Source organism: Labeo rohita, chromosome 16 (assembly GCF_022985175.1).
Source record: "Labeo rohita strain BAU-BD-2019 chromosome 16, IGBB_LRoh.1.0, whole genome shotgun sequence".
Classification (NCBI taxonomy): domain Eukaryota; kingdom Metazoa; phylum Chordata; class Actinopteri; order Cypriniformes; family Cyprinidae; genus Labeo; species Labeo rohita.
The window spans coordinates 1,376,039-1,498,538 of NC_066884.1; the positions used below are offsets into that span (position 1 = coordinate 1,376,039).

At 32.4% G+C, this 122,500-nt stretch overlaps 4 protein-coding genes across 6 annotated transcripts in view; 2 read left to right on the plus strand and 2 right to left on the minus strand.

The window, feature by feature from the left end:
* Positions 1-13,402: 13,402 nt before the first annotated feature.
* Positions 13,403-88,744, plus strand: znrf2b (zinc and ring finger 2b). Of its 2 annotated transcripts, XM_051131487.1 has the most exons (5): positions 13,404-14,178; positions 59,774-59,869; positions 82,506-82,611; positions 82,690-82,772; positions 85,098-88,744. In XM_051131487.1, the coding sequence occupies exons 1-4, from the start codon at positions 13,782-13,784 to the stop codon at positions 82,745-82,747; spliced, it is 657 nt and encodes a 218-aa protein (XP_050987444.1). In that variant the 5' UTR covers positions 13,404-13,781; the 3' UTR covers positions 82,748-82,772; positions 85,098-88,744. The 2 variants fall into 2 exon arrangements, with proteins under 2 accessions (XP_050987445.1, XP_050987444.1); XM_051131488.1 differs by lacking the exons at positions 59,774-59,869; positions 82,506-82,611; positions 82,690-82,772; positions 85,098-88,744 and adding exons at positions 19,493-19,666; positions 20,097-21,321 and having other exon boundaries at positions 13,403-14,178.
* A 106-nt stretch (positions 88,745-88,850) lies between these two features.
* nod1 (nucleotide-binding oligomerization domain containing 1) lies at positions 88,851-102,745 on the minus strand. The gene is made up of 11 exons (XM_051131475.1): positions 102,262-102,745; positions 99,674-99,848; positions 97,702-99,505; positions 94,795-94,878; positions 92,663-92,746; positions 92,238-92,321; positions 91,978-92,061; positions 91,796-91,879; positions 91,615-91,698; positions 91,170-91,253; positions 88,851-90,775 (listed from the first exon to the last, which is right to left on the minus strand). The coding sequence occupies exons 1-11, from the start codon at positions 102,433-102,435 to the stop codon at positions 90,703-90,705; spliced, it is 2,814 nt and encodes a 937-aa protein (XP_050987432.1). The 5' UTR covers positions 102,436-102,745; the 3' UTR covers positions 88,851-90,702.
* Positions 102,746-105,094: 2,349 nt separating this feature from the next.
* On the minus strand, positions 105,095-116,523 carry ggctb (gamma-glutamylcyclotransferase b). Its single transcript, XM_051131486.1, has 5 exons — positions 116,334-116,523; positions 115,199-115,353; positions 107,995-108,140; positions 107,733-107,865; positions 105,095-105,444 (listed from the first exon to the last, which is right to left on the minus strand). Exons 1-5 carry the CDS (start codon positions 116,506-116,508, stop codon positions 105,277-105,279), a joined length of 777 nt encoding a protein of 258 aa, XP_050987443.1. The 5' UTR covers positions 116,509-116,523; the 3' UTR covers positions 105,095-105,276.
* Positions 116,524-120,718: 4,195 nt separating this feature from the next.
* The window catches only part of LOC127178539 (sodium- and chloride-dependent transporter XTRP3), an 87,937-nt gene continuing 86,155 nt past the window's right edge, over positions 120,719-122,500 (plus strand). For both annotated transcript variants that reach the window (XR_007829410.1, XM_051131477.1), the window contains exon 1: positions 120,719-121,019. Coding sequence is in view for 1 of the 2 variants with exons in the window: in XM_051131477.1 (XP_050987434.1) it covers positions 120,896-121,019 (124 nt within the window). In the remaining variant the exon portion in view is untranslated. The remainder of the gene's footprint in view (positions 121,020-122,500) is intronic.

Below are 122,500 nucleotides of genomic sequence, written 5' to 3' on the forward strand. Positions count from 1 at the left end.
TTTTATATTGCTATTTAGTTTGTTTTTATAAATTGTGTTATGTGTTTTGTCAGTTTTATTATTTTTTATTATTATAATTTGTTCAATTTATTTTGTCTGATATTAAGTCATTTTTATGTACTTTCATTTTTATGATTCATTTTTACAAAAAAAATAGGTTTAATTTATTTTTAGTAATTTTGTTATTTTCTTTTGTCATTTTTATTTTTATAATTATTATTGTTATTAATATTATTTAGGTAAATATTACTATTTAGTTTGTTTCTATAAATTGTGTTATGTGTTTTGTCAGTTTTATTATTTTTTATTATTACAATTTGTGTTTAATTTATTTTGTTTGATATTGTCATTTTTATGCTCTTTTTTTATTTTTATGATTTTTTTTATTTTTTATTTTTTAAATAGGTTTAATTTATTTTTTGTTTAATTTTTAGTAATTTTGTTATTTTCTTTTGTCATTTTTATTATTATTACACTGTAAAAAATAAAAAACACAATTTAGTGAGTCAACTTTAAAAAATTTGTTACCCTGCTGCCTTACAATTTTAAGTTCAGTCAACTAAAATAAATTTATTCAACTTGAAATGTTAAGTTGTACTAAGTAACAACTTAGATATTTGTGTTTGCTGAACTTAACAGATGGGTAAGTAACCCAGCTGCCTTAAATTTTTAAGTTGATTCAACTCAAATATCTAAGTTGTCACTTAGTATAATTTACCATTTCAAGTTGAATAAACTTTTTTTGAGTTGACTGAACTTAAAATTTTAAGGCAGCCAGGTTACAAATTATTTTAAGCTGACTCAACAAATTGTTTTTTTACAGTGTATTTTTTAATATTACTATTTAGTTTTGTTTTTATAAATTGTGTGATGTGTTTTGTCATTTTTATTATTATTATTATTTGTAAATGCTGTTTGGGTTTAATTATTTTTTTTAGTTTGTTATTTTCTTTTGCCATTTTTATTTATTTTTTTAAAAATATTACTATTTTGGTTTTTTATAAATTGTGTTATGTGTTTTGTCAGTTTTATTATTTTTTTAATATTATAATATTTATATAATATTTTGTTTAATTTTAAGTAATTTTTATGCTCTTTTGTCTTTTGTTTGTTTGTTTGTTTTTTAAATACTATTTAGGTTTAATTTATTTTTTGTTTATTTTTTAGCAGTTATTTTCTTTAGTCGTTTTTATTTAATATCACTATTTAGGTTTCATTTATTTTTAGCTGATTTTTTTTTCTTTTTAGTCATTTTATGTTATATTGACTGATGCGGTTGCGTTCTTTCGGGTGGAGTGTAAATCCAGCTCGATCCGGGCCGGGCGTTCGTTAGGGACGGGCACTGGATGGTGAACGGGAGGTGATCATGAGGTGACGATGATTAGCTTTGAGTGTTGAGTTTGGACGTTGCTCTGCTGGAACTCCCATTTTCCTTTTATTTCAGGCCAAACGTGGACCTCCGTCCATGCTCGCGCAATTAATGAATGCAGCGTCCGGACGACATCGACCAGCAGACACAGACCCCTTTCACCTGCCGGCGTGATCTGTCCGACGGACGGAAAATAAACAGCAGGCGTTGAAAGACGGACAAACGGCCCTCCGAAGTGAGAAGCAATGATATAAATGTTGGCGCCTGCAGCAGGGTTTTGATTCATGCCGGTGTTTTGCCAAAACATCAGTGTAGTGCCAATGTGCTTCAGATTATCGTAGCAGCTCGTTCACATTACATCGACCACATATGCATTGCTTTAAATTTACAGACACTTTTATCTAAAGTGACTTATTTTGCATTTAAAGTATACATTTTATGAATCCATGAATGTAAATTAATGGATAAATGCATTGCAAATATTTAAGTAGTATTTTTATGTTATTAATTTGTATTAATATTTTGACTTAGCTTTTATATTTTCAGTTTTAATTTTTAATTGTTGTTTATTTTTTGTAATTTTGTTATGTGCTTTTGTAGTTTTTGGTTTTTTAAAACCTATTACTACTTTAGATATAATTGTATTTTTTATTTAATTTTTAGTAATTTTGTCATTTTTATTAGTTTTGTTTTTAATATTACTATTTAGGTTTAATTTTTTGTATTTTAATTTAAATTTTAGTCATTTTGTTATGTGTTTCTCTCATTTAAAGTAGTTTGTTAAATACCATTTAGATTTAATACATTTTTTATTATTATTTTAAGTCATTATTATTTTTTTTAAATATTACAATTTATGTTTAATTAATGTTTCTCCTGCTTGAAAAATGAGCAAGTGCCCTAATATTCAGCCAAACAATTTTTTAAAATGTTTTTACAGTTATTTAAATTTTGTTTATTGAAGAAAAAATAAATCATAATTTATTCATTTAAATGTATTTATTTAAACAAATCATTATTACCTTTTTTTATTTATGATTGTTTTATTATTGAAATAAATACATTTATTTATTATTAAAATAGTATTATTACAATAATATTTTTTATCAAAAAAGAAAAATATTTATAAAAATATTTTAAAAACAATTTACATAACAATATATGTTTATTTTTAACAACAATTTATTTTAAAAAAATGAATAAAAGTATTATGTTTTAATCTTTAAAATGCATATTTATTAATTTAAATGTATCTATTTAAAATCTTAAAAAATATATATTTATTCATTTAAATCCATTTGTTAACAAAAATGCATATCTAAATGCATATGTCTGTATATTCACAAAGCACCAAGGTAAAACAACGTTTTTCCCTCCTGCATGCCTGAAAGAATGAGCAAGTGCCCTAATATCAGCCTTATTTGAAGTGTTGACAGAGGAACACGTATTAAAATCCGGCTTAATAAGCAATTTAGAGATTTGCGACGAGGCCATGATGAAACTGTAATGAAATCAGTCCAAATTTCTGATCGCATAATCTGCCTATTTATTCATTTTTCTGCAGTCGGCGCCGCTGCGACGACAAACAAGCCTAATCCGCCTGATTGACATCTCGGCCTAAATTGACTTGAAATAACGTTGAAAAATCCCAGGCAATTAATAAGCACATTTTTCGCCCGTTTGATGCTCGTGAGGAATGTTCGCCCTGAAAGACAGACATACTGTATGAATACTTTGATAATGTGCAAATCTTCTCCGCTCTTATCGCTGTAATCTGTAACCTGTAATTCCCAAATTCCGCTCCAGATTGGCCAACAGGATCTCTGATGCAGGATGATGTTCTGTGGCAAGCCGTTTTAACATTTAACCCTTAAAACATACTACTGTCTATTTTAATGCCATTACTTATTCATCAACTGCTAGTGCTTATTCTTTAGGTACTAGTAACTTTTTAAAGATACTACTAATTATTCATTAGATACTCTAGTACCTTCAGGAGTGACATGTAACTATGCTACTCATTCTGGTTCTGTCATTCAGATATCAACTATTCAGTTCTGACTAGTATGTATTTCACAAGTAACATTATAAATGTTACTTATAATTATTTATTAGATTCTAGTACCTCTTTAGTAAATGCTAGTTCATTAGGTTATAGTGCATATTCATTAGACACTTGTTACTTGTAACAATCCTTACCTCACTAGTCACAACTGCTCTTTACTCATGACTAGTCAGAGTTCATTAAAAAAAAAATCGTATTAGTAACATTTGGAAGTACTAGTATGTAATAAATGTGAAGTAGTATCTAATAAAAAGTAATAGTATATAATGAATAAGTACTAGTATATATTTAGTAGGTAATAGTATTTAATAACAAGTAGTGTTATCTAATGAATAGGTACTAGTATCTAATGGAAAAAGGACTAGTATGTATTTAATAGGTACTCATATCTAATAAATAAGTACTAGTGTATATTCCATGGGTACTAGTATCAAATAATAAGTTCTAGTATCTAATGAATAAGTATAGTATCTAATTAATAAGTACTAGTATCTGTTTTACAGTATATATTCAATAGATACTAGTATCTAATGAAAAAGTACTAGTATCTGATAATAAATACTAGTATCTAATGAAGAAGTACTAGTATCTAATAAATAAGTAGTATTTTTACAGATACTAGTATATATTTAATATGTACTAGTAGCTAATGAAAAACTACTATTCTCTGATAATAAATACTAGTATCGAATGAATAAGTACTAGTAACTAATAATAAGTATTAGTATTCTATGGGTACTAGTACATATTTAATAGGCACTAGTATCTAATGAAAAAGTACTAGTATCTATTTGACAGATACTAGTATATATTTAATAGGTACTAGTATCTACTAACAAGTACTTGTATCTAATGAATAAGTACTAGTATCTGATAATAAATACTAGTAATGAATAAGTGGAAGTATAATAATAAGTATTAGTATTGATTCTATGGGGACTAGTATATATTTAATATTATTTTAATTAGTATCTAATGAAAAAGTACTAGTATCTAATTAATAAGTACTAGTGTCTTTTAAAAATGTACTAGTAGCTAAAGAATAAGCACTAGTATCTAATGAATTACTAGTACTAGTGTACAAGTGTCTATTCCATGGGTACTAGTATATATTTAATAGGTACTGGTATCTAATAATAAGTACTACTATCTAATTTGTAGGTACTAGTAAAATTCCACGGGTATTAGTATATATTTAATAGGTACTAGTATCTAATAGAAGTAAGGACTAGTACATATTTATTAGGTACTAGTATCTAATAAATAAGTGCTACTATCTAATTTATAACTACTAGTATCTATTCCACAGGTACTAGCATATATTTAATAGGCACTGGTATCTAATAATAAGTATTAGCAACTAATAATAAGTACTGGTATCTATTGCATGGGTACTACTTTATATTTAATAGGTACTAGTAGCTAATGAATACGTACTACTTCCTAATTGAATAGATACTAGTATCTAAAGCATGAGAACCGGTGTGGACTGAATGTTCGAAGGGCTTGCCATATGCCGTAGATGTTCCGCGCTGAAGGCCTGGATCTGTCAGTCTGTTTGACGGCGAGCAGCGATGTGGCCGCGGGCGCCAGAGCCAAATCATACGGACCCAAACCACCCGACGCATGACAAACAACACCATCATGAGCTCATCAAAGCTGAAGATGCCCAGAAATGTGACAGCATTCACAGCGTCCGCTGGCTGAGCTTTATAATGCTGGAGAGAGAGCTGTCTGTCAGTCACAGTCATCTGCATGGCATCTGCTGTTCATGTACAGCGCTGCAATCTTTGCTTACTGGGTGCTCAGTTTTGGAAAAATTGTGCATGTGTTTATTCATTCATTCATTCAAGTTTTAGTGATTTTTCTGCATTTGTCTTTTTTTAAATATTAATATTTAGGTTTAAGTTTTTATTTCTAGTTAATAATTTTAGTGTTTCAATTTAATATTTCACTTAGTTGCCAAAGCAACCCTTTTTTATTTTTTGTTTAGTTTAATGCTTTTATATGTCCATACATTTTTACATACAATTTTATTTAAATTTTTGTGCAAATGTATTTATTTCTTTGCATATATTTCTTTGCATTGATTAAAAAACACTTTTATTTATTTATTTTTTTTTTTTAATTTATTAATATACTTTTTAAAAAGTAAAAAAAAATACATTTTCTTTTTATATATATATATATATATATATATATTTGTATTAAATATTAAACGTAATATAATGTATTAATATAAAATGTATTCAATTGTATTAAATATTTAAGAATATATATAATGTGTGTATATGATTATATATATTTTTTGGAAAAAATCTTTATTTTTTTTATTTTTAATGTGTTAAATTTAAATGTACTTATTAAAAACAAATAATAAAAAATATATAATTTAATAATTAATAATAATTTAAATTGAAAAATATAAAAATGTATTCTAGAGAGAAAGAGAGTTTTTTATTATTATTATTATTTTTAAATATATATTTTGTCTTTAGGGGTTGGTTAAGGATAAGCCTTAGCAAAAATCATCACCTATATATAAAATCACCAGTGAGATGAGTCCTCTCTAATATGGTGTGTGTGTGTGTGTGTGACCTTGTCAGGAGTGTGTGTCAGCACTGTGACCTCCTGACCCATCAGAGATTGCGGCAGGAGACTCACAGTGTGTTTCATTATATTTGCTTTTCATCAGGGGTCTTGAGCACAAAAGCCCAGATGCATGCTGCAGAATTAATAGGTCATCTGAGATCATCAGTGTTTTAATTGAACTTTAATCCTGTTCCTCCTTCATTCCCAGAAGTCCCACATACCTGGACGGATTGAAGCGCCGATCCACATCACACGAGCTGCTTTACATCAGACCTCTGTGTCTCATTTTGGGTACTCAGGGTAAAAAAACTGGGCTAAAAAAATGTTAACATTAACCCCATGACTAAAGAGATCTTCATTTCCACCCTGTTCATTTTTATGCCTTTAAGTTACAAAACAAGCATAATTATTTATTAGTTGTTGCTGTTTTTTATCATTTGAACCTCCATGTGTTTGTTCATCTTGTAGCCCTGTGAGTGACGTCATTGGATGAGTGGAGTAATTAAGCTCCGCCTCCGGATTTCCCTCCAGCAGCTGAACTAAAGTCAGGCAGCGCTGCCACCTGCTGGATCCTGCTGGAAAGACCAATCAATGACTTCGTTCTTACTGTCTCAGCCTTAAAGAACGAAATGAGGGTGAGTATCTTAAATTTTAATTATTTTTATTTTGGGTGAATTATTGCTTTAGGACAGAATGTTCTCCAGGACTTACACTTAGTCACTGAACTAATTTGACAAATGGATGGATGGATATGTACATTTATTTTATGGATATGCAATGTATTTTCAGAAAATAATAATAATGAAAAAAACTGGAAAAAATAAATAAATAAATAAAATAAAATAAAAATGATTTACAATATTTGTACATATTAATTTATTAATTAAAATCCATTTATTTGCACCAATAATGATAGATAGATAGATAGATAGATAGATAGATAGATAGATAGATAGATAGATAGATAGATGGATAGATCAATTTAAAAAAATATTTACATTTATTGATTAAAAATGTAAAAAATATATTTAAATTATTTTCAGAATTAAAAATGTAAAAAGATATGTATAGATATGTAAATTAATAGTATAATATAATCGTATTTTTATAGACGTAAATTTACATAATTACAAAAACAAATTATAATTAAACAATTTTTTTTTATTTACATTTTTATTTAAAAATTGTTTTAAAATATTGATTCATTTTATTGAATGTAAATTATTTACATTTATTGATTAAAAATGTAAAAACTATATTTAAAGTATTTTCAAAATTAAAAATGTAAAAAATGTATACAATAAATGTCAATTATTGTATAATATATAATTGTATATTTTATAGACATGTATATTTAAGTAATTACAAAAAACTAATTATAATTAAACAATGGTAATAAATCATTTATTCTTATTTACATTTTTAATGTAAAAATGGTTTTAAAATATTGATTTTTAAATTAAATTAGTTACATGTATTGATTAAAAATGTAAAAACTATATTTAAATTATGTTCAAAATTAAAAAATGTAAAAAAAAAAAGATAGATATGTACATTATTGTATAATATAAAATTGTATATTTTATAGACATGTAAGTTTAAGTAATTACAATAAAACTAATTATAATAAAACAATTTAAATATTGTTTTAAAATATTGATTAATTTATTAAATGTAAATTATTTACATTTATTGATTAAAACTGTAAAAACTATATTTAAATTATTTTCAAAATTAAAAATGTAAAAAAAAGCTAGATATGTAAATTATTGTATAATATACAATTGTATATTTTATAGACATGCAAATTTAAGTAATTACAATTAAGTTTTAATAAATCATTTATTTTTGTTTACATTTTGATTTAAAAGTTGTTTAAAAATATTGATTAATTTATTAAATGTAAATTATTATTATTTAGAAAATTAGATATGTATTTAAATTTATTTCAAATGTAAATAAATATATGTCATACTATATAATAAAATCATATATATTAAAAATAAAATTTAAAGAATTAAAAATATATATGTTTTTATGTGTTTATATGTTTTTATGTATATATATATTATATATATATATATTTAATTGCACACAGAGGCCAGTGTTATAGTAGGATTGATTCAGGGCAGCAGCTGTCAGACTCCACTGGCTGTTGTTTCCCATGGTGAGCTGATTGATTATCTGTCATGAGTTAAAGTGTGAGTTTGGCTTCACCGGGGCGCCGTATCTTCATCAGCTCCTCGGGCTCGTCCAGCTGAGCCAGGCGTTCCTCATTCTGCCCGACGGAACCCTGTTTTCCCCAAATCCCACTTTCTGTCGATCCGTCTGCACCTCTGAGAATGACCAGCGCTGCGTCCAGCGCCGCTTTCATCTGATCCGAGTTTGTGGTTGGTCGTATCCTGCGGGCGGATGCTGGAGCGCAGCTGAGGGCCCGCGGTGATCCGAGCGCTCAGGGAACCATCTCAAACATCACAGTCTGGTTTGAGTTCTGCTGCGTCTCACAGAAACACTAAAACACTCAGCAGAGACTTAACAAAATACTTCTGATGTGTTTTCCCAATCAATACCGTTTTAAAATATCAGCACAATGGCATTAGGAGGTCATGTTTTCAATGACAAAATACTTTCTTGTTACTATAAGGAAAAAAATGATAGCTTAGTTTAACTTGTTTGTCCGTTTGATTTACCACTTTACCTCAATTAGCATAACAAAGTTTAATAATAGTAAAAACATGTGTTCACATTTTATTTTATACAAAGTCACAAACATAAAATGTAAATCAACCTGCATACAAAATGAAAATGTACACCTGACCAGCCTGAATAAGCCTAAGGTACATACTCAATGTTCACATTGCTGATTTCAGCCATTGTTTCAGCTTTGTAGAGAAAACTGTCAGTTCTGATTGAAACTTTAAAATGTAAAATAACATTAATAATAATAATAATAATAATAATAATTTAAGAATTATTTTTGTATGAAAACTTTTACCATTTAAAACATTGTAACCTGAAATAAAATAAATATTAATTAAAATAAAGTAAAATATTTGTAAAAAAATTATTCTATGAAATAGAATTATATTATAGTATATTACATTATTATGTATATATATATATATATATATATATATATATATATATATAACTAATACCATTTAAAACAATAATACTTGAAATAAAATAAATGTTAATTTTGTAAAAAAAAAAAGGTAAAAAATATTCTATTAAATAGAATAATATATATTATGTTATTATTATATTATGTTATATTATATTATATTTATTATATTATCAGCTAGTTGACATTGTGTCATAGTTTTCATTCAGTGTAACTATTTACTGCTATAACTAAAACTACAACTGAAATTATTGTTATTGTTGTTGTTGTTGTTATTATTATATAAATTAATTGTTATTTTAATAATAATAATCATCATCATCACAGAAATACACAACAGAAGTACTAAAACTTAAATTAAAAAATTAAATGACAACAGAAAATATGCAAATATGATTTATTCTGAAGCAATATTCTAATTTTCTGTCAGCTGTGACAAATAAATCTGCGTGTTTTTTATATTTAATTCAAGGGGATTTTTTAAACTTTATAAAGGGCATCTTCCTCTAACTTCATTAATACTTCATCTTTCATTTCAAATTCTTACATTTGATCTATAAATTCTATTGCATCCAATCTATCGTTTCGATCATATCCAATCTATTTCAGATGAAGCAATCACTCCTAAGTAAAGTTACTTTGACTTACATTGCATGGAAAAGCAGCACATATATTGTGTTTACAGATTCTAGACATTCATACAGGTAAATGCATACATAAATGATGACAGAATCTTTAAATGTGGGACACACGTTGAGAAGGCGTTTGCATTGCAGTTCTAATAATGACCAGCAGGTGGAAATATTGTCTCATAATTCATCTGATTCCTTCAAGTTGGTTTCTTTGTTTTTTATTTTGAAATACAACGGGAGTTATGTAGTGAGTCTGTAATATGTCAATATGAGTTCCAGACTGACTCAAATTTTATTCTTATCTTTAATTATGTTTAGTTGTTTATCAAGTTCAGAGACGTTTTAGGCTAAAATATGGGTACTGTTTCAAAATGATACTCAATTAAATTACTAATAAATATATTATTAAATATATGCACTAAATAAATAAATAATATTACTCGTATATACATGCAATCAAATTAAAACTAAAGTAACCTGTGTGCCAAACACAGTAAATCTGTTAAAGTTATTCAGCATGTCGTGCCGATAGCCTTGTGGGCAGCGCTCCGACATATAGCGCCACTGTGCTACGGGCGTCCCGAGTTCGAATCCCTCTCGAGGACCTTTTCCGATCCCTCCCACTTTGCTTCCTATCAGCTATGATCTGTCCTAAATAAAATCTGTAATAAAAGGCCAAAAAAGAATAAATAAAAATCGTTCAGCATTAAATTAGACAGAGTTTGTCTGAAGAAGAATTGTCAACTCAAATGCAACAATCAATGGGTTTAATTAAAAGCATTTTTGCTTTAATTACAGTGTTTGCTTTAGGTCAAACACTCCGTATGTGCTGACTGATGATACGTCTCCAAACCCATTACATCTCACACAAGCAAAAAGAGTACAAGTATTCATTTTTAACATTGTTTGAATTAAACACAAATTAGTAATGAAGTACAATTAGTCAAAAGCTTTACACCAGTGAATATTGAATTTCTGAATAGTGTATAAAAATTCTTTGGAAAAGTCATGAAACAACATCTCTCTATGTAATGACAGAAATGCTGTTTTATGCATCATCTTTAGTGTTTTTTTTTTTTTTTTTTTTGTCTTGAGGTAGTCTGGAACACAATAACACATGATATAATGTTAATTATTGTAAGAAGTCAACTATAATCTGTTTTGAAGTTTCTGAGAATCAAATAACAGCACTAATGAGTGTATCACATGAAACATTTGTGTTATTTCTATCTCTTTTTGTGTTTTTTACAGCTGTTGGAATCCTTTGACATTGCAGGAATTTCCTCCACATTTTCCTGCAGGAATGCAGAGCAGAAAGAGGGAATGGAAAAGTTGAAAGTTCACTGTTTTTTGTGTCACATGCTCGACGAGTGTTGTGTGTTTTTCACAGTAAGTCTGTTTGTGCACAAAACAATAATAAGACAACAGATGTAAATGTAAACAGAGTGGACCTGTTGTGTTCATGACGGGGTCAAAAGAAATGAGAGATGCATGCTTCTGTGTTTCGCATTTACATCTGCTATCATATCTGAAAAATTCTAATCTAACAAAGTGTTTGTGCAAATTCATGCATGACTTTATTACATCTCATTTCTGCTCTTTACAGCTCTCACGAGTCTCTCAGTTCTCTGTGGAGTTATTTTCACACAACAGTCGCCAACTCAGAAATCTGTGCTGTATATTTCTAACTCCATTCCTGTGAAATGTAAATTTGCTGAAAATGTGCTCACTCTCAGGCCATGCGAGATGAATTTGTTCATCAGATTTGTAGAAATGTGTCATTCCATCACTGTCTCACCAATGGATGTGAATGGGTGCCATCAGAATAAGAGTCCAAACAGCTGATAAAAACATTACAGTAATCCACAAGTAATCCACACCACTCCAGTCCATCAGTTAACATCTTGAGAAGACAAAAGCTGAAACAAATCCATCATTAATCATTTTGGCTTATAAACGGTGCTTGATCTGTGCAGATTTCTCTCCTGATTCAGACCAGATCACATTTTTACTGGAGAAAGCGTTATTATGGATTATGGAATCATATTGTGGTCAAAAACATCCTAATGATAGATTTGTTTCAGCTTTTGCCTTCTCAAGATGTTAACTGATGGACTGGAGTGGTGTGGATTACTTGTGGATTATTGTGATGTTTTTATCAGCTGTTTGGTCTCTCATTCTGATGGCACCCATTCACTGCAATGGATCCATAATCCATAATAACACTTCCTCCAGTGAAAAAGTGGTCTTCTCAAGATGTTAACTGATGGACTGGAGTGGTGTGTGTATTATTCTGATGATTTTATCAGCTGTTTGGACTCATTCTGATGGCACCCATTCACTACAGAGGATCCATTAGTAAGCAAGTAATGCAATGCTTTCATTTTTTTGGGTGAGCTATTTAATCTACACTCAGAAATGTAAATTTGCTGAAAATGTGCTCACCCTCAGGCCATCCAAGATGAGTTTGTTCATCATATTTGGAGAAATGTGTCATTGCATCACTGTCTCACCAATGGATGTGAATGGGTGCCGTCAGAATGAGAGTCGAAACAGCTGATAAAAAAAATCATAATAATCAACAGGTAATCCACACCATTCCAGTCCAACCAAAACAAATATGTTTGTGGAGGAGATGGACATTTTCACTGGAGGACGCATTTTTATGGATTATGGACTCATATTTTAGTTAAAAACATCTTAATGATGGATTTGTTTCAGCTTTTGTCTTCTCAAGATTTGTGATGTTTTTATCAGCTGTTTGGACTCTCATTCCGACGGCACCCATTCACTGCAATGGATCCATAATCCATAATAACACTTCCTCCAGTGAAAAAGTGGTCTTCTCAAGATGTTAACTGATGGACTGGAGTGGTGTGTGGATTATTGTGATGTTTTTATCAGCTGTTTAGACTCATTCTGACGGCACCCACTCACTACAGAGGATCCATTAGTGAGCAAGTAATGCAATGCTTTCATTTTTCGGTGAGCTATTCCTTTAATACAGATTCCTGGCCTTATTGTGAATGTTTCATCAGTGCATGTTATTAAAAAAAGTTATCTTTGTAATCTTTCAACAAAGTGCAATAACTTACTTCTTCCACTTTTCTTTTCAGATAATGTTGTGAAAACTTTACTGAGCCAACAAGACAATCAGATTATGCTTCAATGAATTTTACTCACGCTTTAAACGTTTTTAATGTCTTGTAATTTAATTAATCTCATTAATCACACTGACCTCAATCAAGCAAAACATTTTACTTACAATAATCACTAAAGATGGATGGACTTGAGTGTGAATATAATTAGTGATGTAAAAAAAAATATGTTAAAGTTATGTTATTTTATTAACATTGTTGCCACTTGTTTTCGGTCGCTGCTTTTTATTGTGTGTATTGGTTAAGGTGTTTGTAATACAATATTATCAATAAAGTGCTATGAGTTTTAAACGGAAATAAGGATACTTAAAAAGCAAACGTTTTCCCTGTATCCTTTAATTTAAATGTGCCATAAACCACAACAACATCAGCAGATAAGCGTGCGAAAATAGAAAGCAGCAGCATATTGAGGGAGCACCAGCTAGGGTTTATTTCCCGGGATTATGACGTCGCCGGCTAAGCCCCGCCCCCTGCTCGCTTTCGCACTCAGCACGTACTGCAGTTAAACACGTTCAGTTTGTGTAATAACCGCCCGCCGTGAGCACAACAGCCGTCAGTCCGCAGTTTAGAAAGAAAACGTCGTGCCACAGCTTCACTTTTCCACGCACGCCAGGCGAGAGGACATGGCCCAGAGGACGTTAGTTAGAAAACAACAGCGCGTGAGGCAAAAACAAGCGCGCTGACAGCGATTTAAAGCCCTTCGCAAAAGTTTCGCTGACGCGTGCGTGACGTCGGACGAGTCAGATGTAACAGGCGACGCTTCCCGTTTGCTGTCAGTGTGCGTGCGTGTGTTTGTTTGTTTGTCTTTAATCACTAAAACCGGAGGGAAGTGTAGGTTGGCATGGGGGCCAAACAGAGCAGTCCCGCTGCCAACGGGCGCACGCGAGCCTACTCGGGCTCGGATCTACCGTCAAATAACGTTAACGGCGGTAGCGGCAGAACGGCGGCTGTGGCGATGAGGTATCATCCCGCGCACGGCGCCTCAGGTGCAACATCGTCACCGTCGTCGTCTTCGTCGTCAGCCGCAAACTATCAGGGCTCCAGGACGCGTTCCACCGGTGGCCCGGGCGCACGACCGCAGTCGAGCATTAATATACCGAGCTCGGGAGCGTACAGTTCTCAGGAGTCCGGTAACAGCACACCGGAGGAGAACGGCGGGGAGCGAGAGCGGTCAACCGGCACTCCGAGACTCTTGATCGGATCTTTACCTGCTCACCTGTCGCCTCATCTCTTCGCAGGTAAGATTTTGAGTAGTTAAGATTCTAGTGCACCTGAGCAACAACCAGTTTCAGTGATAAACCAGATCTTAACCCACCTGTTACGATAAACTGACCCAAACACAGTGTGCTAACTGGTAATTGATGTGTCAACAATCCATGTAAATACACATAAAGTCCTTGAAGTTTCACATTTTTATGTTTGTATTAATGTAAATGTTTATTTAAGTTTGAAAGGTTAAGCTCAACCTCACATTTGTCAACTACCCATCTTATGTCATGATTAAGGTTATAGTGGTGATAGTTAATGGATCAACCCTTGTGGAGTTTGAACCTTCAACCTTCTAGTTTACAGCAAACAGTTTTCGTTCTGGCATCAACCTATTTTAGTGTCTCTAACCAGCTGGTTAAATCAGACCTATAAACGGTTAACTCACTGTTATTGGTAGTTGATATTTGTCAACTGCCCGTATAAATACACAAAAGTTCTTTAAGTTTCACATTTGTGTGTTAATAGTAATGTTAAATATGTTTATGTAAGTTTGAGAGGTTAAGCTCAACCGCACATTTGTCAACTACCCATCTTATGTCATAATCAAGGTTACAGTGGTGATGGTTAATGGATCAACGCTTGTGAAGTTTTAATCTTCAAACCTTTAGTCTACAGCAAATAGTTTTATGGCTACAGGTTCTGGCAGCAACCTGTTGTGTCTTTAACCAGCTGGTTAAACCACATCTATACCCACCTGTTATGATAAACTAACCCATAAACAGTGTACTAACTGTCATTGGTGGTTGATATTTTTCCAACTACCCATAAAAATGCACAAAAAAGTCCTTGAAGTTTAACATGTTTATGTTTATATTAATGTAAATGTTTATGTAAGTTTGAGAGGTTAAGTTCAACCTCACATTTGTCAACTACCCATCTTATGTCATGATCAAGGTTATAGTGGTGATAGTTAATAGATCAACCCTTGTGGAGTTTGAACCTTCAACCTTATAGTTTACAGCAAACAGTTTTCGTTCTGGCATCAACCTATTTTGGTGTCTCTAACCAGCTGGTTAAATCAGACCTATAAACGGTTAACTCACTGTTATTGGTAGTTGATATTTGTCAACTGCCCGTATAAATACACAAGAGTTCTTTAAGTTTCACATTTGTATATTAATAGTAATGTTAAATATGTTTATGTAAGTTTGAGAGGTTAAGCTCAACCGCACGTTTGTCAACTACCCATCTTATGTCATAATCAAGGTTACAGTGGTGATGGTTAATGGATCAACGCTTGTGAAGTTTTAATCTTCAAACCTTTAGTCTACAGCAAATAGTTTTATGGCTACAGGTTCTGGCAGCAACCTGTTGTGTCTTTAACCAGCTGGTTAAACCACATCTATACCCACCTGTTATGATAAACTAACGCATAAAATGTGTACTGACTGTCATTGGGGGTTGATATTTGTCAACTACCCATATAAGTCCTTGAAGTTTCACATTTTTATGTTAATATTAATGTAAATGTGTTGTGTATTTAACCAGCTAGTTAAACCAGATCTATACCCACCTGTTATGATAAACTGACCCATACACCGTTACTAACTGTCATTGCTAGTGGATCTATGTCTGCTAGCCATATAAATACAAAAATGTCCTCAAAGTCTCACATTTTTATTTTAATAAGTGTGAGAGGTTATTAAGCTCAACCTCACGTTGGTCAACTACCCATCTTATGTCATGATCAATGTACAGTGGTTATAGTTAATGGATCAACCTTTGTGGAGTTTGAACCTTCAACCTTCTAGTTTACAGCAAACAGTTTTCTGGTTACAGGTTCTGGCATCAAACTGTTGTTGTGTCTAACCAGCTGGTTAAACCACATCCCACCTGTTATGATAAACTGATGCTTACACAGTGTACTGTCATTGGTCGTTGATCTATGTCAACTATCCATATAAATACACATAAAAGTCCTTGCAGTTTTACATTTTTATGTTATTAATGTAAATGTGTTCATGTAAGTTTGAGAGGTTATTAAGCTCAACCTCACGTTTGTCAACTACCCATCTTATGTCATGATCAAAGTTACAGTGGTTATAGTTAATGGATCAACGCTTGTGGAGTTTGAACCTTAGACTTTCTAGTTTACAGCAAACAGTTTTCTGGCTACAGGTTTTGGCAACAGCTGGTTAAACTTACCCGTACACAGTGTGCTGACTGTTATTGGTGGTTGATATGTGTCAACTACCTATGTAAATATACAAACAAGTCTGTTATATTGTGGCCTTTAAGTTTTACTTCAACGTTTTTGTTAATAAAAATACAAATGTTTATGTAAATGTGCATATATATACGTTTGAGATGTTTGAACTTTTAGTTCTTTTAGTTTCAAGTGAAAAGTGACTAAAAGTTTTCTTGTTACAGGTTCTAGTTAGTCCACATGAATATCAACCAACAACCAGTTTAGATCTTTAACTAGCTGGCTAAATCTGATCTATACCCACCTGTTATTAATATACATGCAAATACATATGTGAATACAGGTTTGAAAACGTTATTAATGGTTAAGTATCAAACTCTTGTTTGTATTATTTGTCAACTGATAGTGATAGTTCATGGATCAACGCTTGTGGAGTTTAAACCTTCAACCTTTTAGTTACCAACCCAGATCTCTTACCACAAGATCCCCCACCACCTATTAGGTTAAACCAACCAAACTAGTGTTTTGTTTTCTTGTAGTGGAACAGTATTTTGGTTTATTAAGGGATGAAGCAATCAGGTGACCTTCAACCTTTTAGTTACCAGCCCAGTGTCCAGTTGCATAATAAATAACCAAGTCTTTTTATACATCATTGTTTTTTTCTTTAAGTCTGGTCATAACTTTAAGTCAGTTACGTAAACAAGTAGATTGGCTTTATTTGAAGCCGAAATGCAAGACTGGTTACCTCTTGATTAACTGCTAGTTGGTCAGACTAGTTCTGAAGCATGGCGGCTGTGTTTATGCAGCTGATCACAGGTCTTTAACCACTAGGTCACACCACCGCTTAATAGGTTAAACCAACCAAACTAGTGGTTTGTTTCCTGCAGTGGAGAGAGCATACTGAAGCTCTTTTCTAAACTGGTGCAGTTTTGCGCAGGCCGTTTTTACAGATGCTTGCTAACATGCTGGTGCAGCTGTGGTGAGACTGAGACGTGCTCCGAGGAAACCAACAGGTTGCGGTTAGGGAGTTCTCTGATCAGGTGTAGAGATGCACGCAAGAGATGATTATTTCCGAGTAGCTGAGTCGTCATGTGGGTCTTTTTGTTGTTGTTTTTCTGAGAACCTGCTCAGTAATCTGATGTTTCATAAACACCGGTGTCATGTGGTTAAACTGGCTGAATCTCAGGAAACCTGTCAAGAACAGGTTCTGGTCAGATTTCACCTCAAAATCAGAAGAGAGAATGACTAAATAAGAAAATGAACCCTATTTTTAGGACCATAACATTTTTTTGCATTGTGCACATTTGAAACACTGTTCTCACACTGTTGGGCAAAGTTAGTTATTTGTTGTACTGCATAAGATTTGCTGTAAATGTGTTTACCCTCAGGCCGTCTGAGATGTTTGTAGAAATGTGTCATTCCATCACTTGCTCACCAATGGATCCTCTGCAGCGAATGGGTGCCGTCAGAACAGCTGATAAAAACATCACAATCATCCACAAGTAATCCACACCACTCCAGTCCATCAGTTAACATCTTGAGAAGCCTAAAGATGCATGTTTGTAAGAAACAAATCCATCTTTAAGACCATAATAGTGTTGCACGATATACCGGTAAAGTATCGCAATACCCTGCTTTTAAAAACGGTACGATTCCACATTTGACTAGTACTGGTACTTTAAGAATGCGTTTTAATAAGAGCTGTATTTCTGCGTGTCTGTGTTAGTGAATGGTGCAGATGCCCAGTTTTGTTTACTACGCACATACGCGTGACACTCGCAGTGTTTTCAGCCTTTGCCGCCTCAATATACGAGTATATGAACACGTGAACGTAATCTCTAGAACTGCTCTGAGAGTCACTTCTTGAGCATTTCAACGTTTCTTTTGCGGAAAACTGTCGTCATATAATAAAGACCCTAAAGGTCTTCACAGCAACCCGTCAAAATAAAAGTTCGGTTTAACTTGACAGTCAGAAATATATTAATATATTACTTAATGTAAAGATAGTACTACTACGAATAAAAATATTATCAAAACAATGTTTAAGGAAGATTCACCAGAAAATAAATATATATATATAATTTTTTTTTTTTTTTTTTTTTTTTTTACCAGAAAATTGTAAATACACAACACAGTATTTCTGGACAAAAGAGAAATAAATAGCCTATAATAAATAAATTCTTTATCAAATCTAATTATCTTTATAAATTCATTAGACATGCTTTTGATGTTAAAATGTAATGAAACGATTAAAATAGAATCCAGAAAATTCATGCAAAACAGATGAATTTGAGAAAAATAAAATGTATTTCATAGGGCCTTAAAAATGTAATTGTTACATTTTTAATAAATTCCTGTTAAATTTGGCAAGTTTCATGCTTTCAATTAATTAGACATGCTTTTTGATTAATATATTTTTTAATGTATCCTTAAAAATTTAAATGTAAAAAAAAGAAACATTTCATAGGGCCCTCTTTATTTAATTTGTTTCTTTGTTTTGTTGTAGTTGTCCTTTAGTTTGCATCTAGGTTCTTATTATTAATAAGAAAAATAAAATAAAGAATGACTATGTCATGATATAAGTTGTGAAATAAAATTACTATATCATGAAATAAGATTTGGCTTTATCCTTTAAGTTAACTTACCAAGATCTCTACATACCTGTAGTCTCGGTAGTTGTTCACCATAATCCTGTGTAGTGGCACTGGCATATGATGATGATTATTATTATTATTATTATTATTATTTTAATGAAATGCTTTGTTTTAATGGATATAATAACTATGATCTCTATTTGGATCATCTATTATTCAATTACTTTTAGTGCTGTTCTATTTTTTTTTTTTTTTTGTAGTATTGGTTCAGTAGTAGTATCGTGATATTTTAGTCAGGTATCGGATCGAAGTCAAAATTTTGGTTTTGTGACAACACTAGGCTATAATCTATAATAACATTTCCTCCACTGAAAAAGTCCATCTCCTGTAGTCTCTCACATCAAAATCCAGCTGCATATTTATTTAAAGCTGTTTTGGCTTGTAAACGGTGCTTGAGCTGTGCAGATTTCTCTGATTCAGACCAGTCCATTTTTTTTTTTTTAAGTAAAAAAACTTAAAAACGTCTTGATGGATTTGTTTCAGCTTTTGTCATCTCGATGTTAACTGATGGACTGGAGTGGTGTGGGTTACTCGTGGATGATTATGATGTTTTTATCAGCTGTTTGGACTCTCATTCTGACGGCACCCATTCACATCCACTGGTGAGCAAGTGATGGAATGACACATTTCTATAAATCTGATGAAGAAGCAAAAAATGTGAGTAGATTTTCATCAGTTTAATTTTTTTGTGCAATATTGTTTTAAATAATTGCTGATTTAATTGGAACAATATTAGAGTAACTTCTCTTACTCTAATACACTGAATAGTTTTACGGTATTAAAAATAATTCTGAATCATGGGAATACTCAGATACTGATTATATCTGACATTTTTTTTACATTTATGATATTTCAGATGCTTTGCATTTATGCATTCAGATTTCAGTTCATGCATTATCAAGGAATCAAACCCATGACCTTTGCGTTGCAAGTTTTACTGTTTACCAGCAAGTAAATAAAGGTCATAAAATAGGCTATAATTGATCTTTTCTCTTGATATTATGTTGAAATATGGCCTGTATATGTTTTCATGAGATAGCTGTGGATGTTTAGTGTAATATCGGCCGTTCATTGTTTTTTCACACAGTATTCAAATCCAGTGGAAAGGCAGGTGAAGCTGTGCATTTCTGAGGCGGAATTTCCCCAGCCGTTGTGGCCTGGATTGAACTTTAATTCTGTAACAGGCTCTCGCTGGTGATTGAAGTTAATCTTTAAACGTTGTTGAAATGGCTAAGTATGACTTTTAACCGACTGTGGATGAGATCAAGAAGGGAGTTTTTAAAGGGAAATGAGACTTAAGTTCACTTTCAATTATCAAAACACACAGGGGAATCCTACCTTTAACAGACTCCCTCTCTCTCTCTCTGCATGTGCAGTTTGCATCAGACCTGGAGGCAAAATCATGCAAAATTTAGCATGGTCATAATAAGCTTTTATCAGTAGTGTTTGCTAAGACAGTCATCACTAGTGATGTAATAAAACCTTTAAAACTAAGTATTAAAGTTCAACGGCTGCTTCGTCCTGCACTTAAATGTCTCCTCAGATCATGTGTTGAAAGTCTTTAAATTGCTGAGACTTTGCGGTGTGAAAAGGATATGCCAAAATGAGAACTGCATAGAGATACCAGTGTGGTTCTGCATGTCAGTGTTGATCAATGTGATATTAACATTGAAAGATCTTGCTGTTTTGACTCACTGGAGCAGAAACGTTCTTTATACATGAGTCGATATCAGAGATGAGTATCACTTGTAGTGATTGCATTTCATTTCTAAGGATTTTAATTATGTGTGCATGCACAACTAGTAAACACAAATAAAAAAAACTGAATTTGTTGTTTGGTTTCTGAATGCAGTTTTAAATGTGCAGTCTTGATTTAATTCCTCTTGTTTAATGTCATGTTGCACATGCGTGTTTGTTCTCAGTGAATTCTGCAGAGACGTTATCTGACCGTCTGTCTGCTAAACGGGTCCAGGAAACTGTGACGTTTGTGCTGTAAACTTGCACAGTGCCAGTTGTATTTTCAGGAATAATGTTGTATTACTGGGTTAAAATCCTTGACATATGGACAGAGAGAGTATGAGGTTAAGGAGTTGACCATTTCTCTAAGTTGCACTGCATTGCACCCTTGTTGAATTGCTGTAAATTTTTGTTTAATTTTAATGTCTGAACATGCATGGGCAAAAAGAAAAATATATACACACTACTGCTCATAAGTTTGAGATCAGTAAGACTTGTAATGTTTTTTTAAAGAAGTCTCTTATGCTCATCAAGGCTGCATTTATTTGATCAAAGATACAGAAAAAAAACTATAATGCTGCAAAATATTACTATATAAAATAATGTTTTTTATTTGAATATACTTTAAAATCTAATTTATTCCTGTGATGCCACGCTGAATTTTCATCAGCTGTTACTCCAGTCTTAAGTGTCACATGAGCCTTCAGAAATCATTCTAATATACTGATTTATTAGAATTATCAATTTTAGAAACAGTTGTGCTGCCAGGTATATTTTTTTGGAACCTGTGATTCTTTTTTTCAGGATTCTTTAATTGAATAAGAAGTTAAAATATAAATCGTTTCTAACAATGTAAATCTATGCTATCACTTTTTCACTTCTTTTTTTTTTATTAATTTAACACGTCCTTGGTGAATAAAAGTATTAATTTCTTTCAAAAAATAAAAAATAAAAATTTACCAACCCCTAACTTTAGAACAGTAGTGTATGTTGTTAGAAAAGATTTCTATTTTAAATAAATGCTGTTCTTTTTAACTTTTTATTCAAAGAATTCTGGAAAAAAAAAAAAAGAATATCACAGGTTCCAAAAAATATTAAGCAGCACAACTGTTTTCAAGACTGATAATAAATCAGTATATTAGAATGATTTCTGAAGGATCATGTGACACTTAAGACTGAAGTAACAGCTGATGAAAATTCAGCATTTAAACCTTCATATATGCAATTTGGTGCATTTAACCCTTTAAACTAATGCAAAAATGTGCAATTTGGTGCATTTAAATTCAGCATTGCATCACAGGAAGAAATTATATTTTAAAGTATATTAAAATAAAAAACATTATTTTATACTGCAATAACATTTTGCAGCATTATAGTTTTTTTCTGTATTTTTGATCAATTCTGATCCCAAACTTTTGAGTGTGTGTGTGTGTGTATATATATATATGTGTGTTAATTTGTAATGCATTGTTGTGCTTGCACTGTACCAAAAACTTTCACATCAACCATGCATGGATGAATTAAGCACAATAAGTGCAGAAACTTTTAAGACGACTGTTAAATAAGGTTAGTTTTAACTTCATTTTGTCTTAATGATATCTTCATGTTCGACATATCTGTTGAGAGAAATCTAAAACATTCCCAACCACAAACCACCAATGAAACCAGATCCTACAGCTCAGTTCAGCATCGCTGTGCTTTCAGAAACACGTCCTCTGCCGGTCATGCATGAGCTCAGGACGCCATGTTCCGTGTTCATACTGTCCACACTTAGTAAAACACACACATAAACACAGTGAGCTGAGCTGAGCCATGTGTACATTAAACACGCACAGCGCTTTCCTCCCTTTAAATGAAAGCCAGGAAGTGTTTGTTGTGGCTGCCCTTTGCTCTCTGCGTTTCTCTGACTTAACTTTGACTCAACAGGCTTTGTGCGGCTCCTTTTACCGGAACGGCTTCGCCCACAAGCTGGTGAATGATTGCTGATGTTGTGTTTTTGAGGGTGGCAGCACATGTTGGCATATTTACAGCAGTTGAGATGTGTTGGGGCTTCCACGACTACTCATTTTACTAGCTGACTAATCGTCGATCAATATTTGCTTAATGTAAATGACTCGCGATGCACTGCAGCGTCAGCAGTCTCGTCCAGATCTGTTTTGATGGACAGTGTGAGACTTTTCACATGGTGAAAGCGTGCATGTCTTCGTTGCATGGTTTTGTATTTGAACCTCATATGTGTGCATTCACTTATGACTTTTTGAATGCAGCTTTGTGTAAGTTAATGTTGTTGTTGTTGTTGTTGTTGTTGTTGTTGTTGTTGTTAAAGCATGAGCAGATACACATAATGAATATTTTAGTACTGTGATTGTCTGATATCAATCTGACTGATAAATATAGCAGCCATTTTGACAATGAGGCAATGCATGCCAACTGTTTTTATCAGTGCACACAAGATCTAGAAAAATTTAAAGAGCGCCTGTGGTGAAATCAACTTTAATATTGTAGTCTGGTGTTTTAAATACGACAGCCCATGTGCAAATTCATCAGTCCACATCACTGCTGAACACTTTCTTTTTAGTTTTTTCTTTTCTGAAACCAAAAACATGGATTGAAACAGCCTGTTTTTTGTACAGAAGTAACCAATCCTGTCAACTTGAGAGGTGGGGTTTTGCATATCATTAGCTGTCTGAAAGGGTTAACATTGTTTGTGTAACATTAGCAAAACATTATTAACTGTTTGATAACGTAGTAAAGCCAAAGGCTAAATCTGACGTTGTAGACAGCAATAAATAAAATGCATTACCATTTTTGTACATGGTTTTGTAGACAACCCTGTGTAAATGGACCGAGTAGTGGCGGAGACTATTCATTAATATGCACATACTTAATTAGGTAAGGGTGGAGAGTTACATTCAAGTCATTTTAAGACATGAAGAAAGTAGTTTCATAGGGGTTTGTATGATCAAATGTGAGTTAATTAAACCTCATACAAAAAAAAGGCCAGAAATTCTTTCTTTTTCTTTTTTTGTGATGCATCAGGCTTGTTGTTGTTGTTGTTGTTGTTGTTGTTGTTAATATTAGCAATTTGGTGCATTTAACCCTTTAAACTAATGCAAAAATATACAGTTTGATGCTTTTAACCCTTTGAACTAATGCACAAATATGCAATTTGGCACATTTAACCCTTTAAACTAATGCACAAATATGCAATTTAGTGCATTTAACCCTTTAAACTAATGCAAAAATATGCAATTTGGTGCTTTTAAACTTTTAAACTAATGCAAAATTATGCAATTTGGTGCATTTAAACCTTTAAACTAATGAAAAAATATGCAATTTGGTGCTTTTAAACTTTTAAACTAATGCAAAAAAAATATGCAAATTGGTGCATTTCACTCTTTCAACTAATGCAAAAATATGCAATTTGGTGCTTTTAAATCTTAAAACTAATGCAAAAATACGCCATTTGGTGCATTTAACCCTTTAAATTAATGCAAAACTATGTAATTTAGTGCATTTAAACTTTTAAACTTATATAAAACAGAACTCAAGTTTTTCTGTGATTCAGTTCGAACCGTAACAGTGAATTAATTTAAAAACTCACCAACAAGTGCAAAGAGGGGGAGCGAAAGAAATATTCTCAGAGGGAATGGGCTGACATCAGGGAAACGGTTTGGACTTGGATAGGGTTTGGGAACGGGTCAGTAGTCGGGCTGGACGGTGTGTCCCGGTGTGCTGCCGCAGCAGTTCAAACTCCACTCTTAATGGCTCCAGCACCTCCCTTTCCTCTGCATTACTCTCAACACTGGCTCCGTTCCACCCGCTGCTCAAAGAGCTTTCCATCTCCAGCCATCTCTGCACCTCTCACATTATATCTCTCACATGCGCGCGCACACGCTCCATGCCTAAAGCCTTCTGCAGTGTTTAAAGAGATAGTTACCCAAAATTAACATTTCTGTCAGCATTTACTCACCCTCATTATATTTTAAAAAATGTCTTAATTTTTGTAAGAGTGTGTGTATGCATACCAATAAAGTTTATGGAAGCCTGTTTCTGCTACAGAGTAAAAACTGCAGCTTTTTACCTTAAAATTCTGCCTTTTTTTGTTGTTTGTTTGTTTGTTTGTTTTTTTCAGCCACACAATAAAAAATATGAAGGTAACTGCGAGTTCATATCTCTTAATTCTGACTTTTCTTCTTAGAATTGCAAGAATATATAAAAAAAAATTGAATAAAAAAATTAATAATTTAAACTTTCTTACAATTCGAAGAAAGAAAATCTCAAAATTGCACAATATTCAAAATTCTGACTTTTAATCTTTTAATTATTATTATATACAATTTATTATTATAATACAATTTATTTATTAAAACACAGAAAGTTAAAGATCTTCACTACAATCCACCAGAATAAAAGTCTAATATTATTGAACAGTAGAATTGTGAGAGAAACTCAGAATTCAGACTTTTTTTTTTCTTGCAATTACAGGGTGATTTCTCACAATTTGTGTTTATTTTTTATTTTTTCACTGAAGAATAAAAAATAAAAAAACATAACTGCATATCTCACAATTGACTTCTCTCTATATCTTGCAATTTTGACTTTTTTTTTCCTCTCAGGATTGGAAGATATCTTGCATTTCTGATTTTTACAATTGTCCTTTTGTCTAAAGGAATTGTGAGATGAAAAAGTTGAATTTATTTATTTATTTATTTTCCTGTGGTGGAAACAAGCTTCTACCAAAGTTCATGGGGTCCTGAGTTGTTTGAATCCCAACATTTTTCCAAGTATTGTAGAAAGAAATAAAGGGAAAATATTAAGTAGAAGGAATAGAAAGTGATATAGGTTTGGAACAAGATGAGTAAGTTAAATTTCACGGAATTAAATTTTTTTTTATGTGCACTGTCTCTTTAACACATTCATTTTAACACCTACGTTAACAGGTGATGGCATTCACACATGGCAGAGGCAGCGCTGCGAATAGAGTTTCAGCTTATTTTCTTCGTGCTGAATATGCAAAATCCCTAATGTGCAAAAATATCTAATGCTGTAAGCAGTGTAGCACAATCTCTGTTTATTAACTCGTATATACCTTCACTATTATCCTAATCCGTCCTTCTCAGCGACATGGTGATGGTTCATTTCACACACCGTACCTTTCGCTTTGACCGGGTCGTGGAGAAGATCTTGCACGGATGAGATGTTTTATGAAGCGTACGTGCATGCGCAAACACCGCCGGTCGATCCAGGAATCGATAGTCAATGTCCCACCGCGCTGCTGTGTCCTGAGCGTTTGACGGGGACATCAATCCTGTCAGAGTTTTTTCACTGCGTGTCTAACAGACAATGGTAAATCAGAAGGACAGGGAATCATTCAAGGCCTTCACCCTCTGTCCACGTCATTCACGCACAGCGAGTAGCGATTGAGAAACTCGTTTCAGCTCCTTAAGCAAACTGCATTTGCTGCTCAGCCTCAGCTGATCACTGACGTCCACTTTAAGTGTTGATTGCTCATTTTCTTCTAAAGGTTCTTAAGAGCTCTGGGGTGAATCTCACAAGTCCAGGTGACATTTTGCACCAAAATCAAGGGAGAAAGAGGAATGTATTGTACAAGTTAATACTTTTATTTAGCAAGGATGCTTTAAATTGATGTTAAAAAGTAAAAAAAGTGATGATGAAGATATTTATAATGTTACAAAAGATTTCTATTTCAGATAAATGCTGTTTTCTTTCTATTTATCAAAGAATTGTGAAAAAATTCTACTCTGCTGTTTTCAGTAATAATAATAATAATAATAATAATAATAATAAAAATTTTTTGAGAAGCAGATCAGAATATTATAATGATATCTGAAGGATCATGTGACTGGATGCTAAAAATGATGATAAAAATTCAGATCTGAAATCTTGGGGATAAATTACACTTTAAGATATATTCACATTGAAAAATGTTGTTTTAAATAGAAAAAATATTTCTAAATGTTACTGTTTTTGTTGTACTTTGAATCAAATAAATACAGGCTTGGTGAGCAGAAAAGAGTTCTTTAAAAAATTTAAACATTTTACATTTAAAATCGTAGTGTTAAAAAACTGTTGATTGGTAGTGTATTGCAAATTATTTTATTTTGTAATATTTATTTTAACTTTTTGTTGTTGTTGTTGTTGTTGTTATTATTATTATTATTATTATTATTATTATTATTATTATTATTATTATTAACAAATTATTATTATTATTGAATTATACAAATTAATACTTTTATTTAGCAAGGATGCTTTAAATTGATCAAAAGTGATGATACAGATATTTATAATATTACAAAAGATTTCTATTTCAGATAAATGCTGTTTTTGTGAACTTTCTATTTTTTAAAGAAACCTGAAAAAAATCTACTCAGCTGTTTTCTACAACAACAACAATAAGAAGAAGAATAATAGTAATAATAATAATAATAATAATAATAATAATATTTTGAGCAGCAAATCAGAATTTTACAATGATTTCTGAAGGATCATGTGGCTGGATGCTAAAATGATGCTAAAAATTCAGCTCTGAAGTCAGGAATAAATTGCATTTGAAAATATATTCACAGAAAACAGTCATTTTAAATAGTAAAATATTTATTTTTATTTATTTTAGTTATTTTTTTATTTATTTATTTATTTTTGTTTGTTTTTTTAAATGTACTTTGGGTCATAAAAAAGAGACTTCTTTAAAAAACATTAAAAATGTTACTGTTCAAAAACTTTTGACTGGTAGTGTTTATTTTATTTTATTTTATATTACAAAATGTAGCCTATACCTTTTAATGCAATGCAAGTTAAAAGATAAGATAAAAACATCTGCCAAATGCATAAATGTAATATGTAATTTTAATAAAATTAATATTTATTTTTTTTATTTATAAGTGTGTGTGTGTGTGTGCAACGTGTTTTTTCTTATTATTTTCTTTTTGAATTTGGTGTGAAATATGACCTAAATATGCTATTGACAGTTTTTAGAAGTTCAAACAACTCTAACATTACAACATTATAATCATATGTGTGTAGTTGATGCATAACATGCATTGTACTTTTTATTTCTTTAAATACATATCAGTTTATTTGAATTTGAGAAAATGCAATATAAATGTCGAGATGCATGTCTAATTTAGGCTCAAGGCTCTAGCACTGCTTCTCATTTGTGCTGCACTCCAGAGAGGGTCTCGTCACAGGCTTGTTTTAACACGCGCTGAACGTTTTGCATCTCATGCTGAGGCATGACTAACTCCACGCTCTCCTGAAGGTATTTGCAGAGTTGAAAGTTTGGAACGTTTTGAAGAAACTGCTCACAGATGAAGCTCTTTTGAGTATCTTGTACATATGGACTCATATATTAGTTGCTTTCTAGAGCAGGCAGGCTGAAAATGTAAAGCATTATGACTCCGATATGCTCGAGGAAAAAGTCAATGAGCCATGCTTTCTGTAGTCTAATATCGCTCGTCAGCATTTGTTGAGCTCTGAGCCCGAGCTTTAAAGTCTGACTAGGATTAAAGGATTGATTTTTCCAAAAATAAAACCTGTATTTATTCACCATAATGTCATTTCAACTCTCCTTTATAAAATAACAAGACTGTTTTTATAAGACAGAATCATTGTGGTTGTGGAGTTGAACCACCTTGAGAGACAGAATATGACAGAAGGGACGAACGAACAGCCGGTTCCCTCTGGGCATAAACAGGAAGAGGACACATGATAATCAGATGCAGAACAGACAGTATAGATCTGCTTATTCTCAAGAGGAGACGGTCATGGGAATGTATATGTATGTTTTTACTGCTATGGATATATGAGGCCTCATAATGTTTCTATGCCCTGTGGACATTGACATTTCTATAAATAATTAGTCACTTGTGAAAATCAGTCAAATAGTCTCTTTTCTAAAACAGGCAAATAAAGTAGCTGGAGTATCTGTGCATAAATGTGCATGAGATTTTTATAGTGAAAGTTTCGTCTTTTTTCAGCTGATGAGTTTCCTGATCAGTGCAAAGGTGGTAACAAAAATTTTTAATTTGCTGTAAATGTGCTGAGGCCATCCAAGGTGTAGATGAGTTTGTTTTTTCATAATATTTGGAGAAATGTAGCATTGCATCATTTGCTTACCAATTCATCATTTGCAGTGAATGGGTGCTGATAAAACAGCTGATAAAAACATCACAATAATCCACGAGTAATCCACACCACTCTTGAGAAGCCAAAAGCTGGGTGTTTGTAAGAAGTAAAACCATCATTAAAGCTGCAGCCACCTCCTGGTGGTTTTAGGAAAACGGCAAATGGTGAGCAATATGCATTTAAAGTGGTAAATATAGGAGGAATATGTCAAAGTCATTAATATGTGCCAAACTTCCTGCTGCCAGCTGGTGGCGCTATGACTATAACTGAATATGGGCATGTATATGTCTTCAGGCCAGGACTTTTATCAAATATATGAAGTTTGGTGCAGATGGGACATTGCATGTTTAAGTGTAAAACGTGTTATTCCTGTTGCCAGCAGGTGGCGCTATGATTATATGACGTTTAGATGTGTTCAGGCCAAGACTCTTATCGAATGTATGATGTTTGTGGCAGATCGGACATTGTATGGCTGGTTTACAACAACTACTTTTTCCATGGCGAAACATCAAAATTTGTCAGGGCGCCACGGACACGCCCTTTAACAAAAACTCAAGATTTTCACAATTTAACATCGCAAAGCCCTTTAGATTAGACTGACCAAATATAATATTGTTGTCATTAAGTCTGTACGAGGAGTTTGTTACAGCGTAAAACATGGCCATAGGCGTGTGTTCAGGACAGGACTCTTATCAAACATGAATTTTGGGGCAGATTGGACATTGTATGCCTGAATTATAACAACTTCCTGTTTCATGGAGAAACGTCAAAGTTTGTCAGGCCGCCACGGACACACCCTTCAATGAAAACTCAAGATCTTTGCAATTTAACGTCACAGTGGGCTTTAGATTACACTGACCAAATTAGTTGTTGATCTCTTTAGTTTAAATACAACGCCTGAAAATGCCAAACTTGCATAGAAAATTTTAAATAACAGACTTTCTGTTGGGTTTCGGATTTTGTACCGAGGGACTTCTTTGTAGGTTTTGGTGTGTTACATGTGTCTGTCGAATTTCGTAGCTTGAGGGGCACTTCATTGAAATTTTATAGGTGTCGCTGTTGAGCCATTTCACCACTTTTGGCATGTGTGCAAAGTTTCATGAGCTTTTTAACATATTTAGGCCCTCAAAAATGCAATTTTATTTTTGGAGATGAAGAAATTAAACAATACCAATAGGGTCTTCGCACCACCGTTGCTCAAACCCTAATTAAGATGTTTTTAACTATAAGTCCAAAATCCATAATAACACTTCCTCCAGTGGAAAAAGTCCACCTCCTGTTGTCTGTCACATCAAAATCCACACTTAAAAAACAAGTAAAATTTACTTAATTTTTGTTTTGAAAGTTTTTGCACACAAGTAAAATTTAAGTATGGAATTACGTAAAATCTACTTGACTAAGTTACATAAAATTACCAAAGGAAATAAGAACATTTAACATGACCAGTAAGAGTTTGATGTGTGTTTTCTACTCTGCAGTACTCAAGTACATTTTACTCATGGTTTGTAAACTTTACTCAAAGAAAAAAAACATGCTATTGAAGCATGTAGTTCACTTACAAACATGCAAGTAAGCAAGCAGACAGTTTATTATTCTCTTTGAGATTTTAAGTCTACTTAAAAGTGTTATTACCCAACTGAAGACAGAGACCTCAATACTTGGTACACAATACACAATGATGGTAACAATCATTTTGAGTATGAATTGATTCAAAAATAAACCCCAGATGTCACAAAATAGCAAGTCACTAAACCTAACAAAAAAAGCAACCATAAAACGGGGTGAATTCAACTTGAAAACAGTGAAAAATGTAACCTTCTTAATTATTCAAGCCCCGGTGCATGATGGGAACAATGAGATGATAACTTTAATAGTTACTTAAAACCTTTGTAAACAGAACAAATGATTCCAAGTAAAATATACTTGTAAGTTCAGACTTTAATTTCCACAAGCTTTATAAATAAATAAATAATTTAATGTAGAAATTACTTTAGTTTTTTCCGAAGTATTTACTTTATCACAAAATCATTTTTATAAGTGCAGCCACATATTTGTTTAGAGATGTTTTGGCTTGTAAACGGAGCTTGATCTGTGCAGATTTCTCTCCTGATTCAGACCAGACCACTTTTTCACTGGAGGAAGCGTTATTATGGTTTAAGGACTTGTATTTTTGTTAAAAATGTGTTATTGATGGATTTGTTTCATCTTTTGTCTTAAGATGTGAACTGATGGACTGGAGTGGTGTGGATTATTTGTGGATTATTGTGATGTTTTTATCAGATGTTTGGACTCTCATTCTGACGGCACCCATTCACATCCATTAGTGAGACAGTGATGGAAGGACATGTTTCTACAAATCTGATGAACAAACAAACTCATCCATCTTGGATGGCCTGATGGTGAGCCATTTTTAGCATATTTACATTTTTTTTGGGTGAACTATTCCTCTAAACACTCAAATAGGGAACTAAGCATCATAGCAAAAGTCAGTTTTCAGAAATGAAAATGCTGGCGAACACTTGCAACTTTAAATAGACTTGTCATTTACAGGAAGAGCTGCTTGTGATCTGTTGCGACATTCAATTTTATATGACCGTATCTTGTTTTGTAACACACCACATTGTGTTCTTGCACAATATCTATTGTTCTTGTAAAGATTGTTTGATTTGTTCCTCCACGGGTCTTTACAGTGTTGAAATGCTCATAGTCATGGTTAAATAAACGCTGTTGAGCGTGACTGTCAGTCATGAATGCATGAGCCCGTTAGATCATCTCAACATCATAAAGGCAGGAATGTAATCTTATTACACTCTTTAAGTCATGAGATTATCTCTGCAAGCAGACGACCGCTGCACGGCACCGTATTCCATTTAACACAACCTTTAAATGATTTACGTTTACACTTATGCATTGGCAGATGCTTTTATCCAAGCGACTTGCATTGCATTTAATCATGCATTTCTTGGAAATTGCATGCACCATTTGATCTACATTGTTACAGGATATTATCAGTTGTAGTATTTTCTGTATGCCGTAATGATGCAAAATTATCTATGCATGCTCTGATAACAAATGGGGCGTTTAAAAAAGAACGAAAAAGTCCCAGTTGTATACTGCTTATTTCATTTTATTACATTTTAACAGATATTCACATAGAAAACTATGGAAGCCCATTTCTGCCACTGAATAAAAAATAAAAGGTAATTGCAACTTTTTCTCCATTGTCTCCACTATTTATTTCTATTGCATGATACAAACTCGTAATTCTGACCTTTTTTTCTCGAAATTGTGAGATATAAATTTATAATTGCATGTTATCAAGTCAGAATTATGAGATAGAAACTTGAAATTGCGAGTTATAAAGTCGAAATTGTGAGATATAAAGTCACAATTCTGATGTTTTTTTTCCTCGGAATTGTGTCATATAAAATTAAAATTGTACAGTCAGAATTGCGATTCCGTCTTTATAACTTGCAATTTATATCATGCAATTCTGACTCTAACTTGCAATTGTAAGTTTATATATAGAAAAAACACAATTGTGAGATATGAACTTGCAATTCTGCACGGCACCGAATTTCATTTAAATGTCTCAAACACAACCTTTAAATTATTTATATTTACACTTATGCATTGGCAGATGCTTTTATCCAAGCGACTTGCATTGCATTTAATCATGCATTTCTTGGAAATTGCATGCACCATTTGATCTACAGTTTTACAGGATATTACCAGTCGTAGTATTTTCTGTATGCCGTAATGATGCAAAATTATCTATGCATGCTCTGATAACAAATGGGGCATTTAAAAAAAAAAAAAAAAAAAAAAAAAAAAACAAAGAAGAAGAAAAAAAAAGTCCCAGTTGTATGAATAAAAAAAAAAACTAAATAAAAACAAAAAAAAAAGGTAATTGCAACTTTTTATCTCCGAATTGCATGTTACAAACTCACAATTCTGACCTTTTTTCTCGAAATTGTGAGATATAAACTCATAATTGCATGTTATCAAGTCAGAATTATGAGATAGAATCTTGCAATTGCGAGTTATAAAGTCGAAATTGTGAGACATAAAGACCATTCTGATGTTTTTTTCCTTGGAATTGTGTCATATAAACTCAAAATTGCGAGAAATACAGTCAGAATTGCAATTCTGTCTTTATAACTTGCAATTTATATCATGCAATTCTGACTCTAACTTGCAATTGTGAGTTTATATCTCAATTCTGAAAAAAAAAAAAAAGTCAAAAAAAGTAAATGTCTCATAAGCACATCCTTTAAATTTATATTTACACTTGTGCATTGGCAGATGCTTTATCCAAGCGACTTGCATTGCATTTAATCATGCATTTCTTGGAAATTGCATGCACCATTTGATCTACAGTGTTACAGGATATTATCAGTTGTAGTATTTTCTTTATGCCGTAATGATGCAAAATTATGTATGCATGCTCTGATAACATGGAGCGTTTTTAAAAAACTGTATACTGCTTATTTCAGCAAATTTAGTAGGTTGTCCAGGTATTCTGTGCATGGAAAAAAATATGCATGCACACTTTTTGTTTTTTCTACTCTGTTATCTTAAATTGCACCCCACGGGTTGGATTTGTACCTTTCGGATGAAGTAAGAGTGACATTTTGGCTAAATGAGTGAAGTGAACAGAGTGTTCTTAATGCAAATTGTGCCTTCAGATGTGCAGCGTGCAGACAGGATCATGTCGTCTAGTTAATTGAGCACTTAGAGGAAGCAAGTGTCCCGTCTCCCTCGCTGACTGCATATGGCACATTAGATGGCATCGTCAGTCGATTCTGCGTTTCCCGCTGGTTTGGTTTATGGCAGGTTCGCTGCACTCGAGCGCCTCCTGATTGCTGAATAATCACCATCTCATCTGCATCTGCGTTCATGAGATCCTTAAACTCACAGGTGACGTGCTGGTGCAACTCGGGTTCATTGCTCAGAGAGAGTTGAGACTGAAAACATAAATTTAGCTGACCTCCTGTCTGAATTAGGTTTGATTTCTGTCTAATTTCAGAATGAACGGCTTATTTAAAGGAATGTTTACTTAAAATCAAACTGCAGTTGGTGGTTTTACGTGCTGCTGGTCGGAGTGTCTTCCTGTCTAAGCTATAAACAGGAACTGCAGATAACTAACCTGCTGTCCGTCAGGTCATTTGAATAGCTGTTACTGTCTGTTTCTCAGTGTTTTCATTTCTGTATTCAGAGAATACAAAGTGTGCATTCATACTTGCCAGATTAGTGGTGTCTCATGTTACTTATTTTTAATGTCAAATAAATGCTGTTCTTTTGAACTTTCTATTCATCTGTGAATCCTGAAAAATAAAATCTGCTTACTCAAAAATATTGGGCAGCACAACTGTTTAACAATAATAATAAATCAGTATATTAGAATGATTTCTGAAGGATCATGTGACACTGAAGACTGGAGTAATGATGCTGAAAATTCAGCTGTGCATCACAGAAATAAATGACATTTTAACATGTATTCATATAGAAAACTATGGAAGCCCGTTTCTGCCACTGAATAAAAAATAAAAAAAGTAATTGCAACTTCTTATCTCAGAATTGCGTGATATAAACTCAGAATTATGAGAAATAACTTAGTCCTTAGACTTTTTTCAGAATCAGAAACCGCTTTATTGCCAAGTATGCTTATGCATACAAGGGATTTGTTTTAGTGTCACAGGCTTCCAGTGCACAGAGACGACAACAACACACAGAAAATAAAAAATATGATGAGAATAAAAAAATACACATATGTAAATATCAGTAGACAAAAATTGCAATATAAGATTTAAGAAAATAAATAAATTGTATATACAGTTGTGCTACAGATGATAGAAAAAGAATAGTATAGAATAGAATGAGATGCCGGGATGTAGTGAGATGTAGGTGGTAACAAATAAATATAAGGTTATTGTACATATTTTTATTGCACAATTGGGTCTGGAACATTTAACTGTTCATAAAATAAATAGCTCAAGGGAAGAAACTGTTCTTGTGCCTGGCTGTCCTGGTATTTGTGGCTCTGTAGCGCCGACCAGATGGCAGAAGTTCAAAAAGGGGATGACATTGATGTGAGGGATCCAGAGTGATTTTTCTGAGCCCTTTTCCTTACTCTGGATGTATACAGTTCTTCAAGGGAGGGAAGGAGAGCACAAATAATCCTCTTGGCGCCCCGAAATGTTCTCTGTAATCTTATTAAATTTTTCTTGCATTTGTGAGTTTTTATCTCACAATTCTGATTTGGATATAAACTCGCAATTGTGAGTTATAAAGTTATGAAGTGAGAATTGCAATGGTTTATAACAGAATTGCAGTTGTTTATAACTCGCAATTCTGAGAAAAGTCACAATTGTGTGATACGAACTTGCAATTCTGACTTTTTTCTCAATTGTGAAAGATAAACTCACAATTGCGTATTATCAAGTTAGAATTATGAGATAGAAACTTGTAATTGCGAGTTATAGAGTCAGAATTGTGACAATTCTGATGTTTTTCTCTGAATTGCATGATATAAACTCACAGTTGTGAGAAATAAAGTCAGAATTGCTGAAAAAGACTGATGTTATAAGAATTGGGAGTTTATACCTAAAAATTCATACTTAACTCACAATTGCATGTTATAAAGTCAGAATTATAAACTCGCAATTCTGACTTTTTTTTCTCAGAATTGAGATATAAATTCGCAATTGCAAGTTATAAAGTCAAATTTGTGAGATATAGTCAATTCTGATGTTTTTTTTCTCAAAATTATGTGATAAACTCGTGGGAGAAATAATTTCAGAATTGCAAGATAACTCGCAATTCTGACTTTTTCCTCAGAATTGTGAGATAAACTTGCAATTGTGAGTTATAAAGTCTAATTTTGAGGGGTAAAAAAGACTCATATGTTCTCAGAATTGCGAGTTTATATCTCAAAATTCATACTTAACTCGCAATTGTGTTATACAGTCAGAATTGCGAATTATAAACTTTCAATTCTGAGAAAAAAAAGAATTGTGAGTTTTTATCTCGCAATTCTGACATTAACTCGCAATTATGAGTTTATCTCACAATTCTTAGGAAGAAAAATTACAATTGTGAATGTTTATCTTGCAATTCTGTCTTTATAAGTGCCAATCACAAATTTATATCATGCAATTCTGACTTTAAATCACAATTGTGAGTTTATATCTCATAGTTCTGAGAAAAAGTCCCAATTGCAAGATGTACACTTGTAATTCTAAGGAAAAAAGTCACAATTGTGAGTTTATATCATAATTCTGAGGAAAAAATTACAATTGTGAGTTTTTATCTTGCAATTCTGACTTTATAACTCATAATTGCAAATTTATATCATGCAATTCTGACTTTAACTCACAATTGTGAGTTTATATCTCATAATTCTGAGAAATAAAGTCACAATTGTGAATTTATATCATGCAATTCTAATTTCAACTTGGAATTGTACGTTTATTTCTCATAATTCTGAGAAAAAAAGTCAGAATTGCAAGATGTAAACTCGCCATTGTGAGGGGAAAAAGTCAGAATTGTGAGATTTAAGAGTCTCAATTTCCTTTTAATTTTTTTTATTGAGTGTCAGAAACGGGCTTCCATAATATTGCACTATTTTACTATTTTTAATTAAATAAATGCAGCACTGGTGAGCAGAAGAGACTTCTTTCAAAGAAACTACAAATTATGTTACCGTAATGTATCCTTTTTTTCTGCTTTGACACATTGTATATAGTTAGGAATGTGGGTAAAAGTTCACTAGATGTTCTGTGTTGATCTGAGTGTGTGAATCCTGTGTGTGTGTGTGTGTGTGTGTGTCTGTCTCACAGTAACGCTTCCTGGCCTTATTTCGACCCTGTGAGCTGACGTTGTGTCACCTTGTCAAATTGTAGCATGTTTACGATCATTTATAGTAGGACGCCGCTGACCTTTTTTATACTAAACGCCCATTTTATTCCACAGCCATCTGCTCGGCAGCACTGACAGCTTTATGAATTAAAAATGTCTCCTAGGGCCCCTCGCTCAAATCCGCCTCTCCATCAATAGAACTAACCTTCAGACGTGCTGCTGATGCACACGCGTTGCACTTTTCACTACGTTGTTTTATCGTTCTCTGCCCAGGAAAGTGTTTAATGTCTCTGAAGCACAATCCAGATTAAAACCTCTCACAAACCCTGCACCTCACCTCATTGCAGTACCGTGAATAAATGTTGTTTTGTAAATGTCAACTCACTTTATTTGGACCATATAAAATCAATTTTATTTTTAAAAGTTTTTTTTACATCTAATTTTTCTTGGTGTGTGGTTTAATCTAGTTATCAAAAGGGTGTCTAATGAAATGGTTCATTAAACTTTATTCACAAACTTAAAGATAGCAAGCATGGATTTTTTTTTTTTTTTTTTCTTGCATGAGGCACTAATTTTCCTTGTCCTTTCTAGATAAATAAAGTTGTATATTATATATGTTTTATATTGCACACACTAAGATTGTAGTATTAGAATTAGTATTAAGAATTAGTATTCTAGTAATTCTAAGATTTGAATCTAATGTACAAATGTACTTATTTAATAATATATGTAAATGTACACATGTATATATGCATGTGCATATATGATATAGAATGTAATACATTTATTTTTTATATTAAAAAATAAATAAATTATATATATATATATATATATATATAATTATTAATTATAAAATATATAATTATTTAATTTTTGAATTATTAATTTTATATTATAAAAGGAATAATATAATATTAAATAAATAAATAAATAAAATATACTAATATTAGTATTTACTAAAATATACTGCCACTCAAAAGTTTGGGATCAGTTTTTAAAGAAATGTCTTATGCTTTTCAAGGGTGCGTTTATTTGATTAAAAATACAGAAAAAAAGGGTAATATTGCAAAATGTTATTACAATATAAAATTATGTTTTTTATATTAATATACTTTAAAATATAATTTATTCCTGTGATGCAAAGCTGAATTTTCACCAGCTGTTACTCCAGTCTTAAGTGTCACATGATCCTTCAAAAATAATTCTAATATGCTGATTTATTATTAGAATTTTCAATGTTGGAATCTGTTGTGTTGCCCCATATATATATATATATATATATATATATATATATATATATATATATATATATATTTTTTTTTTTTTTTTTTTTTTTTTTTTTTGGAACCTGATTCTTTTTTTCAGGGTTCTTTGATCAATAAAGGGTTTAAAAGGGTTTAAAATAAACAGCTTTTGTTTAAAATAGAAAGGTTTTCTAACAATATACACTACTGCTCAAAAGTTTGGAGCCAGTAAATTTATTTTATTTTATTTAAAGAAATTAATACTTTTATTCACCAAGGATGTTAAGTTGATAAAAAGTGATAGATTTACATTGTTAGAAAAGATTTATATTTTGAATAAATGCCGTTTTTTAACTTGTTCATTAAAGAATCCTGAAAAAAAGAATCAGTTTTCAAAACTGTTTCCAACATTGATAATTCTAATAATAAATCAGCATATTAGAATGATTTCTAAAGGATCATGTGACACTTAAGACTGGAGTAACAGCTGATGAAAAGTCAGCTTTGCATCACAGGAATAAATTATATTTTAAAGTATATTAAAAAAAAAAACCATTATTTCATATTGTAATAACATTTTGTTTTTTTTCTGTATTTTTGATCAAATAAATGCAGCCTTGATGAGCATAAGAGACTACTTTAAAAAAACATTACAAGTCTTGTCTTACATATTTGATATATATGATATATTTGTTATTTAAGATAAATCTGGAAAGCAGATAGAAAGCAGTAGTTTTGCATCCACATCACCTAGTTTGTGTTTTTGAGTCTCTTTACACTCAATTTTCCCCACAGTGCATGAAAGGGAAATTGCAGGCCTAACCCTGCGGTATTGTTGTCTTTGTCTAGCCAGCGTTCTGCTGCCTGTGCGCTCGTCATTGTCTCAGCGATTTAATTTTAGCCCGGTTACGTCAGTCACGCACACACAGGCGGCGCGAGACCCCGCGCGGTTGAGAAACCGGCTGCTGCCACAGACACGGATCTCATTCACAGAAGATGTGCGATTAACGCTTTAATAAAGACACCTGATGCTGCTGAGATACTCAGCTTTAGCCTCAGATCACAAAACAATCAGCACATGTAGTATATTGTGTTTACTGACTGTGAGCTGAAATGTTCACAAGTTTGGCTTCTTAAATGAAAGACTCTTGTTAGGTTGGCTTGAGAAAACCAACCTACTGATCTGCTGCTTAAGATACTCCTCCTGGAGCTTTCAAGCTAGAACCACCAAACTCAGCTCAGATCTTCAGACTGATCTGACTCTGTTTGCTGTCTTATTTCTAACTGATCCGGCTTACAGTTTTTAATACAATTAAAGATTAAAAATCATAAAAATCCCATAGACTTACATTGACACTATTCAAACTCTGACTGTCAAAATTCAAAATTAAACTCACAGAATCACTGAAGACTAAATCAACACTTCCCTTCTGTGTTCTATTTCTAATCAATTCTGTTAAATTCAAACATGCTAATCATGGTAGCGACATGTTAATAACTTGCTATTGTGCTAGAATCATGCTATTAACATGTTAATCATGCTAGAAACATGTTAGCAACATGTTAATAACTTGCTAATCATGCCAGCAACATGCTATTGACGTGGTAATCATGCTAGAATCATGCTAGCAACATGCTAATCATCCTAATGACATGTTAATAACTTGTTAATCATGTTAGCAACATGCTATTAACATGCTGATCATGTTAGGAACATGTTAGCAACATGTTAATAACTTCTTAATCATGCTAGAATCATGCTAGTAACATGCTAATCATGCTAACGACATGTCAATAACTTGTTAATCATGCCAGCAACATGCTATTAATGTGCTAATCATGCTAGAATCATGTTAGCAACATGCTAATCATGCTAGCGACATGTTAATAACTTGCTAATCATGCTAGCTACATGCTATTAACATGCTAGTCATTTTAGAATCATGCTAGTAACATAATCATGCTAACGACATGTTAATAACTTGCTAATCATGCTAGCAACATGCTATTAACATGTTAATCATGTTAGAATCATGTTACAAACATACTAATCATGCTAGCGACATGTTAATAACTTGCTAATCATGCTAGCTACATGCTATTAACATGTTAATCATTTTAGAGTCATGCTAGTAACATGATAATCATGCTAGAAACATGTTAATAACTTGCTAATCATGTTAGCTACATGCTATTAATGTGCTAATCATGTTAGAAACATGTTTGCAACATGTTAACTTCTTAATCATGCTAGCAACATGCTAATCATGCTAACATGTTAATAACTTGCTAATCATGCTAGCTACATGCCATTAACATGCTAATCACGTTAGAATCATGCTAGTAACATAATCATGTTACAGACATGTTAATAACTTGCTAATCATGCCAGCAACATGCTATTAACGTGCTAATCATGCTAGAATCATGTTAGCAAAATGCTAATCATGCTAACAACATGTTAATAACTTGCTAATCATACTAGCAACATGCTATTAACATGCTAATCATGTTAGAATCATGTTAGCAACATGGTAATCATGTTAGCGGCATGTTAATAACTTGCTAATCATGCTAGCTACATGCTATTAACAATACATGCTAATCATGTTAGAATCATGCTAGTAACATAATCATGCTAAAGACATGTTAATAACTTGCTAATCATGCCAGCAACATGCTATTAATGTGCTAATCATGTTAGAAACATGTTTGCAACATGTTAATAACTTCTTAATCATGCTAGCAACATGCTAATCATGCTAACAACATGTTAATAACTTGCTAATCGCGCTAGGTACATGCCATTAACATGCTAATCATGTTAGAATCATGCTAGTAACATGATAATCATGCTAACGACATGTCAATAACTTGCTAATCATGCCAGCAACATGCTATTAACGTGCTAATCATGCTAGAATCATGTTAGCAACATGCTAATCATGCTAGCGACATGTTAATAACTTGCTAATCATGCTAGCTACATGCTATTAACAATACATGCTAATCATGTTAGAATCATGCTAGTAACATAATCATGCTAAAGACATGTTAATAACTTGCTAATCATGCCAGCAACATGCTATTAATGTGCTAATCATGTTAGAAACATGTTTGCAACATGTTAATAACTTCTTAATCATGCTAGCAACATGCTAATCATGCTAACAACATGTTAATAACTTGCTAATCGCGCTAGGTACATGCCATTAACATGCTAATCATGTTAGAATCATGCTAGTAACATGATAATCATGCTAACGACATGTCAATAACTTGCTAATCATGCCAGCAACATGCTATTAACGTGCTAATCATGCTAGAATCATGTTAGCAACATGCTAATCATGCTAGCGACATGTTAATAACTTGCTAATCATGCTAGCTACATGCTATTAACATGCTAGTCATTTTAGAATCATGCTAGTAACATAATCATGCTAACAACATGTTAATAACTTGCTAATCATGCTAGCAACATGCTATTAACATGTTAATCATGTTAGAATCATGTTACAAACATACTAATCATGCTAGCGACATGTTAATAACTTGCTAATCATGCTAGCTACATGCTATTAACATGCTAATCATTTTAGAGTCATGCTAGTAACATGATAATCATGCTAGAAACATGTTAATAACTTGCTAATCATGTTAGCTACATGCTATTAATGTGCTAATCATGTTAGAAACATGTTTGCAACATGTTAACTTCTTAATCATGCTAGCAACATGCTAATCATGCTAACAACATGTTAATAACTTGCTAATCATGCTAGCTACATGCCATTAACATGCTAATTACGTTAGAATCATGCTAGTAACATAATCATGCTACAGACATGTTAATAACTTGCTAATCATGCCAGCAACATGCTATTAACGTGCTAATCATGCTAGAATCATGTTAGCAAAATGCTAATCATGCTAACAACATGTTAATAACTTGCTAATCATACTAGCAACATGCTATTAACATGCTAATCATGTTAGAATCATGTTAGCAACATGGTAATCATGTTAGCGGCATGTTAATAACTTGCTAATCATGCTAGCTACATGCTATTAACAATACATGCTAATCATGTTAGAATCATGCTAGTAACATAATCATGCTAAAGACATGTTAATAACTTGCTAATCATGCCAGCAACATGCTATTAATGTGTTAATCATGTTAGAAACATGTTTGCAACATGTTAATAACTTCTTAATCATGCTAGCAACATGCTAATCATGCTAACAACATGTTAATAACTTGCTAATCGCGCTAGCTACATGCCATTAACATGCTAATCATGTTAGAATCATGCTAGTAACATGATAATCATGCTAGCGACATGTTAATAACTTGCTAATCATGTTAGCTACATGCTATTAACACGCTAATCATGCTAGAATCATGCTAATAACATGCTAATCATGCTAGAAACATGTTAATAACTTTCTAATCAAGTAAGCAAAATGCTAATCATGCTAGAATAATGCTAGTGACATGTTAATAACATGTTAGTCATACCTGAAACATGCTAGTAACTTAATCGTGTTAGAATCACGCTAGTAACATGCTAACAACTTGGTAATCAAGCTAGAAACATGCTAGTAACTTGTTAATCATGCTAAAAACATGCTAGCAACCTGCTAATTATGTTAAAAACATGTTAACAACTTGCTAATCGTGCTATCAACATGCTAGTAACATGCTAATCATGCTAGAAACAGACTAGCAACATGCTAGTAACTTGCTAATCATGTTAAAAACATCTGTCTGAAAGACTGCATTCAAACTTTAACCTTTTAAAACTACTTTAAACTTCAAACTGAAAACCATCAAACTTAAAACTTTTTAAAACTTTTCAAACTTTCTGGTCCAGCTTTCTCAAGCCAACTTAAAGTTTGTTTTGACAAACTTTTTTTTTTTTTTTTGTCTAGTTTCTGTTTATTTTCTGTCAGGCTCAACTAATGGGGTGAGTTTGGGGGCGGGACTATCTATATGACCAACCAATCACAAATATGGGGCGTGTTTGAGGATTCAGTTGCTATTTTGTCAGTTGCATTTGATGATGAGCAGAAATGACACACTTCAGCTTTTAAAAAGTTTGTGTAACTGATTCTGCTTCTGTGAAAGTCCCCAGTTCCTGATTTGTACCTTAAGTAGAACAAAACACAAGTAAATTTCCTCTTTCTCTGCATTGTTTATTTTGGCACCTGAAACCTTGTCAGTTACATCTGATTTCCAGGTACACTGCAAAGAATTGCTGGTAGAAAAAGTTATGCAAATCAAAAGAGGCTTGGTCTTGGAAACAAGACTGGTTGGAAGAGGAATGGTTATAAACCTTCCTATCACTTCCAGACTATGACAGGAATGCGTTTTATTGTAAAGCTCTTAGAAGAACCATAAAAGTGTCATTAAAGTAGTTGTTATGATGCATTCCAAGTCTTCTGATATCATATGAACTACTTTTATGATACTTTTATGGTTATGGGTATATGTGAGGAATAATTAACTAGTTACGACTGTTATTGGCTGCATTGGCTGCACAAAATCAAAATTAAATTGTGATATTGCTTAGTGTGAAGATTAATTTGTAAATGATAAAATAATAATTATTATTACATTTTTTTTTAAATGCTTTTTTTTGTTGTTGTTGTTGTACAGTGAAATCTTGCCATAGCAGTATTTATTTGGTTTTGTATATATTTTTTTTATTTATTTAGTAGTAGCAATAATTATGTAATAATAATTATTAAATTGTTTTTATTAATTTATTATTATTATTTTTGTTTAATTTTTTTTTAAATAGCACTTTAATTCGCAATTTGTATCAGATTAAAAGCTATACATTTTTAAATTATAAACTTAAGTATTTTATTTAGCAGTAGCAGAAGCAGTAGTAGAAGTAGCAATAATTATGTAATAATAATTATTAAATTGTTTTTATCACAAATATTTATTTTATTTTTTATTTAGTTTCAGAATTTGTTGCACATTTTTGCTCCCCTACAAAGAATCACAACAAACCTGAATTTTTTAATGGCACTTTAGTTTTTATCAGATTAATTTTTTCCCCCTCCCAAACTAAATTATATGTTTAAATATCAATAATTATGTAATGATGATAATTTAATTGTTTTTATTACAAATATTTTTTTTATTTTATTTTATTTGCAAATGTTTTCTCCTCTACAAAGAATCACAACAAACCTGATTATTCTTAAATAGCACTTTAATTCACAATTTTTATCAGATTAAAAACTTTTTTCCCCTCCCAAACTATATTAAATATTAAATATTTTATTTAGTAATAGTAGTAATAATTATGTATTTATAATGTATGTATAATTATGTATGTTTTTATTTTATTTTATTTTATTTTATTTTTTTATTTTATGTTTTGGCAAATTTTTTGCTCCCCTACAAAAAAATCACAACAAACCTGATTTGTTTTTTTTAAATAGCACTTTAATTCTTTTTTTTTTTTTTTTTTTTTTTTTAGATTAAATTTTTAATCAGATTAAAACATTTGACTTCCCACCCAAAGAAATAAAGAAATATTTAAATATTAAATATTTTATTTAGTAGTAACTGTAATTATGTAATAATGATTATCAAATTGTTTTTATTACAAATGTTTAATAATAATAATTTAATAATAATAAACAGTACTTTAATTTACAACTCTTATCAGATTAAAAAAAAACTTTTCCCCTCCCAACCCTAGTATTTATGCACATAATAATCAGATATTTAATGACATTTAAATTTCTGCCTTATCATATCTTTATTTATCAGACTTACAGTTAGGGCCATAAATATTTGGACAGAGACAATTTTTTTCTAATTTTGGTTCTGTACATTACCACAATAAATTTAAAATAAAAAAGTGCAGACTTTCAGCTTTAATTCAGCAGGTTGAACAAAAAGTTTGCATAAAAATATGAAGAACTAAAGCATTTTTTAAAACACAATCCCTTCATTTCATGGGCTCGAAAATAATTGGACAAATTAAATAACTGAAAATAAAATGTTCATTTCTAATACTTAGTTGAAAACCCTTTGCTGACAATGACAGCCTGAAATCTTGAACTCACGGACATCACCAGATGATGGGTTTCCTCCTTTTTAATCCTCTGACAGGCCTTTACTACAGCGGCTTTCGGTTGCTGTTTGTTTGTGGGCCTTTCTGTCCGAAGTTTAGTCTTTAACAAGTGAAATGCATGCTCAGTTGGGTTAAGAACAGGTGACTGACTTGGCCATTCAAGAATACGCCGCTTCTTCATTGTCCATCTGTATTATGAACCTTCTCCCAATCAATTTAACTGCATTTAGCTGGATCTGAGCAGACAGTATGTCTCTGAACACCTCAGAATTCATTCGGCTGCTTCTGTCCTGTGTCACATCATCAATGAACACTAGTGTCCCAGTGCCACTGGCAGCCATGCATGCCCAAGCCATCACACTGCCTCCACAGTGTTTTACGGATGATGTGGTATACTTTGGATCATGAGCTGTTCCACGCCTTCTCCATACTTTTTTCTTGCCATCATTCTGGTAGAGGTTGATCTTGGTTTCATCTGTCCAAAGAATGTTTTTCCAGAACTGTGCTGGCTTTTTTAGATGTTTTTAGCGAAGTCCAATCTAGCCTTTCTATTCTTGGGGCTTATGAGTGGCTTGCACCTTGCAGTGTACCCTCTGTATTTACTCTCATGCAGTCTTCTCTTTATGGTAGACTTGGATATTGATACGCCTACCTCCTGGAGAGTGTTGTTCACTTGGTTGGCTGTTGTGAAGGGGTTTCTCTTCACCATGGAAATGATTCTGCGATCATCCACCACTGTTGTCTTCCGTGGACGTCCAGGTCTTTTTGCGTTGCTGAGTTCACCAGTGCTTGCTTTCTTTCTCAGGATATACCACACTGTAGATTTTGCCACTCCTAATATTGTAGCAATTTCTCGGATGGGTTTTTTCTGTTTTCGCATCTTAAGGATGGCTTCTTTCACCTGCATGGAGAGCTCCTTTGACCGCATGTTGTTTGTTCACAGCAAAATCTTCCACATGCAAGCACCACACCTCAAACCAACTCCAGGCCTTTTATCTGCTTCATTGATAATGATATTACAAAGGAATTGCCCACACCTGCCCATGCAATAGCCTTTGAGTCAATTGTCCAATTACTTTTGGTCCCTTTATAAAGAGGGTGGCACATGTTAACGAGCTGAAACTCCTAAATCCTTCATCCAATTTGAATGTGGATACCCTCAAATGAAAGCTGAGACTCTACACATTATGTCCATGTCCTTTATATAACTATAACTGGAATATGTTTCAGTAAACAACTAAAAAGACAAAACTTTTGTCAGTGTCCAAATATTTATGGACCTAACTGTATATGACATTTTTGCAGATGATGTTATTGATTTGAGAAAACAGTACAGATATCTAATATGCATGAGTGTGAACACCTGTAGACAATGTGAAGCTTCTTCATCTTGTCAGTAAATCTGGTTTGAGTCTCTTTGATTGCCATAAAAGACAGCGTGTGTGTTGTAGGCCACTTGTCAGGCTGAATATCTCCAGCGCAGAATATTGTTTAATTCCTCGAATCTGTATTTCCTCAATAGCTTCCTGCAAAAATCAGCAGTTTCCGTTCTTTCCCAGGAGAGTCCGTAAGTATGAGCGTCTCTCCAAAAAGCTCTGCAGACGCAGTCATTAAATCCCGGCGAGAGCGTTGACGAGCTGCATGTGTGAACGGCATCGATCTGGCTGTGACAGATGCTCAGACGCTCTGAAATATCCTGATTTCACCCTTACAGAAGTTGGTTTGTCCTGCAGAGAGAGTCGATCGATAAAGCGGAGATGAGAAATATAGATGGACTGGTTCGACCGCCAGCACTTTTAAAGTTCAACGCTATTGCTGACCGGACTTTCATAAGCTGTTTTGTAGTTTTATGACGTGGTGTTGAAGAATTTTTTTTTATTGGTTTGTATTTCTAGGCAAATGAAAGATGACGAATGCAGATATTTCAGAATGTACTAATAGTGGCACTTTGCGTAGATTTTGATGGGTTTGTTACTAAAATTTGAATTTGTCTCATATTTGCTGAAGTTTGCGTCATTGATTCTGTTTAATACTTTGACGCTGCATTGAAACAGAGACATGAAAGTGGCTTAATTTGACTCTGAAACAACTTCCCTTTAAGCTTGATGTCATCAATCCAGGGCAAATCGCATTTGCGACTGAAAACTACTGCGTGCGACTGTTTGTGTTTGCGCTGAGGGGAGCTTCAAAGGTTTCCATGTGTTTTTGTAATGTTTAGTAACGTATCACAGACACATCTCACCAGTCCTTCATAAACAAAGTGTAAATGAGATTCACTGTGCAGTGTAGAGAGCTTTGTTCATTATAATGGAACTGTGACAGCTTTTAATGTTTTTAAGGGAGTTTGTAAATGAGATACTGGTTTACTACAACAGTTCAATAAACCAGAAGTTATGAAGTGACTTACATTGTCTGACTGTAACACTGTTGCCTGATTTTGCTGATTTCGTCATCAAAAATTGTTTAAAAAGACTGAGCCATGGCAACATGAAAGCAACATGTTAGCAAATTTGCTCATCATGCTAGAAACATGCTAGGGACATGCTAAAAACTCGCTAATCATGGTAGAAACACGTTAGCAACTTGCAAATCATGCTAGAAACATAATGACATGCTAGCAACTTGCTGATCATGTTAAAACATAACCTGCTAATCATGCTAGAAACATGCTAACAACTTGCTAATCATGCTAGAAACATAACAGCAACGTTAACAAATGGCTAATCATCCTAGAAACATGTTACCAAATTGTTAATCATGCTAGAAACATGCTAGCAACCTGCTGATCATTCTAGAAACATGTTAAAAACTTTCTAATCATGGTAGAAACACGTTAGCAACTTGCTAATCATGCTAGAAACATAATAGCAACATGTTAGCAAATGGCTAATCATCCTAGAAACATGTTGACAACCTGCTACTCATGTTAGAAACATGTTAGCAACATGCTAGCAACGTGCTAATCATGGTAGAAACATGCTAGCAACCTGCAAATAATGCTTGCAACATGTTAGCAACCTGTTAATCATGTTAGAAACATGTTAACAACATGCTAATCATGGTAGAAACACGTTAACAACTTGGTAATCATGCAAGAAACATGTTAGAAACATGCTAGCAACTTGCTAAGCATGTTAGAAACGTTAGCAACATGCTAATCATGCTAGAAATATTATAGCGACATGCTAATAATGTTGTAAACATGACAGCAACATGACAGCAAATTGCTAATCATGTTAGGAACATGTTAACAACATGTTAACAACTTGTTAATCAAGCTAGAAACATGCTAGCAGCCTGTTAACTATGCTAGAAACATGTTAACAACCTGCTAATCATGCTAGAAACATGTTAGCAACTTGTTAGACATGCTATAAACATGCTAACAACCTGCTAATCGTGTTAGAAATGTGAGCAACCTGCTAATCATGTTGGAAAAATGCTAGCAAAATGCTAAAAACTTGCTAATCATGATAGAACCACGTTAGCAACTTGTTAGTCATGCTAGAAACATGCTAGCAACCTGCTGATCATTCTAGAAACATGTTAAAAACTTTCTAATCATGGTAGAAACACGTTAGCAACTTGCTAATCATGCTAGAAACATAATAGCAACATGTTAGCAAATGGCTAATCATCCTAGAAACATGTTGACAACCTGCTACTCATGTTAGAAACATGTTAGCAACATGCTAGCAACGTGCTAATCATGGTAGAAACATGTTAGCAACCTGCAAATAATGCTTGCAACATGTTAGCAACCTGTTAATCATGTTAGAAACATGTTAACAACATGCTAATCATGGTAGAAACACATTAACAACTTGGTAATCATGCAAGAAACATGTTAGAAACATGCTAGCAACTTGCTAAGCATGTTAGAAACGTTAGCAACATGCTAATCATGCTAGAAATATTATAGCGACATGCTAATAATGTTGTAAACATGACAGCAACATGACAGCAAATTGCTAATCATGTTAGGAACATGTTAACAACATGTTAACAACTTGTTAATCAAGCTAGAAACATGCTAGCAGCCTGTTCACTATGCTAGAAACATGTTAACAACCTGCTAATCATGCTAGAAACATGTTAGCAACTTGTTAGACATGCTATAAACATGCTAACAACCTGCTAATCGTGTTAGAAATGTGAGCAACCTGCTAATCATGTTGGAAAAATGCTAGCAAAATGCTAAAAACTTGCTAATCATGATAGAACCACGTTAGCAACTTGTTAGTCATGCTAGCAACAGGCTAGCAACTTGCTAATATTGTTAAAAACGTGTTATCAACTTAAGCATGCTAGAACCGTAACAACCTGCTAATAATGTTAGAAACATGCTAGCAACATGCTAACAACTTGTTTATCATGCTAGAAACGTTAGCACCATGCTAATCATGTTAGAAATATTATAGCGACATGCTAATAATGTTGTAAACATGACAACAAATTGCTAATCATGCTAGGAACATGTTAACAACTTGTTAATCAAGCTAGAAACATGCTAACAGCCTGTTAGCTATGCTAGAAACATGTTAACAACCTGCTAATCATGCTAGCAACATGCTAACAACTTGTTTATCATGCTAGAAACGTTAGCACCATGCTAATCATGCTAGAAATATTATAGCGACATGCTAATAATGTTGTAAACATGACAACAAATTGCTAATCATGCTAGGAACATGTTAACAACTTGTTAATCAAGCTAGAAACATGCTAACAGCCTGTTAACTATGCTAGAAACATGTTAACAACCTGCTAATCATGCTAGAAACATGTTAGCAACTTGTTAGACATGTTAGAAACGTGAGCAACATGCTAATCAAGTTATAAACATGTTAACAACATGCTAACAACTTGCTAATCATGGTAGAACCACGTTACCAACTTGTTAATCATGCTATAAACATGCTAACAACCTGCTAATCATGTTAGAAATGTGAGCAACCTGCTAATAATGTTAGAAACATGCTACAACATGCTAACAACTTGTGAATCATGATAGAACCACGTTAGCAACTTGTTAATCATGCTAGCAACAGGCTAGCAACTTGCTAATATTGTTAGAAACGTGTTAAAAACTTGTTAATTATACTAAAAACATGCTAGCAACATGCTAACAACTTGATAATCATGTTAGCAACATGCTAGCAACGTGCTAATCACGCTAGTAACATGTTAACATCTAATATTTAAAACTACTTCAAACTAAAAACCTTCAAACTTCTAGCTTTTAAAACTTTTTAAACTTCCTGTTTAGCTTACAAAGTTTGTCTTGACTAACTTTATCTAGTTCTTATTCTGTTGTTTTAATTAAAAATGTTAAAAAGTTTATAAGATATACTTTTTAAAAATTTGACACAAAAGATGACATACTTTCATTAAAGTTAGAAAAATGCCGTTAGAAATGTAAAAACTAAATTCCCCCGTAAATCACTTCAAGGACTCAAATGTCACCTCATAATGGGAAGGCTAATTTTTGATCAGATTTTTTAGAAGGTGGTCCTAAAATTTTGTCTGCTCCTAAATTTTTTAAGTTAGGAGCAGAAGTGCTCCTAAAAAGAAAAGTAAGCATAGACCCCTGCAATCCCCGACATGCAGTTGCCGCAAATGAGTTTAATGTTAACTTCAAAAGCAGCGCGGCCAGTTTGTGTTTCACTGATGTGAATCTGTACTCTGAAGATTCTCCGAACTGCTGTGTCATTGCAAGACATCGCATGACTCATCTTCATTTATCACTGCCGCCGCGAGACGTGAGGCGTCTGAATCAGACGACGAAGTGATGAACGGAGCAGATAGCTGTTATTCCTATCAGAGTCTCGGAGAAAACAAATGATGGCATTGAGGCGTGTGCAGACATCATTTACACACTGAATCATTGTATAAAGTCTGACAGTGATTGTCAAGTTAGTAGTCAGTGTTACTAATGGACTGTTTACTCTTTACCAGTCTAATTCAAAGACTTTTTCTTTATTTGACTTCTGGCCATTTTCCACCTGTCTGTTCAGATCACACTGAAGGTGTTTAAAGAGAGAGTTCACCCAAAATGCTGAAACGGTGCTCCTTGGTGATTCAAATCAATGGACTATCAGCACTTTAAAAGTCAAAACAAGCAAATCAGCCAACGCAAAATGAATACCCGTGTCTCCTGATGATACATTGAGGTCTTGTGAAGCAAAACTATAGGTCTGTGCAAGAAACTAAACACTATTAAGTTGTTACTGTATCTCCTCCTAGAGCTTTAATTCTACAAACCCAAACTCAGCGCAGATCTTCAGACTGATCTAAAGTTAGTTGCTATCTCTTTTCTAACTAATCAGACTTACGATTTTCCTAAAACTGACGATTAAAACTGGGAAAAATCCCATAGACTTACATTGACGGAATGTTCAAATGAGCAACACTATTTAAACTCCAGCTGTCAAAACTTCCAGAATCCCTTGAGACTCAATTCAAACTAAACCATCCATCCATCCATCGCCAAGCCTAGCAACTACACTGTAAAAAATAAAAAAACACAATTTGTTGAGTCAGCTTGAAATAATTTGTTACACTGCTGCCTTAAAATTTTAAGTTCAGTCAACTAAAATAAATTTATTCAACTTGAAATGTTAAGTTGTACCAAGTAACAACTTAGATATTTGTGTTTGCTAAACTTAACAGATGGGTAAGTAACCCAGCTGCCTTAAAATAAGTTGATTCAGCTCAAATATTTAAGTTGTCACTAACATTTCAAGGTAAATTTATTTTTTTGAGTTGACTGAACTTAAAATTTTAAGGCAGCCACATTACAAATTATTGACTTATATAAGTTGACTCAACAAATGTTTTTTTTACAGAGTAGAGTTATGTTAGTAGCTTGCTAATCTTGCTAATAACATGTTAATAACATGTTAGTACCTTGCTAGTAACTGGCTAATCATGTTTATGTCAGGCTAACAACTTGCTAATCATGCTCAAAACTTGCTAGCAACATGCTAACAACTTGCTAATCGTGGTTTCCTGGATTCTGTTTTTTCCATTGTAATTTTCCTGGACTTTCTTTTTTTTTTTTTTTTTCTTTAGTGGTTATATTACATTCTATTAATCAAAAAGCAAGTGTACTTAATTAAAATTATATAACTTATACCATTTAACATCAAAGTTTAACAAAATTCTGTTATTAAAATTACTAATAACAGAATTATTATAAGAACTACTTAATTTATTGAAGTTTATTTGGACAATATTTTTGACAATTTCTGGTTGTCAAATGAAGGCATAAAATAATTGAATTCACATTTTAATCAAATTAAACGTAAACTATTATTTGGCAAACAAAGTTACTATTAAAATTAAAACGTAAATTTAATTAAAATATTGTGTTTGTTCTAGTTTGTTTTAGTTTTAACAATTTTGTTAAAAATAATGCAAAATCAGATCCTTTTTATTTATTTTATTCATGTTTTTATTGTTTACTGTGTTTGTTAGCGGTATTTTTTTTATTTTTTAGTTATTTTTTTACCTAATCAAATTAACGCAGTTGCAGTTTGATTGTGATTTAACTAGAACTCACAATGGAAAAACGTTTTGAAAAACGTTGAAAACTGATTTATCCTTTACTTTGACAAATTCCATAATAAATTATGTTTTTATGACTGAATTCCACGATTCCGTCCTCGTAGTGCCGGTAGCCATTGACTTGCATTATAAGAATCACTAAGTTTAAGCTGAAAATTTTCTTTACTGTTCTACTGAAGAAACTAAGTCACCTACCTCTTGTATAGCTTGAGGGTGAGTAAATTACCAGCTATTCTTCATTTTTGTGTGAAGTATAAACAGGCTGTTGATTGAGGCGTCGCCCGACAGGAACATTCAGCCGTCAGATCTTTGTTAAGCCTCTTATGTTTCATTCAGAACAAATCATCATGGCTTTTACACTGATGGATGGCCGTCATTCCCGATTGGACCCATCGGTCCTCTCTCATTGGGTCTGAGGAAAACGTAGAGCATGTACAGTATGACCTACATATGACAGGATCAGAGGAGATGATTGCTGTAGGGTGGCTAGTGTGGTTGTTGTGTTGATATCAGTATCTGTGTGTTTATATCACTGATCTATAATAGAGAACTGGATAGCTCATGACGTCATAGAAGTGAAGCCACTGCGCCTCCATATTGCTATTCCCTAGTACTCGCAAACATTCCATTGAATGAATAGGAAATAATACGACTTTAATGAGAAAACATCACCTAACAAGTCAGTGTTTTCATATCTGACGTCTCACTGTACATTCTCACAACGCAAACGTCCTAAGCATGTGAACGGTTATTGTTTAATGTCGGGAATTCCCTCTGCTTATTAAAAAGTTATGTTCATATACGTTACAGTAGCGGACATCAGATGAACATGATAAACATCGGACGTTCACCATGTTTACAAATGACAAAATGCTCATTCTGAAAACTTTTTTTAGATTTATGCTTTGTATACATATAATTAGCCTTGTACAGTTAATAATTGTTTATGCTGCTTTGTTATAGTGTTTTTATTCGTAACGTTACAGGCTAAATGCACGTTTCAACAATGATTTCGTTAACATCATTTTGAAACAGGTAATGATTTAAACGTTTAATTCAGCCTACATAACATTCGTGCTGAGATAAATGTTAATAATAAACGTTAATAATGCAAAAATGTTAAACATAACATTTTAAATATAGGAATATTAAATGATTTAAATAACTAAAAAGATAAAATGAAAATGAAACGTTAAAAATTAAACTAAAACTGTCAGCAGATGCCGTTAAGTCACTGATTTTATCACTGAATCATTTATTCAGGAATGAAGCGACTCTCTTTACGAATGTGTAATTGAATCAATGACTCAGATTCGTTTAAAAACGCCCGTTCATTCATAAACGGAACACAGCTGTGTTTGAAAAGAGATGCGGCTTAGTAGTGACTTTGTTTCAGACTATTTTCGTTGACAAAATTGAGCAAAATCAGGTAGTGTTATAGTCAGATAAATGTAATTTAAGGCACTTAATATAATAGAATTTGCGCGATCTTTAAGAGTTTAAAATAGATGTTGCTCACTTAGGGACATTAAAATATGCACATCATAACTTGGAGAAATAACGCTGACTAATTACAACTGATATGGATTTAAAGACATCAAACTTTATTTCCAAGATTTGAATTTCAAATTCGAATTCGAATCAATTTCAGATACTAATTCCAGATATATGTTCATGTTTACAATTTCCTGCATAATTTCTTACGTTAAGAAATATATTTTGTGTTAGATCAGAACTGTGTCGTTAAGTGCTCAGCTGACACACCCACCTGAACGATTTCCAAACATCGCTTATCCTGCTCGAAAAGACGATAAATACTGTAGATAAGATTTTAAGTAAAAAATAATTTACATACACGTATCATAAAAATTAGTCCTGTGTGACTGATACGCTTAAAATCGGGTGATTTTGGGTCAGCGGTTTAGCTGTGAGTCAACGGTGCTCTCTGCTGGTAGGGAATAGTAAGATGGTGGATCGAACACTTCCGGTGGCTTCACTGCCTGACGGCAGTTTAGAACGCAATGAGCGATCCAGTCATTATATATAGATCAGTGGTTTATATACACATATATGTGACCCTGGAGCACAAAACCAGTCGTAAGTATCATGGGTATATTTGTAGCAATAGCCAAAAGTATGTTGCAAGGGTTAAAATTGATTTTTCTTTTATGCCAAAAATTGTTAGGATATTAAAGATCATATTTCATTAAGATATTTAGTAAATTTCCTACTGTAAATATATCAAAACTTATTTTTTCATTAGAAAAATGCATTGCTAAGAAGTTCATTTGGACAACTTTAAAGGTGATTTTTCTCAATATTTTATTTTATTATTATTATTATTTTTTTTTTTTTAATTTTGTTTTATTATTATTTTTACTTTTTTTCCACCCTCAGATTCCAGATTTTCAAATAGTTGTATCTCGGCCAAATATTGTCCTGTCCTAACAAACCATGCATCAATGGAAAGTTTATTTATGATAAAAGTAAAAGTATGATCAATGAAAAAAAAAAAAAAAAAAAAAAAAAAAAAAAAAAAGACCCTTAGTCACATATATTCATTCAAAGGGCACAATTTACAATAATAATAAAAATGAAATTCTAACTAAATTGCAAATTAAGTAGTTTTAATTTATATGAAGTATATTACATTTATGTTAAATATTTATATTTCAGTAATATATTGAAATGTGATTTGTAAAATGTTATTAATGTAACTTTTATTAATTTATTGTTTTGGTTTTAGTTTTAGTTATTTCAGTATATCAGGTAATTTTATTGCAGTTAATATTTTATTTCAAGTAAGAGTTTTTATAGTTTTAATTTTAGTTTAATGTCATTTTATTTTAGTTACTGTTTATTTTATTTCAGATAATAAAGTGTTTGTTTTTGTATGGTTTTAATTTTAGTTTTATGTAATTTATTTCAGTTAATTTTATTTTATTTTAATTAATGGGGGGGCAGGGTAAATTCTGTTAGAAAATAATTCAATCAGCGAAGAGCTGTTTTGACGTAGCGTGTCAAAACAATATTACTCCATATGAGCAGAAGTTGTTCTGGCATGAAAACAGACGTACCTACAAGATGAACAGGAGAAGTTTGATTTTTCTCTGCCTTATTTTGCTCAGTTTTGGCCGGCAGTCTGAAGCTTTACATCCTCTCTATTGGAGTTATTTTTTGTGGTTATTGTTGTCATGAGATGTAGGCAGTGTGTTTGGGCGATTTAGCAGCGGTTGTAAATGCTCTGTTCCTCCGGAGTGTGTGTTTAGTGGCCGGACGGCGTCTCTCGGCTCCTCCAGCGCTTGTAGTTTACAGTAAATAGCGCTCAGCGTTTAGTGAGCGTCGTACGGTCTCTGGAGTCATTAAACACTGGTTCGGCTGTAATGAGAGCAGACGGGCAGGTGTCCAGTTTCTGCTGCGCTTTTGTCTGTGTTTAAAGTGGGTTTTGTTGTACCTGGCGCAGGTGAACATCGTTGACTCGTTCTGCTCTACAGCCGACTATTATTCTGAGAAATCAGACACTTAACCGTCTCTGTTCAGTCTAATCCTCAGCTAGTGTGCATTTCATGTTCTTTAGGGATGTTTATATTTAAGCTGATGTTAACGTAATATAATGATTCTGATTCATCTTAAAGATTGGATGAGGTCAGTTTGTTTGAGTGACTGATATCTTGAGCATGATTATACTGCTGTCTGTATTATTTGCATTTAGCTAAAAAAAAAAAAAAAAAAGAAATGGGGCAGTGCAGTTAATTAAAACAAAACTAAAATCTATTTTATAATTACAGATATAATACTAATAATTTATCAACAATAATAATAATGAAAAAGGGATAATTAATAATTGTAAAATTGAAAAAGGTCTGCACAAATAAATCGAAACAACAGAATAATAAACAGATCTTTTTAATAATGAGAATTGTTGTATTATTAATAATGTACTAAATTAATAATAATAAAATAATAATGTATCATTATTTAAAAAATATATTTAGTTAATTGTGCAACCCCATTTGTTTTGTGGAATTAAAATAATTTAGTAATGATAAAAAATAATGTAATTATTAAAATAAAAAAGAGATATAATAATAATAATAATAATAATAATAATAATAATAATAATAATAATAGTAGTAATAATAATTTATTATTATTATTATTATTATTATTATTGTTATTTAATAATAATAATTAAATATAATCATTTAATTTTGCAACCCAATTAAAATGAATTACAGTAATAATTATAATATAGAAATAGTAATTATAGAAATAATAAAAATAATTAGTAATGAGTAAAATAAAAAATATAATAATAATAATAATAATAATAATGTGTAATTGTTTAAATTATTTGTTTTTTAAACATTTTATGTTGAATTAAAATAATAATAATAATAATTAATTACAAAAAATAAAATAAGTTAAATAATGCAATAATAATAATAATAATAATAATAATAATAATAATGTTGTTATTGTTGTTATTATTATTATTATTATTATTATTATTGTCTTCATGCCTGTCTAAAAATGTAATTAGTAAATAAAAATTAATATAATAATAATAATAGTAATAATAATAATAATGTATCATTTTAAAATGTCCATTTATTTTGGCTAATTGTGCAACCCCATTTTTAAATATTTAATTCAATTGTTGAATTAAAATAAAAATAATAATAATAATAATAATAATAATAATAATAATAATAATAATAATAACAACAATGTATTATTATTATTATTATTATTATTATTATTATTAATATCATGCCTGTTATTGTTGTTCTTATGAATAATACCAATTACTATTAATGTGGTGTTAAATTATTAACATATTACTTTAAAATCTCAGTAAATATTTTACACAGAAGATTTGGCTGACAAAAAAGTTAATGAGTATTTGTGCTAATGTCTCAAGACACCTAGATGAAGCTGTAAGACAATTCTATAATATTTTGCATTTGTTTTATTTATGCAGCACTTTGTACAGTGGACGTTCTATCAGAGCAGCTTTATAAAAATAGCAGTAATGATGTTTTCAATTCCGTAAGGTCCTCAATTATCAGTCTTTATATTCGTCTTGACTGCACAATGTCACAAGCGTCTCCCGTTCCTCAATAGCACGTTCATGCAGAGCAGCCGCAGTGCCGTCGCATTCACTCGACTGCTAAATTTTGTCACGAGGTGGTCACGGGTGGATGCCGTCACACGCCGCAGCTGCCAGTGAATCATATCATTGAGTGTCTCACACTGTCAGAGTTCAGCTGGATTTGGCCTGTGTTTGACCGGACAAACCCTCCGCATTGTGTCTGGAGCTGCGGTTCAGATCGCTCAGCTGATCAGCTGTTTCTTCAGCGTTTCACATGCATTTCACAAATGAGTTTGTGTGCGTGTGTGAGTGTGAGTGTGTGTGTGTGTGTGGGAGTGCCTCTGCTTAGGGATTAATACATACACACACACACACACACACATGCACTGGTTGTGTCTTTTTTAAGCTCTTTATCACGCTCCTGCTGTGTCCGTCCCAGAGAAACACCCGCACACGTTGAAGATTGCGTAGCCAGTTTTTCCAGGCCAGCTTCCTGGAAAGAACCAGGCCTTCGAGTGTGTTTTATGTCTAATTATAACATGGATGTGTGTGCATGCAGCGCTCGTTTCATCACTGTATATGGATCTAACATAATTTGATAATTGTTGGAGTTGTTGGAAAGGCTAATAATACAATAAAATTTTTATTCACACAAAACTGAAATATTTTTGTTATTTCTAACAATAAATGTATATTATTATTATTATTATTATTATTATTATTATTTATAATAAAATATAATTAATAGCAATAATAATAATAATAATTACAGTTTTATTTTAATGAAAAAACATTAAATTAATAATAATAAAGTAATAATATATTAGTAGTAGCAATGATCATAATAATAATAATAATAATATAGTAATAACAATAATAGTAAAAACAGGAAAATAGCTTTTTGTTAAATAGAGATATAAAGAGAATATAAAATAAAAATGGGACAAAAAAAGATTTTAATAATAATAATAATAATAATAATTATTATTATTATTATTATTATTATTATTATTATTATTATTATTATTATTATTATTATTTCTTATATCTCATTAATAAAAAGCTACCAGTTTTAAACTTTTTTTCAATGAAAAAAGTTTAATAATAAAATAATATAATATATTAGTAGTAGATGATGATGATGATGATGATAATAATAATAATAATAATATTGTAATAACAATAATAGTAAAAATGGGAAAATAAAAACTATCTGTTAAAGAGAAGATGATAATAATAATAATAATAATAATAAATGCATATTATTATTATTATTATTATTATTATTATTATTATTATTATTATTATATCTCATTATTAAAAAGATGTCCATTTTTTTTTTCAATGAATTGTTCAGCCCTATTTTATTTGTAATTTTTTTTAATGAATTTAGTAATATTAAAAAATATATATATTACTATTATTATTATTATTATTATTATTATTATTATTATTATTATTATTATTATGCCTATTTTTGTATGTATAACCTAATTTCATCATTAATACCGTCATCTTAAATGCTTTTAATTAATAATAATAATAAAATAAAATAATATTTTATTGGTAGCAGTAATAATAATAAATACATATTATTATGATTATTATTATCTCATTAATAAAAATATTTCAGTTTTATTTCAATGAATTGTGCAGCCCCATTTAATTTTTTTAATTTTATTAATTATAAAATAATAATATAAGATTAGTAGTAGCAATATTAATATAATAATAATAATAATAATAATAATAATAATAATAATAATAATAATAATAATAGTAATAATAACAATAATAGTAAAAACAGGGCAAATAGGGATTAAAATAGGGATATAATAAATTTATTTATTTATTTATTTATTTATTTATTTATATTAGTTAGAATCCACTCACTTGTGACTTGATTTTATTTATTTTTACTACATTTAAAAATCTAGTCTTTTAAAGAGAGGAATATATTGCAGCCCTAAACTCATTGTTATTTTGCTTTGTGTCTCCACAGGTTTCAAGTGCCCCGTCTGCTCCAAGTTTATCTCTTCAGATGAAATGGATCTCCATCTGGTCATGTGCTTGACGAAACCTCGAGTGACGTACAACGGTGAGCGTCTGTGTTTTCATCTGCTTACATGGCGCAAAAAGTGCTTGAGTGGCGCTTTAAGACATAAAGGCATTGAGTTTGGATGAAGTTCAGCTTCTAGAGGAGAGCGTCATGCTGTAATTATCTCTGCCTGTTGCTTCTCATCGCACGTTAAGACCTGGCAGACGCGTCTCGCTGCTTGCACTTTTACAGTCCGCCAGTTCAGCGATTTGGCCGCTCAGAGTCAGGATTGGTGATTTGTTGTGTTGTATTCATGTTCAAACATCTGATTTCCAGCGGCTGCAGTTGTTTCATGCACAGAATCGTGCAGTGACGTGCTTTATTTAGTCATCTGAATGAAAGCTTTGTTGTTTGTGCAATGGAAATGCTGAGTTTGTGTTTTATGGAGCGTCTGGCAGATTTAATGTGTTTACTGTGTTTGTTAGTTCAGGTAATTAATGTGTCTTGTGCTGACTAACACAAGGATGTTAGGAAGCTCATTTCTGATACTAAATGATGTAGGTCGGGACATTAACAATATTATACCTCTTTATTTCACAGCTTTTTGATACTTAAAATTTGTGTTTGTGCATTGCCTCCGAAAGGACATTATTATTATTATTATTATTATTATTATTATTATTATTATTAATTTATATTTATGCATTTCCTTTAAAATTACTAAATGTGTATTATTATTATTATTATTATTATTATTATTATTAATTGTATATTTATGCATTTCCTCTAAAAGGACTTAAAAAAGTGTATTATTATTATTATTTTATTTATATCAATGTGTTTCCTTTAAAAGGACTTCTAAAGTATTATTATTATTATTATTATTATTATTATTGTTGTTGTTGTTGTTGTTGTTGTTGTTGTTGTTGTTGTTATTATTATTATTATTATTATTATTATTATTATTATTATTATTATTATTATTATTAAATGTATATTTATGTATTTCATCTAAAAGGACATAAAAAGTGTATTATTATTATTATTATTATTATTTATATCAATGTGTTTCCTTTAAAAGGACTTAAAAGGACTTATAAATTATTATTATTATTATTATTATTATTAAATGTATATTTATGCATTTCCTCTCAAAGGATTTAAGAGTGTATTATTATTATTATTATTATTATTATTATTATTATTATTAAACATTTATATTTATGCATTTCCTCTCAAAGGATTTAAGAGTGTGTTATTATTATTATTATTATTATTATTATTATTATTTTTTTATTTTTTTATATGTTTATTAAGTTTATATAAAAATTAAAATGTATATTTATGCTAATTAAAAGACCATAAATAACTGGTTGTTGTTATTATTATTATTATTATTATTATTATTATTATTAATAATAATAATAATAATAATAATAATAATTATAATAATAAAATGTATTAATTTATATTTATGCAAATTAAAAGGACTTAAGTGTTGTTGTTGTTGTTGTTGTTGTTATTATTATCATTATTATTATTATTATTATTATTATTATTATTATTTTAGCATTTCCTCTAAATGGGCTTAAAAGAGTGTAGTAGTAGTAAAATTTATAATTATGCAAATTAAAAGGACTTAAATGAGTGTTTTTGAGTGGAATATTCATTGTGATTTTAGTCAGTTTGGTCTGGTTTTTGGGGGTCTAGTCCTGGTCTTGTTCTGTCCGTTATGGGTCTGTATGTGAGTGTTTTGGATGGATGTTATTTGCCGCTGTAATCGGGTCTCGTTTATCATTGTTGGTTTTGCAGTGGTGTGTAGCTGCTGTCATACAGAATCTGTTCAGCCTTGATGAGTGTGAATTTGTTCCCTCTTTCCGTCTGAATTATTTACTCGTCTTGTTTTTATAGCCCTTTGTCATGTTTTTAGGCGGCGTCAGTTTCCATAAGCTCAACGGGACGGATAGAGTAGTTCAGGCGGCTGGGAAATGAGCCAAAGTCAGAGACGATAAAGTGAAAAATCTGATCTGAAACAACACCAGATTCATTATTGTGATAGAGACATTACACAAAGAAGCTTTAGAAAGAAATATTAAGATTTAACATTATGTAAATAATGATAATAAATGGTTATTAACTTTTAAAATGTTAATTATTTTTGAAAAATTATTGTACTTTAAATATAAAACTAAAAGCACCAATAAGTGGCATCAAGTAGCCTTTCTTAATGAGAAAGTCATTGAATTATTCATTCAACCAATTCATTCGAGCAATTGACTATCTTTATGAATGAGTTACTGAATCATTGACTCACTCAATCTGTTCAAACAGCTGATTCATTTAGAAACAAAGCTAATTGACTTTCTATATGCATGAGTCACTGAATCATTGACTCGCTCAATTCATTTAAACAGCCAATTCTTTCAGAAACAAAGCAAATTGACTCATTATGAATGAGTCACTGAATCATTGACGTACTCGATTGATTTAAACAGCTGATTCATTCAGAAATGATGCTAGTGACGCTGTTATGAATAAGTCACTGAATCATTGATTCACTTGATTAGTTTACACAGCTGATTCTTTCAGAAACAAAGCAAATTGGCTGTCTTTATGAAAGAGCCACTTGATTAGTTTACACAGCTGATTCTTTGAGAAACAAAGCAAATTTACTCTAAGAATGTGTCACTGAATCATTGACTCACTCGATTTATTTAAACAGCTGATTCATTCAGAAACAAAGCAAATTGACTTTATGAATGAATCACTGAATCATTGACTCACTCGATTCATTTAAACAGCTGATTCATTCAGAAATGGTGCTAGTGACTCTTATGAACGAGACACTGAATCATTGATTCACTTGATTAGTTTACACAGCTGATTCTTTCAGAAACAAAGCAAATTTACTCTCTTTAAGAATGTGTCACTGAATCATTGACTCACTCGATTCATTTAAACAGCTGATTCATTCAGAAATGATGCTAGTGACTGTTATGAACGAGTCACTGAATCATTGATTCACTTGATTAGTTTACACAGCTGATTCTTTCAGAAACAAAGCAAATTGGCTGTCTTTATGAAAGAGCCACTGACTCACTGACTCACTCAATTAATTTAAACAGCTGATTAATTCAGAAATGAAGCTAGTGACTGTCTTTATGAATGAATCACTGAATAATTGACTCGCTTGATTCGTTCAAAAAATGTGGATTCATTCCGTGTGGCTTTGATTGAAACGCTTTTTGGTGAACAGCACTATTTATGAGAAAAGCTCTATAACGTTCTCCTCTTGATGCCAGTTTTTGTTTCCTTTTTCCTCCCAAACTTTAGTTTTCCATGATTCACAGTGTTTTATGGTTTGAGTGGAGCTCCAACAGGTCCGCAGATGCCCGGCTGTTGGGTGTGTTTTTGGCTGAGGATGAGAAATGCCCCCTACCTCTTTCTTCCTCTCGTTTTGACGACAGCAGCTAATTTTATCTTAGTTCGTCAACACAACCGCATATAAGAGTGTAAATAAAGCAGGGCTGAGTGTAAATCAGTGGCTTCTGAATGAGGATATCGGTCTCTAAAAAACATACATGGATAATCTCTGCATATCCTTGCATAATATATTTTATTGACAGTTTATTCTCTTTAGTTCGTTGTAGTATACTGGTGGTAGGTAGTAAGAGTAAAACCAGATATTCAATGATCATTTCTTATTGTTATTATATTAATATATTAGCAATTATATTATTGTAATTATATTATATACAAAAAATAATATCTATAATATAAAACAAAATAATATTAAATGATACATATAAATTAATATTAATATTTATTTATAACTTGAAATGCACACTGTATAACATCTAGGGCATTTATGAAGAAAGCAAATAGATTTGATGTCAGGTTCTTGAGTTATGTAAGCTTTTGAGAGAGGGACGTGTGTGTTTGTGTCGCTGTGGGGTGTTTGTGAGTTGCTCTAAACACCAGATGCGTTGCTTTCCCTGCGGGACCCGTCTCAACACACGGCCTCTGCTGCTGATCTGGGCCACACACACGCACACACGCAGCCCTACATGTAGAGCACTTGGCAGTGAACATAAAGGCACAGATGATGAACAAACCAATGTAGTATCTTCAGTTGAGCTCTCAGTCGTTTGGACTGATGCACTAGTCAGGCGCTTGCCATGTTTATTAAACACACTCGGCAAATGCAATTACTTCATGAAGATTTATTAGTTTAGTTTGACAGATAACGAGAACCAGTAGACGAGTGACGTCACCTTAGAGAGTATAAAGACAAAAGAGACAGACAACAGCCCAAATCAAGAGAGAATCATTTTTTAATGAAATTGAGCTTTCCATTGATGTATGGTTTGTTAGGACAATATTTGGTCGAGATACAACTATTTGAAAATCTGAGGGTGCAAAAAAATCTGAATATTAAGAAAATCACCTTTAAAGTTGTCCAAATGAAGTTCTTAGCAATGCATATTACTAAACAAAAATTAAGTTTTGATATATTTACAGTAGGAAATTTACAAAATATCTTCATGGAACATGATCTTTACTTAATATCCTAATGATTTGTGGCATAAAACGAAAATGTATCATTTTGACCCATACAATGTATTGTTGGCTATTGCTACAAATATGAAGGTTTTTGCCTTTTTATTTTCTTTTTCTTTTCTTTTTTTTTAAGCGTTCGATGCAAAGTATAAATTAGCATTTAAAGGAGAAGTCCACTTCCAGAACAACAATTACCAAATAATGTACTCACCTCCTTGTCATCCAAGATGTTCATGTCTTTCTGTCTTCAGTCGTGAAGAAATTGAGTACACAGACGATGAACTCAGACGTGATTTGTAGTAGTGATGGGAAGTTCGGATCATTTTTCCGACTTGGACCTTTGAGTCTCGTTCAGCAAAATGAACGAATCTTTTTTTCGAGTCATTTCGTTCATTTTAGCAAAATATAATTAAAATGTTACGTGTTATTTCCCTAACACATCTACTGCTTACACAAACGTTGATCACACGACAAACAAGACAAAACTATAATGCTATAAGAAACAGAAAAGATTCATTCATTGTTTACCTGGGTCTTTAGTCTATGATTAGCTCACCTCACCTCTTATCTGACAAGTTTTCGGGTTTGAGTCGTTCGTTCATCACGTGACAGCCCCATGAGATGAACGAACAACTCAAAACAGGTGAACTAATTCCAGTACAGAACCTAATAGGATGTTGCGCATGCACGACTGAACGAGTCACTCCCCGAGACGACTCGTTCTTCCCGAGTCACACTGAAGATTTATTCAAAATGAACGAATCGTTCAAGAACGACCCATGGACGTGCATCCCAGAGCCTGTGCTAGTTTTGTGCTTAAAAAGTATACAAATTTTTATTTTCCGAAAAAAATGATGATTGTTTAGCTAGATAAGACCCTTCTTCCTCGGCTGGGATCGTTAGAGTCTTTGAAGCTGCATTTAAACTACATTTTGGAAGTTCAAAATCGGGCACCAATGAAGTCCATTATATGGAGAAAAATCCTGAAATGTTTTCCTCAAAAAACATAATTTCTTCACGATTGAAGACAGAAAGACATGAACATCTTGGATGACAAAGGGGGTGAGTACATTATTTGTAAATTGTTGTTGTAGAAGTGGAATTAATGTATTTTAAATGCGTTTTAAATATGTTTAACATTAGGATTGTCCTGTTTGTGTTATTGTAAAAATAAATTGTATTAGCTTTTTCAATGTTTTAAATTAGATTTAAACTGTATACATTTCATAAAGTTTTTTTTTTTTTTTTTTTTTTGAGTTTGAGTTTTTTCAACATTTTTCAATTTATTAATTTATATAAAAAAAATTACAAATGGAAAATATATATATTTTTTATTTATTTGCCTATTTATTTATGTTGGGAAATCCTTTGTTTTTGTGTAGAATTAAAATGCATAGTATGATAAATACATGTGTATATATTGCTACATTTTAATTCTGTGTGAGTGTGCCTGCAGGAATGTATCTAAAATAAAAAAAAAAATACTGATAAAATTGTTTATTTCTAACTAATTTTGTGTTAATAATTATTAAATAAATTATTATATATTACAAAAAATAATAATAATAAATCATACATTTTTCCCTAATTTACAGAGGACACCCACTAAAAAGTAAAACAATGTTTAACAGCTTTGTCAGTCATGTTTATAACAAAAATCAGTTTATGACATATTAAAAGACAAATTGCTTCCACCCTAAATACAAATTAGTTGTAATTCTACATTTTTTTTTTTTTTTTTTTTTTTTTTTTTTTTTTAAATGTGCCACTATCCTAGGTTTTGCCCATTTGTCAGTAAGACTTTTACTTATTTAAAACCCAATAAAATGTAATATGCTTCCTTATTCTTTTATATATTTTAATATGTACAAGTCAGAATAAGCATGTTGTTTACATATTTACATAAATATTGTTACACTAAATGACAATGTAACATTATTTTAACCAAATTTTGATATTTTATTCTCCAAAAACATATTTGAAACCTTAAAAGTAGACACATTACATACATTTAATGTGCTTTCTATGGCCATAAAATCACTTTTGTAAATTTCTGTTGACGTGGACATCCTAACGTCTTTGACCCATATAATTTTTTTATAGTTCATAAATACAAAATTAGTTTGAAATCATTTATATTTGTAGTAGTTGATGTTGTATTTAATATTTATATTTTATATATTTTTATATTTAATATTTATTTATATTTCTGCCAACATACTTAGAATTCAAATATTTATTTTTTTCCTAATATTTATTTATATAATATGTGACGCTGAACCACAAAACCAGTTGTAAGTAGCACTGGTATATTTATAGCAATAGCCAAAAGTACATTGTATGGGTCAAAAAGAGCGATTTATGCCAAATCATTAGGATATTAAGTGAAGATCATGTTCCATGCAGATATTTTGTAAATTTCCTTCTGTAAATATATCAAAGCTTAATTTCTGATTAGTAACATGCATTGTTAAGAACTTCATTTGGACAACTTTAAAATGTTTTTCTCAATATTTTGAGCTTCTGCATTAAATGTAAAAAGTTTGAGTTTTAAAACCGTTGTTTTTGTTCAGTTGCACTCCAGATATTTTTAATGACATGAAGACGATCTGTGTGACTCTTCTGTCAGCGTGCTGATTCATCTCGAACTACAACAACCTTTGAGCTTCCAGCGTTCCCATGATGCTCAGGGGCCACATGCGCTGGTCCGGTTGCGTCGCTCGGCCCGTGACCCGCATGAAGGAGCAGCAGCCTGGAGAGCAAGCGCTCGGGCCGCAGCAGATCCCGGCAGTCTGTGCAGCATGCAAACGCTCTGGCCGTATGACAGGAAATCCCTCAGACCGGAGCGAGATTGAGAGAGCAGGAAAACAGGCTCTGAGAAGCCGGGCTCGATCAATAAGTGTCCGCTCTGAGTTATCATGAGCATAACGCTCCGTTCAGCTTTAATTAGCTCTTGAGCTGACTGTGCTGCTGTGTGTTTACGCGTATGTGCTGCGGATTGTGATGTTGGCATATTGAGATGATCAGTGCTCCTGTGCCACACACATTAAATATTATGTCTTATCATTTAGTGTATTACAACGTGAATAAAACAGCTTGTGAATAGTCACTTAACGTTTTATAGCTACTTCAGAAAAGACAACAATCTAACTTATGTTAATGAGTTGGAGCCCACTTCAACCTTCAGAACGTTTTATTGTTGTTTTTAATTAAATACATGTGAGGAATGAAAGGTTGGACGCCACAGATGTTTTTGCAGAGTAGGTGGGGGAATTTTCACAAAGAAATCAGTGTAATTTAATGAATTGATTCACATGAATTTAGCAATCTGTCACGCCACATTTATTATTTATTATATTTATTTTTATATAAAAAGTACCAAGAGCACTTATTGCTGTTATTGGTGGGCTGGTGCACTACAAATAATGAGACTTTATTCTTATAATATTTTGACTTTATTCTCATAATTTTGACATTTATTCTCTAAACATTTCGACTTTATTTTCAAAACATTTTGACTTTATTCTTGTAGTTTTTCAACTTTATTTTCATAATATTTTGTAGGGATGCAACGATTACCGTTTTGACGATAAATCATGATAAAATTCCCCACGGTTAGTATTACCGTTTCATATTTTAATTATCATTTAAAACCATAAATACTGTCCAGCATAAAGCACAGTTAGGTAACAGTCTCATCTGCGTACGGCACGCACAGTAGTTTCGTTTTATGTGAAAAGATGACGGAAAAGCTGGGATGTTTTAATAGGGTGCTCATGGCATAGGCGCCGATCCGCACGGAAATGATCGAGCACGCACGGAAAAACACGAGATAGTCTCCGTTCATTTTAAGCAATAAGAAATGGATTGCAGCTTTTACGAATCAATTCTCATTTTCATCGTTCTTTTTAAGCAGTTTTTGGCTTTATTTTATTAGCAAATGCAAAGAGTGCAATATTGTAATACGAGAGGGTGCCAGCACGAATCTCTCGGATTGCAGCGGGTTTGCTCTCCCAAATATATAGTGATCATGGCTCTTCGCACCCTCAGATATTACATATGCGCCCACAAACTTTGTCCTGTGTATGCGCAATACTGCTTTATCCACAAAGTTCACAGAAACAGCTGTAATTCAGCTTTTCCATAAGCGCCATCTAGTGACTTACAGTGGATTTACAGAGATTTACATTTACATTCAGCTTGTGTGCAGTTTTTGTCCGGCCAAAAAACAGACCGAATTGTCATGTCCTTGCTGTAGCCAAAATTTTGACCAGTTGATGAAAAACAAGCTTATGTGGATTCTACACATTTAAACAATTCAGATAAGTTACCTAGTTTTATGGAGCAGAAAAAATATATATAATCATTTATTAATCAGTTATTATTTTGACTTAACTCTTTTCTTTATTTAAAGGCTGAAATGTGAGGTTTGCCTTTTATGAAATGTTTTCATTTTTTTGAACATTTATTTGATCATTTACATTAGATATTTGCACATGCCATGTAGGTTGTCAGTCATGTTGTCGTTTAAAATATTGATATCATTGGTACTCTTACTGTTTTACTGATTAGGTAAACAGAACGCCATTTTATTTGTTGTTTGTTGATTTTTAAATGTAAAACTTGAAGTAATTTATGTGTCAGTACTTTTCAAACACTTCCAGCACATTTTAACAATACCGTGATAATACTGATAACCGTGATCGTTTTGGTCACTATAATCGTGATAGGAAATTTTCATACCGTTACATCCCTAATATTTTGACTTTATTCTCGAAGCATTTCAGTGTTATTCTCGAAACATGTGGAGTTTATTTTTTTCATATTTTGAATTTATTCTCGCAATTTCTACTTTATTCTAGAAATATTTTAACTTTATTCTGGTAGTATTTCAACTTTATTTTTGTAATATTTCAATTTTATTCTCGTAATATTTTGACTTTTTTGTAATATTTCAATTTTATTCTCGTAATATTTTGACTTTTTTGTAATATTTCAACTTTATTCTCGTAATATTTCAACTTTATTCTCATAATATTTTTATTTTATTTTCATAATATTTCGACTTTATTCTCAGAATATTTCTCAAAACATTTTGACTTTATTCTCAAAATTTCAACTTTTTTTTAAAAAAACATTTCAATGTTATTCTCAACATCTAGAGTTTATTTTTTTGAAATATTTTGAATTTATTCTTGTAATTTCGACTTTATTCTAGAAATATTTCGAATTTATTCTCATAATATTTCGACTTTATTCTCAATATTGTTATTTTATTCTCATATTTTGACTATTCTTGTAATATTTTTATTTTATTCTCATAATATTTCAGCTATTCTCGTAATATTTTTGTTATATTCTCATAATGTTTCTACTTTATTCTTGTAATATTTTTATTTATTCTCGCAATTTTTCGACTTTATTCTCAAAATAATTCTACTTTATTTTCGTAATATTTCTCACCATTTTGACTATTCTCAAAAAATGTCAACTTTTGGTCTCAAAACATTTTGATGTTATTCTCAAAACATCTAGAGGTTATTTTTTGAAATATTTTGAATTTATTTTGTAATTTCAACTTTATTCTCGTAGTATTTCTAATAATATTTCTATTTTATTCTCTGAGTATTTTGACTTTATTCTTGTAGTATTTCGACTTTAACTTCAGAATGTTTTGAGAATATTCTTGAATTATTTCAACTTTAAGTCAGAATTTTGTAATATAAATTCAGAATTTTTTTTCTTAAAAGTAATTATAAAAATATTTTTTTTCTCACAGTTCAGAGTTTATATTTCAAAATTCACTTTACATACATCATGGTAGTATTAAATTTATGCTTATTTAAATAAAATTTGTACTTTTGAATTTTCCTCTATTATTCTCAGTGATGATTTTAATTACTAGAATACAATGATTTTTTTTTTCTTTTTGTCCTCAAACAAATAAATATATATAAATTATTTTATATATATATATATATATATATATATATATATATATATATAGATAGATAGATAGATAGATAGATAGATATTTTTCCAGTAAATTTCAAATAACTGTAAATGTGGGTTCAGTTGTGAGGTGAATCCTCTGTGTTTCTCTAGTTTCCTCAGGTCTGTTAACCTGTTTTTCTAAGCTTATGTGCAGAAGCAGTGCTGGTCAATGACCGTCTTGTTACCTTGGTAACCGGTCGGTTTAATCTCCTGCGTCGTGATCCGTCAAAGGCTGTGACACGTGTGTTAATTACCGTACAGGAACTGTAACGTTCACAGTACGAGCACGTAAGGCCTCGATCGGCAGCCTGTCCTCAGCTCAGGTGAGGCGGCTCTTGAGCGTCTGAATAATCTGCCCGTCTTTTGTTAAGCCGTAGGGAAGAGCGTCACCATGCCAACCTCACCACGAGCGACCTGTGACCTTTAACTCTGCCGTCTGATCAAATACAGCCACGCTTCATTCCTGTTCTTCAGTCACACTTCAGTCACTTGTTCAGAATTAACGTATATGAAGTCACCGCTCATTTGTCCAGTAGTTTGTGCCAGATGCCTAAACCGGAACTAACAGGCCAGAGTTGGCCCGTGATGACCTTTGATTTGTCCTGCCATGCAATATCACAAAAAGGGAAACAAAAACATGCCATTGGAGCACATCTTCATTTTATATTTTTGATTCTACTTATTTATTTTTGCATTGAATTGCATAGATTTTTTTTAAATAAATAAATATTTTGTTTTTATTTTTAAACATTTTGGAAACAAGAAACATTACAAAGGAAAACACTGATAAAGGTGGTTATAATTTTCGTTTATTTGTTCTAGTCTTTATGTATAAGGGTTTTTTGTTTGTTTGTTTTTTTTTTTTTTTTTGTGACTCTGCTCTAAAATGGCATACTCTTGTGTAATGTTTTTATTCACTGGAAAAAAGGTGTTAAATTTAATTAAGACAAATATTTAATATTTTTTACTCAGAAATTGCTAGTAAATTAGTAAATTTCACAGAAAAAACAAAACATAAAATTAATATAGGACCTTGTTTCCACCAAAGCATAAAAAATAAAAAAATAAAAATGTACTTATAAATTGTTTTTTTTTTTTTTTCAATTCAGAGTTTATATTTGAAATTTTTTTTTTTTTTTTTTTTTTTTTTTTTTTTTTTGAAATTTGTAGAAAATGTCATTCTGAGGAAAAAAAAAGAATTTTAATGAGAATTTTAATAAGAATTTTTCATTCAATTTTAATTTTAAACATTTTAATGTAATTATAAAAATGTTTTTTGTCCTTACTATTCAGAATTTATTATTATTTCAAAATTTATATTTAAAAATTCTGACTTTTTTCTCACAATTTGTAGTAAATGTAATTTTGAAAAAAATGTAAGATATAAACTTGAATTTTTAAGAAAAAATATTCAATGTAATTATAAAAATTTAATTTTATTTCTTGCAATTTCAAATCTATATTTCAAAATTCTGACTTTTATTAAATTAAATGTAATTCTAAAAAAAAGTAATTTATTCTTACAATTCAGAGTTTATATTATTTAATTTTTTTTTTTTTTTTTTCACAATTTGTGGAAAATGTAATTCTGAAAAAAGTATTGAGAGATATATAATCTTGGACTTTTAAGGAAAATTAATTATAAAAATAAAAAAAATAAAAAAATTTTTTACAATTCCGAGTTTATATTCCAAAGTTCTGACTTTTTTTTTTTTTTTCTTTAAATTTGTAGAAAATGTAATTCTGGAAAAAAAAAAAAAAAAAAAAAAAAAAAAAAAAAAAGAATTGTAAGACTTCTGAGACAGAAAAACAATATAATTATAAAAATGTCATTTATTCCTCCTCACAATTCCAAGTTTATATTTCAAAATTCTGACTTCTCGCAATTTGTAGAAAATATAATTCTGAAAAAAAGATAAAACTTGGATTTTTCTGAAAAAGTCAATGTAATTATAAAAATGTCATTTGTTTTTCTTCACAATTCTGATTCTGATTTTTTTTTTTTCTAATTTAGTAGAAATTAGTAAAAATGTAATTCTGAAAAAAAGAATTGTAGGATATGAACTTGAACATTTAAGAAAGAAAATTCAATGTAATTTTAAAAATGCCATTATTTTTTTCTTACAGCTCTGAGTTTATATTTCAAAATTCTGACATTTTTCTCACAATTTGTCGAAAGTGTGTGGGAAAAAAAAAAGTGAATTGTGAAATAAATTTGCAGTCTATTTTAATGTATTTTTTTTATCCCATGGTGAAAATAGGCTTACTTAAATTAAACATGAAATTTTGAAGAAGAAAGAGAAAATACAGTGGGGAAAAATTGTTGTGGAAACAATTTTCACACAGAAATTGCTAGAAAATTGCAACATTGAAGTAAACATGAAGTTTTAAAGTAGAAAGCCTGAAATAGTATTTTCAGCGTATAAAACTCACTTTGAACTCCTCACTTCAAGGACTTGGTGTTTGTGAGTGTTGCAGGATGAGTTGTATTGTCAGTCGTGTAAGTGCCGGGATTAAACGCCCAGAAGCTGCATGTGATCGCGCCTTTGATTCAGCAGGTCATGAACCTCGTTTGTCCATGTGAGACTCGAAAGTGCCGATTCAGGCCGTTTTGCACGTGTTTTCTCTGAGGTGAGGTGTGTGTTATCAGTGAAGATCTCATCACGCTCTCAAACGCTGCCAACAACTTCAGGAAAACATGTTCCTGCCTTCATTGGCGCATACTGTACATGACGCGTCAAATTCATTCTCGTACTGCAGACAGTTCATAGTTTGTCATGTGAGTCTTACAGAAAGTGTACAGGACGTCTTGTGCTCTTTCTATAATTTGCATGCTGTTTAGTTTTTGTAGCTGTAGGTTGTTGAAGAGGTTTATCAGCAGAAGAAATGCTCCGGATGAACAGAGAGATGGAGATAGATAGAGAGAGAGCGGTAATCAATACTCATCTTTCTCGTAGATACAGACCACAAAAAGAAAAAGGAGCAGGAAATCTGCCAGTGCAGACTTGATGCTGACGGATGTTTTTATTTGCACTTCTCAATCACTTATTTAAAGGCTTCAGCTGATGGATATAATTAGATTTAGAGCTCGACCAATGATTTTGTTTAGAAACTAATACTGATGTCTGGAGGCTCACAGACTGATTTTGTATAATGTGGAATTAAATGCTGCAAAATGCCACTGAGAATGACAAAAATGGACTTGCTGTGATTGCTTTTTGTTGGCAAATCTCATGTCAATTGTCCAGGTCATACCCAAAATCAACAGAAAAGTTTTATTTTTTTATATATTTCATAAAGAATTGTGCATTTTAGAACCATTAGCATTTTTGTGACATGATTTTCATGCAATTAAGCACGTTTCTCATTCTTCTCAAGAATGTGATGCATTTATATTTATATTTATTTATTTATTTAGCAGGTGATTTTATTTAAAGCAACTTAATGAGAAAAACAAGAAGAAATACGTAGAAGTGTTTTATTTTCCAGTGTTTTTTTTTTTTGTAATTTTTTTTTTTTTTCAAAAGTAATTAAACATCATTTTATTACTGTGATACAGTAAATATACTAAAACACAATTATTATTATTATTATTATCATTTTTATTATTATTATATTTATGTCTTATTTTATGTATTATTTATTTGATTTAAATTTATTTTTTATTTGGTTTGATTTCAGTAAATACAGTAAATATACTGCAGAAAATATATTTTTAGTGATATAGTAAATATACTAAAACACGATTATTCTAAATTATTTTTTAGAATTTTTTTTTTTATTTGGTCTTATTTAATTAAAATATTTTCATTTGATTTTATTTAATTAAAATATATTTGTATTTTTATTTGGTTTGATGTCAGTCAATACAGTAAATATACTGCAGAAAAAAACATTTTTTTTAGTGATACAGTAAATATACTAAAACACGATGATTAGAAGTTATTTTTTACAATTATTTGTTTCATTTGGTCCTATTTAAATAAAATATTTTTTATTTGATTACAATTATTTCATTAAACATATTTGTATTTTTATTTGGTTTGATTTCAGTAAATATACTGCAGAAAATATATTTTCAGTGATACAGTAAATATACTAAAACACAAATTATAAATTGTAATTTATACAATTATTATCAATTATTTGTTTACATAATTTAAAGATATTTGTATTTTTATTTGGTTTTGATATCAGTAAATACAGTAAATGTACTAAACCACAACAATTATTATAATTTTTTTATAATATATATATTTTTTAATTGGGTCTTATTTGATTACATTTATTTAATTAAAATATATTTGTATTTTTATGTGGTTTGATATCAGTCAATAACACAATGATTATTATAAATTATTTTTTAGAATTTATTTATTTGTTCTTAATGTAATTAAAATGTTTTCATTTGATTTAAATTTATTTAATTAAATTATTTGTATTTATATTTGGTTTGATATCAGTAAATATACTGCAGAAAATATATTTTAGTGATATAGTAAATATGCTAAAACACAACAATTATTATAAATTATTTTTTATAATTATTTTTCATTTGGTCCTATTTAAATAGAATAATTTTTTTGATTAAATTTATTTAATTAAAATATATTTGTATATTTTTATTTGATTTGATTTCAGTAAATTCAATAAATATACTGCAGAAAATATATTTTCAGTGATACAGTAAATGTACTAAAACACAACGATTATTGTAAATTTTTTTGTTTATTTATTTTTTTTCACTTGGTCTTATTTAAAAATTATTTAATTATTTAATTAAATTTAATTAAAAAAAATATTTGTTTTTATTTGGTTTGATTTCACTCTATACAGTAAATGTACTGCAGAAAATATACTAAAATACAATGATTATTATACATATTTTTTTCATTTGGTCTTATTTTTGTTTGATTAAATTTATTTAGTTAAAATATATTTGTATTTTTATTTGGTTTGTTATATTTCAGTAAATATACAAACATATGTTTATTATAAATTATTTTTACTTTTTTTGGTCTCATTTCGTTTATTTTATTTTTTTTATTTGATTAAATTTATTTATTCATTTAAAATATTTGTTTTTATTTGGTTTTATTTCATACCAACATTTTTAATTGTTTGATTTTATTAAAAAATAGTCAGTGCAACAATTACCATGAAATACAATTATTTTATAATTCAAATATTATGTTATTGTTTTGCACCATGATGCATCTAATGCATAATTTTATACATTTTCAATACTACAGTGACATCACCTGCTAGGCTTCCCTTTCTGTCCCATTCACACCGTTAGCAACAAACTGACCTGAAATCATTTGTTTTCAGTGACATAAATGTCATTAACCAATGTTTCCATTGAGTTCAGATGTTTCACTTGATGCAAAAATTATCCATATATAGAGTAGATATTGACTGGCGTGTGTGTTTGTATTTGCAGCATATATATGTGTGTGTGTGTGTGTGTGTGTGTGTGTGTGTGTGTTTGCATGAAGGCGTTCATGTTTACGCTGTCTCTCTCGGCTCTGTTTGTTCCCGTCACTCTCTGAAGGTCGCTGATGTCACGACTGCCGGTTCTGATCGCTGCAGACGCGAGTTCAGTCCACATTCCACCAGTGTCAGAGTCACCGACACCACAGCTGAGCTCCGCTTACACACACACACACACACACACTCACTCACTCACTCACTCACTCACTCACTCACTCACTCACTCACTCACTCACTCACTCACTCACTCACTCACTCACACACACACTCACTCACTCACTCACAGACTCGCGGCATGTCGTCTTCAAGAGTTTCTGAGCTGCACAAAAAGTGCAAAGTTGATCTGCATTTATAATCTTATCCTGAAATGATCTGAACTCTAAGCAGTTTATTTGTTTTTCATTTTTAAAGCATTATTTGTAGCAGTGAAGAAGCATCATGGAGTACACCATGCATGTTCCTCATATACAGTGTACAAACTTTCAACTGGTGTTGTTTATTAAACTATAAATTAAGTATTATATTTATTTTTGTATTTATTAATTTATTATTTATTATTATTTAAATATTTGGGCAAAGAAATACCCTGATTTATTTTTATTTTATTTATTTATTTTATTTTATTTATTTTTTTTTTTTTTTTTTTTGCCAAATCGCGTAAACTAATCATATATATGTGTGTTTATATATGTGTGTATGTATGTATGTATGTATGTATGTATTTTTTACTGATAATTTGATAATTTTCTAGTTTTTATGAATGATTTTTTTATATATATATATATATATATATATATATTTGTGATTCCTAATTTCTGAGGTAATTAAACACCAGTTTTTACTGATGAGTTCATTATATTTTATATATACATGAAAATGAATTCCAAAATCAAAAGAAGAATGCCTCAGATTATATATTTATAATTTAATTTAAAGAAACTGTCCATTTAGGACATTATTTTTTTCGGATATTTTGATAATTATATACTTTTTATAAAAATTATTTATTTATCATTTGTTTATATTATTTATTAAATTATTTATTTTATTATTATTTTTGTTTTATTTTATTTTTGTATTTTTTATTTTAATTTTAATTTTATTTAATTTTTTTGCCAAATCAAATGAAAACGAATCCCAGAATCAAAAGAACAGATTATATATTGACAATACAATTTAAAGAAACGGTACATTTAGGTATATGTATATAGTTTTACATTCTCATGACTTTAACACATGCAGATGTTTTAATTTTTTGTGATTTCCTGTGTGTGTGTGTGTGTGTGATATATATATATATATATATATATATATATATATACATGTATATACATGTATATACATGTATATACATGTATACATATATGGCTTTCATGCAATTATTTCTATTTTCTCAGGTAATTAAACACCAATTTTTTACCGATAATTTTACAGTTTTTATTTTATATTTTGCACAGGATAAAGGTAGTACATACTAATACTACCATACTATTTTTTTTTATGAAACTTTACTTTTAATTTCAGATGAATATGACCCAGACACATTGTTTAAAATATAATATCATATGAATTTATTTTGACTCTGGCATGAAATATGAGCCAGATTTGTTCCTGACAGGTGAGATTCCCTCAGTCTGTCCAGCTCAGCTCTTGTTTTGCTGTGTTTTCCACGTGCTCCCAAATCTGGAAGGTTCCCAGTGGGAATTGGACCCTGCACACATGCGGTCAGTCGCTCCGAGTCCATGCGCCGCTGTCATCTGCCGTCTCATGTGACCCGCTGTACGGCCGCAGCGGGAAGCTTCATCCAGTATTACGTAACAGTTAATGGCTGTGTTTATTTTAGCCGGCGAGCGTCGCAGATGTCACGGCCTCGCGCTTTAACGACGTTCCCGCTGACATTCACGGCCCTGATACGCATCCCTGCAGATTACTCAGCAAAACAGCCTTAATATCACAGCACTGCTGCGGTCGAGTACAGTACTGAGACACAAAAATACATACGGCATTTTCATCTTTTTTGAATCTCGTTTAAATATGAAAATAGTTTATGAAGTAGTGCATAAATGCACAGTATAAACAAAAATTGGTTTCTTGTGAACTGCTTTTCCCAGAGCCAAAAATAGGTCAGGGAGACAATGCGTTTGTTTTTGTTAAAGCATCAACTTTTTCCTTTCTCTTAAAGTTCCTGCAGCACGGCTCCGTATAACGGTACGCCTCTAATCCGGTTGGGATTTGTGTCAGATGACTTCGGTTTGATGTTTATTCCTTATTAAAGAGTGTGAAAAACACATTACTGTAAGACATATTGTTTGTGTTTTGCTATAAAACTGACAGATTTTTAAAGCTGAGACTTTGGAATTTCTCCCTGTGCTCTCAATCCGGGCCAACTTTATTCAACTTTATTCTCGAAATATTACGACTTTATTCTCTTAGTATTCATACTTTATTCTCAGAATTTCTACTTTATTCTCAAAATATTTCAGCCTTGTTCTCAAAATATTTCTGCTTTATTCTTGACATATTACAACTTTATTCTAATAATATTTCAACTTCATTCTCGTAATTTCAGCTTTATTCTTGAAATATTCAGACTTTTCTCGTAGTATTTTGACTTTTTTTCTCTTAATATTTCAACTGTATTCTCATAGTATTTTGACTTTATTTTCCAAATATTTCAACTTTATTCTCGTAATTTTACGACTTTATTCTTGTAGTATTTTGACTTTATTCTCATAGTATTTCAACTTTTTTTTCAAAATATTACAACTTTGTCGTAGTATTTCGACTTTATTCTCGTAATTTCAACTTTATTCTCAAAATGCGACTTTATTCTTGTAATATTTTGTCTTTATTTTCATAGTATTTCAACTTTTTTTTTTCGAAATATTACAACTTTATTGTCGTAGTATTTTGACTTTATTCTCATAATTTCAACTTTATTCTTGAAATGCGACTTTATTCTCGTAATATTACTTTATTCTCATAGTATTTTGACTTTATTCTCTAAATATTACAACTTTATTGTCGTAGTATGTCAACTTTATTTTCAAAATATTTTGACTTTATTCTTGTAGTATTTTGACTTTATTGTCGTAGTATTTCGACTTTATTTTTGAATTATTACAACTTTATTGTTGTATTATTTTGACTTTATTTTCAAAATACTATGACTTTATTCTCGTGATGTTACGACTTTATTCTCATAGTATTTTGACTTTATTTTCCAAATATTTCAACTTTATTCCCATAATTTCAACTTTATTCTCGAAATACTACAACTTTATTCTCATAGTATTTAGACTTTTTTCGAAATATTTTGACTTTATTCGTGTAGTATTTTGACTCTATTTTTGAATTATTACAACTTTATTGTCGTAGTATTTCGACTTTATTTTCTAAATATTTTGACTTTATTCTCATAATTTCAATTTTATTCTCGTAATATTCCTACTTTTATTATTGTAATTTCAACTTTATTCTCTAAATATTACGACTTTAATCTCGTAATCTTAGATATTTTTTTTTTTTTTTTTTTTTTTTTTTACCGTGGCACTAAAACGCCGTCAAACTGAAGTCATAATGAACTCTAATGGCAAATCTCTGCTGTTTTACAAGTCATATTAGCATAAGATGATGATCATTTCCAATTAGAGTATTGCGATCTGTGTTTGTCGAGTTAACCCTGGAGACTTGAGCAGTGATATTGATAATGTGTTTTATGTTCTTCCCCACGCATAAGTGTTTTCAGGAAGCGCCTGCTTATTAAAATCACAGCGTTTGTTTATTTAGGAGAAAATGATACTCGTAAATGTGTTGCAGCATTGCTGTAGTGAGCCTCTGAGGGGTTTCAAGCACAAATTGTTCAGTTTCCTCAAGTTTATTTGCTTTGCTCTGAACAGGCAGTACAAACGTAATGCACCACTGAGAGCGTGAGTGTTTAAGAAACATTGATTCTCCGTCAGTCTCTGAAGCGCAGAGGAAAGCAGCAGTGATGCAGACGACGGCCGTTCGTGTTAGAGATCTTCCGCTCGTCTGATTGATAGAGCACCTGTGCCGTTCAATTTATCAAACACTGAATCAGAACATGCGCTCGGTCTTGTGCTTATGATTCATGATGCAGCAGGAAACCACTGCAGGAAACGCAAGAACCAGCTGCCAGGGTGTTTCATTTCAATCTAATTTTACCACAATCTAAATTTGTGTCAAACTTTAGCACTGTTTCTTCAGGTAAGGCAGATGTAGCTTCTAAAGCACAGTCTCATGAATATTCAGTGATGTGAATGACAGGCTCCTCCCACCACAGGGGCATCAGTGTTTATGTGTAAATCCTCATATGATCCGTGTGAAGGGCCACAGGTGTCTGTTCACCTCGGTCTGCCAACAAACACCGACCGCTGTCATCCACACTTACTGAACTCAAGATATTAGCTCTCATCTCTTTCCTCATATTAATCATATTTACCTCCGTATGTTCCAGATCTTATGAATAATTCATTAGTGCATTTTACAGAAAACTATTTGTCTGGATAATCTCTTATCACCTCTAAAACGTTCATTTTTCTGCTGATTCCACAAAGTCTTTTTCATTTTTCAACCAACTTCATACAGAGAAAGGCAGTTAATTCATTCTGGATGAAACCGTTTCTACTTCTACAGTCTTTTTCTCATTGCATATCATGTTTCATGCTGAAATGCATGCGTTTTTTTAGTTGAACTCTGTTGGTCTTGTATGTAAACAGCAGGAATCAGTGAGAGAAGCTGTTCTTTTGACGGTCAGGAAAATAGATCTTCAGCGCCACCTTCTGCTCATCTATAAAATAGACTTTTGTTTCCAGTGGTTGGGCTTCATTCATGAAACAGACCTATTCTGTGTAAATATTATGGGTAGTTGCCTTTAATTCAAAGCATTTTGTGTTTTACGATTTACACAGAAATTTCATGAATGAAACCCGTGCTGTTTATCAAGTGTGACTTGAAATTTATTTACAGGTTCAGTTCAGCTCTGTATATATTTTGTATCCATGTATTTATGTATTTATTTATTCTTTTATTCTAGTACCACTTAAATGCTCAAATTGAATTCATTAAAATTTAATTTAATTTTTTTAATTTGTAAAATGAGATTTTAAAAATTATTTCCTTTTCCAGTTGTCACAACTGACTTCTGTCTCTTTATATACAGTGAATCTCATCAAAACATGTCAAAATAAAAAATATATTTTGTTTGATCTGAGGAAAATTAATATATTGCAATTATTTTTTTTATTAAAATTGGTTTAATTTTAATGTCTGGACAACAAAGACTAGCACGATGAATAAATGCATTGCAATTTAAATAATGAATAATATATACAAATTAAATAATAAATAATAAATTAATAATATTTATGCTGATTGGATTTTAATTCAAATAATATATTTATTTATTTATTTATTTATTTATATATATATATAATTATTGGTATAAATTTATTGGCAGTACAACAAATACTACCATGATGAATAAAAATAAATATATACAATATAAATATTTTTACATTTACAATTACACTGCAGTTTAAGTAAGTGGTACATACTATTTAAATATTTGTTTAGGATTAAGATTTTTCACAAAAATCATTGTATTCCAGTAATTAAAATTTATTTATTTATTTATTTATTTATTTATTTATTTATTTGTTAATTCAACATGAATCTCATCAAACATGTCAAAAAAATAAAAATAAATAAAGTCTGTTTTTGGGGAAAATTAATGTAATGCAACGTTTTTTTTTTTTTTTTTTTATCAAAATATGTATAATTGTAATTGCAATAAAACAAAAACTACCATGATAAGTAAATACACTGCAGTTTAAATAATAAATGAATAATATTCATTGTACGTTGTAATTTTGCTGATAAATATTGCTGATAAATTTGAATTAAAATAATTGCTAATTAATTTAAATTAATAATTTAAATAATACTTTTTTTAGTTACAATTTTTCACAATTTCATGACAATTATATACATTTTTACTCCTTCAGTATGATTATTCATAATCATGATTATGATTTATGATATTAATGGTACTTGTAAATAATGGTCTAAAATGAAATAAATGCAAAAAAATGAATTCCAGAAATAAAAATAATTACTGAAAATATTAAAGAAAAAAAAACTCAATTAAAATTTCCAATTAAATCAGCATAAATTTAATAGCAGTACAAATACTACTGTGATGAATAAAAAAATATTTAAATAATAAATATATACAATATAAATATATTTTTAGGTTTTAGACGCTTGTTTTCATAATAATTATACATGTTTTTCCCCCTTAATACAAGTATTTTTACACCATGATTCATGATATTGTGATATGTTTTTTTAAGTCATTGTATTCCAGTAGAAAAAATCATCACCATGATAAATACATAATATCTCTATATATTTATTCATTCATTCACATCATTTTTCATCAGCTACCACAATAAAATGTATTTGTTTATTTTACAAAAGAATTTTGTTTTTCAGTTGTCACATACGACTGAAAATGTCATGAAGTTTTTTTGAAAATCCTGATTCATGAATTACCACAACCTCTCCAGATTTAGTTCACACACCGACTCTGTGGCTGATTTGGTTGTTCTTGGTTGTGTTTTTTCAGAGGACGTCCTGACGAAGGACGCAGGAGAATGTGCAATATGTCTGGAGGAGCTGGTGCAGGGAGACACCATCGCACGCCTGCCCTGCCTCTGCATCTATCACAAAGGGTAAAGCTGCAAACGTACATACATGTGTTTGTGTGACGCGAGTCTGTTTCTCCTGCGTTAATTCTGCTTTTCCTGCAGCTGTATTGACGAGTGGTTTGAAGTGAACCGATCGTGTCCTGAACATCCTTCAGATTAACAGCGCCTCTCGCACCTTTGCACAGGTAACACACATTCACACACCTCGGCCTTTCTGGAAATTGAGTTGGTTAGAGAAAGCCAACTTACTAAAATGCTATTTAAATGCTAAAATTACTTCAAAAAATTTTCAAACGCTGCTCCTCTTAGAACTTTAACTCAACAAACTTCAAACTCAACTTCAAAGTTAGTTGCTGTATCTTTTCTAACTGATTGCACTTGCGGTTTTCTTAAAAATGATGATTAAAACTGGGAAAAATCCCATAATCAACTTGCTGTTAACTTGTTAATCATGCTAAAACATGGTAACATGCTAGTGACATGCTAATCATGTTAAAAACATGCTGACAACGTGCTAATTATGCTAGAAACATGCTAATTATACTAGCAACATGGTAACAATATGCTAATCATGTTAGAAACATGTTAGCAACATGCTAATCATGCTATCACATGCTAGTTTGCTAACATGCAAACATGTTAGCAACAGACTAATTAGGCTAGAACATGTTAACAACATGCTAACGTGCTAGCAACATGCTATTAACTCATTAATCAGGCTAGAAACATGCTAGAAATTTGCTAATTGGGTTAGAAACATGGTAATAACAGGCTGATCAGGCTAGAAAAATGCTAACAACACGTTAGCTACCTAGCGCTCACTAACCAAGCCTACCAATTAGAATTATGCTAGTATCTTGTTAATAATGCTAAAAACATGTTAGCAACAGGCTAATTGGGCTAGAAACATGCTAACAAGCTAGCTACCTATCACTAACTTCTCACTAGCCAAGCCTAGCAACTAGAATCATGTTAGCGTCTTGCTAATCATGTTAGAAACATGTTAATAAAATGTTAATCATGCTAATAACATGCTAGTAACTTGCTAATCATGTTTAAACATGTTAACAAAATGCTAGCAACTTGTTAGTAACTTGCTAATCATGCCAGAAACATGTTAACAACATGCTAGCAACTTGTTAGTAACTTGCTAATCATGTTACAATATGCTAACAACATGCTAATGACATGTTAATCATGTTAAAAACATGTTGGCAACATGCTAATCATGCTATCACATGTTAGTAACTTGTCAACTGTGGTAACATGCAAACATGTTAGCAAACAGGCTAATCAGGCTAGAACATGTTAACATGCTAACGTGCTAGCAACATGCTATTAACTCATTAATCATGCTAGCAATTGGCTAATTGGGTTAGAAACCTGGTAATAACAGGCTGATCAGGCTAGAAAAATGCTAACAACACATTAGCTAGCTATCGCTCACTAGCCAAGCCTAGCAATTAGAATTATGTTAGTATCTTGTTAATAATGTTAAAAACATGCTAATAATGCTAGAAACATGTTAGCAACAGGTTAATTGGGCTAGAAGCATGCTAATAAGCTAGCTACCTATCACTAACCTACTTCTCACTAGCCAAGCCTAGCAACTAGAATCATGTTAGTATCTTGCTAATCATGCTAGAAACATGTTAAAACATGTTAACAACATGCTAGTGGCATGTTAATCATGTTAAAACATGCTAGCAAAATGTTAATCATGTTAGAAACATGCTATTAACTTGCTAATCATGTTAAAACATGGTAGCAACTTGCTAGTAGCTTGTCAATCATTTTAAAACATGTTAAGAAAATGCCAGTCATGTTAAAAACATGCTATTAACTTGTTATGCATGTTAAAACATGCTAACAACATGCTATCAACATGCTAGTGACATGCTAATCATGTTAAAAACATGCTTGCAACATGTTAATCATGCCAGAAACATGCTAACAACACGTTAATAACTTGCTAATCATGCTAAAATGTGCTAGCAACTTGCTAGTAGCTTGTCAATCATTTTAAAACATGTTAACAAAATGCCAGTCATGTTAAAACATGCTAACAACATGCTAATCATGTTAACATGCTGGCAACATTCTAATCATGCCAGAAACATGCTAACAACATGCTAGTGACTTGCTAATCATGTTAAAAACATGCTACCAACTTGGTAATCATTTTAACAACATGCTATCAACACGTTAATCATGCTAGTAACACACTAGTCACATGCTAATCATGTTAGAAACATGCTAGCAACATGCTAAAAACTTGCTATCTGTCTGTCTATCTGACAGACTGTTGCCTTCAAAACATTTAAGCTTTAAAACTACTTTAAACTATTTCAGACTAAAAACCATCAAACTTTTAAAAGTTTGATGTGTATTTTTGGATGTTTTCTTTCCACTAGTCTGAAGCAACACAGTATGGGAAGCCAAATAGGCCAAAATGCATGAAAATCAGTGTTTCTGCTCTTTAATCACTGTGTTGTTTCATTTCATTTCAGCCTCCTGGTCGTGAGAAGCGCCTCGTCCCGCAAACGGACGGCAATGTGAATTCTCTTCCTCCTCATAGACACTGTGACTTTGGTCTCGGGACGGCCCGATCGCCGAGCGCCCCTCTCTTCTCGTAGCACGGCCCTCCCTAGTCGCCATATAAACCCTAGCGTGCCAAAACTCATTCAGGGAAACTCTTTCCACAACCCCAGCGGCGGTCCAGACCCTCCAGATTCTCTCCTCCGTCGTGCAATTGTCCAATCAGGAATTGTGAAGAAGGCGGATCTAGCAGAAGTTCATTTCATTGGCTGTTCGTTGAGGTCTCTGATTGGCCGGACTCAGGGTCAGCTGACTGTGTGGATAATTATGGGACGATCGGGGTGGATTGTTCTCTGCTAAATGAGACTGTGTCTCTCAGTGCCTTAATTTTCAGATCCCACGGGCCGAAGCGGCGGCTGCGTTTCGGATGTTCTTCGGCAGAAGGGCTCCATGGACTCGGAGAAAGACGCCTGGATGTGACGGGACGTGAGCCCTGATTCGGGTCGGTCCTGAGCCATACTGACAAGTGCCCTGTCTTTCCTAACGGCGACGCGGCCGTTTTTATTCCTCTCACTTTCGCTTCCCGGATGGTGGAATGTCCCGTGCGTCTCGAGTCTCGTAGCAATATTCACTGTAGCCTGTCACATGACGTCTGCACCGTCTCAAGATCATTTATGCAATTGCATCACGTTTTATTTGTGTTGAGACAAATCTGGGCCTTAATTCAACACATGACTGACTTCTGTGTCTCTTTATGTAGGGTGAATCTCATCAAAACGTGTCAAAGTCAGAAGAAAAAATTTGAATTATATTTTAGCATGAAGAAATTTAGGTGTGTTTTGGGGGAAATTAATATAATGCAATTATTTTGTATTAAAATATGCATAATTTTAATGGCAGTGTAAATACATTGCAATATATAAGAATTTAAATTATAAATTAATAATTTTTATTATATAAATAATTTATAATTATAAATTTTAATTAAAATAATTGAATTATATTAATTTATAAATTAATTGTAAATACAATTTAAATAATAGAATTTAAATAGTATTTTTTTTACAATTTAATGACAATTCTGCACATTTTTACTCCGTCAGTATAATTATTTTGCACTGTGATTTGTGATATTAATTGATAGTAATGCTCTAAAAAAAAATTAATGCAAATCAAAATGTATTCCAGAAATAAAAATCACTGAAAATATTAAAGAGTTAAAATTTCGATTTCAAATCAGCATAAATTTAATGGCAGTACAAATACTACTGTGATGAATAAATACAGTTTAAATAATAAATAATATATACAATTTAAATACATTTTTAGGATTTAGATGTTTTACTTTACGACATATTTTCATAATAATTATACAAATTTTTCCCCTTCAGTACAAGTATTTATACACCATTATTCATGATATTTATAGTACTGCTTTTAATTTATGCTGATTTAATTTTTTAAATCTTTTTTTTAATCTCATCAGTGAGAAAGAATAATAAATAATAATAAAAAAAAACTCAAAAGTGAAATATTAATTTAAATCAGATAAAATTTAATGGCAGTACAACAAATGCTACCATGATGAGTAAATACATTGCGATTTTAAATAATAAATAACATATAGAATTTAAAAATTCCACTGCTCTTAATTTTAATTAAAATAATTGCATTATATTAATATATAAATTAATTGTAAATACATCACAGTTTAATTAATAAATACAAACAAATTAAACTGTACTTTTTTTTTTTTAAAGATTTTTCACAATTTCATGACAATTATACACATTTTTACTCCTTCAGTATAATTATTTTGCACTTTGATTTATGATATTTATTGTACTTCTCTTAGATAATGCTCTAAAATAAAATAAACGCAAATCAAAATGTATTTCAGAAATAAAAATCACTGAAAATATTAAAGAAAAAGGACATTTTCATTTAAATCAGCCTAAATTTAATGGCAGTACAAATACTGCTGTGATGAATAAATGCAATTTAAATAATAAATAATATATACAATATAAACACATTTTTAGGATTTAGATTTTTCACTTTACAACACATATTTTCTTAATAATTATACAATTTTTTTCCAGTTCAGTACAAGTATTTATAAACAATGATTTATATTGTACTGCTTTTAATTTATGCTGATTTAATTTTTTTAATCATTGTATTTCAGTGGTAAGAATCATAACTGAAAAAAATTATTTAAAAAAAGTTAAATATTAATTTAAATCTGAATATATCATGTATTTACATATAAATTTGATTCTAAAAATAATAATATTAATATCCTATAGATCCTAAAATGCACTTCTTTTTCTTTATGCAAAATATAATTTAGTAATTTCTTTTGATTTTGTGATGAAAAATGCCATTTCTTGACAGGTTTTGTTAGTCTCACCCTTCCTCGTAGCGTCACGTGGCGTCATTTAGGGTTTTAAAACTTTGTATGTGCGTCAGGAGGTACACATATGACATCAAATGATCGTCCATCAGGCCAAATGAATCTCATATTTCACCTTGCATTAAGGAAATTAATTTTTTGGATTATTAAGATTTGTCACGTACCTTCATGACAATTACACATTTTCACTGCTCTTAATTTATGCGGATTTAAATGTAAAAAATCAGTGTATTCGAGGAATAAACACTGAAAATATCACCAAAAAAGCAAAGGAAAACTCAAAAGCACTGATGCAGAATGTGCCTGATTGTTGTGAACGTCACAAATCTTAATGCTCTTAAAAAGGCTATTTTCTTTATGTACAATATACATTTTTCTGATCTTTGTGATGAAATGTGATTCAGGCGAATGATTCTCTGTGTTTGTCTTAAATTCACCTGTAGCTGCTGGAATTTTTGTTATGATCTTTGGGATTTTATCACCAGTTTCTCAATCTGTTTCACGCAAATCACTTAGTCTGAACGGCACGTGCGAGTTATTGATATCATAAACGCTCTGGTCACATTTCAGCTGCTTTTCCCAAGATCCACATCGTGATATTTTGGAGAAAGGTGGCCGTTCTCCAGTAGAGTTTGACGCTTTAGATGGACGCGCTGCTAACTAGTTCTTCAAAGTTACTAATCAGATTCAACAAGGGATTTTTGTTTAGTTTTGGTTAGAGATTTACTCATTAGTCTCATTCTCAGTCTCATGTAAAGCCTTATGCGGTTGAGGGGTTAGTTTTGGCCCGCTGAAGCTGAATTGGACTTCAGAGTATTACCGTAGTACGGCCTGGCATATCAGAGGTGCCATAATAGCTTTAAAATGCTGCTAATCATGTACGTTGATGGCGATGAGAACCGCTGCATTACAGCAGGTTCAGAGAAGATACAGTACACCACATGTTGCATGGGAAGCACCACTATTTTTAAAACGCCTTACCAGATATTAGATCATTCGCATATCATTTAGGTACATAATGAATCCACGCTGATGTTGATATTTTGCTGCTTTGTGCAAACGTCTGTTTCCAGCAGATCTGAGCCTGATGCGTCCGGATCCGTGACACAAGCTGGAGTCTCATTTTTGATTAATTTGCTACCAAAATCCATCAGGTAACTGTCTGTTTGATCTAGTTCCATCCTCACACCAGTCAAGAGGAACATAGCGACTAGTTACACAAGTTAACTTCCTGAAAACATGCAAAGGAAGCAACAGAAGCTTGTATGTGTTGGATCTAAATGTGAAAGGTTAACCGTGGCCACCCGGATGATCATAAAGGTTTTTTTAATGATTTAGATATATTGTAACATTCCATGTGTGTAAAAAAACTATGTACAGAGATAATGAGATTAAAAAAAGAAAATCTTTTGAAGCACAGATCTTTACATAATTGTCTGGATGTCCTTCTGTTTGCATGCTTGAGATATTTAATTGCAATGTTTTTAATCATCTGCTTGACTAAAATGCAAAGTGTTCAAGTGTTGCTATTTTAAAGCAAAAACATAAATAAACATTCTTAGTAAAATGAAGCCTTTATGTATAATGCATTATAAAATGCACAGCAAAACCAGTTTAAGATGCAACAAGGAATCTGCAAATATTACAATGCGTTTTAACTTTGGTTACAATTATTCATGAAAAGATATAATGCATTACAATGCACATTATGAATGTATCTATAATGCATCATGCGATGCATTTACTTAATGAACAAAAAGTATTGTACAGTTATTTGTCATGCAATGCATTATAATATTTGCAGATTCCTTGTTACATCTTAAATTGGTTTTGTTGTGCATTTTAATGCATTTACTTGAACAAAAAAGTATAGTACAACTATTCATCATGCAATGCATTACAAGGTGCATTTCAAGGCATATGCATTAAAAACACTTTTAAAATGCATCATATATAAAGGCTTTAAAATGAAGTGTTATCATGGAGTTCATCTAAGTAAGAAACTGATTTCAGAGCGATATAAACATTCTTAGTAAGATGAAGCCTTTATGTATAATGCATTATAAAATGCACAACAAAACCAGTTTAAGATGTAACAAGGAATCTGCAAATATTACAATGCATTTTAACTTACAATTATTTATGAAAAGATATAATGCATTACTATGTATTACTATAATGCATCATGCAATGCAGTTACTTAATGTACAAACAGTATTGCACAATTATTCATTATGCAATGCATTATAAGGTGCATTACAAGGCATATATATCATAAATAATTGCTACCAAAGTTAAAATGCATTATGTAATTGTTACATCTTAAATTGCTTTTGTCATGCATTTTAATGCATTTACTTGAACAAAAAAAGTACTGCACAATTATTCATCATGCAATGCATTATAAGGTGCATTACAAGACATATGCATTAAAAAATACTTTTAAAATGCATCATATATAAAGGCTTTAAGTGTTACCATACAGTTCATCTAAGTTATTCATCATGCAATGTATAATATTTGTGGATTCTTTGTTACGTCTTAAATTGCTTTTGTTGTGCATTTTAATGCATTTACTTGAACAAAACAAGTATTGTACAATTATTCATCATGCAGTGCATTATAAGGTGCATTACAAGGTGAATGCATAAAAATGCATAAAATGCATCAAATATAAAGGCTATGAAACTGATGTCAGAGCATCATAAACATTCTTAGTAACATGAAGCATTTGTTTAACCCATTATCAAGATTGCGTTGTAATGCATTATATCTTTTCATAAATACTTGTAACCAAAGTTAAAATGCATAATATTTGCAGATTCCTTGTCACATCTTAAATTGCTTTTGTTGTGCATTTTAATGCATTTACTTGAACAAAAAAAAAAAAGTATTGTACAATTACTCATCATGCAATGCATTATAAGGTGCATTACAAGGCATATGCATTGAAAATACGTTTAAAATGCATCATGTATAAAGGCTTTAAGTAAAGTGTTACCATAGAGTTTCATCCTAGTAATAATAGACCTAGAAGTTGGTGTTGGTTGCACAGCCAGTGGTGCTAGTGTTACTGAAGTAAACCCATGTCTGTGACATGACACCAACTTCCTTTATTTCTCGCTGATTTTTTCCTCAATCACGTGTTTTACTGTTTCTTCTCAGTGGAAGCGAAGCCTCTTGTCGCCCTCATAGAATCGCTCTTCTTCTTCAGAAACCCGGTTTCCTTTAACACTGTGAACCAAGCAGAAAATGTGGAAATGTGTGAAACTGGAAGACCAGGGGTGCGTTTCCCAAAAGCATCGTAAGCTAACTATGGTAGTTAGTTCCATTGAAATCTATTGGTAACGACGGAACTTACAACCATAGTTGCTTTCGGGAAACGCACCCCTGGTCTGCTCACATGAGGTTAGTTGAGAGAGAAAGCTAGAGCTCTGTTCCAAAACCTAGTGAGCTGCCCTGTAGTTTTCATTGACACACTTTCACCACCATCTTTGCTGGAGCTTGTCGCAGTGCATCACGACACTGACTTCATTGCAAAGAGTATTGCAATGCTTTAAAATCTAGCTAAACTGAGGTGTCTCGAATGATGCAAACTCTAGGTTTTTGATAAAATCACAGATCTTACTTCACTTCCTTCAGTGTAGTGTTGTTTGTCAGGCCTTCAGACATCTGTTTGGCTCCACTAATGGTGAACTCGTTTTCTATCAGCCTATAGACAGAGCAAATATATTGTGCATTATTTAGCATATTATACATATGCTGCTCAAAACATAAATGATATCCTAATTTAATAGTTGATAAATTACCATGCATTATAAATCTTAATGCATGAATGTCTTGTTTTACACATTTTGCATTTGCAGCAGACACACGTGTTAGAGTTACCACATTGAATATTTTCTTTAATAATGTTTATAAGCTTCAGTGCAATTTCTCTCAAGCAAAGCATGCACTATTGCATTTGTGCATGCACAAAGTGAATGCTATAAACTTTTAAATCAGATGCAAAGGCAAGATGTGTGAAACGGTTATTACTGTGCATTACTGAAATGAGGTATAACTGATCATACATCAGATGCGTCAGAGCAGAGTTGGACCTGAAGGTGTCCGCAAAGTCTGACGCTGCATCGTCAGAGATTTTATTCTGTATCAACCTGAAAAATAAGCACATTCAATAAGAATGCATTTGGGAAAAATCATCAAATGGGTTTTATTTTCACATGCATGAGAAAATATGACATTTAGGCATACCAGAAGATATGAAGACTTGTGTTTTCCTTCAATGCTTTTGCCAGACTTCTTCCACCGTGAGAGGTAATGCCATTGGCAGAGAGACTAAACAGCAATGCAATAATCGATCTCAGATTGCTCATTCAATATCTGACAGCTGAATTAATTTCATCAAACTGAATTCGTCAAGATGCAAGACTTACCTGAGGTTGGTCAGGCTGGGGTGATTCTTCAGAGCCTCTGCAAACGCATCTGCGCCCTCGTCACCGATGCTGTTTCCCCACATTCTGCAACCAGTTTATTTAATGTCACCAAACTTTTATTGTAGTTTTAGAACATCTTTGTAAAATTCAGTTTAAAACTCAATGCAAGAACTCCAAAGATAAAAATGCAAAGCATTGTCTGATATTATGGCGGCATCATTTTAAAGCCCAGGTTTGATTGTTCCCGTGCATATTCTTACCCTATGTCAAAGATGGATTTGCTCTTGCAAATTGCACTGGCAAGGTATTTCCCACCAACACCAGTGATGTTGTTGCAGCCAAGCCTATGACAAACACAAACAAGTGTATGTCATTTTAAAGTGTGCATCATCTGGAAAGCATTGCAATCAATTTTTAATCCCATCAATAAAACCATGCACACACCAGCGTAATGTTTTGTAAGGTTCAGAGTCGATTCAAAACAAAGCAAGTACACACTTGCAAAATGCTCCAGAAATTATGATAGTCCATGTAGTTAAAAAGTCAAAATGCTATTTTAAAGCAATGGATTTTTAATGGTGTTTGTGTATAAACATCTTTAAAAGAGCTGATGTGCAAGCATACAAAATCGTGGAAAATATTAAATAAACATTGTTCCATTATTAACGTACTACAAAATACCTACTTGACGATTTTCAAGTGTGGACATTCCTCAATGATCTTTGCCACTAGTTTGGCTCCAACATCTGTGATGGAGTTTTTGTAAAGACTGCAAATGCAAAGAAAAGAGGGTCAAATTAAGTCTAAAATAGATTTGAAAAGTTTGTCAAGACAAGTTGGCTTGAGAAAGCCGGACCAGAAAGTTTGAAAAAGTTTAAAGTTTGATAGTATTAAGTCTGAAATAGTTTGAAGTTTAAAGTACCTTTAAAAGGTTAAAGTTTGAATGTTTTGAAGGCAATTCAGTCTCAGATAGACAGATAGATAGCATGTTACTAACATGATTAGCAAGTTACTAGCATGTTACTATCATGTTTCTAGGATGATTAGCAAGTGACTAGCATTTTATTGCATTTTGCTAGCATGACTAGCATGTTGCTAACATAACTAGCAAGTTACTAGCATGATTTTATCATGATTAGCATGTTACTAGCATGCTTTTATCGTGATTAGCATGTTTGTTAATATGTTTAACATGTTACTAGCATGATTAGCATGATGTTCACATGATTCTAATCTGACTAGCAAGTTACCAGCATGTTGCTAACATTATTCTAGCATGATTAGCAACTTACTAACATGTTGTTAGCATGTTTCTAGGATGATTAGCAAGTGACTAGCATTTTATTGCATGTTGTTAGCATGACTAACTACTGTTAACATAACTAGCAAGCCATTAGCATGATTATATCATGATTAGCATGTTACTAGCATGTAAGCATGTTTAACATGTTTCTAGCATGTTAACATGATTATAACATGATTAGCATATTACTAGCATGTCACTAACATGTTTAACAAGTTACTAGCATGTTGTTAGCATGACTAGCTACTGTTAACATAACTAGCAAGCTATTAGCATGATTATATCATGATTAGCATGTTACTAGCATGTAAGCATGTTTAACATGTTACTAGCATGATTCTAGAATGATGTTAACATGATTAGCAAGTTACTAGCATGTTGTTAGCATGTTTCTAGGATGATTAACAAGTGACTAGCATTTTATTGTATGTTGTTAGCATGACTAGCATGTTGCTAACATAATAAGCAAGTTACTAGCATGATTTCATCATGGTTAGCATGTTTAGCATGTTACTACCATGATTCTAGCATGATTAGCATGTTACTAACATGTTGTTAGCATGTTTCTAAGATAATTAACAAGTGACTAGCATTTTATTGCATGTTGCTAGCATGACTAGCATGTTAACATAATTGGCAAGTTACTAGCATGATTAGCATGCTACTAGCATGATGTCAACATGTTTCTAGCATTATTAGCAAGTTACTAGCATGTTGTTAGCATGATGTGCAAGTTATTAGCACATTACTAGCATGATTCTAACATGATTAACATGTTTCTAGCATTATTAGCAAGTTACTAGCATGTTGTTAGCATGTTTCTAACATTATTACCAAGTTACTAGCATGTTGTTAGCATGTTTCTATCATTATTAGCATGTTACTAGCATGCTGCTAGCATGATTCTAGCATGTTGTTAGCATGATGTGCAAGTTACTAGCACATTACTAGCATGATTCTAGCATGATTAACATGTTTCTAGCATGTTGTTAACATGATTATAACATGATTAGCAAATTACCAGCATGTTACTAACATGTTTAACAAGTTACTAGCATGTTGTTAGCATGATTCTAGCATAATTGTGTTACTAGTATGTTTCTAGCATGACTAACAAGTTAGTTTTAATGAGTCTAAATGGATTAGAAATAGTACACAGAAGGGAAGCTTGATTGAGTCTCAAGGGATTCTGGGAGTTTGAGTTTTGTCAGTCGGAGTTTGAATAGTGTTGCTCATTTGAACATTCCGTCAATGTAAGTCTATGGGATTTTTATGATTTTTTTTAATTTTTGAAAACCGTAAGTCTGGTCAGTTAGAAAAGAGAGAGCAACAAACTTCAGAACAGTCTGAGCTGAGTTTGGAGTTTGTAGAGTTAAAGCTCTAGGAGAAGTTAGAGTTGATCATTTAGTCTCAGAAGAAGAAGTAGTAGTCGTTTAAATAGCATATCAACGAGTTAGCTTTCTCAAGCCGACTTAATAGAATCTGACAAGACAAAGATGAACGGATGAACTCACCCCAAGACTTTAATGATTTTATGTCTGGTGAGTTCCTCTGCCAGAACCTCAATACTGCTGTCCGTCAGCTGATTCACACAAAATCTGAAAGGCAGAGCTGAGTACATTACTTACAAACTGCAGACACTTACTGATTCCAAAAACTACAGTTGGTAAAGTAATCCATTACATAACAAATTTTAAGTAATCTAACCACTACTTTTTGGTTACTTTTAGATTACTTTTGACCCAACTCATTTATCACATTGATTTAAACAGGATAATCTTGCACCACATTGATATAAAAATAGAAAAGTAAATAGAAGGAAAGTGTTGCATTTGTACATTAAAAGAAGTACATTAAACATTACATTGTATCAAGGTTTGCAAAACTGAGGTGTGTGAAGGAAGTAGTTCATGCAATATTGAAATTTTGAGATAACTCTTAACTTTTTGTAAATCCAGTGATCAATCATCTGACTGGTCTTCGTGTGAATGTCCACAAAACTGTAAGTCTTTTATGATGTATGTAAGCAATAAATATTTTAAAATGGAAAAAAGGATTACAGAGAAAATACAGTATATTACAAATTATGACTAATTTATTGCTAATAAGTCATTCTGTGTCTAATCAACCAAATTTCAGCTGTTCTATGCAATTGTTTTGATAGAGGGAAACAAGATACAATTCTAATTTCAACATTATTTCTTCGTCAGACATTGTTCGTTAAATACAGTAAGTATCATCTGTCTACAAAGTGACCAACATTTGTTTTTCAACCACTGAAAATGGGTAATATTCAACAATCTTCAGACATTCCTCTTTAAAAGAAAAGAGGTGTCATATTTTTTCAAACTGACCCACATTTGGTTTTTGACCACTGAAAATGTGTACATTTTAATTATTTACTCTGGAGCCATATTGAAATTCCAATATCTCTGGAACCGAATCTCATAGGGAAATAAAAATGAAGATGCCAAAAGCAAAGTTTGTCAAGACCCAATATCTTCAAGCACATTAAGATATCTTTAATACTTCTTGAGTTACAGGCATGCAAACTTTGGAGAAAAGTGCTGTTTCCCCATTTTTGAATGGTCACCATTGGCACATAATGCAACAAAGATTGGTAAAATCAATAGATTTTACTAATAGGTCTACCAATCCCTGTGTAAAAATAAGATAATTATGCTGCCATCTTTCTGAAGTCATTTGCCCCCCTGTAACTTGACTCTACAAAATAGTGGATTACTCAGTAAATATTCATCCATGACATTTAGTATCTTACCTTTCATCACTACACATGTCTGTCTTTTTTCAGAAAATTATTAGCAAAATCAAAATTTTGAGCTGGTTGAGTTGACACGGAATGACCCTACTGTGTTAATATGTAATCATGTAATGCAAAAAGTAACTGTAGTCTGATTCAGAGTATTTTAAAATGTAATGTAATCTAATTACAAGTACTTAATTTTTGTAATCTGATCACATAATCCAGATTACATGTAATCAGTTATTACCCAGCACTGTTGAAAAGTATGAACTTTATTTGTTGTTCTGCTTGTAATTGCATTCTATTTCTTAAACTATATGTGCTTTGTGTTAAAGGAGAAGTCCACTTCCAGAACAACAATTTACAAATAATGTACTCACCCCCTTGTCATTGGAGAAAAAAATGTATCAGGATTTTTCTCCATATAATGGACTTCAATTGTGCCCCCGATTTTGAACTTCTAAAATGTAGTTTAAATGCAGCTTCAAAGGCTCTAAATGATCACAGACGAGTAAGAAGGGTCTTACCTAGCAAAACGATTGGTCATTTTTTGTGTAGCACAGGCTCTGGGATGCGCGTTCTTGAATGATTCGTTCATTTTGAACGGATCTTTAATGTGACTCGGGAAGAACGAGTCGTCTCGGGGAGTGATTCGTTCAGTCGCGCATGCACAACATCTTATTAGGTTCTGTACTGGAATTAGTTCACCTGTTTCGAGTCTTTGGGTTTTTTGAGTCGTTCTTTCATCTTATGGGGCTGTCACATGATGAACGAACGTCTCAAACCCGAAAACTTGTCAGATAAGAGGTGAGGTGAGCTAATCATAGACTAAAGACCCAGGTAAACAATGAATGAATCTTTTCTGTTTCTTATAGCATTATAGTTTTGTCTTGTTTGTGATCAACGTTTGTGTAAGCAGTAGATGTGTTAGGGAAGTAACACGTAACATTTTAATTAAATTTTGCTAAAATAAACAAAATGACTCAAAAAAGATTCGTTCATTTTGCTGAACGAGACTCAAAGGTCCGAGTCGGTAAAATGATCCGAACTTCCCATCGCTACTACGAATCACATGTAAGTTTATCGTCTGTGTACTCCGGCTCAAAAAGGTAGAGAATGGTGAAAAACTCCATCTTATTTTCTCCTACAACTTCAGAATCGTCCGACATCGTTGTAGCTTTTTGTTTGTAAACAGTGTTTGATTTACTTGCACTTTCTTAGTCTTTGCACGTTCGCTTTGTAAACACTGGGTCTGTAGTTCTGTGTGACCTTTCGACATGATTCAATAGTACGTGAATGTGCATCCCAGAGCCTGTGCTACACAAGCTTTTGTGCTTAAAAATTATACAAATTTTTAGTTTTTCCGAAAAAAAAAAAAGATAATCGTTTCGCTAGATAAGACCCTTCTTCCTCAGCTGGGATTGTTTAGAGCCTTTGACGCTGCATTTAAACTACATTTTGAAAGTTCACCATGGAGAAAGTCCATTATATGGAGACAAATCCTGAAATGTTTTCCTCAAAAACCATAATTTCTTTACGACTGAAGACAGAAAGACATGAACATCCTGGATGACAAGGGGGTGAGTGCGTTATCTGTAAACTGTTGTTCTGGAAGTGGAGTTCTCCTTTAAGCCAAACCCCACCTGGCTTTTCTTACCTTACTACTGTCATTTTGCTGAAAGACGGTCTTAGTTGCTTCACTCCATAATCATTGATGTTGTTATTGTCCATGTCGACTCCCAGGTGCTTCCTACGATGATGGAGGACAAAGTTCAACGCGCTGCAGTCGGCCGAGTAAATATTGCAGTAGGCGATCTTAATGTAATCCGCCGATATGCCGTTAGCCGTCATCTTGGCAACGTCCTCACTGTTTGTCTCAAATATGCACCTCAGCATCCACAAGAAATTTGGCATTGCATGCACCTTGTCACCACCACTGTCTGTGGATGGATATCGAGGAAGGCCTTTGAGATGCGTCTTCACGCTGTTGGAGAGATAAGACTTGAGCATCTTGTGTTTCTGCTTCAACAACGCCGGAGGAACGAGATGCTCCAGGAGTGCCGCATTGGGTTTGGACAAGAGGCCACATAAGAATAAATTGGTGAACTGGAAGCTGGTTTGGAAAGGGTCTTTATCTCTAGGACTGGACTTTCCCAGACAAGGTAAGCAGGAGAAATGCGACGACCTCTTGTATTCGCATTTGGAGAAGAACCTCAAAATAGATTCAGGAGTGACTTTGGAGTCAAGCACCAATGAGAACGCCGCCAAGAAGGCTTGGAGGGTCTCGTGAAGGAACTCGAAGGTTGCCGATCCTCCAAATCCATCGTAATGAGAAGCAGGCCTCAGAAACCCAAACTGGAGGTCTTCGTCTTCCAATCCGCAGGATAGCACTTCCTCAATGCTGAAAACAAGTCCACCCCGTTCGAGACCATGCAAGGCCAGGCGAGCAAAAGCCGAGAGCTTGCGCTCACCAGCTTTAAAGGTTTCCGCAGGACACCTCGTACTCCGTTTTAAAAGTCCAGGACGTGCCGTCGAGTGTCCGAGGAAGACCTCGGAGAGGAGCAAGAAGACATTTGTGAGGGTGATGCAAGAATCCGGCAACTCGAAGTTGTCATATACCGAATGGAGATGCTTAAAGCTCTTGAGGATGATCCAGCTGAACAACGGGATGGAGCAAAGACCACAAAGGTGAGGATTGGCGTCCAGCTGATCTGTCACCATCGTCCTATGCTCCTTCTCTGGGAAATGCAAAGTTGTGTATCTCTTCAGGTGCTCAGGGGAAAAACCCTTCATATAGACTTTCTTCTGAATCACTCTGTTTTGGATTTCAGTGCCACTTCGTGCTGTCAAAATCTTCCGGGAACCTTTGAGTAATTTTCCGCAAAGCAAGTTCATGAGAAGCAAAAGCGGACGGGTCTTTTCTTCAGGGGACACCGTTTCCGGAACATTGTCCAAATCAAAATCCGACTGGATTTCATCATATCCGTCAAAGGTGAAAAGCACAGTCTCCGGGAAGCGTAAGATGTAGGTGAAGACCTCGTTATCGAGGTCTCCGTCTGGATAGCAGTTATGTTTAAAAATCAAATCCTTCAGCGAGATTTCATCCGTCTCCTTGAAGGCGCTGAACATCCTGCATCTGAACTTGAAGAAGAACTTCGCTTGAGTCTTCAGCTCCCTTCTGGACCACAGGTTCTGCAGCTTCTGGAGAACGATTGATTTGCCTATGCCAGCATCACCGGTGATAAAGATGGTCTCGGCCTGCGAATTGAAGACTCCTTGGTCTCTTAGAAGCTCGTCCAGACTCTCTAAGTATCCCAAACTCTCACCTCTGTCGTTCAGGAGCTCCATCTGAGTGTCCGTGTAAAGATCCTCCAGCGGCGTCTCCTCGCTTTTCGAGTATGACGTGATGAACCGAGTGTCTCTTCCCAGCTCATTTCTGAGCTTCTCGCAGTACTTGCTAACTGCAAAGTGCATGAACGTTAGTGCACCAAAACAACTTGCAGAATATACAGTAAGACATGCCAATAATAAGACTTAAATGTTTTGTTAAAATTATGAATATTGATCTGGACTATTCTTTTCATGGATTCTGTGTTTTAAAAAGTGTTACTTTACATTAAAATACTCACTCGGGTCTGTGTTAACCACTGGTATGACACTAATAGTGTCTAATGGTGTGTACTTAATTTCTTCGAACCAAGGCCGCAGATCAATGTAAGCGTCGTATGCTTCATGAAGAACGTGCACGAAATACGCTGAGCACTCCTCTCCTTTACTCTGAACCAGCTCCAAGATTTTGCGTACCTGCGTGTCCAAAAATGAGGTGAGTTGATCAGTTGTGAAATATTTAAATATATAAAATGAATAATATATATATGAAAAGTTAATTCACAAAAATACTCAGTTTTTAACAATTGTCAGAAATCATGTTTTTTTTATTGTGCATTACAATTAATTTAAATCAAACTGCAATTGGATTGTTTTGATTAAGTAAAAAATACAGGTAACTAAAACAATAAAAACATAATAATAATTAAAAAAAAAAATGTTTTTGCAAATAAATTCTTCATTCATACATTTTTATATATATATATATATATATATATATATATATACAGTGTATACAGTATATATACAGTGTATAATGTATTAATAATGTGTATTATTAATTATTTATTTAATTATTAATTAATGATTAGGAAAAGAATAACTAAAAATAGAAAAAACACAATAGAAACATAACAATAAAAAACATATTTTTAAAAAACTAAATGGGTTTCTGCAAATAAACTCTTTATATTTAAAATATATTAATAATGTGTATTAATGCATTAATGTATTATACATTACTAATAATTTATAATTAATGCATTAGAATGTAATTCATTTATTAATTTTAAATTAAATAATTAAAAAAAAATTTTTAAATAAATATGCTTATGTTTTGCATATTTTTGCTTCCAAACACTACAATATGGAAATAACTTTTGCTGCACCTTCAGTTCACACTGCAAAAAAGTGATGTTCTTCAGTCTTAATTTCTATTACAAATGTATATATATTCTGAGATCGACATTTACTTCACAAAAGTAAACAAAACAAAAAAACACTTCAATTGAAAGGGGAAACCATTTTTTTGACCTCATTGGCAGACATTTGTTCTTGTTTTAAGCAAATTGCTTCATTTTCAGTTTCTCAGAATGTATGTTCATTTAAGGATGTTTAGATATTTGTCCTGGGAAAAAATAGCAGAACATATATATATGTACACTACCGTTCAAAAGTTTGGGGTCAGTAAGACTTGTAATAGTCTTTAAAGAAGTCTCTTATGCTCATCAAGGCTGCATTTATTTGATTAAAAATATAGGAAAAAAAAAACAGTAATATTGCAAAATGTTTTTACAATATAAAATAATGTTTTTTTTATTTTAACATACTTTAAAATAGAATTTATTCCTGTGATGAAAAGCTGAATTTTTATCAGCTGTTACTCCAGTCTTAAGTGTCACATGATCCTTCAGAAATCATTCTAATATGCAGATTTATTATTAGAATGATCAATGTTGGATAATATCAACAGTTGTGCTGCCAAATATTTTTTGGAACCTGTAATTTTTTTTTTTTTTCTTTCAGGATTCTTTCATGAATAACAAGTTTAAAAAGTACAGTGTTTATTCAAAATATAAATATTTTATAACAATGTAAATTATTTATTATTAACTTCTAATAAACTTTTAATTATTAACTTAATACATCCTTGGTGAATAAAAGTATTAATTTCTTAAAAAAAAATAAAAATAAAAAAACAATAAAAATGTACTGACCCCAAACTTTTGAACGGTATATATATATATATATATATATATATATATATATATATTTTTTTTTTTTTTTTTTTTTTTTTTGTTTATTTATTTATTTATTTATCTTACAGTGCATGCATTTACTGCCATGATTTTATAAGTTTGACTTTCTGCTCTGATTTAGTATCTTTTTAAGCCATTGCATTCATTTGTTGAAAGGATGAATTAAGACTTTTAAAAAAAAAAAAACACACAGAATCCCTCTTTAAATCATTTTTGTGTTTAATAATTAATGTGTTTAATATTTTTTTGTGCTATTATTATACTTTTTGGAGACCAGTAGTATTTAATATTTTTCATATGTATTGTATTTTTAATATAAAACCAGTCTTAAGTATCATGTGTATATTTGTAGCAGTAGCCAAAAATGCATTGTATGGGTCAAAATGATACGTTTTTCTTTTATGCCAAAAATCATTAGGGTATTAAGTAAAGATCATGTTCCAGGAACATATTATGTACATTTCATACTATAAATATATAAAGACTCAGTGTTTGATTAGTAATATGCATTGCTAAGAACTTAATTTAGATAACTTTAAAGGCGATTTTCTCAATATTTTATTTTATTTTATTTTTTATTTATTTATTTATTTTTTTTTGCACCTTCAATATTTTCAAATAGTTGTATCTCAGCCAAATATTGTCTTATCATGACAAACCATGCATCAGTGGAAACCTTATTTATTCAGCTTAACACTAGTTTTGTGGTCCAGGGTCACAATAGATGCATTATTAAGTTACTTATGTTTCATGGTACAGTGATGATATCGGATATCTGCGACAGTTGTACTTATATTACACTGAACGGCATGTTCATGTTCCTTCAAACTTTTTTGAGGTTAGTGTTGTACCTGGTCAGTTTTGGTGCTGCTGCGCTGTATGATCTCGATGTCTTCAGTGCAGATGAATCCGTTCATCCGAAGATTGTCCAGAACACACTGCGTGTTCTTCACCTGCTCCACCAGCAGCTCGCGGTGTAAAGTCAGGAGCTTCAGGTGAGACCTGTCACTCTTGTAAGAGCCCATTTCACCTGGTTAGCGCTAAACCATCAGCCCTAGTAATATTAACCCAGTCCAGGCTCTTCACAGACATGCGGTCGGGGTGTGACCGGTCCGGAGTCGCGTCATTGTCGGTGTGTGAGACGAAACATCAGCGCTAAACAAATTCTCTCTCTCTTCCGAGTTTTACACTTATGATATACTATATTTCAAGAAAGCTTAACCAGCTCAACGTCTTCGCGCAAAAGAAAACTGAAAATGAAATCGTCTGAATCTGCGAATATAATCGAGGTTTCACGGACTGATTGTTTACTTGGTTCCGCACCTTCCATGTTAACTAGGAAGTGAAACTAAACATGAAATTTGACCCGGATTGGCGAAAACACCCCGGATTTGCTCATTTCTACTGTGTAAAGGTTATTTGAGTTGTGTGGCGAGGTCAGACAAATAAAACGATCAAATAATTCATCCAGACTTCAGTCTGTCACGAGGTTTAATGTCAGTTGTGTGTTTTATGATCAGCTTCTTGGGAATTAAATGCAAAACTTGTTACTTTTTTACTCAACTTTAAAAATAAAATTTATTTTTATAAAATAAAATTGTATAAATGTTATATCCACATTTAACGTCCAACAAACACAGAACATTGTGCTATATATTTTTTTTAATTAAACAATTCACAAGGGAATTCACTTTCAAGGGAACAACTTTCACTAACGTGCTTTAAGAAGTTATATAAATGTTAAGATGAAACATTTCTAAATTAATGTTTATTTGACAAGTCATGGCGTCTTTACTTAATTCTATCTCTTTGAAAATCAACAAGCGATGTCCGAAACTATAATTCTGACCTTAAATATGAAGAGGTTAAACAACAGATTGAGTTATTCCAAATTTCACCAAAAAAAAAAAATAAATAAATAAATAAATAAACTTATGGACATATTTATTTACTAGACATTAAATTGATTTATTCGGAGGAAGAGCTATTCACTTGTTTTGGCAGTGTATCCACACAGAAACAGATTTTTTTTTTTTTAATATTCAGCCGATCTCACTTGTAAATTCGCTATTCACGAACCCGCTCCGAAGTTCCGATCCGAATCAAATGACTCGCGATCCGCGCTCCAAAGTTGCGATCTTAATCAAAAGATTCACGAACCCGCTCCGAAGTTCCAATCTCAAATGATTCGCGATTGAACTCCCGATCTGAATCAAATGACTCGCGATACGCGTTTGAACTCCTGATTTGAATCAAATGACTCGCGATCCGTTCTCCAAAGATGCGATCTTAATCAAAAGATTCATGAACCCGATCCGAAGTTCCGATCTAAATCAAATGAATCGCGATACGCGATTGAACTCCCGATTTGAATCAAATGACTCGCGAACCGCGCTCCGAAGTTGCGATCTCAATCAAAAGATTCACGAACCCGCTCCAAAGTTCCAAGCTAAATCAAATAATTTGTGTTCCGAAATTCCGAACTGAATCAAATGATTCGTGATACGAGATTGAACTCCCGATTTGAATCAAATGACACGCGATCCGTGCTCCAAAGTTGCGATCTTAATCAAAAGATTCATGAACCCACTCCGAAGTTCCGATCTAAATCAATTGTATCGCGATACGCGATTGAACTCCCGATTTGAATCAAATAACTCGCGATCCGAGCTCCAAAGATTCACGAAACCGCTCCGAAGTTTCAATCTAAATCAAATGATTCGCGTTCCGAAATTCCGATCTGAATCAAATGATTCGTGATACGCGATTGAACTCCCAATCTGAATCAAATGATTCGCGATTGAACTCCCAATCTGAATCAAATGACTCGCGATACGCATTTGACCTCCCGATCCGAATCAAATGACTCGCGATCCGCGCTCCAAAGTTGCGATCTTAATCAAAAGATTCACGAACCGCGACTGAACTCCCAATATGAAACAAATTATTCGCGATTGAACTCCCGATCCGAATCAAATGACTCGCAATCCGAGCTCCAAAGTTGCGATCTTAATCAAAAGATTCATGAACCCGCTCCGAAGTACCGATCTGAATCAATTGATTCATCATACGCGATTTAAAGTCCTGATCTGAATGACTCATTCAGTTGTTTTGTGGTTGCCTATTCCTCATCTTTGTGCATCTTCAGCCATGTTTACACGTACTATTACTGGCTTAGCTCGCTAGTTTTATGAGATTAACTGAAATAAGCGAAAAAAGTATTATGTTTGCAAACAGAATATCCATATTTCCATTCCAAAGGTTTACAAATCCACAAACATATTGAGGTGAGGTAACCGGTTTACTGCTAACTAGTGAATCACTCCATTAATATGACGAGCTGCAGCTCAAAATACATATTAGATAGAAATATTGTGCATTATGATGGAGTTTGTATCTTAATTCACTATATTAGTTTGAGCGCTGTCATCTCATACCTCTTATCAGTCTATATTGTAATAAATATTATTGTTGTATCTTATTGTCTATATAGAGTGTTAGTCAATGTAAAAGCTACCTTATTTATTCTTACTCCCATCCTTATTCCTCCTAGTCCATAAAATATAATAGAATCAGCTCTAATTTTATTACATTTGGTCAACTCTTAAAAAAAGGTTGCAAAAGGTTGTTTTTATGAGTATACGATCATCAGAAGTGAAAACAACACAAGCACAACACAATGAATGCCAGCAAAAAATACTTTATGCAACTGTTTTGCTACCGTACGTTACAAATACTGCACATTCTTCCCCTCTGCTTAAAAAAACAACTGAACTAACCCGTCTATTAGCATTGTGCTGTGGTGTACATTCTGTAGACTACAGATAAGAGTGCACACAAACACCATTTAAGAGGAGAATCCGACGCTAATCATCAGACTGAATCTCTTCTGTCCGTTCTCTGTTTTTTTTAAAAGCTTTCATCAGTTCTTCCATCACAGACAGAGGTCCCTCGTATTTGTTGGTTTCGATAGACCTGAGTTTCTCCTGATAGTCCTCCGGCAGACCGTTCTGCTTCGCGCCCATCACAATAACCTGAAACACACAAGGTACTTGAAGTGTAAACAAATGCATGGACACCATTTAACATAGAAGTTATTTTGTGGCAGAGACTCCTGTATTATGAAAATTATAGTGCATATTCCGGATGCTTCGGTTTGATGTGTTTTTGTTGTATCACTGACCCAGTTGCTGGCGGTGCTCTATTGTCTCGTACAAAGCGAGCCGGAGCAAACGCCAGAAAAACATCACAACATTGTCCTTTGGCCAGCAGCACAGATAACAAACGCATTCTGTTTTGAAGAATGATATCAGATTACTCCGTTTAGAGAAGCATGTGTTTCTATTGTTGACGCACAATAGATGCTGGGAAAACAGAATTGGGTTCACTGGGTTATCTAAAGCTCATCTCGATTCATAAATGTGCATACGGTAATTGTATCAGATCTTTCAGTTAATCAGTTCCAGTTCACAAAAATAGTCTTAATGGCTCGTTCACAAGTTGAAGCGATCAGAGTTCAACTCAGTGAATCAGTGATTGGAAACATTTCACAACCAAATGGAGGAAGTGATTGTTAATGAATAACCATTTAATTTAATATCATATGACATTGCTTTTGTGTGTTTTTGTGCTTCTTTATGTACTTTTTGTTTTTTACTTCTGTTATTAGAAGCAAATAAAATATTTTAGAGCTTGGCATAACTTGGCTTTTTTTTTTTTTTTTTTTTTTTTAAATACCTACAATAATATATATTTATAAAATGCATAAAAGTGCACACAGAATTATAAGTTTCCATTTATTTCCATTTGGTCAAAATGTTTTATTTGCTAGAAATTGTAACTATAAAATCTTTTTTTTTTAAATAACTACAATATTGTATATTTATAACATTTATAAAAGTGCACACAGAATTGTAAGTTTCCATTTATTTCCATTTGGTCAAAATCTTGGGTGAAAAATATTATTCTAGTTATTGCCAAGCTCTGAAATATTTTATTTGACAGAAATTGTAACTACAATTTTTTAAATAACTACAATAATATATATTTATACAATGCATAAAAGTGCACATAAAATTATAAGTTTTCATTCATTTTCATTTGGTCAAATTCTTGAGTGAAAAATATTCTAGTTATGCCAAGCTCTAAAATAATTTATTTGCAAGAAATTGTAACAAAAATTTTTTTTTTTCTTTTTTAAATAACTACAATAATATATATTTATAAAATGCATAAAAGTGCACACAGAAGTATACATTTCCATTAATTTCCATTTGGTCAAAATTGTGAGTGAAAAATATTATTCTTGTTTTTGCCAAGCTCTAAAATATTTTATTTGCAAGAAATGGTAACTAAAAAAATATTTTTCTTTCTTTTTTTTTTTTTTTAACAACTACAATAATGTATATTGATAAAATGCATAAAAGTGCACGTTTCTGTTCATTTCCGTTTGGTCAAAATTTGGTCAAAAAGTGTAAAATATTCTTGTTATTGCCAAGCTCTAAAATATTTTATTTGCTTGAAATTGTAAATAAAAATATTTTTTTAAAAATAAATAAAAGAATGTGTATTTATAAAATGCATTAAAATGCACAAAGAATGAAATGACTCCATTTAGCAGAAATTTTAAGTAAAAATGTGTGCTGTAAATTATTCATGATTAATTGCATCCAAAATAAAAGTTTGTGTTTACATAATGTGTACTATGTTTTTTTTTTTTAATGTGTATATATAATAAATACACACACATGCATGTATATATTAAGAAATATATGAAATGCATACACACACATAAATATTTCTTAAATATATACATGTATATGTGTGTATTTAATATATATATATACATAAAAAATATACACAGTACACATATATTATGTAACCACAAACTTTTATTTTGGATGCGATTAATCAATTAGAGAGCACTAGTAAAAATATTATTACAGTTATGCCAAGCTCTAAAATATTTAATTTTTTAGAAATAACAAGAATGTTTATTATAATTAGCATGTAAAACTTTATTAATTTCCATGACTTCAAGAAATAATACATTTTTATAAATAAATAAATATTTTTTATGTTTCCTTATATATCTTGTTATGTCTAGGCCATGGCAATGCTGATTTTTCTTGTTGATGGGATGAATTAAAAAAAGAAATATCTCATTTTTAGCTTATTTTAATGCTTGTTTAGTCTTATTTTAAATCATTTAAACTCATCTTGAGGCCCTTTTGAAAGAGATGTGAACCACTCATCTGAACAAAGCTGAAGTTCTGATTAAAGCTGTATTTTGTGTCTTGTTAAAGCACGCAGGAGGCTGTACCTGTAGATACTGCGGTGAAGGTGGCGCATAAATGCAGCTGTTCATGATGTACGTCCGACAGCTGAAGTCCTGGACGCTGGTGGAGACGTTCACTTCCACTGGGCTGTAGGTGCCCATTTTCACATTCTCCTGACTGCAGAGGAACATACAGCACATGTGAGGAGCTTCATCACTACTGATAATCAGGTATAAGTGACATTTCTACTTGAAGATATCTGATTTGTATTTATATGTGTGTGTGTTTGGGTCTGAAAGCATCTACCTGTCCAGGGAGTCGAGGTCCGACATGTTCATCCTCCACACGACGCCCCACACCTCGTCACCCAGGCTGTGCTCGATGGTCGCAACACCGCCGTGCCACCGCTGACTCGCTAGTCCTTTATGATTCCCGAAGACCAGTTTATAGTCCTGGGGAGGATGATGAGTCAGTTACAGAGATACAGAGATACAGAGATGGATAGATGGTTAGATGATGATTGATGGATGGATGGATGGATGCATAAAGGTTCGATAAATGGATGATTGATGGATAAACAGTTGGATGCATGGATAAATGGATAGATGGATGGATGATTGATGGATGGATGGATGATAAAAGGGCAGATGGATAGACAGATTAATGGATGGATGAGTGGATGCATAAAGGTTCGATAGATGGGTGATTGATGGATAAACGGTTGGATGCATGGATAAAAGGATAGGTGGATAGATGGATGGACGGACGGACTGATGGATGGATGGATGGATGGACAGATAGATAAACGGATGGAAGGATGGAAGGATGGATGATTGGATAAACAGATGGACGGAGGGACAGATAAACAGATGGATGGATAGATGGATAAACAGATGGATAGATGGATGCGTAAAGGTTGGATAGATGGATGATTGATAGATAAAAGGAAGGATGGATGGATGGATAAATAAACAGTTGGAATCATGGATGGATGAATAAAGGATGAATAGATGAATGGATGATGGGATTGATGGATGGATGGATGGACAGATAAACGGATGGATGCATGGATAAATAGATGGATAGATGGATGCGTAAAGGTTGGATAGATGTATGATTGGATAAATGGATGGATGGATGGATAAACAGTTGGATGAATGGATAGCTGAAAGGATGGATGATTGGATAAAGGGATGGATGGACGGACGATGCATAGATTGATGGATGGATGAATAAACGGATGGATGGATGGATGGATAAATGGTTGGATGAATGAGCGGATTAACATAGATGGATGGATGGAAAAACAGTTGGATAGATGGATGGATAGATGAATGATTAATGAATGGATAGACGGATAAACGGATGGAGTTGAATATATGGATGGATAGATGCATGACGGATGGATGGACGAATGGGTAAACAGTTAGATGCATGGAGAGATCGATGGATGGATGATTGGATAAATGGATGAATAAACGGATGGATGGATAAATAAACAATCGGATGCATGGATTAATGGATGGATGAATAAACGGATGGATGGACGGATGGATAAACAGTTAGATGCATGGAGAGATCGATGGATGGATGATTGGATAAATGGATGGATGGACGGATGGATGGATAAATAAACAATCGGATGCATGGATTAATGGATGGATGAATAAACGGATGGATGGACGGATGGATAAACAGTTAGATGCATGGAGAGATCGATGGATGGATGATTGGATAAATGGATGAATAAACGGATGGATGGATAAATGGTTGGTTGAATGAGTGGATTAACAGATGGATAGATGGGTGGAAAAACAGTTGGATGGATGGATGAATAGATAAATGGATGAATGAATGATTAAAGAATGGATAGACAGATAAACAGATGGAGTTGAATATATGAATGGATAAATGGATGATAGATGGATAATGGATGCATGGATGGATGGATAAACAGTTGGATGCATGGAAAGATTGATGGATAAAGGATGGATAGATGGATGATTGGATAAATGGATGGATGGATGGATGGATGGAAAAATAATCAATCAGATGGTTAGATTGAAGGATGGATGAATAGATGGATGGATAAATGGTTGGATGAATGAGCGGATTAACTGATGGGTGGATGGATAAACAGTTGGATAGATGGATGGACAGATTAATGATTACAGTTTTTCTCAATTGCTTTGGCTCAATAAGTTCAGATCTCTGAACAATTCGCTTCTTGTTCACATCAGATTGGAATTTCTTATTGATTTGAGCAAATTGCAAATGCTTTGGCACGTGTGCAAACAGGAAGTACAACTGTCTGATGAGTCGATTCTCACTTAAACTGTCAAACACTTCAGAACTTCTCAATCATTTTTTATTGTGTAAGCCATCACATTCAAAACAATTCATTCAATTATAAAAAAAATTGGTATACATGCATGTATATTCCATAAATATCTGACATTGTTTGTAATGTCTGCTAAATTGGCAAATGACCTCTAATTGCAATCCAATTTGAATCAACCATTCAACCATTTAACCAACTGAGTTTGGGAGCATATATATGTAGATTGCCCACAGCACAATCACTGCTGTAACATTTTTTGAGAATGGAGGACTTTCACAACCCTGAACTGCAGCAACATGCTCGTGGAAGAGCAAACGGAAGCCGTGTAGTAATACGTGGTGGAGGTGTTAGAGGAAGAGGTGGAAATAGAAGAGTCAGAGTCTCTGATGAAATCAGAGCCACACTTGTGGATCATGTCATAAATCGTGGTTTCACAATGGAAGAGACTGGTCAAAGAGTACAGCCTAATGTAAACAGGTCCACAGTGTCATCAACTCCAAACCTTTCGTAGGAAAAACAGGTAAATATGTATTTATTTCTTTGTTTTACAGTATGTAAAGCATTTTTATAAACAACAATATTGTAAAGGTAAATGCAAGTCTATCTGTACATTCTATAGAACCGCACAACAACCCTGCGCTGGTGGCAGAGCAGCAGTATTTAACCATCAGCAAGAACATGAAATCTGCAACATGGTCATAGCCAACAATTCCATCAGGCTAAGAGAGATCCAAAGTGCAATCATAAATGACAACTAGATGAGTAAAGTTTGAGAACAAACTTTAAGTTGGCTTGAGAAAGCCTAGCCTGAAAGTTTGAAGCAGCATTGCTTACATGATTTAACATGTTGTTAACATGTTTTAGCATGATTAGCTTGTTGCTTGTATTTTTATAGGCTGATTACAATGTTGTTAGCATGATTAGCATGTTGTTAGCATAATTTGCAAGTTACTAGAATGTTGTTAGCATGATTAACAAGTTACTAGCATGTTTCTAGCCTGATTAGCATGTTGATAGCATGTTTCGTGCATGATTAGCATGTAACTAGCATTTTTCTAACATGGCTAACATGTTACTAGCTTCTTGTTAACATGTTTCTAGCATGATTAGCATATTACTAACATGTTGTTAACATGATTGGCATGTTGCTAGCATGAGTAGCATGTTACTAGCATGTTGCTAGCATGATTCTAACATGATTAGCATGTTATTAGCATGTTGCTAACACAATTAGCATATTACTAACATGTTGTTAGCATGTTGTTAGCAAGATTAGCAAGTTACTAGCATGTTGCTAGCCTGATTAACATGTTGATAGCATGTTTCGTGCATGATTAGCATGTAACTAGCATGTTTCTAACATGGCTAACATGTTACTAGCTTGTTGTTAACATGTTTCTAGCATGATTAGCATATTACTAACATGTTGTTAACATGATTGTCATGTTGCTAGCATGAGTAGCATGCTACTAGCATGTTGCTAGCATGTTTCTAACATGATTAGCATGTTACTAGCATGTTGTTAACGATTAGCATGTTACTAACATGTTGCTAGCATGTTTCTAACATGATTAGCATGCTGCAAGCATGATTACCGTGTTACTAACATGTTGTTAGCATGATTAGCATGTTACTAACATGTTGTTAACAAGATTAGCAAAGTTGCTAGCATGTTGCTAGCATGTTTCTATCATGATTAGCAAGTTATTAGCATGTTGTTAACATGATTAACATGTTACTAGCATGTTGTTAACATTTTTATCATGATTAGCAAGTTATTAGCATGTTGTTAGCATGATTAGCATGTTACTAGAATTTTTTTAACATGATTAGCATGTTACTAGCATGTTGCTAGCATGTTTCTATCATGATTAGCAAGTTACTAGCATGTTGTTAGCTTGATTAGCAAGTTACTAGTATGTTTGTAGCATGATTAGCATGTTGCTAGCATGATTTAGATAGCTAGACCGATTAGAAATATTAGAGTGGAAGCTTAAATGAGTCTAAATTGATTAGAAATAGTACATAGAAGGGAAGCTTGATTGTGTTGAAGGGTGTTGCTCATTTGAACATTCCGTCAATGTAAGTCTATGGGATTTTTGGTGGATTTGATAGTCTGGTTTACGAAAACTGTAAGCCGGATCAGTCTGAAAAGATACAGCACACCGAGTCAGACCAGTCTGAAGGTCTGGACTGAGTTTGGTGGTTCTAGCTTGAAAGCTCTAGGAGGAGACAGATACCGAAATTTGGCTCAGAAGAAGAAGAATAATAATCTTAAATAGTAGAACAAGCCAACTTATTAATGTCTTCGCAAATATAAATTCTGTCAGCATTTCCACCACAGACAGAGTTTTGAAAAGACATCAAATGACTATGAACTCTACAAGGTGCCATTTGAGAGGAATAGTGAAACTATTGGTGTGCACTTAGTGAGTTTTATTGTACTTCTAAGATGCCTGTGTTACTTGAAGTTTTAGAAGCCTATAAAAAGAGAAACATTTACTGAAACTCTAGACTAAAAATAAACTTTATTTTGTTTCTGTGTTTCTTCGTAGAGAATCATGGAATTAGAAGGACATGAAACAACCCACATTCTTGTTTTTGTGTACGAGGCCGGGTTCGATCTGTCCAAAGGCCGGAGACGTGGTCGCAATCTCACTGGACACCGAGCCAAAGCTGACACACCAGGCCAACGTGGGGCCAATATTACAATGTGTGCTGCCAATTCAGAGAATAGTGTGAGCACACATATTCCACACATTGGGCCCTGTAATACCCAACTTCTCCTGGCCTTTCATAAACACACTTTACAGAGACCTGATTAGAGAATTTAGTTAGACCACATTTGCCTGAAAGGAAACAGTGGAGTTCTTCCACCATACTCTCCATTCCTAAATCCAACAGAAGAGTTTTTTTCAGCATGGAGGTGGAAAGTATATGATCATAGACCACAAGATCAGATGTCTCTGTTGGATGCCATGTGAGGACATCACAGCTGATCGTTGCAGGGGACGGGTGCGGCATTCAAGGAGTTTTTTCCCGGTGCACAGCAATGGAAAACATCAGATGTGATGTTGATGAAAATCTTTGACCTGACCAACAAGAGCGACAGGATGTCCACCAAGAATATTTTTTTTTTCATGGATGTTATTTGTTATTTTTGTGTATTTGTGGTAACATAAGAAATTTGAAATGTACTTTCACTTTACATGTAATACATTCGTACAAAAATAAATCCACTGTATAAATACAACTGTTCATATACTTCTTTTTTTTCTACATACTATTGACTCTTCTCAACGAATATGAGATGTTTGTATAAAACCTTAATTTCCATGGTTGACTGTCATGCTGAAAAAACAACTAAACATTTAGACCAGCATGGCTCACACAATGACAAAAATACTTTATATTTTGGTGGCCTTGGCCAAATTACTGACACGATAACTAGGTTTTGAAGCATGAATGGGTGAGTAACTACATTTGCAGACATGCAATAAAGTTCTGAAGTTCCTGCAAACAGTTGTGACATTTGCACTCACAGTTTAGAGAGTGTTAAGACTGTTTTAAAAAATGTGCCAAAGCAATTGAGAAAAACTGTAATGGATGGATGAATGGATAGACAGAGAAACAGATGGATAAACAGTTGAATAGATGGATGGATGGATGTACGGATTGAAGGATGGATGGATGATGGATAAACAGTCGAGTGGATGATAGACAGACAGATGAAAGATGACAGAAAAGATGGACAGTATGATAGTTGGATAAATGAACAGATGGATAGATAAATGGACAGTGTCATAGATAGATAGATAGAATGATAGACAGATGGATAGAACGATAGATGGATGCATAGATGGGTAGACGGATAGAACGATAGATGATAGAAAGATGGATAGATAGATGATAGATAGAACAACAGACAGACAGAACTATAAATAAAACAATAGATGGATAGAATATCTGGATAGAACAACAGATGGATAGAAAGATGGATAGATACTATAGATAGATGGATGGATAGAATATCTGTATAGATAGATACAATGATAGATAGATGGATAGAAAGATGGATAGATAGAAACATGGAAAGATAGATACTTTAGAAAGAACGATGGATGGATGGACAGATAGATAGACAGATAGAATGATAGAACGATAGAGAGATAGAACGATAGATGGATAGAAAGATGGATGGATGATACTATAGAATGAACGATGGATAGAATGATAGAAAGATAGATGGATAGAAAGATGGATAGATAGATACTATAGATAGATGGATGGATGGATAGATAGATAGATAGACAGAATGATAGAAAGATAGACGATAGAATGATAGAAAGATAGATGGATAGAACGATAGATAGATGGATGGATAGAACGATGGATAGATGGATGGATAGAAAGATGGATAGATAGATACTATAGATAGAATGATGGATAGACAGATAGATAAAGAATGATAGAACGATAGATGGATAGAAAGATGGATTAATACTACAGATAGATATAACGATGGATGGATGGATAGATGGATAGATAGACAGATAGAACGATAGATGGATAGATAGATACTATAGATAGAACGATGGATGGATAGATAGATGGATAGATAGATACTATAGAAAAAACGATGGATGGATAGAATGATAGAAAGATAGATGCATAGAAAGATGGATAGATAGAACGATAAATGGATGGATAGATAGATAGACAGAGAATGATAGAACGATAGATGGATAGAAATATGGATAGATACTATAGATAGACAGATAGAGCGATAGATCGATAGATAGATGGATAGATAGATACTATAGAAAGAAGGATGGATGGATAGACAGATAGATAAACTGATAGAACGATAGAAAGATAGATGGATGGAAAGGTGGATAGATAGATATAATGATGGATGGATAGATAGATTGATAGACAGATACGAACGATAGATGGATAGATAGATACTATAGATAGAGATAGATGGATAGATAGATAGATAGATAGAACAATATAAAGAGAACGATAGATGGATGGATAGAAAGATTGATAGAAAGATTAATAGATAGATACTATAGATAGAACAATAGATAGAATGATAGTTGGATGGATGACGGACGGACGGACGGACGGATGGACAGATAGAGAGAGAGAGAGAGAGACAGATACCTTGAGTTTGGCCACACAGTACACAGTTGCTGACGGGTTCTTCAGCTGCAGTCTCTCCTTCAGCAGGTTACTGCCGTAAGCGAAGTACAGGAATGTGGATCCGTTCTGGTGGTCGGTGATGTTGTCCATCATTGAGTCTTCAGAGGGCAGAGGGACTAGGAGGACGAGGATAAGGATGAGGATGAGGATGAGGAAGAGGAGGGACAGGGTGAGGAAATGTAAGCGGGACAGATTTGTGAGGAATCAGGTCAGCGGGGCTCAGAGGCAGAGCGAATGAGATGGAAAACACCTCTGTTAGTGGAACTTTCAGCAGCGCTCCATTCTCATGCAAATCCATTGTGTGCCAAACCGCCGTTCAGCCCACCTGCATTCATCTGACCCTAACCCCTATCAGCAAGAACTCACCCAACCGGCCCTCTAGTGGAAGCAGCAGGAATAACCTTTACCCTAAAGTAAAGCAGTCTACATATCTGAGACAATATATTATATTAAGACATTTGGAATAGGAACATGAAATGCATCTGAATAACATGGTCACTAGTTTTAGTTGTATTCAGATTTTTAAATTTAAATTAGAACAATCTATGATTTCACATCAACGTTTTACCCAGCGGTGTTCAAACTCGATCCTGGAGGTCCACTGTCCTGCTGAATTTAGCTCCAGCTTGCCTCAGCACATCTGCCTGAACGTTTTTTAGTATGCCTGTTAAGACCTTGATTAGCTGGTTCAGGTGTGTTTCATTGGGGTTGGAGCTAAAATCCACAGGAGAGTGGCCCTCCAGTAGCAGGATTGGACACCCCTTGTTTTAACAGTTTTTCAGAAAAAAAAAAATTAGATTAATAATGACTAGTCTAAGCAGCTTATGCAACCAGCCACTGACTGTAATGATGTTAAATGCTAAAAGCATTGCATGAGCAAGGCTATATACTGCACTGTATTGTGCTGATTTTGCTAAAGACTAATGCATCCTCTGTGTTCAGGTTTAATTTTAAATTCTTTTTATTGCATTTCAGCTGATTATACAAGTAATATAAAAAATAATTAAGCTCAAATAATTAAAAAATGTGATTCGAGATGATCCATAAATGTTGATAATCTACTAGAGATGAGAAAATGCTTAGTTTCATCACTCACCTGCTGAACTCAGGAGGTTGAATCCAACGGCGAGCAGCGTGAGGCTGATGACGAGGCTCAGGCAGGAGGACATGTTGTTCGTTTCAGGGTTCAGCTGGTTCTGTGTGGAAGGAGAGATGGCTGGAGTGGGACCTTTGGACTGGGGGAGGATCCCGTCCCGCCCTTTTGATCTCATCAGACCCCCTGACGGGTGAAATGCATTTGTTGAAGTGCGAATGTGTCAATGTTAATTTGATTCATTCACACGTCTACATATAGATCACACACAGACATTGAATCAGGGGTTTCAATAAACCAGATCTGCAATTCAGAAAGACAACAGGTTTTATAAAAGTTGCATGCATAATTGTAACATGAATGAATGTAGACACTAAGATTACTAAACATGCATTTTTAGTAATTTTGTAGAAAATGCTTAGTCAAAAAATAAATAAATAAATAAATAAATAATTATATATATATATATATATATATATATATATATATATATATATATATATATATATATATATATATATATAATTAACTTATTATTAATAATAATAAATAATTATATGAATTTTTGGTTATGTTTACAAAAATACTTTTGTAACTTTTGTCTACTTAAAATTTCATGTTTAGTTCTGTTACTTGGCATTTCTTTTTAATTAATTGTGAATTTACTAATTTTTTTTTTTTTTTTTTTTGTGATATATTAAATTTCTTGTATTGTGCATTACATTTTCGTATTTTTGTCAAATGATTGCATATCTCACTAATTACCTGTAAGGTTGCAACACTTCTGAAGAGAAGATAAACAGTTTTATTGGTCCCCAACTGAGCAAATGTTAATAAACGTTAATTTCACTTATTAAAGCATGCCGTTTTTTGTTAAAAAATCTGAAACGCATTCATTTTTTATGATCATTTGCACATGCACTCTGAGTTGTAATGCCAATAGATGGCAGTGTTAGTCACACTCAAAGCACTTAATAAACGGTTACCAGAATATAAACAAGATTTGATCAGTTTTGCATTGTAAATAAATTGATATGCATGGATTTTAAGCTGTAATTTTTTTCTTTAGAATGCCTTCTGTGAATAGTTGCTTTGTCCGTGTGTGTCTAAGTTTATGCATTGAGCTAGTAAGTAAATTTATTAGGCATCAAATCTGTGAAATGCATGCAAAATTTCACTTCAGGGTCTCTCTTGTGATTTCAGTTTGCATAGAGAACTGGTTTAGTTTCCAGATTCATTTAGAGTCATGAATCCAGCTGTTTGGACTCTCATTCTGACAGCACCCATTCACTGCAGAGGATCCATTGGTGAGCAAGTGATGAAGAAACAAACTCATCCTAATCTTGGACTGCCTGAGGGTGAGCACATTTTCAGTTTTGCCTGAACTCTTCCTTTAATTGCAGCTGTGAAAACCAATCATTAATTAGTTAGCTGATGTGAAGAGACATGCAAAAGTGTATTCTGTTTAACAAAGGTCACAAGGTCACGCTTCCTCACAGCAGTTTGGCAGCAGAGCCTGTCAGGACATTTACCGGGTCTTTCCAGTTGGGTAAGTGCCCGCGTTCATGTACTTGTTATGTCCGGAGATGTTTGTGCGTCTCCCGTTGAGCGGCTTCACGCTGGATCCTCCATCTGGTTGAGAGAAATGGTTTCTCGGTGTGTTCCAGAATAATTCTAAGCGTTGATCTGAGCGTCATCACCGCGGGACTCGCAGTGAAGATGCTGAGACATCAAATAAACGGCATATCGGAGGGTCAGTCCCGGAGCAAATGCACGCGTTTGGGTGTTCGACCAGTGGGATGCATGTGGAAAAACAAGTCTGCATGCAGTTATACAGCTGCGTCGCCCGCTGTGACCCTCCACATCGCTCACACTGTGTGATCCGCCAAAATGGAAACGCACCTGTCACTGAACACTTCTATTGCACTGGCGAAGTGTTTCCCTTTAGTATATGTTCACGATTTGACAAGCCTGAAACAGGCCTGAGTATTGTCTGATCTAATAAAGTCATTAAGGACAAACATCTGTGAAAACAAAACATGCTTTCCAATGTCAGATGTTCAGCACAACATCCACAACATCCACAGCCTTTGTCAATTCGTAGATTATTAGAGGAAATCTACCCAATCAGGTAAATCAGGTTTGAGGTGTGTGACCTTCGTGACCTTTGTCACCCGGATGGGGTCACGACACCTGGCTGTTTATTTACCTAGAAAAGACCGTTTCTGAGGCTTGTGTGAGTGATGGGACAGAGGATGCTGGGAAATATGTAAATGAATGAAGGTTAGTGAGGACAAAGACTGAACAGATGGTGAATGTCACTTAAGTTCATAACATGGCAGTTACATCATGCTTGTTTTACATGCATCCAACAAACTCATTGGTCACATGCATACAAGATTTCAAGTTTAAGAGATGAGTTTGTTTCTTCATCAGATTTGGAGAAATGTGTCCTTGCATTACCTGCTCACAATGGATCCTCTGCTGTGAATGGGTGCCGTCAGAATGAGAGTCCAAACATAAAAACATCACAATAATCCACAAGTTTTGTGTTTGTTTGTGTGGGGTTTTTTTGTTTTTTTGTGGTGTTTTATTTTGTTGTTGTTGTTGTGTGTTGTGTGTGTGGTGTTTTATGTTGTTTTCATTGTGTTTTATGTTGTTTGTGTGGTGTTTTGTGTTGTTTGCGCAGTGTTTTTTTTTGTGTGGTGTTTTTTGTTGTTTGTGCAGTGTTTTTTTGTGTGTGGTGTTTTTTGCTGTTTGTGTAGTGTTTTGTGGTGTTTATGTTGTTTGTGTAGTGTTTTTTTTTGTTTGTTTAGTGTTTTGTGGTGTTTTATCTTGTTTGTGTAGTGTTGTGTTTGTTTGCATGGTATTTTGTTGTTTGTGTGGGTTTTTTTGTTGTTGTTTATGTGGTGGTTTTTTTGTGGTGTTTTATTTTGTTGTTGTTGTTTGTGTGGTGTTTTTTGCTGTTTGTGTAGTGTTTTATGGTGTTTGTGTAGTGTTTTGTGGTGTTTATGTTGTTTGTGTGTTTTATGTTGTTTGTGTAGTGTTTTTTTGTTTGTTTAGTGTTTTGTGGTGTTTTATCTTGTTTGTGTAGTGTTGTGTTTGTTTGCATGGTATTTTGTTGTTTGTGTGGGTTTTTTTGTTGTTGTTTATGTGGTGGTTTTTTTGTGGTGTTTTATTTTGTTGTTGTTGTTGTTTGTGTGGTGTTTTTTGCTGTTTGTGTAGTGTTTTATGGTGTTTGTGTAGTGTTTTGTGGTGTTTATGTTGTTTGTGTGTTGTTTTATGTTGTTTGTGTAGTGTTTTTTTGTTTGTTTAGTGTTTTGTGGTGTTTTATGTTGTTTGTGTAGTGTTGTGTTTGTTTGCATGGTATTTTGTTGTTTGTGTGGGTTTTTTTGTTGTTGTTTATGTGGTGTTTTTGTGTGGTGTTTTATTTTGTTGTTGTTGTGTGTGGTGTTTTATGTTGTTTGTGTAGTGTTTTTTGTTTGTGTGGTGTTTTTATTGCTGTTTTTTGTGAAGTGTTTTAAGTTGTTTGTGTGGTGTTTATTGCTGTTTGTGTAGAGTGTTTTGTGGTGTTTTGTGGTATTTATGTTGTTTGTTTAGTGTTTTGTGCTGTTTGTGTAGCGTTTTTTTTTTTTTTTTTTTTTTAGTGTTTTGTGGTGTTTTCTGTTGTTTGTGTAGTGTTGTGTTTGTTTGCATGGCATTTTGTTGTTTGTGGTGTTTATTGCTGTTTGTGTAGTGTTTTATGTTGTTTGCACAGTGTTTTTTTTTGTTTGTGTGGTGTTTTATGATTTTTTTTATGTCATTGTTATTTACTTAAACCTCATGTTTATTATTTACTTATACATAATAAATAAGTAAACAATTAAATATGTATAAATAAAAACATCTTGATGGATTTGTTTCAGCTTTTGTCTTCTCAAGATGTTAACTAATGTACTGGAGTGGTGTGGATTACTTGTGGATTATTGTGATGTTTTTATCAGCTGTTTGGACTCTCATTCTGACGGCACCCATTCACATCCATTGGTGAGACAGTGATGGAATGACACATTTCTACAAATCTGATGAAGAAATAAACTCATCTGCATCTCGTATGGCCTGAGGGTGAGCTCATTTTCATTTTTTGTCTGAACTGTTACTTTAAAATAATGTTTGGAAGAGAAATGACTGTATGGTGACTGGAAATAAGAATAAAATTATAATAAAATCTATAGTAAACTTCTAACTGTAACCCAATCTTTACAGTATGTTCTTGACTCTTTCACAGACTCAGCAATAAAAGACGTGATAATGAATGTTTGAGGAGATAAAACACTACAATCAGCGTCTCAATCAAACATTCACCTGAATTACGTAAATTCAGCTGGTTAAACTCTGCGTCCCTCCCTCTGGATTCATTAGAAAACTCCCACTTCACACTGCAAGTTCAACTCCACATTTACACACTGGACTTTGAAATATTCCCAGACTCTCCTGGGATTTGTGTGTTTTAGACGGCAGACTGATCTGCTCCTCTGTGTTTGTCTCTTCTGATCGAGTTAAAGGACATTATTATCATCATCATTATGAGTAAAGAAGCCCGTCCGTCCTGGGACAGTCCCATGCAGTTTGTCCTGGCGTGTGTGTCTTATGCTGTGGGACTCGGGAACGTCTGGCGTTTTCCGTATCTCTGTCAAATGCATGGAGGAGGTGAGAGGACTCGTCTTTTACTTTTCATCTCCTCATGCTTGCATCTGAATGTTTGTTTCTCTATAACTATAGTCGTGAGCTTGAAAACAACAACAGCAGAACAAAACATTCAATATGATATTTGCAAACGTTTTAAACAAATAAAAATACATTTTTTTCTTTTTAAATCTTAAAAACATCAAAACAACTCCACTTTATTAAAATAAAAACAAGCTGGTTATGCATTTACATTATATTCATTATCTTGCAGGCTTTTCAAAAAAAAAGTAGAATCATTTTAATAAAGACATTCTGGTTATACTAATTGCATCAGTTACATGCAGCGCATACAAGACGGCATCTAATAAAACATTTATTTAAAAGATTTTTATTTAGTCATTTTATGCCTTTTATGTAATAAGCATAAGCAAAAAAAAAAAAAAAACTTCTAAAAATCTCTATATTGCCGTTTTTTTTTATTATTATTATTTTAGGACTGATTGAAGATAAAATAAATTACATTAATAAATGTTTTATAAGAGTCAAGTAGAAATAGTTAATTTTAGTAACAAATGCCAATATTTACTTTTTACAAAGGCTTTGGTATTTTATTTGTATTAATTAATATGAATTACTTTTTATCCTTATTTTAGTGTGTCATCGGGTATAAATAATTCTTTTTTTATTTATTACTTTATTTTCATTCATTAATAGAAACCTATTTTATTTTCCTAATTTTAGTGTGTCATTTTTTTGTATGTCAGATCAGGTAGAAATGATTTTAGTAACAAATGCCAGTATTAACTTTAACAGTGTGGTTGTTACTTTATTGTTTATAATTTAATGGAAATTACTTTTATTTTCCTCATTTTAAAATATCATTTTTTTAAAGAGTCAGATTAGAAATAAGTAATGAAAGTAACAAATGCCATTATTTAGTTTTTTTTACAGTGTGGTTGTTATTTTATTTTATTTTATTTTATTTTTGCAAATTGTTTTTATTTTCTTCATTTTAGTTTGTAATTTTCTTAAGGGTCAGATCAGGAAGGAATAATAATTATAGTAATAATTTCCAAATACTTTTATTTTCCTAGTTTTAAAATGTCAATTTTTTTGAAGAGTCAGATCAGAAATAATTAATAAAAAGTAACAAATGCCATTATTTTTTTATAGTGTGGTTGTCATTTTATTTTAATGTATCTTTTATAAATTTTTGCAAATAGTTTTTATTTTCCTAATTTTAGTTTTTAATTTTCTTAAGGGTCAGATCAGGTACAAATAATTCCTTTTTTTTCTTTCTTTGTTTTTTACAGTGTAGTTGATACTTTATTTTTATGAATTAATAGCAATTACTTTTATTTTCCTCATTTTAAAACATATTTTTTTATGAGTCAGATCAGAAATAAGAAATTAAAGTAACAAATACCAATATTTATTTTTTACAGTGTGGTTGTTATTTTATTTTATTTTATTTTTTTATTTTATTTTATTAATTTTTGCTA

Excerpts from the sequence above, each read along its gene's own strand:
- ggctb (XM_051131486.1), bottom strand. The coding sequence starts at position 116,508 with ATGAGATCAAAAGGGCGGGACGGGATCCTCCCCCAGTCCAAAGGTCCC. Across the intron at positions 108,141-115,198 it reads ACTGTGTGGCCAAACTCAAG|GACTATAAACTGGTCTTCGG; the intron begins GTATCTGTCTCT and ends CATCCTCCCCAG. Across the intron at positions 107,866-107,994 it reads GACCTCGACTCCCTGGACAG|TCAGGAGAATGTGAAAATGG; the intron begins GTAGATGCTTTC and ends GTTCCTCTGCAG.
- nod1 (XM_051131475.1), bottom strand. The coding sequence starts at position 102,435 with ATGGGCTCTTACAAGAGTGACAGGTCTCACCTGAAGCTCCTGACTTTA. Across the intron at positions 92,747-94,794 it reads AAAATCATTAAAGTCTTGGG|TCTTTACAAAAACTCCATCA; the intron begins GTGAGTTCATCC and ends TTGCATTTGCAG. Across the intron at positions 91,699-91,795 it reads ACAAGTCTTCATATCTTCTG|GTTGATACAGAATAAAATCT; the intron begins GTATGCCTAAAT and ends CTTATTTTTCAG.
- znrf2b (XM_051131487.1), top strand. The coding sequence starts at position 13,782 with ATGGGGGCCAAACAGAGCAGTCCCGCTGCCAACGGGCGCACGCGAGCC. Across the intron at positions 14,179-59,773 it reads GTCGCCTCATCTCTTCGCAG|GTTTCAAGTGCCCCGTCTGC; the intron begins GTAAGATTTTGA and ends GTGTCTCCACAG. Across the intron at positions 59,870-82,505 it reads ACCTCGAGTGACGTACAACG|AGGACGTCCTGACGAAGGAC; the intron begins GTGAGCGTCTGT and ends GTGTTTTTTCAG.